Source organism: Pezoporus occidentalis, unplaced genomic scaffold (genome assembly GCF_034315485.1).
Source record: "Pezoporus occidentalis ecotype Australia unplaced genomic scaffold, CSIRO_AGI_Poc_V1 ctg318, whole genome shotgun sequence".
Taxonomy (NCBI): domain Eukaryota; kingdom Metazoa; phylum Chordata; class Aves; order Psittaciformes; family Psittacidae; genus Pezoporus; species Pezoporus occidentalis.
The window spans coordinates 13,369-154,833 of record NW_026915137.1 but is presented as its reverse complement, the minus strand read 5'-3'; the positions used below and the strand labels follow the sequence as shown (position 1 = coordinate 154,833).

Here is a 141,465-nt window from a genome sequence, read left to right as displayed (position 1 = left end):
ATCACCATGGCTCAAGCCTTGTTCCCTGTCTCCTGAGCTGGCAGGCTAGTTCAGAGGGTCTGATGAAGGCAGAAGATATTCTTCGTGCAAGGTTCCTATCAGCAAACACGAGACATGGCCAGCAGACACCCGCCTGCCAGCACTACAGCTGACAGACTATGGCACAATAGCTGCTCAGTGTTACAATGCTCTCTGGCTTTCTAATTACAAAAAAAAAAAAAGGGGGGGGGGAAAGTAAAAAGAAAAGAAGGGAAGCTTTCTGCTTCCCTTCTAAACACCCGTCATTTCCCAGTGTGAATGCCAACACATTCCTAGTGTCACCCATAGGCTTCACCTGGCAGAGCTGCAGCTACCCACAGCAAGAGGCTTCCCTAAGCAAGGGCATCAGGCTGCACCCTCGGAGGGGGCTGAGCCATGGTGTAAATCCAAAGGGAATGATCCCAGAATAAAACTGGAGAGTAAGCTAACATAAAGATCAAAGCTCTCATAAGTAGTGTGTCAGCTTGGTTCTTGTACGCTCTTCTACTCCGTTCATTCTGTTTATTTGCTTCTGATTTACAGTGGTGCAAATGAAAGGAGCACTGGGCACTCTTATGTTAATGGAAATGCCACTGGTAATGGTTAACAGGATTGGATATGAGTGACAGATATTCACACCACCTTCAGGGACTGAAAAAAGCTTGAATGCTCTAGCTCCACAGGATGGCGGGACAGAGCACACTTCTTTGAGCCTTAGGTTTATACACCCATTTTAATTCAGAGCTGCCTTTTCTTCCCATATTACCCCATGGAGTCTAACTTGCCAAGCAAGTTGTCTTATTGCAAGTCTGTGTAGATTATAAAAAAAAAAAAGAAAAACAAACCATAAAACAACCACAAAACCAGAGCAATTTATTTGAAATATACACACAAGTACAAGATTTACATATGACTCCAACTGTCAAGAAAAATTAAAACCCGACATTTAAAATTGGCCCTTTTCATTGATGAGAGCATGGTACTTAGTATTCAGGATGCCACATCTGTATACATTGAGTAAATTATATATGCCAAACTATTCACTCATCGCCTGACTACAAGATTTACTCACACAATCAGACACAGAAAAGACATAATAAGAAACCTTCATCATATTTTCAGAATACTGACGTACTAGCTGGTGAGCAAGCCTGACAAAGAGGGTTTGTGCTCCAGGAGAGGAGGGATGCACTTCTCTAGGTGCTCAATAAGACCCCAAAAAAATGGAGCCCAAGGCAGCTCTGGTGTCTCCTGCCTGTATGACTTAGACAACCCAGCTCTCTGCATTCAGAAATAGCACTTTTTACGTTCTTTTTTTCCTGCTCCAGATGTTAAACTTGGATCTGTTGGGGAGCTCTGAGTGTATCATTTCCCACAGGGCTAGTACAGGTAAGCTGGACCAGTTGGATGTCTGTACAAACACCCCATTGGTGCCCTCACAGCCACCATCATGCAGATAAAATACTCCATGCAGCAGCTACTAAAGGAAGGTAAGAAAGAGCAGCATTTTCAAGTAGCTTCCACGCACGCAAAAAAACCCAAACAAACAGCAAAACCCTCCCTGAAAGTTTCAGTTGCATTTATGGTTGAAGTTTGTACTCTGCTTTCAAGTGTTTTTAAAGCTTGCATGCTTGCAGTAGCACCTGCAGATTTGCTGTCTTGGGTAAGTATCTGACACAAGTGACCCCAAACAGAGACTGAGGCTTACTTTGAAGTGGCAAGTTTCTTTAAACTGAAATCAAACTGGATGGGGAACTGAATTACTTCCTGCTGTGGTTTGCGGTGATGATGACATAAGCCAGCCTCTACGTGCACATTGCCTACAGAGGTGTGATGTGGGAGATACGGGTTTACCAGAAACTTCACAGGGATGGGCAGCTCTCCTAACCCCTGTTCCACATACTCTGACAAACAACATTTTCCCTTCTGTACCATTGCACCTGCATGTGGCTTTGGAGAAGGCTGAAAACACAGACATGAATATAAACCAAGTGGGACTGGACGTGGGAACTTGGCCACGTCTCTCACCATTTGAGCTTATTGCCTTCTGCTACCCACCCAGCCAGCAGCAAGGAGCCTGAGAAGAGCCCACCATCAGCAGGCAGATGGGAGATGGATGCTAACAAGAGCAAAAGGGCAATCAGACAGGGTATCCAAGTGTGCTATGGTTCACAGGGAAGGTCCAAGACCAAGGGTGTGTGAAGTAATACATCTTTGCAGTAAAAAGTGGCACTGCTGGGAGGACTCAAAAGGAAAGTGCTGGGTTGTGAGTCCTTTGTGTGGTGTGGCCCACAGCATCCAGGAAGCACCTACTCACCCATATGAAAAACATATTAAGGATGGTGAGAAAGACATGATGAAGGTGGCATGGAAATGGGGATAAACACCCTTGGAGAGAGCAGAGCTGGGTTCCATCACAGGTGATGGCAAATCTGCATCTTGTTTTATCCTCAGGCAAGTGAAGCTACAGAGCATTCAGTCTGGTCTCAGATAATAGGGAAGAAGATTAAGAACCTTATTTCTACACCTACACTTGGCATAGGCTGTGTATCACACTTTCTGTATTTATTGAAGCATGATCTTAGTGAAATTTGCTGCCCTGCAGGGAAGCAAAGACTAAAGCTCAGATCATTAATCCTTAATACTGAGTAGATGCAGCTTGTTAGTTTGCATTTTACCATGTAATTATCGCTGCTGTAAGAAACATTGTCAGAAATGCTGAGCTGTGATTCTTCTGCATATCCAACCCAGAATGTCTATGAGAGGATGTCTAGAACAGACAGAAGCCACAAGTGTGACACTGGGAGTGATGCTCCCTGGTTTGCAGGGTGAAAGCTAACCCAGAGGCATTTCCTTCAGAAGCCTCCCTCTTGTCTGTGTCTAGGAGGGTGAAGACACACTGTCAGCAGCTCTGAAAACCAACAGCAGATTGGGGCAACTAATTTGAATTTAAATATAATGCACTAAAGGATTTCATAAGTAATTTACGATCCTAAATCTGACTCAAATGAAAGCGCTGTTGAACCCTTTGGGATCCTCAGCCACCACTTCCCTTTGCTGGGTTCATGACTGTAGGACCTAGGTTTGACTCTGTTGATCTTTTTCTACAGGCCCATTTAATCATGAATCTATCACACCCACCCTGGGAACTCTTGTGAAGCACATGACACTTAACGTAGTGTATGCCGGCTAGCCTTATCCCCCTTCATCTTCTTAATTGCTGCATTTAAAACAGTAATTCAGTTTAGAGTTTAAATGCTTTGTGCACATATTTGTTAAAATTTGTGTCTTGAAAGACAGTGACAGTTCCAATCCAGAGGATGGATACCCCCACTGAACAGACACATCCCAAGCAGCTGTCTGCTGATGGAAGTGTGAAGATGTGTTCATGCTTGTTGGAAATGGACAGTCACCTGGCTGGGTGGGTGAACAGTCCTTATCCCATTCATTGGTCACCAGTCAAGATTGTCTTTAGCCATAAAAGTCTTTTTTAAATTACCTCAGGACTCTGCAGGAGATCTGTGAGCATATTCCAAAAAAAATGGCCTCTGCTGAGGCCCCAGACAAAAACCTTGAAGAGAGCTATGCTGGTACAGGAGCACAGGACCAGTGCTGGAGTAGTCACTAGTGAGTGCAGGGGAGGGAAGGTGGCTGGCCAGAATTGCAGACAGTTTGGCAAAGAGATAGCACATGTGATAAGGGTCCAGAGGGTTTCAGGGATGGGGGCCAAGTCTGGTACAACCACCATTTCAGGCCAGTCAGACCATGAGTTGCATGACCTGACTTCAATGTGCGCTTGAGCCCAGAACCCCCTTGTGTACTGGACTGCATCCCCAGAGCATGAGTAGTAGGTCAGAGAGGAGATTCTGCCCCTCTGCTATGTTCTGGGGGCACTCCCCCCTGCAGTCCTGTGTCCAGCTCTGGGGCAACAACACAAGAGGTATGTGGAGCTGTTGGAGTGAGTCCAGAGGAAGCCATGGAGGTGCTGCGAGGGCTGGAGCAGCTCTGCTCTGGAGACAGGCTGAGAGAGCTGGGCTGGTTCAGCCTGGAGAAGAGAAGGCTCCTTAAGGGGAGGCCTTAGAGCAGCTCCCAGTGCATGAAGGGACTGTGAGAAACCCGGAGAGGGGCTTTAGACAAGGAGCTGTAGGAACAGGACAAAGGGGAATGGCTTTACCCTGACAGAGGGGAGATTGAGATGAGATCTTAGGCAGAAGTTCTTCCCTGTGAGGGTGGTGAGGCCCTGACACAGGTTTCCCAGAGAAGCCGTGGCTGCCCCATCCCCTAAAAACAAGTCTAAGATTCTATGATTCGATAACAAGTCAAGTCATTAGCAGCTTGAAAGTTGGTTGTGCTACCAACAAGTAAACTTGACAAAGCTGTGACATGAAAACACACACGGATTTGGTCAGCACTTGTGAACCACAGGGAGGTTGTGGGACACCATCATCCTGGAGGGGGAAATTACCCTCCTGCCATTTATTCAGAGCATCCTCAGTTTCTTTCAAAAGCTGTGTTAGCGGCATGCTGTGTATAAGTGCAGACTCACTGATGGCTGTGATGAACAGGCACCACCCTGCACGCATCCCTTGGTTCAGCACTTGTGCTGCTACAGAGCATGTATACCAAACTGCACTTAGTTAATAGGAAATGTAATAAAAGGAGGATGAAAATGATCTCTTTTGAAGAGATCTATCTGCTTGCCCCGCTTTGTGAAATGAAAACATCAAAGAAAGAAATCTTCTGCTGAATGACTCAGGGCAATCTGTCATCATGTCTGTCTATCTCTGCCAGCTGCGCTCATGCCAGCCCTCTCACAAAGGCTACCTGCTGCTGTGTAATGTTCTGGCAAGCTTACTGGCCACCATCATGATATAATCTCCTTTCACAGCAATTTAATTAGCACAGTGAAAGAACTGACCTTTCTCAAGATTTTCCTTTTTCACTATGCTAAAAATATCCTGTCAATCGTATCCTTGATGCACATAGCACTCTAATACCCTGTTGTAAGGAAACATATATTTACAAGGGCAATTTTATGGAGAATGAGAAAAAGGAGGTTTTAAATGTCCCTCAAAATAGGCCCCGCCATTTGGAATGAAAAATTACCAAACTCTTAGATAAATAAAGAAGCATAGATAACAATACACCATGCCTTTCACAGAGGATTTTGTAGTAATAGGTATTACTAGTAATGGAAATTGCAAGGCATTGTACAAAAGAACTATATCTTTTTGTCCAACATTCATGGATAAAGAGGCAGAGAAAATTGCACTGGTTTGCCAAAGCCCACACCCCAAGCTGTTCCTCTTGCAGATTCTGCTCACCAGGACACACCTGAAATCTGCTTCTTCATCATTTATGAATATCATCTTTGTCTGGACTGCAAAGGCATCAGCTGATGCTGTACAGCCTGCTCGGCATCTTTGCAGAGCTGCTATAATACACAGCAGAGCACTTGCCAGCTTCTTGCTAAACCAAACTGCACTCCCCATTCCTCCTGCTCACCCTTTCCCACAGAAAAATAAACTCTAGGGGTCTTTGGAGACCCCATGATGCTGCTGAATGATGGTGGGGGGCAAAGAGGACCCACACCAGCAGCAGAATAGGAGTGGTTCTCCTACCTTTGCATGTCTTCCCATTTGATGCCTGAGCATAGGGAGAAGTCTGGCTCACAAGAAGAAAGAAATGAAGCTTCATCAGTTGGTGCATATGATTCTCTGAGAGGTGATGACCCTTCCTAAAATAATCTAAAAAAAAAATGAGAGCCAAGCAATTGTTTCAAAGCAATATACAGTTCAGGCACGGGCTACCAACACATGACTTTTTGGCAATCATGCACTGCCTCATGACAGTGATGTTTTCTTGCTGGAAAGCTTCATGTTCAAGGCTTACAAGGTAAGCGAAATATTCTGTACTTCCACATGCAGTAAAAACCTACTATCCTCTTCAGTTCATAGAATCACAGACAGGTTTTGGTTAGAAGGGACCTTAAAACATATCCTTAAAACTAGCTCCAAACCCCTACCATTGACAGGAGCACCTTCCACTAGACCAGGTTGCTCCAAGTCCCGTCCAACCTGGCCTTGAACACTGCCAGGAATGGGGCAGCCACAGCTTCTTTGGGCAGTTGCCTCTTTCTGCTATTCCCTTGTGAAAGAAAGAAGCAGCTGGGTGCTCTGGATGGGCCAGGACTTTCTTCTGTCCCCAGAGCGGGTAGCGGGAAGGCAATTCTGAGCTCAGAGAGCTCAAATATTCATCCCTAAGTAAAAGCCTTTTTAGTAAAGTAAATACACTTACAGATGGGGGACATGCATTTTCTATAGGGTCCTCAAAGGACATGAGAACCCAGCTCAGAGCCCCAGCCCTATAAAACCCTCAACAGGTCAGTTGCTACAGTGGCACGGTGCTCTGCTGAAACACCTCCAGAGGTTTTTGTACTGCCAGGGCGCATCTGCCAAATGTTGGCCACCATACACCTGTAATGGATGATGCTATGTAACACTGTGAAAATATGCATGTTTGTGTGTGTGTGTGCATACACAGTTAGGCATGTACACTGACAGAAAGGGTGGCTTGGTTTTTTTGTTGTGGTCTTTTTTTTTTTTGTGGGGTTTTTGCTCTTGCTGTTGTTTATTTGTGTTTTGGGGCTTTTGGGGGATTTTTGTGGTTTATTTTTTGTTTTTGTTTGGTTGTTTGTTGTTTGTTTGTTGTTGGGTTTTTTTTTTTGGTAAGGATTTGTATATAAAAACAGATTAAGTTAAAAAAAAATAAAAGAAAAAGGAAGAATAATAAATGTTTTTCCTTGCTTGCACTATAGCTTGAACTGGCCATTATAATAAAATTAGGTAGTGCTACTTTTAAGACACAGCACACTGTTTAGAAAAGTTAGCAAGCCACAGCAACAGGGTTTGGTCTGCTTATGTTTGAAATAAGCCCAACTTTTCTCCTCCACCCTGCTTTTGAGTTCTCTTAAATACCACAGTTCATTACAAGCAATCTGGGTTAAAAAAGAAAATTGAGCTTAAGCACAGACTTGATCCCACAGCCAAAATACAATATAACACCTCCTCTGATCCTCCTGTGGGTTGTGCCATACAGTGCCTGTGTAACTGTGACCTGGTGTGTTGACTCCCTGGGTCTCTAGTTAACAAGGACAGTATGAGACACTCACTGAACACCATCGTGCGAGCACTCAGCTATGAGAGCAATAAGAGCCAGAAAAGTGCCCAGTTAGACTACATGCATTGGAAAAGTGGCAAAATCCCAAACATAAAGGGACTAAATGGTGGGGAAAAAAAGCAGATCCAAGCTTTCAAGGGGTAATTATAACTTTTGGTAAGCGAAAAAGAAAATATTGAATGTCAAAAGTCTGTGTCATGCTCATGTAAGTTATAGCAGTGACTCATACAAGCTTCACCTCAGCATCATAAAACTGGCATTGAGCACAACAGTCTTCTCCTCTGCCTGCAGCTATTTATATGCCTTTCCCCCCACCCCCACCTTTGGCGTGACTCGGGGAATAAAACAGCAATGTCTTTGTATAATACTTTCTTGCTTCAGATCTTGTACAGCTTTGGAAATCTGAGTGTGTGTGAGACAGAGACAGACAGTGCATTTTACCAAGAGACAGTAAAAGCAATTTCCATCCCTTGGACAGCACCAAAGCCACAGGTGCCTGAGCAGTGAGAGAGATGTCACTGGGCTGCTTTGAGAATACTTACCCTTGCCGGCTTCAAGCAACACAAGACACCGGTCAAACCCTACCTCCTTCTCAGGGTTTGCACTTTTCTGAGACAAACAGGAGATTTAAAATCAGATGCATATTTCCTGCCTACCTGGTCCTGGTGTCAGCAATTATCCCTTACAGCAGCACAGCCTCTTGGAAGGACTTACACTGATCAGTTTGCCGATGACACCAAGCTGTGTGGTTCGGTTGATATGCTGGAGGGAAGGAATGCCATCCAGAGGGACCTCGACACGCTTGTGAGGTGGGCTGATGCCAACCTCATGAAGTTTAAGCATGACAAGTGCAAGGTCCTACACCTGGGTGGGAGCAATCCCAGGCACAGCTACAGGTTGAGCAGAGAAGAGATTCAGAGTAGCCCTGTGGAGAAGGACTTGGGAGTGTTGGTTAATGAGAAAATGATCATGAGGCAGCTTCAGTGTGCGCTCACAGCCCAGAAAGCCAACTGTATCCTGGGCTGCATCAAAAGGATCGTGACCACCAGGTCGAAGGAGGTGATCCCGTCCCTCTCCTCTGCTCTCATGAGACCTTACTTTGGAGTATTGTGTACAGTTCTGGTGTCCTCAACATAAAAAGGACATGGAACTGCTGGAACAAGCCCAGAGAAGGGCCACGAGGATGATCAGGGGACTGGAGCACCTCCTGTATGAAGACAGGCTGAGGAAGTTGGGTCTGTTCAGCCTGGAGAAGAGAAGGCTGCATGGAGACCTCATAGCAGCCTTCCAGTATCGGAAGGGGGCCTACAGGAATGCTGGGGAGGGACTCTTCATTAGGGACTGTAGTGATAGGACAAGGGGTAACAGGTTAAAACTTAAACAGGGAAAGTTTAGATTGGATATAAGGACGAAGTTCTTTACTGAAAGGGTGGTGAGACACTGGAATGGGTTGCCCAAGGAAACTGTGAATGCTCTATCCCTGCTGGTGTTCAAGACCAGGTTGTCAGAGCCTTGGGTGAGATGGTTTAGTGTGAGGTGTCCCTGCCCATGGCAGGGGGGTTGGAACTTGATGATCTTAAGGTCCTTTTCAAACCTAACTATTCTATGATTCTATTCTATGATCTGCCCCCAGAATTGCTACCCTTTACCTGGTAAAACAGCCCAGGCACTTGTGCTTTTATTGGTGCTCTGCTTCCTGAAGTATTACAGGAAAAGGAAACGTTGACATTTTCAAAGCATCCAAAATGGATAGTGTTCTTTTGATTTTTGTGGCTAACCCATTAAGGTTACATTTAGGCTGCAAATGGCAAGGTTGTACAACAGTATACAGTGAATCTTGGTGAAATTTCGGCATCAATAGCAGCACTCAATCCTTAAATAATATTTTAGCAGATATAAAACAAATGAAAGATTAATTTGCACATGAAGGGTATGTGTTTCTCATTATGCACCCTCTCAGTTGTTATGGTAGCGAAAAGACATACTAGCTCCAAGTGTCAGTGGCAGGGTCATAACGTATTGCCAGTTACACACAGAAACCATAGCATCTCGCTTTTATGATGTGTTTTGGAGGTGATATGGAAGAGGCTTTTTCTGAAGGTACTTCCTTTTTTCCTGGTTGGCTGATGCCTTCTTAGTGGCCCAGTGGGGCGATGAAGAAAAGTGAAAGGGCCTGTGAGTGAGTCCAGCTTAACAGGAACACTTCACACTAAGAATAAGAGGCTTCCTCCATGAAGCACTGGAGCATTCACAGGTGGGAGGTGCCACGGAGGAGCCCTGGCAACAGGGCCACCAAAAGTGCCCAGCGAGGCACTCGGGGCTGCCAGGGTGCACCCAGGGTTTCATCAGTGGGGATGAGGGACCCAGCAGCAGAGTAACCTGATGCTGGATACCAGCAGGCAAGGAGACCCTTCGCTCAGGCAAGCAGATGCTTACTTTGTCCATGTAAAGCCAAGAGTATCCCTGTGTTCAATTCTTGCATTGCATCAAGCAGCACACTTCAGAATCCCAGGAGACAGATCAACTCTTTGACAATGACCACAGCCAGCTCCTAGTGCAGGACTAGTGATGGCAGGACCAACAAGAAATGGAAGCAACAGGGTATTTTACATGAAATTGTGGAGACTTATTTGGTATGCAGTTACATACAATGAAGGTACTTTCAATCTAAAATTAAAATGTGAACTGATTCTATATTTACCCTTCAGTGCTTTCCTTGAGATTGATAGTATCCTGAAGGCTTGAAAGACCTGCGAAAACAATTTATAACAATAACTGTCACCTAACAGCCATAACTTCCAGGGTAGTGCTGCAACTCAAAATGTAGCCTATCTGACAACAGAAATATGTAGTTACTCCAGTGAGGTACACCTGGCCGTAGCTTAATTTAGTTCTGGACTGCATCTCATGCTTCTACTTGAAGGCAGAATTTGATGCGAGAGTATGCAAAGTAAAGAAAATCTTCATATGTAGGAAAAGTAAGTGTCATATAATGAGAGTAAATCAAGGAAACTGATGTAACAATGATCAGTCATTTTTCATCTGTCATTTGCAGCACCGTTTTTTTCAATAAAATCTTATTTGTGTTGCAGAGAGGAAACTTTCATGAGCTGTGGAAGAAGATGGCTAAAATAATCTTAGAGTAATTTTGAGAATGTTGAATGAACAATTCACAAGACAAAGCACTGAGCAGGAATAGCTTGCTATCCCTGTAGTGGTGTCTCCTGGGTTCAGCAGTAGCAGTCATGTTTTTTTTTTTCCTTTGTGTTAACTGGTACAGTGCTGTGTTTTGACTTCCAGCCTGAGAACAGTGTTGGTGAAGCCGATGTTTTCAGTTGTTGCTAAGCGATGTTTACCCTGACCAAGGACTTTGTGAGGCTCATGCTCTGCCAGGGAGGAGGGGAGGCTGTGAGGAAGCAGGGACGGGGCGCCTGACCCGGGCTAGCCAGGGAGGTATTCCATACCACAGCACGTCATGCCCGGGGTGAGGGGAAACTGGGAGTTACCCGGAAGGACACGGGCTTCCGGGTGGAACTCGTTTTCTTGGCCGGTGGTATCGTGTTCTCTTCCCTTGTTATTTTCCCTTATCATTGTTTTAGCTGATAGTAGCGGTGGTGATTTGTTGCTGGACTGTTTTTGTCTCAACCCGTAGGAGTTGCACTCTCTCGATCCTCCTCCCCATTCCTCCGGGAGCGGAGAAGGGGAGAGCCCCGGTGCGGGGGGGGGGGGGGGGGGGAGACGGACACGGACCTCAATTGTTGTCAGCTCGGCACCACTCACTGGGAGTGAGTGAACAAGTTACCTGACTGGGTTTAAACCACGACAGTTCTTTTTGGCGCCCAACGTGGGGCATGAGGGGTTGAGATAAGAACAGATCTGACTGGATTGATAGTCACTCGTCACAATGCTGATTTGTTGGCTCTCAAGGTTGTTCCTCTTGATCTCACAGTTTCAGTATATAGTATCTTACGTCCATCCGGTATTTGCTGTATTAGTGTTTTTCAAGTGTGGGGCTTGGGCTAAGGTTTTTGTCCCATTGTAGATTATGGTAATGATTTGTAATACAATAGAATCATTGATCATGAAACTGATCTGGCTTATGTTCCCAGTGTGGTCACCACCTTTATACTTTGGGAGGTATATGATGGAGGTGCTTAGCAATTACACATCTTTTTTCTCCTTCTCAGGTGCTCAACCTGTGAAGGAGACATCCTTTTACCCTCCTAGTCGTCCCCCCAGACCATTTATATTTGAGAGTTTTGGAGTTTTTGAATGGTATTTTAATGCTGTTGAGACTTGTTTGCTGATGGTGATGGGAATCACCATGCTAACACGCATACAGAGTGTGTTTTGCCCACTACTGATTTCAAGAGTTAAGAAGGGTCAGGTTTGGGTCTTGTCTGGGGTCAAACGACGATGTAGGAGGACCGAGAGATTTTCCCTGAGGCTGGACAGCCATGAGTGGCAGGGTGTGTGGTATTGTATGGGCAAGTATCTAGGTCAGTGGGCCCCTCCAGTACTTTGGAATTTCACTACCGAACAACTACAAAATCCAGAAGAATTAGTAAAACACTTAAATGAGGTGTGTGGTCATTCTGGCCATACCAGAGATGGACAAATCATGGCAACGTGCTGGGGCTTGGCCTATGCTTACAGGGCCTTGTTCAACACTATCCAGCACCTTCAAAAGGAAAAGAATGTTGGCGGATCTGAGGGCAAAGCAGCAGTCGCTACTCAAACTTTGGCTGCAATGAACAGCACAGCTACCCCAGCGGCAAGTACAGCAGCTGCTCAAACTTCAACTGCAACAGACAGCGCGGTTACCCCAGCTCCAAGCACAGCAGCTACACCACCCCCAGCAACAAGTACAGTCGCTACTCAAACTTTGGCCTCAATGAACAGAGCAGCTACCCCAGTGGCAAGTACAGCAGCTGCTCAAACTTCAACTGCAACAGACAGCGCGGTTACCCCAGCTCCAAGTGCAGCAGCTACACCACCCCCAACAACAAGTACAGTTGCTACTCAAACCACAGTGATAATCACTGCAGCCAAACCAGAGGACCAATTCATACCAATATCAGTTGCCCCTGTATGCAAGAGAACAAGTAAAAAGGAGGCAAAAAGGGTGAAGCGAGATGAAGAAACAACGAATTCACCACCCGGTCCAGAATCTGATCAGGAGTCATCATCACATGACGAAGAAGAAGAAGAAGAGGTAACTTCTCGACCTCGGACCTCAACCGAGCTGCGGAATATGCGGAAAGATTTTACCCGTCAACCAGGGGAGCACATCATCACCTGGTTACTCCGATGCTGGGACAATGGGGCCGATGGTCACGAACTAGAAGGTACAGAAGCCAAGCAGCTGGGATCACTTGCTAGAGAAGGGGGAATTGACAAAGCAATTGCAAGAGAGAAAAAGTCCCTCAGCCTTTGGAGGAGGCTCTTGGCAGCTGTGAAAGAAAGGTTTCCATACAAGGACGATGTTACGAGTCGTTCGGCCAAGTGGACTACTATAGACAAAGGCATCCAGTCTCTGAGGGAATCGGCCATCGTAGAGATGATCTATCACATCAAGCCGAATAACGGGGATACACCCATAGATCCAGATGAAGTTGAATGTACACGACCCATGTGGCAAAAACTTACACGGAATGCACCATCATCATATGCCCATTCATTGGCAACAGTAACCTGGAATGACATAGTACCACTAACAGTGGATGAAATGGTTCATAAACTCTGAGTGTTCGGAGACAACCTCACCCCTTCCATCATCTCAGCTGTGAAAAAACTGTCCCAGGACCTCGAACAATTGAGGGACGATCTATCTGATTTATCCAGCTCCTCACGTGTACCAATACACATCTCAGCTATTAACAAAAGGCGTCCTATTGTTCAAGAGAGGAGATACAGGAGGTATACGCCACGGGGTACCCTATGGTTTTACCTGCTGGATCACGGAGAAGACATGACAAAGTGGGATGGAAAACCTACTTCAGCTTTGGAGGAACGGGTGAGTGAACTGAAGAGGGGAGCAAGGGCCAAGACTGATCGTCCCATGAGAGCTACGGCTTCAGTCTCTGGTGAGCAGTTTCCCAGATGGAATAGAAGAGCTGATTTTACTCCAGCTCCTGTGATAATGAAGAATAATCCCTTTCACCACGACTTAAGTGTCCAACGCTGTGACGACCATTAGAGGGGCCCTGCCTCCAGCCAGGTGGAGGTAGGGGACAATCGGATTTACTGGACTGTGTGGATCAGATGGCCTGGCACATCATTCCCACAGAAGTATAAGGCTCTAGTAGATACCAGTGCACAGTGTACCCTGATGCCATCAAGCTGTCAAGGGGTGGAATCCATCTATATTTCTGGAGTAACAGGAGGATCCCAAGAGTTGACTGTGCTGGAGGCTGAAATCAGCCTGACTGGGAGGGAGTGGCAAAAGCACCCTATTGTGGCTGGTCCAGAGGCTCCATGCATTCTCGGCATAGACTACCTCAAGAGAGGGTACTTCAAAGACCCAAAAGGGTACCGGTGGGCTTTTGGTATTGCTGCTTTGGAGACTGAGGAAATTGAGCAGCTGTCCACCTTGCCTGGTCTCTCAGAAGATCCCTCTGCTGTGGGGTTGCTGAAAGTTGAAGAACAACAAGTGCCAATTGTGACCACAACAGTGCACCGGCGGCAATATCGCACCAACCGAGACTCCCTGATTCCCATCCATCAGCTGATCCGTAGACTGGAGAGTCAGGGGGTGATCAGCAGGACCCGCTCACACTTCAATAGCCCCATATGGCCAGTGCGAAAGTCTGATGGAGAATGGAGACTAACAGTAGACTATCGTGGCCTGAATGAAGTCACACCACCATTGAGTGCTGCCTTACCGGACATGCTAGAACTTCAGTATGAACTAGAGTCAAAGGCAGCCAAGTGGTATGCCACGATTGATATTGCCAATGCATTTTTCTCAATTCCTTTGGCAGCAGAGTGCAGGCCACAGTTTGCTTTTACTTGGAGGGGTGTCCAGTTCACTTGGAACCGACTGCCCCAGGGGTGGAAACACAGCCCTACCATTTGCCATGGACTGATCCAGACTGCACTGGAACAGGGGCAAGCTCCAGAACACCTGCAATACATTGATGACATTATTGTGTGGGGCGATACAGCGGAAGAAGTCTTTGAGAAAGGGAGGAAAATAATCCAAATCCTGCTGAAAGCCGGTTTTGCCATAAAACGGAGTAAGGTCAAGGGACCTGCACAGGAGATTCAATTTTTGGGAATAAAATGGCAAGATGGACGTAGACAGATCCCCACAGATGTGATCAACAAGATAACAGCAATGTCTCCACCAACTAATAAGAAAGAAACGCAAGCTTTCTTGGGTGCAGTGGGGTTCTGGAGAATGCACATCCCAAATTACAGTTCGATTGTAAGCCCTCTCTATCATGTGACCCGGAAGAAGAATGATTTTAAATGGGGCCCTGAGCAGCAACAAGCCTTTGAGCAAATTAAACGCGAGATAGTTCATGCAGTAGCCCTTGGACCAGTCCGGACCTGGCCAGATGTGAAAAATGTACTGTACACTGCAGCTGGGGAGAACGGTCCTACCTGGAGCCTCTGGCAGAAAGCTCCAGGGGAGACTCGAGGTCGACCCCTCGGCTTTTGGAGTCGGGGATATAAAGGATCTGAGGCCAGCTATACCCCAACTGAGAAAGAGATACTGGCAGCCTATGAAGGGGTTCCAGCTGCTTCGGAAGTGATTGGCACTGAAGCACAGCTCCTCCTGGCACCCCGGTTGCCCGTGCTGGGATGGATGTTCAAAGGCAGGGTCTCCTCTACACATCATGCAACTGATGCTACATGGAGTAAATGGGCTGCACTAATTACACAACGAACTCGAATAGGAAATCTCAGTCGTCCAGGCATTCTAGAAGTCATCATGGACTGGCCAGAGGGCAAAGATTTTGGAATGTCACCAAAGGAGGAGGTGGTGTGCGCTGAAGAGGCCCCACCATATAATAAACTGTCAGAAAGTGAAAAGCAGTATGCCTTGTTTACTGATGGCTCTTGGCGTATTGTGGGAAAGCATCGGAGATGGAAGGCAGCTGTATGGAGTCCTGGACGACAAGTTGCAGAAAGTGCTGAAGGAGAGGGTGAATCGAGTCAGTTTGCCGAGGTGAAAGCCATCCAGCTGGCCCTGGACATTGCTGAACGAGAAAAGTGGCCAGTACTTTATCTCTATACTGACTCATGGATGGTGGCAAATGCCCTGTGGGGGTGGTTGAAGCAATGGAAGCAGAGCAACTGGCAGCGCAGAGGTAAACCCATCTGGGCTGCTGCACTGTGGAAAGATATTGCTGCCCGGGTGCAGAACCTGGTGGTGAAGGTACGTCATGTAGATGCCCATGTACCCAAGAGTCGGGCCACTGAGGAACACCAGAACAACCAACAAGTGGATAAAGCGGCTAAGATTGAAGTGGCTCAGATGGACTTAGATTGGCAACATAAAGGTGAATTATTTTTGGCCCGGTGGGCCCATGACACTTCAGGCCATCAGGGCAGAGATGCAACATATAGATGGGCCCGTGATCGAGGGGTGGACTTAACAATGGACACTATTGCCCAGGTTATTCATGAGTGTGAAACATGTGCTGCAATTAAACAAGCCAAGCGGTTAAAGCCTCTTTGGTATGGAGGACGATGGTTGAATTATAAATATGGGGAGGCCTGGCAGATTGACTATATCACACTGCCACCAACCCGCCAAGGCAAGCGCCACGTGCTTACCGTGGTGGAAGCAACCGCCGGGTGGCTGGAAACACATGCTGTGCCCCATGCCACTGCCCGGAACACTATCCTGGGCCTTGAGAAACAGATTTTGTGGCGACACGGCACCCCAGAGAGAATTGAGTCAGACAATGGGACTCATTTCCGGAATAACCTTATAGATATTTGGGCCAAAGAGCATGGCATTGAGTGGGTATATCACATCCCCTACCGTGCACCAGCCTCTGGGAAAATCGAACGGTACAATGGGCTGTTAAAAACTACCCTGAGAGCAATGGGTGGGGGAACTTTCAAGCATTGGGATACACACTTACCAAAGGCCACCTGGTTGGTCAACACCAGAGGATCTGCCAACAGGGCTGGCCCAGCCCAGTCAGAACTTTTACATATTGTAGAGGGGGACAAAGTTCCCGTGGTGCATATGAAGAATTTGCTGGGGAAGACAGTCTGGGTAATTCCTGCTTCAGGTAAAGGCAAACCCACTCGTGGGATTGCTTTTGCTCAGGGACCTGGATATACTTGGTGGGTAATGCGGGAAGATGGGGAAGTCCGATGTATACCTCAAGGGGATTTGATTTTAGGGGAAAACAGCCAGTGAACTCAATTGTATGCTGTTGCCTGCTGTGTAATGCTTTTATGGCCCATCAACTAGATGTCTCCAGGTCACCAGCGACTGGCCCTGACTTCCCTCCAGCCATCATCCCAACAGAGAATGAACTTTGAACATCATGGACCGAATGGACTTGGCAGCATTATAGGGATTGGTCCATGCACTAAGAAAATGATCTTTTCCTCTTGGTCTGTATGTATATGGATGTATATATATGGGAGAGCGATGGTGTATTGAAAATGTGGGATCTGAGCACGACGTGAATGGTATGGAATAAGGGGCGGATAATGTCCTGGGTTCAGCAGTAGCAGTCATGTTTTTCCTTTGGGTTAACTGGTGCAGTGCTGTGTTTTGACTTCCAGCCTGAGAACAGTGTTGGTGAAGTCGATGTTTTCGGTTGTTGCTAAGTGGATGTTTACCCTGACCAAGGACTTTGTGAGGCTCATGCTCTGCCAGGGAGGAGGGGAAGCCGGGAGGAAGCAGAGACGGGGCGCCTGACCCGGGCTAGCCAGGGAGGTATTCCATACCACAGCACGTCATGCCCGCGGTGAGGGGTAACTGGGAGTTACCCGGAAGGACACGGGCTTCCGGGTGGAACTCGTTTTCTCGGCCGGTGGTATCGTATTCTCGTCCCTTGTTATTTTCCCTTATCATTGTTGTAGTTGATAGTAGCGGTGGTGATTTGTGTTGTACATTGGTTGCTGGACTGTTCTTGTCTCAACCCGTGGGAGTTGCACTTTTTTTCGATCCTCCTCCCCGTTCCTCTGGGAGTGGGGGAGAACCCCGGTGGGGGGGGGACACGGACCTCGATTGTTGTCAGCTCGGCACCACTCACTGGGAGTGAGTGAACAAGTTACCTGACTGGGTTTAAACCACGACAGTTCACTACCTCTGGGCTGGGAAGCAGCTTGTGGATAACCAGATCTCGAAGGAGATGTAGCTGTATAGTGCCATTTCGGGTAAACGCCTTTTTACCAAGTTTTTCCTCCCTCCATAGCTGTTAGTGTACTCACTCTCATTTAATGGAAAAGTTCAAAAGGTAAAACTAATGCTTGGTATTATTTTAAAACCTTCCTCTAATTAATCAAATATGACAAATTTACTATAGGCCACCAAATCAATGAAAACAAACTCCAGAAAAATGTGGACATAAACAGAAATCAATGAAATTATATCAGAAGATAGGAACGAGCTGCACAAAATGTTTAATGAGCAATCAATTATTTTAATGTGTGATCACATTCTATGTCTTATTTCCATGCATGATATCATGGTTAAAGCTCTCGAAAGCTCAAATAAATTATTCCAACTCTCTTTTACCATTATTTTACTGCTGAAGTGATTTGTGCTAGTTTAGAGTATACAAGTTGTGCTTGATTTCTCACAAATACTCTAGATGATGGTACAAGAATTATTTTTTTCTATCCCACATGGTTTTTAAGATAAAATGTATTTCTGTTTCCTAAATGGACATGAGCACACTGTCTGCGGGTTGCACTTGTGAAGCCAAGTGCCTAGAACGTAGGCAGCCTAGCACTTGAGCATCAAAGTCAGTTGTTAACTGTAAAGATAGTTCAATGATGGTGCTCTGGCCTATATGCATTTATCTAATGAAAATAACACACCAGAAAGAAGTCACATGTCTTCTTGATCTTTTTCTATCTCATAGCAGAGGGGTTCAGTTGCTGCTGTGGAGAAAAAAAGTTTTAAAAATCACAAAGCATTGTGTGTAAAGCATTGCAATGAAGAAAATTGTGCATTTTGCTGCAAAGTTGTAGCAGGAAGGTGCCAGATGCTCAGTGCACAGTGAGGCAGCACTGCTAGCCACATGCTTGAGCCAGGATGCAACTCACAAGCTCTCATGGGATCCATCTTCAGATGATTTAATCAGCACCAATAACCTTCTCCCACTGCAACACCGGAGTTGCCTTGTCACTCATCTCTGAATAAGAGAGTCAGCTTCTGACTCTCCCCTGGTGCTTTTGCCTGCAGAGTAATTTGAATTAAATATTTATGAAGAGCTCTGCGTAGTCACAAAGTTATTATAAAGTTCAAATGTATCAGAAAAAGTGTACAGTATGGTGAGGGCACTCTGATGCTGTGGTTGTGTAGTGTCAGGTAATCCTATTGGAAGACAAACATTGTTTTAATTCCCCATACCCTAGAGAATAGTTGGTAATCCAGTTAGATGGTCAATGCAGTACCTAGCTGCCAAAAAAATACAAAGAAAAAGACATATGTTTTCTCACATGATGTGTAATAAAGAATCCTTTTCTCATAAGCCAAAGCTGTATTTGATTTGTTGCTTTCACAGCAAGGCTGCTGATGCAGATCTCATGCTCAGGAATGTATGCATGTGTAGTATGGTAACAGGGTTCCAAATGAGACAATGAACAACTGTTGGCAACCTTCAGACTTCAAAAATGGACTTCTACTTTATTTTCTTTGTAGCCTTCCTATGTTTCTGGATTATAGTCTTTATTTGCTAAAGATGTCTTGGAGTACAGAGAGGTTTTGCACCAATTGGAGACTACGCCCTTCTTTGACATTTTACATTATTGCTAGGACTATAATCTGCTGTATTGTGGGTTTCCAGAATCTTTGGAGAAATGCTTCATCTCTCTGATACAAAGCAGCAGTTCTCTCTGCCATCGTGGCTAACAGATGGAACCCGTACTTTCCTTTTTGTATTATTTGAAAGGAATGGTCTTTTTTTCTAGTAGCTTTTTTATTATTTTAATACAAACTACTAAGACTTGTACTTCTTATGAGGTCTGAGAGCATTAAAGACATTCTAAGAGTGCAATTAAGTTTTTTCCAACTACGTCAAAGCTATTGTCCTGCCACCAAAAAAAAAAAAAAAAATTAAAAAGAAAAAAAATCTCAGAGGTCATTCTATTTCTTCCACTGTGCACCCTGGAGAAAAATGAAGAGTAAAAGGCAATTTATGCTTTAACAAGGAGCATTTTCGCTATATGCACATTTCAAATTAATATCATGTTTTAGAGCAGTACTCATTTTTCTCTGCAGGTTAATTTCACCTTGCTACAAGATTTTATTAGAATAAATCTAAATCTCTTCATTTTCTTGATGGATACAAATCCAGTAACACTTAACAAGCATGAAGTTTTTTGATGAGCAGGAAATGAAAGGAGTGAATTGATCTCATTACGTACACCCAGTAACTGACACAGAGTCAACTCTCTTTCACTGATCACTTCTATCAAAGTAGATAACAGAATCAGACATTTTCCCAAAGCTGAATGCGATGAACACAGATCACACATCATATGACTTAGGAGGTGCACTTAAAGAATTACATTTCTTTTAACTGTGCTTGAACTGAGTCTGTATCTCCACAGACACACGAACAGAGGCAGCAGAGGTCACAATCAGTGTGGTAAGATGTTTTGTTACTGTGACTGTTCTTTGGGATCCTTGTGTGACCATCTAAAAATGTCTGCTATGTGGTCCACCACAAAGGCTGGCTACCCTCCCTGTCCAACCAGGAACCACTTTATACGAAACTGATTTTATGTTATTAAGGGCTCGGTTTGCCCTTGGTAAGAAGGTATTAGTTTCTCTTCTCCCATGATCTGAATGTAAGGATGTCAGAAGTATAACTGTGGCTCTTGTCCAGCCACCAACTTTTGTTGCTGTTGACATGTCTTATATCTTGTGCTTTTCAACTGACATGAGGGCAGATGCTCTATTTCAGCCTTTATTAACCAGATTATTCATGGTTGCCATGCCTCGAGTATGAGGGCTCAGCAGAAGAGCCTTGTATTGCAGTTGGCCATGCATGCCTACGAGGTATGTGTGTAGAGTGAAGATGGGGGGAATGGAAGCAGGAAAAGTTGACTGCCAGTCCTAATAAAAAGGTATAATGAAAGATTTCAGAATGCCTACACTGACATATGCGTTCATTGTCATTAATATTAATAGAAGGAAAGGAAGGTACATGGTTACCTTCATTAATATTAATGGCAGAGAGGGCTAGGTGGATACCCTTGCTTCCCTATAAATATTAAATAGAGCAGGTTTTTTAACTCCCATGAAGTTCCCATGTAAAATGCAGAGGACACCAATACCATACTCAAACAAACTTAAAGGATAGTAACATTTTATCTTGCTAAGCATGTCTATTGCTTCCCTAGTATTATATCAATAAAATTCCCATTTGCGTGATGTAGAACATTCATTTCCTCATGGATTGTTGCTAATTATGGGAAAGAACTGATCAATAAAGTAAAATGATGGGATTCATGAATGTTAAAAAGTCATGCATAATTTACAGACCGTGTTTAATGCCAGCATGCTGGAAATGAGGCTGTTATAAAACAGCATAACCACCATGCACTGTAGATGTTAGGAAAAACAAGTCAAATTACTGTGTTTAGTTAAGGTATAGAAAGTATTGTCCTGATATTTTTAAAGCAATCAGAAGATACCAACATGGGCAAAGATTTATGACTGTGATTATCTTTTTGCTTGCTGACGTAAATTAGCCTTCTGGGAAACCTAAGTTCTTTCTCAATATGCTCTTAATGGTCTGAGTCAGAACTGCGTATGATCTCTCTCCTACAAGGGATTTATAATGAAAAGGGAGGTGAAAGCTTCCGTTGCAAAGGACTACAGAAGTGAGGAGAGAAATATCTCATGGGTGTGAGCTCATCCTCCAGTGTGTCACAGGTGCTACTGCTCAGCAAACACGGCTGTAGCCATGAAAATGAAGTGTTTACTTTTCCAGCTGAATCAGGACGATGATTATTCCAGTCATTGACATTATCTCTGCAAAGAAGGAATTATGCCTCAGATGGGCAGTTCAGAGTTTTCAAGAAAATGAAAGCTGGTTTTATCTGAGATCACCTCTGTATCACCAACCCCATGTCAAGGGGGTTGAATCACGGATGTATTCCTGCTATGTACTTCTGCATCTCTTGTTCTGATTAATACCCTTATTATCCCACCTCCACAGCTACTATCTGCCCCTCGTCTCACCTTGCATAGCCCGGCATTGTAGATGATGGCTAGTGCAGGGTACCAAATTCAGCAGCCATGACAAAGCCAGGAAAAGAGCGAGCCATAAAGCCTAGGTAGTCCCATACTCTGTACAAGACCAAGAGGTTTCCCAAGAGCTTCTTCATGCTGTAACTAATCCATGTATAATTACAATAAGTACAGCTGCAGCTGTGACTGCACAAATGGGTTTGTAAGGCCATATGTAAATGCACTGAATAAAGAGGAAAGCCCCAGAAAAGTATTTAGATATGCTCATCTTTTTACCAGTGGGACATCTGCTCTCATGACAAACTTCCTGGATAGCTTGCATAGTATATAGCCTCAGTGTAAAAAGGAATAGCAAAAGTGATAATCAGATGCTGAAGCAGGATGATACCTGGGAACATGGGTAATTTCTATATGACCTCAGATGTTGCTGTAATTATTCTTTATATAAATGGTGCCAGGGTACTTTTGCAAAGTTCTTCTTTTCTGTTTCAAGGTCATAGATGGGCTAGAAAAGACAAATTAACTTCAGATTTTTGTGTTTCAGCTTAAAACCAGACAATCTGGCAGACCAAGCCCTCACTCATTAGTGCAAGGGGACTGAGTTGGGCTTTGGTGCAAGAGATCCCCAAAGGTAACAAGTGCCAAGCACCTTCTTTTGTCTTCACTGGTGGCTCTCACAAACCCTGGTGGAGCTGTGCTGCCTGCACACCAAGCACCCTGTGCACCACTGCTGGCATTTAGAGTGAACAGCCAGCGTGCATGCCATGAATGTTCACACTGATAGAGGTGCTCCTGAATAACAAGTAATTGTCTGTATTTGTAAGTATTGGGCTCTCAGACGAGCTCCCTGCTACTCATATCTTTTCTCCAAGTTCCTTCTGCTTGTTCAGTGTCTTGCAGAGCCTGATCTGCCAGCAGAGGCATGAAGGATCTTCGGTTGCCCACAGACACTCTACTTGCAGCAGTGCCCAACAGAAGAGGCATGCATGTGCTCAGATTGAATTAACCAGTTCTCATTTATGCAATAACTTCATGAGATCTCTTCTGTAGCTTAACATGTTATTGAATCTACTTGCAGTTATTTTCTTGTGAAGAAGCCCTGTTTGGACCAGAAATACATTTGCTTGGACTCTAAATATGCTTTTATGCATATTTAGCAAGTTTTCATTAGGTCCAAGCAGAAAGTCCTATGTGTTTTAAAAGCCTGCTCTGCAAGGAATCGTAATAAATTCAGATCTCTATAATTTTTCATTTGATGAACTATTTATTTCCACTTATTTCTTAGGGGGAAGAATAATGGAGATTTGCTCTCCTCACCACCTACAGAGTGTCTTCAATCAGAGCTCCTCTTCCTCGCTTCTTCTGCCAAACCTGCTGCAGAACAAAGCCACAGATCCATCCACCACCTGCCAGATGTTTTCCACAAGTCCACCTACCCTTGAAGAGGCTAATAGTGATTATACCTCTTCCAGGTTACCCCAGCCTTTGTGCAATAAGCACAGTGCATCCTGTTATGGAGCTGGGTCCTGCTATGGTGTTGCCTGGGGCTAGGGCAGAAAATCAGCTCCAAAAATACAGATACAAATTCTTAAAATAAAATTTAAAAAATAAAACCCAACATCTTATTGGTCATACTAATTGCTTCTATTCTGGAATAATTTCTTCCTTTTCCTGTCTTGTTTATCCTTATCTGATATAAATTATGCCTCCTCCTAATCCGCATAAAGCATGTGACAAAAATTTCCAGACTTTGATGGACTCGAAATGGAGCAATTTTAAACACAGGAGTGGTAATTAACCCATTATTTCAATGAGGCAGGAATCCTTTCCCTGCGGTTGGGAGCACAACAATGCTCCTGAGTGCAGAATGCAGCCGTATTTGCAGGATGGATGGAGGGGCCGATGCAGTGGTGGGCAGCTGCTGTACAGCTCCTGAGAAGGTCTGGGGAAGAAAGGTGACCCTGACAGCTTGTCCGTGCTGCTGAGACACAAACTAGGGAAATGAGTGACTCTAAACCAGTTTGATCCCTTACGGCTAGGTTCTCCAAAATGCTGCAGCACTATCTTCATAGACTAGACAGAGTGTACAAAAAATAAACTTCCTCATGTGGAAGAGGAACTTTACAAACCTAATTTTCTATAGACATTTTTATGAAATACCAAAAGCTGTCTTTCAGCACCATTCCCCAGAGACAATGTTGAGAAAACATCAGCAAAAATGCAGCAGTGATTCCTGTTGGGTCCTCCTAGTCCCCCTAAAGGCAATGGGATGTGCATTATGGCTTTTACAGAACAAGTTTTCTTTGAGGCTTACAACCCTTCTCACAGCACAAGCGCAATTTGGCTGTGCTCTGTAAGATCGTGTAGCTCTGTATGAAGTGTGTCTGGAAAGTATGGAAAAGGACACTGATGTTTTTGAGATGTTTGCAGCTTGACAAGAACAGAGAATAGGGCTGGAGAACATGGCTGCTGCTTTGAAAAGATTAGGGGAGATTTGGGGCTACATAACTCTTAACAGGCACAGAAGGAATTATGAGGTAGAATTACTGGGCAGAAACATTTTCTGCACAAATTGGAATGAACAAACCTTAAATGAAACTGGGGTAAAAGGTGTATTAGCAGAAGAGCAGCAAAAACAATAGTCAGTGCTCAAAAGTATCTCAGTGGCCAGAAGGATGATGTTAAAATCCTGCCTCATTAACTTCAGTCAGACCAAGACTCCCTTTTTGAATCAGGCTTACCTAGAAGAAAAATAGGGCTTGGTAAGGCATCCTCAGCATGGAGAAAGTGAGTTTCATGATATCTTTATTATTAGGGTTGGATGAAGCCATAGCCAATGGGACTGCTTGGTGCTCATACTCACACCTACATGGAAGGTGGAAGGACCAAAACCCACATAACGGCGCACTGGGCTTCTCCAGGTCATTCCATGGTGCAGGTGATCCCCACTGAAGCTTTGTAGCTCTGTCTGCTGATACCAGGACAACCCTTGTCCTTAGAGGCTGACCTCAAGTAGAGCTACCGAAAAATTATTGACCATCCCTGACTGCTGCTGAAATTCTCCTGATCCATCTAATCTATTTTCATAAGTTTAACACCCAGTAAAAGAGGAGTGAAGCAGATGAAACAGCCTGTTTTAACAGAAAAGCTGTTTGCACATCATCGTGGCTGTATTCAAAGCTGCTGCAGTCTCTGTGAAAAGCCACATCCTTTGACATGCACATAGCAAAGAAGTTCATCCTAAAACCTCCAGGACAGCCAGCCACTCTAATTAACAGCTCTCCCACGGTGGTGTGGGGAAAGGGCTGGGTTAGAAACTACTGTGGCAGTCTGGCAGCCTGCAGATAGGCAGCCAGTGCTCTGCTAACAAGCCACAAATGTACCCACTGATTAAAAAAGAATGGTGAGTAGAACAGATTTTTCTTGCTCCTGCTTAATGAAGTGATTGTCTTTCCAGAGATATGTCATCAGGGAGGTAATAGATTCAATCTTCCAAGATTACATCGTCTATAAAAAACACGATTAGTTTAAGGTGTATTTTCAGCAACAGTCCAGAGCATTTCCAAAGATCCAGGGGAGGATAAAGAGAAAATTTTACAGATTATCATCATCCACTCAAATTTGTAGTACTTATTAAGAGTGGGGAAGTTGGAAAGGAAATATAACACAACATCAGCTGGGACTGTTCAATAAAATGTTTGATGCTGAAAGAGACAAATGTACCATTAACAGTGGGGAGCCCTGATGAAAGGAATTGAGGATAAAATTTATTCTGCACTACTGCCACAGTAGGCACAAAATGCAAATCACTTGAAGACCCAGGGTGAAATTCCTTTACTCTCCAATTGTGTTGCTTCTGTAAGATGCAGATGATCAATGAAGCTACACAATAAAACCAGCAATGGCTAATAATGCAAACCTGACAAAGAATGAAGGCACAGCAGTTATTTATACACTCAGTATGAATGTCACAAGATTCAGGAAAGCCTCTGTTTCTCAAGGGAAGGCATAATGAGAACTGATATCAGATTTCTCATCCTGATCTGAACAAAACCTCTCAAAAATTAAGTTTATGCAAGGGAAGGAGTTCCCATATACTGCTGCCCTTTTTCTGTCAGAAAGACCTCACATTTCTGCAAATGATAGAAATCAGGCAATGTCATTCAGCTGTAGCTCCAGGACAGAGATCAGTCTTGTGGTGCTCTGACAGATGAAGCTCTACTTCATCTACTTCATCCTCATCCAGCAGCAGTAGCTCAAGGCTTTTTCTCAGCAAGGATGCTGGAAAGTAGCATGGCTTCTTTTGTGGGGAGGCATACAGCATACTTTCAGGGTTAGGGGGTCTCTGCATTTGCAGATGTAACCCCAACACCTTTGGTCACAGAAGCCATACTCTATGACCTGCTATTTTTAAAGACATGGGTAGCTCATGGAAGGTGAAAATGCCAGTTTAAGCCTCCTCTAAAAGACAGCCAATATCCAAAGCAACAGTGGAAACCAGCTGAATCTGACTGAAAGTCCAAGATGTTTTTTTCCTGGGCTATTATTATCCTAAAGCAAATTCTATCTGGCGTTTTTAGCCTAATTTCCTAACAAGCTTTGAATTCTGTGAAACCCTGTTTTGAGTTTTTTTCCCTAGTTGTACAAGAAGTACAACACACCCAGTGGCAGAAGACCATGTATAGACTGCCCATGATAGGAATAATGCCTAGCTGATTTTAGCTGCTTTTAGAACTGGTATTAGTTGAAAGTGACACTTCCTTCAGAGTTCACAATTTGCTGAGCACTAGAGAAGGCTCTGCTCAGTTTCTCTCCTAACTTCTTTTTGATGTTCAGAAAGGCATTTTGATATCTAAAAGGCTGAAGCCTCTCCAGATGTGTCTTACCTTCAGTGCACACATCCTTTAATATCTAGCATGGCATGTCCTTCTACTGCAACCTCATTACAAGTCAATAGGAAAGAATCAAGTCGAAGGCACAAATTTATAGAGAATAAGGCACCTTCCATACCCAGCATCATGGAGCAACTTGTTTTATTGGATTTCGCTTGGGAACATTTGCCTTACATTTTAAAATTGCTTTTTCTGTTCCTTAAGAGAGGACACAGTCTTGCTAATATGAACAGAGCCTGTGCTTTATCTAACATGTTGCCTTCTCACTTGTGATACTTAGCTTGTGCCTGCTGACATGTTGACCCTGGGTAGTCACAGACACCAGGGGGAGGACATTCACCTGGACCTGAACCACACTGAAGGAAGCCCATCTGATGTGGATTTGTAACTATCCTGACCAACAGCCAAACAACAAAAAAAGCCCCTGTACTTCTCCTAGATTATCACAGAGTGTCACCCTTGCTCAGTGTGTTACTCTTCTGGATTGCATTTGTAAGGAGCTAGAAAGAGGTATGAACCAGTAGTTATCATGCTGGAACCTTACCTTCCTTATAGCTGTCTGGTTTGCTCTCGTTCAGCTGGTATCTTCTCCAGTAGAAAATGCAAATAGTGGCAAAGAGCTCAGAAGTCCTTATATATGTATAATCAACACTTCATTGTCCTCAAGGTATCTGAAGAGCTGCAATAAAAGCCTGTAGCAGGTATTGAAGATTAAATATTACAGATTGCAAGAATGGGACAAACATTGAAAATGTTGGCATATAACTATGACCCAGTACAGCTGCTGTGTTCCTATGGAGTCCAGGTGTCTTAATAGGCAATAACATTGGTGTGTCCGATACAAACACAACACAACCAGGATGAAAGAATCAGTGTCAACATTGAACGCTAATTTTTCATGCGAATTAGATGCAGATTTAGTTTCAATGCACTGACAAGCAGAATGAGGAGAGCTGTCATGGCAGAGTTAAAACTACTCTGGGGAAACAGTGGTACAACCGTGTATTGGTACCACCTAGGTTGACCATATATGTGGCTGTACATCACTGCAGCTGCTTCCTCTTTTGCTCACCAAGGAAAAATGCCTAAAAATTATCTCCTTTGAATTATTCTGAACTATTCATAAAACAAATCTTTTCTGAGATTTTGGTTTAGGTGGTAATTCTATTTTTATTTTAAGCACCAATGTTGATGGCATCGTTTTCATACTTACCTAGCTCAAATGCATCTGAGGGAAATGCCAGCTTTCATCTGATTTTTGAACACTGATCTGGGAAATGGACTCAATATATTCTCACTGGAAATGTGCTTATGCTTTCCTCCCCATTGCCATTGTACAGCAGTGAGCAGATGCATCTCTTAACGATCATTAGGCTGAAGTAATGCTACAGAAAGTCTAGAAGCAAAAAGGAAATTGCTGATAAAATATAACAAGGATCAAGCTCATTGATGATTTAAAAAGAAAAAAAAAAAGTTATTTTACACTAAGCAGAAACTAATTTCCTGTCATGATATGGTTACAAATCTTTCTATATTACTGCCCAGCTCTGATGACTACAATCACAGATACATTTGGGCATTGAAGAAGCAGATGAAATATTCTTTAGTCAGCTGAGAGAAGTCTTACCATTAGTAGCTCTTGTTATCATGGCAGATATCAACGTACCAGATGACTGCTGGAAATACAGTACAGCAAAAAGGAAACAGTCTAGGAGGTTCTTGGGGTGTGTGGAATATAACTTCCCAACTAGGGCAGTGATGGCCCCTCTGTACTGGGCATCGGTAAGGCTGCACCTTGCAACCTGTGTTCAGTTCTCATTTAAATCTAACTAAATCTGGAAATTTGCCCTTTCCCAGAGGTACCATTATATTAGAAACAGACCTTGGAGTGAAACTGAGGGGTGAGTACTTGAGCATGCACAGAAACGACAGCACTGCAGATGATAACCAATGCAGATTTGAAGCGCCTGCACAGGCTTTTTGCTGGCTTTTGGAAACCATTGCTCTGCAGGCACAGCATTGCCTCTCCCAGCAAAGCCAGAACAGCTCCCAAGGCAGCAATGTGGAGACCTCTGGAGCTGCAGCTCCTGATTGTATCAATGTTTTTGGGTAGTAGATGAACTGTGGGAGGTGTGTGGCAGGGTCAGGGGCTGTGCCTTACCCCAGGCTGCTGCTGTGCTGGCTTGAGTTAGGATGTGCCTGTTATTTCAACACATCACCGCAGGCCTCCACGAGGAAGCTGCCCCCAGTTCCACTCTCAGCCCTAACAAGATGTTGGGATCAAGAGAGCACGTGAGTTTGCTTTTCTCTTATGCTCTGTTTCCTCTCCTCTCAGGAGGAGAACAGCTTAAGGCAGGGAAAGGAAAGGGTTTGCACTGCCCATATAAATAAAGAAGAGAAACCTACTGGAAATGTTAATTAAAGGTTTTCATTAAGAAATCTTCCTTAAGAAATTTTCACTAAGGAAGATTGTTGCCATAATAAGAAGGTATCTTAGAGGACAACCTGACTAGTTGTCCTGGGTTCAGCAGTAGCAGTCATTTTTCTCCTTCTTGGTAGCTGGTGCAGTGCAGTGTTTTGACTTTCAGCCTGGGAACAGAGCTGATAACAAGGATATTTTGGTTTGGCCAAGGACCTTGTGAGCCTCATGCTCTGCCAGGGAGGAGGGGAAGCCGGGAGGAAGCAGAGACAGGACACCTGACCCAAACTGACCAAAGAGGTATTCCATACCACAGCACGTCATGCCCAGGATGTAACTGGGAGTTAGCCGGAAGGGCTGGGAGACGGCAGGGTTGGAGGAGGTATCGGTCGGTGCTTGGTTGGGCTGGGGGGTGGGCGAGTTATCGGTTGGCTGGTGGTGAGATGATGTATTCTCTTCCCTTGTTATTTCCTTTATCATTATTGGTGGTAGCAGTAGTGATTTGTGTTATACCTTAGTTACTAAACTGTTCTTATCTGAACCCGTGGGAGTTGCATTCTTTTCGATTCTCCTCTCCGTCCCTCTGGGAGTAGGGGGAGGGAAAGAAGGGGGGAAGTGAGTGAATGAGTTACCTGACTGGGTTTAAACCATGACACTAGTGCAGAGCATAACAAATGTCTGTAATAACAAATAGTAGCAAAAAGCCTAGGAGCAAAATCCCAGGCTGTGTGACACACTCCTGTGTCCCTTTTGCACCTTTAAGCTTGCTGCCGGAGCAGGATCAAATCTCTTTTTCACTCCAGAATATACGTCTTAAGAGGAAATATTTTGAGAAAGAGAGAATGCAGTGTGGCACAGGGCTGTTTGTGACAGCAGCAGACCTAAATGCTGCTAACACCTCTTCTGAAGAGAACAGACCTGGTCCCCTGATCAGATTTAATAGGGAGTCTTGTCCCATATCTTTGGCCCCATAACCCAGGTACAGGTGTGGGAGCAGCCCATGAGGGGATGCTCTGTCCCACGAATTATAGGATCAACTAATCTGGAAAAGACTTTTAAGATCATGAAGTCCAACTGTTGCCCCAGCACTGCCAAGGCCACCACTAAACCATGTCACTAAGGGCCTCGTCTACACTGTTTGTGAACACTTCTAGCGATGGTTATTCCACCACTGCGCTGGGCAGCCTGTTCCAATGCCTGAACACCTTTTCAGTGAGTAATTATTCTTAATCTCCAGTCTAAATGTCCCCTGATGCAGCTTGAGGCTGTTTCCTCTTGTCCTATCATGTGTTCCTTGTGAGAAGAGAACAGCCACCTCCTGGCTCCATCCTCCATTCAGTTGTAGAGAGCAGTAAGTTCCCCCCTGACCCTTCTCTTCTCCAGATAAAACCCCCACCCCAGGTCCATCAGCTGTTCCTATTCACACTTGTGGTCCAGGCCCTTCACCAGCTCCGTTGCCCTTCTCTGGACCAGCTCCAGAACCTCAATGTCTCTCTTGCAGTGAAGGCCCAGAACTGAACACAGATTTCAAGGTGCAGCCTCACCAGTGCCCAGTACAGGGGGATCATCACTGCCCTGGCCCTGCTGCCACACTGGTACTGATATAGGCCAAGATGCCAGTGGCCTTCTTGGCTATCTGGGCACAAGCTGGCTCATGTTCAGTGTCCTTCAATAAGCACCCCCATGTCCTTTTCCACCAAGCATCTGATTCTGTGGCATCAATGCATCCCACGAATGGATGCTGTGGCCCACAGAGGGATGCTGTAACTCACTGTGAGTGGGAAGCCACATCCAGGAGCACCAGCTCCAGGGCCTGCCTGCGCCTGCCAGAGAGTTGTCATGGCTACAAGGTGAGCTGCTCCAGAAGGGGGGAAAAGGAAAAGATGAGCTCTGTCAGGGCTGCCAATCTGCAGCCTGCCCTGCCTGCAAGCTGGGGCTGCGGTGATACCTTGTGCGGGGCAGACAAGGCAGGAGAAGCTCTGACTCCAGCTCCAAAGCTTTGCTGTTGAAGGTGGATTTCTGCATGTAGAGGGAGCCCTAAAAAAAATTATAAATTAAAATCTGACTAATTAATTTCCTCATTTGTCACATGCACTCTTTAGCTTTTCAAAGTTCGTTAAAAATGGAGGTAGAAAGGCAATGTTGGCAAGGGGAGCCCATAGCATCCTCCTCAGAGCAAACACCAGAATTTGTGCTACAAATAGGGGAAAACAGCCCCGTGTCACAAAGCAGCGAAGTGCCTGCTCTCTCCTTATGCTGGGTATCCAAGCCTTGTATGTTGCTAACTCCTCAGTGATGCATATGTTCGAGATTGTCATGCTGTATTTTTATTCCTTCCACTCCCCAACTTGGCTCCTTCACAAGCCCCCCCCCATCTCACGTTGAGCTCTTTTATCTATGCGGTTGATGCAGGAGACCCCATTTCCCACCCCCCTGCACAAATTGTCCCAGGGATCCTGGCAGAAATTTCAACACATTCCCCCCCCCCACCAGCTGCAGGCAAGGGGCAGAAAGTAGAGGAATATGAAGAGGCCTAGATCACATTAGCGAGGATTCAAAACTGTTTGAGGAAAGGGTTTCAAGACTACTATCCATTAATCAGCAATAAAAAAGAGGTAAAACTTCAGGAAATCTTTTCACCTGATAAAGGAAAATGCCATGAAACATTAAAAAGGTTATAATACCATAGCAGCTTTTCAATTATTTTCTTTTCCTCAATTTTCCTAATCCGTTCCTAACCAGGACCCTGCCTCTCCTAGAACATCCACCTCCATTCACACTGGAAACAAAGATCTCTTTTATGTGCACAAACACTTATTTTCATGCCCTGTTACTGGTCCTTCATGAGTGAGTGAAGAGGATGCTCTGACCTGTCCAGCAGATCTGCTGTCTTTAAATATTCTCTTTGTAAACCTCTCTCAGTCTTTCTTCAGCAAAGCCAGTGCCTCCCTGAACAGAAGTACTGAGATGGATTACTTCACATCACACAGGAATAAACCTCAGGTCTGTCACTGTCGTACTCATACTTGATAGCATGAATTGCTAACAGGCTTATATTTGCATATTAGATTAATCAGATGTTGTCTTCCTGGTCTTGCCTGAAAAACTTTATGACGTGTCAAATTAAAGTCTACACAGATTTGTTTCACACTTGAGATTTTTTGTAATGTGTGTTTAATTTTCATTTTACTGGACATTAATTGCCACTGAGTACAGAGCAGGCAGGTGACAGACACATTACAGCATGTGGAGGGAGGATGCTAAGCGACTCAAAACCCTCATTTCTCACCCAGACCCGCTGTTTCTGCAGGTTGTAAGGCTCACACCAGCTGGGTGGATGGATGCCAATATATACATATTTGTCGCTGAAATCACATGGGTGCTCAGCAGTACTCATGGGGCACTGCCTGAGTCTGAGGAGAGAGGGTTGCTGCAGCTGAGCATCTCCAGCCACACTCTTATCTGTTTTCAGCTATCTCCATGTGTTCTCCGTATCTTTGCATGGAGATACTCTTTTCAGTATCTCCATGGCCATACTCCATGGTATTGTAACACAGTAACTGACCCAAGGTAGACATTTTCCGCATACCAACAAGCAGTAATAATGCCCAAAAAAACAAAAGGAAAGACAACCATGGAGGTCTGACATTAGGCTAAGTCAAGGGGATTTTTTTTCCCTTTTGTTCACAGTTTCTCTACTGTGAATTTCACATCACATAGACAGTCTCTGTCACTGCTCCTCTGATGATGAGGTGGGAAAAGTTTCGGGAAAAGCAGCCTGCTGCTTTTGACAAAACATTGCAACAAAACACTAATGCTCTGTATCATTCCCTGCTTTGGGCTCGCACTAGCTGACAGTTCAGCTAGCCATCTCCTGACTTGTTTGCATCTGAAGATCTTTTGGCCGTACCTTCACTGCAAGACAGCTTGTAGCTACTACTCTGCCCAGAATTCCTTCCTTGGGCACAGGTCCTGGGCATGGCCAGTCTTCCACCAATCTATTGATCAAGAATGACAGAGAAACTCTGATTATTGCATGGCAAAGAGCCCTGAGGACTGTAACCCTGGAAGTCCTCCAGTCACACAGAGGGAGGAAGAGCAATGTAGTCAAAAGGTTCCAGTGCTGTTGGTCATGTTGGGAAAACGCTCAAAACAGGCTGCAAGTAACACCAAAAGGCAATGAAAAAATATTTCCTGTTGCCATACTGACCAGGGATTCACACATCTAAAGCAGTCTATGATCTGTATATAGTTTTAAATGGCTTAAAAATAAGAATATTTTTTCCAAGTTTTAGGCTTTTAATAATATTTTTACCTTTAAGTATATAGTGTAAGCGCAAACTCTTGAATAAAAAAACACGCTCTGCCATAATGCTCAACCTGACACAAAATGTCAGCTGGTAATAAGCATCAGATATAACCTGTATTTCACAAATTTTATGTTCCTTGATTACATGGGGCAGGTATTAGCAGATCCCATTACTCAAACACAGTTTGAAGCAGTGATTAGTTTAAAAACAGGATCAAGAGAGCTCCAAGAGTATAGAATCATAGAAACATAGAATAGTTAGGGTTGGAAAGGATCTTAAGATCATCTAGTTCCAACCCCCCTGCCATGGGCTAAATCATAATTTTGGCTAAATCATATCACCCAAGGCCTCGTCCAACCTGGTCTTGAACACTGCCAGGGACAGAGCATTCACAACTTCACTGGGCAACCCATTCCAGTGCCTCACCACCCTAACAGGAAAGAATTTCCTCCTTATATCCAATCTACACTTCCCCTGTTTAAGTTTTAACCCATTACCCCTTGTCCTGTCACTACAGTCTCTAATGAAGAGTCCCTCTCCAGCATCCCTATAGGTCCCCTTCAGATACTGGAAGGCTGCTATGAGGTCTCCACGCAGCCTTCTCTTCTCCAGGCTGAACAGACCCAACTTCCTCAGCCTGTCTTCATACGGGAGGTGCTCCAGTCCCCTGATCATCCTCATGGCCCTTCTCTGGACCTGCTCCAACAGTTCCATGTCCTTTTTATGTTGAGGACACCAGAACTGCACACAATACTCCAGGTGAGGCCTCACAAGAGCAGAGTAGAGGGGCAGGATCACCTCCTTTGACCTGCTGGTCACACTTCTTTTGATGCAGCCCAGGATACGGTTGGCTTTCTGGGCTGCAAGCACACACTGAAGCTGGCTCATGTTCATTTTCTCATTGACAAACACCCCCAAGTCCTTCTCCACAGGGCTGCTCTCAATCTCTTCTCTGCCCAGCCTGTAGCTGTGCCTGGGATTGCTCCCACCCAGGTGTAGGACCTTGCACTTGGCATGGTTAAACTTCATGAGGTTGGCATCAGCCCACCTCACAAGCGTGTCAAGGTCCCTCTGGATGGCATTCCTTCCCTCCAGCGTATCAACCGAACCACACAGCTTGGTGTCATCAGCAAACTTGCTGAGGGCGCACTCAATCCCACTGTCCATGTCAGTGATGAAGATGTTGAACAAGACCTGTCCCAACACCAATCCCTGAAGGACGCCACTCGTTATTGGTCTCCAGCCAGACATTGAGCCATTGACCACAACTCTTTGCGTGCGGCCATCCTGCCAGTTCTTTATCCACCGAGTGGTCCATCCATCAAATTGATGTCTCTCCAATTCAGAGACAAGGATGTCATGTGGGACAGTGTCGAACGCTTTACACAAGTCCAGGTAGATGACATCAACTGCTCTACCCCTGTCCATCAGTTCCACAGCCCCATCATAGAAGGCCACCAAGTTGGTCAGGCAGGATTTCCCCTTAGTGAAGCCATGTTGGCTGTCACCAAGCACCTTGTTGATTTTCATGTGCCTTAGCAAGCCTTCCAGGAGAATCTGCTCCCAAGATTTTGCCAGGCACAGAGGTGAGACTGACTGGTCTGTAATTCCCCTGGTCATCCATTTTCCCCTTCTTGAAAATGGGGGTTATATTTCCCTTTTTCCAGTCGTCGAGAACTTCACCTGACTGCCATGATTTCTCAAATCTGATGGCCATCGGCTTCGCAACTTCATTTGCCAGCTCCTTCAGGACCTGCGGATGGATCTCAACAGGACCCATAATGACACATTTCTAACATAGTAACTGAGAACTATCAGGTCAGTATGAAAAGGTGTGTCCTGCAACTCAGTGATCCAAATTCGTCCTTTTTCCAAAAGCCAGGACTAGCTTTTGATACATCTTAGCTGCCATTCTGAAGGAAATACAGATTATAACGGAAGGCCTCCTGAGCTATTACACAAGAGAGAAAGAACAGAGCACTTCTGTAAACTGCATTGTCTTTGGAGGGCTCTTGTCCTACAGCCATGGAGACAGGCTGCTCCCTGGCCAGCACCTGGCACTGAAGGAGCAGTGCCTGTCCCCTGGAGTAAGCTAAACGTTCTGGGTACCACCTGAGCAGAAGCACAGCAAGGGTCCTCTTGGGCCCAAGCCAGAGCTCTGTCTCACTCCCCAGAACTGTTCCCTCACTCCAAATTACACCTGTGCATAAGTACTTTTTCTTGGCTTGCTTCAGCAAGGGGCTGAAAGCATCAGGTTAGAGTTGAGAGGTGTGTGCACACAGCTGCATGTAGGAATCTCTTGGTCATGGATTAGATTTTAGCCTTTTGCTCTGCCTCCAAAGGGAGAGGAAAAGAAGAAAAAAAAGGAGAAAGGAAAAGGGAAAAGGAAAAGGAAAAGGAAAAAAAAAAAGAAAAAAAGGAAAAGAAAAATGAAAAAGGAAAAAAGTAAGAGATAAAAAAGCAAAGAAAAAAAAAGTAAAAAGAAAGGGAAAAGCATACAAAACCCATGACCTCACAAGATGGCACACATTTCACTGTTTCAAGAGAAAATGAGGAATGAACTAACAGACCTTGCCAACATGACCTCATCTCTCTTCTGCCAGTTTGTCTCATGCTTGTAATTAGTAGTAAACGCATAAAAAAAATAAATGGGCCCTGCATTACTGGCATTACAGCCGTGTCCTTTCATGTATACTGGGAGAACTGCTTCTCCTTGTGCATCAGATTTTAACTGCAGTTAGTTGTGAAGTTGGAACCCTGCAGATAAATATGCTAGCACAAATATCCCGTCCAAGGAGCTTTCAACGTGGAGAACTACCCCTCTGTTTTTGGTTCTTCAGATGTTATTCAGGTTGGTTTACCTCCAAGGCACCCTGCAATTCTGATTGATTTATTTTGACAATTCCTAAAGAAGTGAGGTGCCCATGTTGCAATTGGAAAGTGTTAATTCTCCCAGGCAGCACAAAAGGACACAAATGCACACACGCTGAAGCACAGTATGACAGTTTGCACTGCTTCAGCCTGTATCTCTGGTGGTTTTACCTATAGCAAAAACCCATCACTGCTACAGCACCATGTTCTATTTGTTAAAACTGAACCGAAGAATGTGAAAAAATAGGATGTGTCTGATGGTGGTTGTTTCTTAGTTATAAAGACTGCCAATCTAGAGGACAGGTAGTTTCCAGATGTGTCTCTCCTCCCACACAACTCAAGATCAGCCTGGACACTGACTTAGCAGACTGATTTCCATTTCTGTACCCCTTCACAGTCCTGCTGTGTCATGAATTAGGCCAAACATGACAGCAGTACTTCACATCCCACTGCAGAATGCATAAGCGCATCTCTTTGAACATGGCAAGGTCTATTAACTTCTCACAGCAGCACAAAAACTCACTAGCACATCACCAGTGGGCTATTCAAATAGATGAAAAAAATCCTTATTTTCCCCTGCAGCGGTAGGAAGACAAATCCCAGATTTTGTTTACGGAGATTATATGATTTTAGGATTCCTGCCACTCAGTTTTCTTGGTCTTCTGTCCTGAAAGTGGTACAAATAATGGCACAATCTGTTTCTGAGTGACAGATGAAAATTAATCTAAGAAAGGCAAGAGACCCACTTGGAACACTGTGTGAAATTGTGGTGTCCTCAACTTAAGAAGGACGTGGAGCTGCTGGAGCAAGTCCAGAGAAGGCCAAGAGGATGATACGGGGCTGAAGCACCTCCTGTATGAAGGCAGAGAAAGTTGGGGCTGTTCACCCTGGAGAAGAGGAGGCTCCGTGGAGACCTCAAAGCAGCCCTCTGACATCTGAAAGGGGGCCTAAAAGGATACTGGAGAGGGACTTTTCATCCCTTTGTAGTTATTGAATAAAGGGTGATGGTTTTAAACTTAAAAAGGGGAAGTTCATGTTAGATATAAGGAAGAAGCTCTTTACTGTGAGGGTGATGAGGCACTGGAACTGGTTGCCCAAGGAAGTGGAAAATGCTCCATCCCTGGCAGTGTTCAAGGCCAGGTTGAACAGAGCCTTGGGCAACATGGTCTAGAGTAAGGCATCTCTGTCCATGGCAGGGGGGTTGGAACTTGGTGATCTTAAGGTCCTTTCCAACCCAAACCATTGTGTGATTCTATGATTCTATGAATTTTCATGCTTTCAATCCCTGATGGGATCTGTTTCTTTGGCAAAGATAGGATCACATATCTTGAGACAAAATAAAGACTGACTTTCTGGTGTACTCAGCACGTATGCGGGAAAGGTCTGGCACACAGAGCAGGGAATGTTCACCCTGATTTCCCTGACAGCTCACTTTCGTGAAGGTGCCTGCCACTGCAAGTACCCCGGCAGGTGGCACTGACAGCCCGGTGATCTCTGCTTTCACTTTCAGCTTCCCATTTACACTGAAATTCTGAGACTAAAAGTTTGTAGCTACTTTACTTCCCCAGTAGTTGCTGGGGAAGTAAAGTAAGTTGCTGGCACCTCTCTGCATGTTTGCACAACAAGTAATAAAATGAGTTTAAAATGGCTCTATATGGAGAAAACCACATTTCGCCCCACCTTTCCTTATATATCAGCCAGTATATGAAGCCCCTAAAAGGTGTTACGGACGAGGCTCTCTGCATGCCACAGGAAAAAAAGAGCAAGATTTCTGGCAATGTGATAGTTTCACTGGGTTTTGTAACAAGTTTTGCTCCTGCAGAGGAGATGAGCAAGTTGTAGGCACACCGGATGAGATGAGCCATGCGAGGAAATGAGTCACAGCCCAAGGTGGGCACAGGGAGTTCCCCAGAGAATAGGCAGCAAAAATCTAGAGCATCCTGAAGAGAAAGAGATATAGGCTAGGTTAAATGTACCATGGGGCAGCAAGAAACCAGCGCCATCATACAACTGATGTTAGGAGCCATTTTGAGCCGTAGAAAGGGTTGTGTAGGTTTTAGAGCTTAAATTCCTCAGATTCTGCCTTTCTGACACATCTTTCAATATTTTTTGGTACAGGGATGGTCTTGAGACTCCTGGATGTCACCAGAGTATCAAAAAAAAAAAAAAAAAAGCTGAATAATCTTGTGTAACCAAACTTGTTAATGATGCTTAGTGGATGCTGTTTTGATGCCTAATGGGAGGGGTTGAAACCAGGGCAACTTCACACACCACTTCAGAAGGACACAATGATGGAGGAGAAGCAAGACTGTGTACAGCGAACACTAACCCAGGTATGTGTCACCTTGGAAGAACCTGCACTGCTGAGAGGATATCTCTAAGCATGCGACAGTCCAAAAAGAGGTGAAAACACTGCAATGAAATTCATCTTTCAAAATCTAGACAGGTCTTCACGGACAACACCAACTGTGAAAGTTGAGGGTATAAAATCTAGTACCTTACATGGGGATTTCCTGATCATGTGGTGTATCTGATGGCTTTTTGGGTGGTTATCAGAGCCTTGGTACTCATGGTGGGGAAAAGGAGAGGACAGAAGTAGCGCAGCCCACCAATGGGCAGGAAATGCCCCCAACAATGTGAGTGCTGTTGTGCCTGACTCACCCCAAGTACATTGTTGCCCTATGCACAGAAATTCAGAGCCAACACAGAATACCTATTGCAAAGCTTTCTGTAAAATATTTCTGGGAAGATAACAACAAAAACAAGGGAGTACAAGCACAGTCATGCTGACATGTCTGCACAGGAGGACACAGCTCATCTGCAGTCAGGGTACTATGAAAAGGAAGTTTCTGGTTTAACAACCCATCACTGCCACAACTTGGCTCCAAAGCGGGTGAGTCATGCATTGTGCATCTCTTAAAGATCTGGTCTGCAGCCCTGCAGTAAACACTCCAGGGTGCAGAGAGGGAGGAGCAGCCGAGAGCAGCATGATTGTGGTCAGAGGGAAGAAAATCTACTGGGAGCTACACACCAACTCGGGCAAACCCTGGAAACGGTGCAAACAAACTTCTCACCAGAGGCATGCCATTGTCCTGAAAGGGAGAGCTGGGTTGAGCAGAGGGCAATGCTGCTCTCCATTGCAGCCCACTGTCATCATCTCTCCAAGCCCTCCTGTCCTTTGGGACTCCCTTTCCCACTTCCAGCTTTACGGGCTGTGTTTAGTTTTACCTCATGTGTGCCCTGGTTCCCCAGGCATGGGAATTATCTCTACTGGGCAATGCAAAGCATGTCACCTGACTTTAGCTGTAAACCGTGTGCTTTGGCAGCAGAGGCAGAGGTTGTGAAGGAAATGTCTGTGCTGGCACCACCGCACAGAAACAGGCACACTGCCACTTAACTGTTTGCTTACCACAAATATCAGCACACCTGCCACCTAATGACAGCCAGTTTGGGTGTAATCATCTATTAAAAATCATCCAGTGTCTTCTGAAAATAGTATGCAATGCTGGCAGAGCTTTCTAGAGTCTTTTTTAAAAGGATACTGGACTTCAGTGTCCTGATTTGTACACTTTTTTTCCCATTTTTTCCCTACATGGGTGATTTTCACACGTGCAGGTATATGGACCTGGCTCATATAAAGTACTGTCACCACACTCTACTGTTGTGGTACTCCTGCAGAAATAATGTTTTCTTCGGACTTGTTCTAAAACTCACTCAGGGCAGTGGGAAGCCATTACTTGCAGTGAAGTTTGAAGCAGGTTCCTGGCAAGCACAAGTGACCACATTTCCTCCAGTTATGCCAAATTCTGAGTGGCAAAGAAGGATTTTCATTTCCCCAGTGCCTGGTGCAGGAGGTAGGCACTCAAACTCATGTGCTGTTCGCAAAAAACCTTGCCTCAGTTTTCAGGGTCTAGGGGCAGGAAGCATTTAGTTTCTTGCTCAAGGCCAGGTTTTTTGCCACATTTAATAATTTCACATTAATTCTTCAGCTTATTGCTCCACCCCAAAGCTGCTCTGCTCCTGGCCAGGGGCCTCATGAGAGCAGAACAGGCCAGATTTGTCACTGAGCTCACTGGGGTGAGTCACAGCAGAGGTATGAGGGGAGCAGCAGCCATAGGGCGAGTGTGCAATCCACATCCCAGCACAGACACCTGCTGTCCAGCCCCACTGCCCTGCCCCTTGTCCTGGGAATCAGGAAGTAGCCTGTGAGCCTTGGGTTTTGGAAATGAGGCAGTGGTGTGCCTCTTGTGCTGGGGAGGGGGCAGAGCACAGCACCACCGTGAGTTGGGGTGTCAGGTTGGTTTTGGCAGGACAAGTCTGGGCATGGTGTGGCTATCCTGGGCAGTCATCACAAGTTGCTCCACACTAAACAAATGCTTTTTCTCGAGCAAAGAACTTCCCCTCAGCTATTACCACTCTGCTGACCCCTGGTGACATGAAATTCTTCAGGTTTTGCAAAGTTTGGGGCTGATGTGTACGAAATATAAGCTCCTGCAGAGCTGCCGTGCATTTGCCATCCACCCAAACGTGGATGGCATTTGAAAGTCACTGTGTATTTGCAAACAGAGTTTCCATCACTCAAGCCTGGGAGGCCCAGGGCAGCCTGCGCTGCGTGGCAAAGGGCACCCAGCTATCCACACATGGCATTCAAATGGCCACTGCCCAGAGAGAGCAGAGCATCGTCTTGGCTGATGGCAGACTGACTCCATCAGCAAACCTTGGAAGAGCAGCAGATTCCTCTGGATAGAAATGACAGATCTGGGGTTTTGTGATGTACAAAACAAAACTCTGTTACCTCTCTCACTGATTTGCACATCAGCTGCATTTAAATTGTGCTGGGTTTCTACCAAGCAATTTGACCACAAACCAAATCCCCCCACACACTTCTGTGCTGATGCCTGGTCCTGAACATGCACAGAAACAGGTCTCGCTGCAATGCAGGGCTGCTCCATCGCACTTGTCAGGACAAATGCACAGCTTAAAATAGAAAGAACAATTCCCAACGGAGAGCAGTGCGTGCTGAGAAGGAGTTGTCCGCACTTCGGCTCCATTAATGCTGCACATGTTTTCAGAGGAGCAGAAGCTACCGCAAGCAGGGATGTCCCCAAGCAATGCACCCTCACCCTGCCATTGCTGCTTGGCCACTCAGGTGAATCAGTGCTTTTTATTATTGTGCTATTTTGCAGCTACAAAATAGCTGAAATCTGTTGCTAAGGTGGGAGCAATCTGTTCAGCACACAATGAAACAAGAAAAAGGTGAGGTTTTTTTCTTTGCTTTGAGCTAAATGTCAAGCCAAGCTGCACTGCGTGCTCGGGTCTTACTTCTAAGTGCCCACTCACCTCTGCTTCTGCCCAATGTTATTTCAGTTTGCTTTCTCTTTTTTAATTATGAAAAATTTATACTGCCTTCAAAATGGCATAGAGCTGTAAAATATTTTCCACATTACCCATGTTTCCCTTCTGACCAATTTCAGTTTCTTATTTTCTCACATTTCTAAAACAGGAAAGAGTTTCCTGTGAAGCAGTGTTGCAATTTTCCATTAAACATTTCTGAACCAGCTTGTACTTAAGACTTCCTCTCCGTTGTTTTGACTGGAAGCTGTGCTTCTTAAAAGGCAGAAAGTATAGTGCTAATCTAAGAAGAGACCTTATTCCTGCAAAAGGCATACAGTCAACAGTGATTAAAAAGAGCCTGAGCTATGCAACTGACAAAAATTCTGAGCAGGGACGTAAGGGCAAAGAAGCAGACTGCTATAATGGATTCAAGGACGCCACGTTGTAAGCAGACCTATGTTTTGAAGATGTGGTTATTAATATTAATGCAGCTTTTAACATGTAAGTCTCACCTTCAGACGTGGCACTGGTCAACCAAGTACAGGATGAACCAGATGCTAACAAAGCTGCTAAATGCACAACATTCACCAACTGTGAGGAAGCCGATCTGCAGGTTTTGAGCAATGAAGTGCTCTCCTAAGGAAAACTACTGCCTGCTTTTATCCCCATTTCCAGGTATATTATGCAGTTGTGATTGGCAAAGTATCTGACAGAGTATTTCTTCTAACTGTAGAGTATAATAAATAATTTGTTTGTGTATATATTTAAAATGTGTATCTGATTTCACAAATGTGTGCACCTGCATAAAAATACACCTTGCAGACATAACAAGGCCATTATGCATGAATGCATGCTTTGATGGAAACCAGTTAGGTTTCTCATGGTTGGCAAACTGGGGAGGACAAGCTATATAATAACTTCTTTTCATTGTTGATACAGCCCTGTTTTTAAGTTTGATGATCAGATCAGAAATGCAGTGTGTCTGAAAAGATTGCACATAAACCAAACTCTGGGTCAATGTCTTTATCTGCTACAAGTGCCCTGTGTGACCCTTTACAGCCCTCAGTCCTCCTGAGCCTCAGTTTACCAGCAGCAAAGACAACAGCCTCTCCCAGAAGTGTGAATGAAAGCCTGGGTTCTTTGAATCTGCTATCACAGGACTGCAAGCTGTAGGAATGACGAATGTATTACAACTCACAAAAGCTGCCAGAGCCCAGAACTGTCATTTCCTTCTCTCTTAACAGGAATTTCTTGTTTGCCAGGTTTTTTTTCGTAACCTGTCACAGGTACAGAGGGAAATACTATGGAAGTAAAGCTGTAATTAATGACATCTTGTTTCACAGGCAGCTGCTGAAAGTGTATGAGAAGCAGCATCACCACCCAGACAATACAGCATTGGGGAACAGTTTTCAAACCCTGGCAGGAAGCAAAAAAGACATTCAGCATCACTGGCAAAAGACAATTTTGTGTTTTCTAATCACCAGTACTGTCCAGTAGCATCCCAGCAGGATGCTCCTGTAAGACCCCAAAGAACAGCTGTTGTTTATGGTATTAAGAGTCATGGGCACCACATTCTGCTTGTGCCACTAGTAGCTACAGATGATACCAACTGGCTTACGCTGTGGCTGCCCCTTAGTAAGGCTGAATGGAGATGGGAGGAGGAGGAGGTACTTTTCTCCCTTTCCTAGCCCTAGAGAATCCCCAAAGTTTCTTATCAAAATTCAGTCTTAAGTTAACATTTTGTTGTGTAAATTCAGTATTTAATTATAATATAAAGATATAATTAAATATAAAAAGATACAATTAAATATATTAAATTATATCTTTAAGTGCTCTTTTAAGTTATTAATCCTTAGTCTTCAGTCACTAGTCTCTTATTTTGTCTGGGAATCATGGGAATGCTGATTAATCATATGATGAGTTACATCCTCTATAAAACAGCTACAAGACAGACATAGATACATCTATGTATGCATGAATGTATATACATATACATATACATATACATATACATATACATATACATATACATATACATATACAGCAGTTGAGTGTCAGTTTTATTTTTGCTTTTGGATTAGTTATAAACTATACTTTGATCTGTCTTGGGCCTCTTCAGCCCTAATTGTGGGTACATCTGTGTGTGGGTAAGGTAGTGAGAATGAAAAAAACGCAAAATATAAAGAGATGTGTTGTCATGTAAAACCTTTTATTTGTTACCCTAGGAACAAAAGTTACCCTCATAAATGACTTACTGATCTTTTCAAACCAATGCAATTTTTAGTTTGTTTTACAGGATGTATTTCAGGAAACCATAGTTGTTCTTTTAACCCTTCCTCTGTGAAGCCTCTATTATTTCCAAGATTTTCAGGATTAATTTCTGAAGGAAAGTTGCCCTGAGGGGACCATTATGCACCCTGATGATAAGGGGTAAGTGCAGCAATGCACTGGAGGGAATGCTACCACTCTCAGGGAAATCATTGTCTTTGTGGCAAATGCAGATAAACTGAGAAAATGTCCAAGAAGTATGCAAAAGTTTCAATCTCTTGCATGGGTTTTATGACTTCCAAGGTACAGCACTGACACAGCCAAAACATTTTGAAAAATTCTGCATGTTAAACATAGAAACTGTGCTTAAAAGGTATGTGTTTAAGTTTATTAGCATGATTTTCTAGAGATATTAAAAAATTATAGTGTTTAAAGACTTTAAAGTCTTAAACCCAGGACATTTACTCATAAACACATTTTTGTCCCACCTCACACAGAGCTCACCGAAGTTTTCTTTATCTGCAGTTTCTACTCAGAGACTAATATAAGCCTTCAATCTGAGAATCTGAGAGAAATGGCACTGTAATTTTCATATGTATAAATCTTTATAAATCAGGTTTATAAAAAATCAGAAATTTTTAGGACGCACATTCTTGCTGTAATTTCACAATTTAGTTTACACTTGAGAGAATATACCTCATTTCAGGAAAGTTTTTGGCTTTTTTGTAATAACAGCAGACAGAAATGAGCTGCAGGTTGCCCACTCCTACATAACTGCAATGCTTGACATTCATTGAGGTAATGCCTATCTTGTCACGCTGGACTTCCTTTTGGACCCAAATTTGAAGTCATAACCTTGTGCTGTCTGTATGCATAGCCACTCCAAGAATGAAATAGAACTTCTGGATAAATAAAAACTTTTGTACATATAACCTAAATTCAGCTCCAGTAATTATTAAAAATTCATTTCAAAGGGTTTTTTTGCTTTTGTTTGTTTGTTTTTTTCTTAATCAAGACTCAGCTCAGTATCTACAGATTTACAAAATAAAAAGCCCCAAGGAAGACTATGGAATCAGCTCTAATCTTACCTTGGTTGGTATCAAAACTTTGGACTTTCTGTCTGTGGAAAGGAAATTTCCATTCAGCAGTGAGATGGAGTCCAGCAGGAACCCTTCAAACCACACCAAACAAACAAGAGGACACACTATTTATATGACGAAAAAGAACACGTTTACAACATGTACCAAAATACGGGTTCTTATATAAAGAAATAAACCTTTCTTTTCAATAGCAAGGATTTTAATTATTGCTTATTGAGTTATAAAGCAAAGATTTATCAAACTATTCACTCTTTTCAACATAGAGGGCTTCCATAACTGAAAATTCCAATTTCCAGTTACTGAACACTTTTTTAACAAAAGCAGTCGATGAAGAAATTAAATGTAGTTGTTTGTCTTTGTTACTGTTGGTGTGTTGAAACAGGATGGGACTGCATGCATCAAATAAAAAAAAAAAAAAAAAGTAAATCCTATTACTTTAGTGTTGTGAGGAAGAGAACACAATGAAAACTTGTGATAAGTTTCTCAGTAAACCAGAGATTAAAGAAACAACTTGTTTGACTCATTTTTATACTTCATTTTAGACTTCTTTTTTAACTACTCTGGATAAAAATCCAGTTACACGAGAAATTTTGTACTTTACTTTGTAAATTTGGTGAATGACTCATAAGCTTGCAGTAGTGCTGTTATGCAAGCTATACTAATAAAATATGTATGCTTGGCAAAAATTTCATCTGATCCTGCCAGAATTTAGAGCACCTTTTTATTCAGAGGCATTTGACGTCAACTGGTGCCCTTTGGAGAGAGGAATATGGTGGGGAAAAATGACCGTTCTATTCTAGATTCCAATTTTAGACTCCAAATAACTTCAATTACATGTAAACATAGCCATTGACCATAACTCTAAATAACTATTAAAAGCATACAAAATGTTTTAAAATACTTGTTTGTATTACATATTATCACAGTAAAGAACCAATGTGGCTACCTGCTGTTGCTCAAACCAATATGCATTGAACAGGCCTAAGTCTGGAGTATTCATCCTCTCCTGCATTTGGACAACCCTCTGCAGAACTTACCTATCAGTCATGTCAAATCTCTGTGGGCTTTAGCAGGTTTGTTTGCCAACAGATGATCTGAAATAGTTAAGCAGAAAATGCAACAGAAAACAGAATGTGTCTTTGAAATTATACACCTGTATGCTACTGAAAGCTGCAAGAAAAACTTGATTTTCCTATTTAAAGATAAGGAGAGTCAGACTGATTGGGATAATTACTACCAACTCTTCCAAGCAAATACAAAAATCTTTATCCAACTGAGCAAACTGCTGGGATGGTGTTTAGGCCTGCAGTAGTTGAAGACCTGACTCAGGCACCTGTCAGTCGAGATCACTTGTAAAAGGAATGAGTACCTACTTTTCCATTCCCTGGAAACGTGTGCTGTCTACCTCAATTACATATAAAAGTAATCTAAACTAGTTAAGAATAAATGTATGCAGAAATTGCCAATACACAATGGTTTCTTAAAGCAGTGGCAAGCTACATGAGTCTTCTCATAGAAACAACAGTGCCAAAGCCCTTCACCCAGAGCCCAATTTCCTTGCAAGGCTGGAGCCCAGCCATTTTCCAAATAGCTGCAGACACACACAGTGGCTGCAGAACTGGAGGCAATGTCCGGGCAGCTCTCCTCCTTCGTGCAGCTACCAAGTGTTCAAATCTTATCAATACTCATCTATCATCTAACTTCCTACTAGGAGAGCTTAGAATTGACAATGTACATCTGGATCAGCAGAACCCTCAACGTTGGCCCAGCATGATACAGACTGACATCACCAAGGATTTCATGTACTACTGCCTCATTACTGTGAACTCCACAGTTTCAGCTACTGTCAGCTCCAGTTGCTGGTCATCAGGCATGTAGTAATGAGCAGAGTAAAGCTTGCTGGAGGCTTCCTGGAGCACTGTCTTAGCAGGGAGGGCCTGCTGCCTGCAGCTGAGGAATGCAGTAAAATCTGTTAGACCTGTCAGAGTGACTGCAGATAAAAAAGCACACAAGAGCCCTGCGTGAAAGCTGTGCATTAAATATGGCCCTTGCCTTGGTCTCTTCCAGAGCACCTTGCCTAGATGCACATCCTTGTAAGATGGTCACATGTAGCTGCTTTACACTTCCACAGACAGATACAACGCAGAGCTCAGGGAAAGTCTGAGTACTGAATGTTTTAAGCAGGTGACCCATCAAGTGGAATGCAAACCCTAGACATGTCACAGGCTGGAATACTTCAGAGACTAGCTGTAGATTTGCACATAGCTAATCACAAGGAAGAGCAGCGACTGCTTTAGGCATATGACACATCTGAACCATCCTTCATCTCTGGAGATTAAAGCCAATCCCCAAGGCTTCAAGGGGTCCACTCACCTCCTTTCTGTCTGATGGGAGAATGCACGAGCACTAATTGACTTTACAGACTTTCCACTAAGTGGCTTGCCCTGTCGCCTCTTCCCCACAGCTGCTTAGGTGGTGAGCACTTGCTGAAGACTCAGACACTTCTGCTTCCTTCTGCTGATAGAGACAGCCTCCTCGCCCAAGCTCATGTGCAGGATCCACTGCTGCTGTTACCCCTTCAGAGTAATACAGCTCATCCAATTGCTTTTTGCACCCAACCAGCCTAAACTTGGGATTCCCTAGCACAGAACAACCAAAACACCTTTTTATTTTACTTAAACTGTGCATAAACAAGACCTGGGCAGGACAAAACTGATGAACTGTGCCAATTCCTGCATGCAACCTGTGTTTAAGTACCTACAGGCAGCAAGTCATCTATTGCATTTTGAACCTCTTTTACTGGAGGTTGACTTATGTTATAACTCATCATTCTTGCCATAATGCTTCAAGAATATTTGCCACACCACCTCAGTCACATTTTGTTTCCATACTGAGGGAGCCTCAGAGTAGTGCTGTTGGTAAACAACGAATTTTTCATTCCAGCTACATATCCACATGAACAGGAGACTTGGCCAAACAGGGCTCAGGACTGCACCATTCCTGCTCAGAGAGCATTTTCCAGGTTTTGGTCATGGTGGCTTGGATGTGCTTCATCTTTCTTCCTGAGAAGGACTTGGGGGTGTTGGTTGATAAGAAGCTTCCTATGATCCAGCTTCAGTGCACGCTTGAGCCCAGATCTCCCGTGTGCTGGACTGCATCCCCAGAGCATGAGCAGCACGTCAGGGAGGGGATTCTGTCATTCTGCTGCACTCTGGGGAGACCACCCCTGCAGTCCTGTGTCCAGCTCTGGGGCAACAACACAAGAGGGATGTGGAGCTGTTGGAGTGAGTCCAGAGGAGGCCACAGAGATGCTGCGAGGGCTGGAGCAGCTCCGCTCTGGAGACAGGCTCAGAGAGCTGGGCTGGTTCAGCCTGGAGAAAATACGGCTCCTTAAGGGGAGACCTTAGAGCAGCTCCCAGTGCCTAAAGGGGCTGCAAGAAACCTGGAGCAGGCTTTGGACAAGGGCCTGTAGGGACAGGACAAGGGGGAATGGCTTTAACCTGACAGAGGGGAGACTGAGATCAGATCTTAGGAAGAAGTTCTTCCCCGTGAGAGTGCTGAGGCCCTGGCACAGGTTGCCCAGAGAAGCTGTGGCTGCCCCATCCCTGGCAGTGTTCAAGGCCAGGTTGGACGGGGCTTGGAGCAACCTGGTCTAGTGGGAGGTGCCCCTGCCCATGGCAGAGTGTTGAACTGGATGGGCTTTAAAGTCCTTTCTAACACAAACCATTCTATGATTCTATGATTCTTTCAACTGACTGACCACGACCTGTTCCTGCAGTAGTTTGGAAGAGCCATCACTACACCCCACACAGCTCATTTGTGTAGACTTACATGGCCAGAGACATTTGCGTCCCACTCTCAAAGAAACAACAGAGCCGGAAACCCTTTACATTTAACAACCCTAGCTATGCTAAATCCCTTAAACATGAACGCTACCACCACAGCAACCTACAGGATGTATGACCTGTTCAAAACCAAGGGCATGGTTTTGCAGGAAGGTGTGAAGATGTACCTTCCTTTAGCGTGGGTTCAAGCCGAAGCTCTGGCAAAGGCTGGAGGCTGGCAGAGGAGCCGGGACGACAGAGCACGCACACACACCCACCGCCCGGCTCCATCTAGGGAGAAGCCGTGGGGGCAGGATCTCTGACACGAGCTGCTTCAAGCCAACCTCCAGCTGAGGGTCGGGTGTCCATACCCAAAGCTCTTCCAATGGTAAAGTCTTTCGCAGCAAAAGAAAAGAATCTGCCCCTTTACCTCCTCTATTCAAGAAAAGGCACTCTAGTTTCGGGTGAACGTTGCCCTGCCCCGGCGCTTGCGAGTCGGGGGCATGCCCGCTGCTTTCTCCGAACTGCAGCCATCGCCGCGAAACTCAGCCCTCCTCCTCCCGCGTCCCCCCCCTGGTCCCGGCAGGAAGGGGAGGATCCGCCACCGCCCCAGAAAGCTGTGCCACTGGTACCGCCGCGCCCCTAGATCGGTCGGTTCCCCTTGCTTCGCCGGCCGACCCTAGCTTCTCCGTGGCCCGGAGCCGCACCGGGGCAGGCGGAAGGGAGTCCCGCCGCTATGTCTCAGCCCGGGACGGGGAGGCAGCCGCCCCCCGCCGCGGTAAGGTGGGGCTCGGGCGGCGGGGCGGGTGGCTGTAGCCCCCAGGGCGCTGTGGGGATGGCAGTGGCGAGCCCCGGCGGCGCTGCCCGAGCTGCCTCCCGGGCTCGGCGTGGCCGCGGTCGCTGCCCTGGTGCCGTAGGGCCGGCAGTGGGAGGCTGCTGCCGCGGCGGTGCCGCCCTGGGGTGGAGGCGGCTGGTGGGGCGGGGTGCGGCCCAGGCCTCGACGAGCCGAGCCGGGCAGCAGGGAGCAGCGAGCCGAGGGCAGCACCATGGCTTTCGCGCGGTGGTGGTACGCCACGGTAAATGCAGGGGTGCGGCGGGACGGCCGGGGAGCCTGGGCCACCCCCGGGGGAAGGAACGGGGCGGCGGCGTGCCGCTCCGGCGGGCGGCCTCCCCTCTCTGTCTTTAAGACTTAGGAAAGGATTTTACGGTGACAGAAGGTACATCAGCGCTTTCCCCCCCCCCCCCCCCAAAGCGTTCGTGCAGTAGAATTTCAGGTCAGATGAGAATGTGGTGTACTCTGGATGTACTTCTATCATCCTGCCGCGGATAAGTGACGCTGAAAAATCAGGGATTTGGCAGTTTCTGTCATCTTCTGAAGTAAGGCAGAGCTTGCTAGCTGACGAAAACTGCACCACTCGGTCAAAACATAGCGATGTGTGACATAAGGCAGAATTTTTATGGGATTGTTTTGATACAGAGGGTTGACCATTGTACAGGGGGCTAGTACAGGGGGGTTGTACAGTTTCTGCTTTGGAAAAATCCTCGTAGTGTGTCTGTTCTCAGGAACATACTGTAACTGCAGGTAGATAGTGGAGTTGCCAGGAATTGTTGTCTCTTGCTAGATTCTCCCTGAGTAAACCATAGCTGTCTCATAGCTCCACGTGGTTTGGCTGGATTTAGGTCGTTAGTCATTATAAACCTGCAATTGCTGTTGAAAGTCTTCTTTACAGTTTATTAGTCATATGCGGAAACGGTCTCTTTACAGAGCAGTGAAAAAAAGTTTGTGTTCTGTTAAAGTTTTATGGAAAGTATGCACTGTGTAAGGTGGGTTTCAGAAGGGAACATAATGTATTTCCTGAATATATAATCAGGTAAATAGTATCTGTTAAATTTTAAATTGCTGTAAGTAGCTTAGATAGGCATTTTGAAACGTTTTTGAGTATTGTTCGTTGTGTCAAGTCAAATCAGTGATACAGTATGGTGGAGGACACCAAGTTACAGGGAGGAATGTTTGGGAATTGCTGCGTTAAGTGATGACATGAATGTTAAAGGCCTCTGTTGTCCTGGGTCACTGAATCCAATGTACAAAAAGATGCTAAGACAGTGTGCTGCTATTTGTGATCAGGTAAGGAAACCACTGACCCACGTGCTCTGTTGTAAACCTGTGGTTACAGTTTTGGCACCAGAATAGCGCCTGCAGGCCTGTGTGTGGGACTGCAGCGTGCTCTGGCCCAGTGCACAGGACAGTTTCTGCCTGGGAGACCTTCCTGAAGGATGAGTAAGGAAAGCAGAAAAGGTGAGAGAGAGAACAGGCGCAAAAAAGATTCACTGGTCTCTCTACCAAGGTTTTTACTGGCTTGTGTATTTAAACCAGAACAGGATGGCTGTAATAAGAATCTAGGTTTCACCTTTCCATTCCTTACATTGCTTGATTGTAGTTCCCCTGCCACCTCTTTCCATTTGGCAGTCTCCTGAGCAGCATCAACGATCTCTGCTGCATTCTCAGTTTCAACTGAAAACAGTAGGTCAGATTCCTCTCTGTATGGAATGATGCATTTCCTTTAATATCTGCAGTGTAAAGTTGGTTGACTTAATCTGAGAGGCTTGCAAGGAGGCTTCCCTTCTTACCCAGTGACTGAGCGTGTTGTCACTGCAGTCCTCTGAGATGCTGCTCAATGGCTTTGAACCAAAAGTTCATTTATGCTTATGGGGCTCCTGAGGTTTAGTAGGAATTTCTTGATGCAAGACTTTTAGTTGAGGTCTGATTTGTGTAAGCATGGGCTGAGAATGTAGTCATGTGTTCAGTTTTTAGAATTTTGCCCTGTGCTTTTCACTGAGGCCAGTTTCTTTCTAGTTGCTCTTTGTATAAGAAGTTAAAGTTGTGTCTATAAAACAACAGTGTCATGAGATTTTTGTGCACTGTTGAATAAGATGAATATCTCAGGATAAATGTTCTGGTTCATGATACTTCTTTGTATTTTCTGAACATGTGATTATGAGTGGGTTTATGTGTTTCAGTTTTAGTTAGTAAAGATGGAAAATATTTTGGGCCAACTTAACAACTGTAAGGAATTGTTGTTAATTCCTTAGTTGAACTAGAAATGTAACTTCAACTTCATGCCCACTGTCTGTGTGACAGACCTGGAGCTGCTCCTGTCCTCTGCCTGGTTATGGATATATTTCTTTGGCAATGTAAGGAAAGATGAGTGGAAAAAAGAAAGAGTCAAAGGAAAAGTCAACTCTGTCATCCACTTGATAATGTAAAAGAGTGATGGATGCATACTGTTCTGGAAAACCTGAGCTTGCTTAGTCTCTTGCTAAGCAGATTGATTGATTTGCTTTTATTATTATTTTTTTTTCAGTAGAAGGTTCAAAGCTTGGAAATACAGAGCAGAAAAGAGCTGCTGAAAGGCATTTTTGAAACAGGGTCTCATTTTGTCTCAAGCATCAGCAGTTCAGGGAACCAGCATGGTCTTCTCAGAAGGTGTGTTAGGAAGTTGCATTCCCAGGTTACCTCCTCAGGATGGCAGACTTTAAAGTGAGGTAATACTTTCATAGACTCTTTTATTATCCAAGTCCAGAGAGTATCAGTGATGAATGTGCACACAGTGCGTGATTCCAACTTACTGGATAGAAAATTACTTTGGTCAGGCCATACGCGATGAACAGTATTTGGCCTTTAAGTCACAGCCTTGTTCTTGTAGGTGTTACTTGGCACAGCCTTTTAGAGGGAAGACAGCATGCATTTAATCTCTCTCTCACTCGAATTCAGGGGTAGCAAAGTTGTGGCCATTGTCCTGGTCCATTCCTTTTTCTCTCTGGCCAGTGAAGCTGCTCTGGGGTCCTTCTGGGACATGGCTTTGATACCCTGCTTGAGGGAATGCTGCTAGGCCCCTTGTCCTGCCCTCTGCAAGCAGCATAGACGGCTGTGCCTAGCTGTCAAGTTGAGGATGGGAAAAGAGGAAAAGTGGATGCTGAGGCAGGCAAACACAGAAGTCTTGGCACCCAAGAGGGCACACTCCGAGCTCTGTCTGTGACTTGCTGTTACAGTGTTATCTTCTTCTTTGTAGTCTTGAGACCGGAGGCCCTGTTGATGCTGTGGTCCTGTCTGGTATGGGTTTCCTTGGTGTGAAGACAAGGAGATGGATTAGGGAGAAAGAGTAACACCAGATTTGGCCCTGGTAAAAGCCTGGCACACTCTGTAGGAGGTATGTAAGACTCCTGCATTCTGGAGTTGTTTTAGCAAAAGAAAAAAAAAATCTAAGCTTTAAATGGTGTTGCTGCTTTTAAAGCTATGCCCAATGTTGAAGAAGCAAATGGATAAAAGCAGTAAAATATGTGCAGGGTACAGAAAGGCGTGCTTGTTTTAGTAGCTGAATCTAGGTAGCACTTTGTGCCAAGGGTATCTGTTTAGGAAGAGGGCTGGTCCACACAACAAAGTTTTGCTGGGCAGGAGCTGTGGCTCCTGAGTGTGTAGCAGTGCTGGCTCTGGACTTACCACTTTGTAAGCAAAAACGCACTTACTGACGTTGCTTTCAGAGGTATGTGGTGTGCGCTTTTATTGTATCACTAAAAAGTGCAGATAATGAGGCTAATTGTGTCTATACTGAAAGTGCTATTACAGGACACTGAGTCAATTCATCTCTTACATTAAACAACAACCTACAAGGACTGTTTTTCCTCTGAAGAGGCACAATTGGAATATGAGAATAGTATTTTCAATTTTAAAACTTGTCAAGTATCTTACTCATGCCCAAACTAATTTTAAAAACTTGAATTGTTAGAGGTTGTCTAAAACAATTTTTGAAAATGTTGTCATAGACCAAAATAGTGGAAACAGATTAGACACATGCTAGTTCTTTTTTAGTCTTGCTTGTTCGTTCAGCTTTAATATTTTCCCAGCATGTCTGCTGATGTGCTTGAACGTGTTCCTATTGAAGATAGTGCAATCATACACGGATCATTACTTTCTCCCTGTAGCCATGTAAAGAAAAACCTGTACAAACTCATTACATTAGTGGGTTAGCAAACTTTACCTCCTGCTGCTCAGTCCTCAAAACAGAAGGAATAAATGGGTCTCAAATAATCTCCTCTATTTACTTAACAAAACAAACTGGACATGAATCTTCATTCCCAGGTGTCTCAGTTGCTTTTGGAAGTTAACGCTAGCTATCAGATAACAGCGACTTCTGTATTCATGGTAAAATGTTTCGTTTTTTACTATTCTAAAGATTAAACAATTTGCTTTTGAAAAAGCTTTTCTGAGGGGCCATATTCACCGCTCACCAGAGATGCAGAGAGTAAAGCATGCGCTGGATGCCAGTGTGCATGCTGAACAAACTCTGTCCTTCTGTACACTGCCACACTTGGGCAGCAGATGGGATTGCACATAAGGTTGGATGAAAGCAGAGGTTTGAGGTCCTGGAGGGGATGTAAGATGAAGGAGGTTTGGAAGATGTAGAAGAACTGTATTTCCTAACGTGTACCTGTGTCTGCACTGCTACAGCATTTAGTTCTTGCATATCAGCAGCAGAATTCTGGAGAAAATAGTAACAGCTTTCCTCCAGGTAAAGAAGGCTGGGCATAATGAGCATTCTAATGTGCCTAAGCAGGTGTTGGAGTGCTCATGATAGCGTATATCGTGTTGGTCTCTCTGAGAGATGTTCAGTTTCTGCTGAGGCTGGTGGGACTGACAGTGTTTCTAAAGCCAGTATTGAAGAGTGCTGGGCTGGTGAGGAATGACTGATAAGCTTAATATCTTCCAGAACTTGTCACAGGAGTAATCATGTTACATGTACTGCCCTGGCATGACTTCATGACTGTGATTTTGCTTGAAGATATCCAGCAGATCATTTAGAAACCCTGTCCATTAGTGAGAACGAAAACTTAGGATGTTCTCTTCTGTCGTATTGTGGTAGATGAAAGGCATCATACATGCACTAAGATGTTTGGGAATTTCTCTACATAGAAGGTATACTGTAAGATCTTAACTACGCATTTATTTTCTCTGTTTAACAGCATGGTGACAACAAGGCAAGTGGAACTTCTTCCAAATCAGGAGAGAAAGAAGCAGGTGTAGCAGAGGTAAATTCAAGTATTTGAACATGCTAAGAATCATTGGTAGTGAATTCCACCCCATACAGGTTTTTGTGTTTTGACAGCAAAGTGGTAGTTTTCAGGTAATTAACTGGTGACTGTAGTTACTCATTCATTCCAGGAATGTATAGCTCTGTCTTGTACTGCTGAGCAGCCTGCTGGAAATATTTCTTTGTTCTGTTGATCCTTTCACAAATACTTCACATTTGTATTGATGGAAATGATCTTGGTAGATATGTCTGTTCTGCAGTGCAGGTACACTGTGGGACGCATCTGATGATCCCAGTTTTTCAATTGTCCAGAAGTAGGGATGAAGCAAGTGCACTGTGACGCTTTCCACCCTGTCAGTATCCTGGCTTTTATTCCAAAGATACAAATCCAAATTCATACATAGATGTTGCACAGATGTCTGTGCCATTTCCTGGCATGCTTGTAAATATGTGGGCCATGTTGTATTTTAGAAAATATATTTATTTGCCTTGCTTCCTCAGGAACTGGTTCGAGTCCCTGCTGGGTTATAACACTGGATTTATAGAAGCAATTTTATAGTCAGAAGCAATATGGGTTGCAGGCAGTGTTAGGAACAGTACTTGGAAAGGTCAGCTGTCTCATTGTTAGCCACTGGGAGGTAGGTCCTTGTGTGCTAGTGAGTCAGGCTGGTATTACAAAGAGGAGGTGTCCAAGTCAGAATGTGAATCCTGGTACTGATAATTAGTTCCCCAAGAATCTCTTCTATTGCAAGCAGGAGCAGACCTTCCCTGAGGAAGGCTAACATTAGATACAGAAAGAGAAGAATTTGTATGTATGCCTGTTACTAACTGTCTACATGTTGGCTTCAAATGTCCGTCACTGACACAGTGAAGCTAGAAATAGGTGTGCCTGGTACTATATTCACAGCAGAAGCTATGTGGAAAATAACTTTGTCTAAGCTGCGGTGCCTTTAACTGCAGTGCAAATCAAGGCCAGTGCATGTTTTTACTGCCATCCTCTGAAGTGGATGATTAAAGCAATTACCTTTCTTTCCTGTCCAAATACCAAGGAAGGCTTGTCTAGCCTGAGAACGTGTTCCTCCTTTCCTCTCTGGACAGTTTTAATTACTGCTTAAATAGCATTGTTCTTTTATACATGCTAAGTTTAATGCCAAATTCTTTGCATGTTGTTCTGAATATAGAAGTGCTGACTTCTTGGGAAGGCTGGGAGTTGAAGCCCATAGTTTGGGTTGTGGAGTTACTGCTTCTGACCTTTCACTGGGAACATTATTTCTAGCTAGTAAAAGAAGGTTTTGCTTTTTGAGTCCTTAGAATCCTGCATTTATGCTTCCTCTTGTGAATTTATTTTTGTATTTGACTTGTTCCTCATTTACTTTACAATACTTAAAAGGGAAAGTAGATCAAATCGCAAAGGGAAAGTAGATCAAATCTCTTTTCCTTAGGCCCACTGAACAGGTTCAGGCCCACCTTGGTTCACATCCACCTCCAAAGCACTCTGATATTTTTAAGCAGTTGAGATAGCAATTAAAATCTTTGTACAGCTTTCTTAAGAGTCTTCAATGTCATATATTGTCTAAAAGTCAGAGGTTACGCCTGCTTTTTGAAGCATAAATTTATGATCTATCTGTAGATACCTGTAGACAACCTTGTCTAGCATATTGAGTTTGTTCACCTCCCTACAAGAAAAGGTTTGGTAATGCATTATAAAAATGACAAGAAGACATGAAGGTCTTTGAAGAATTCATATTCATATTGAAGGGAAAATTGTAAAAGCCTGTATACTCATTGTGTAGCTAAAAATAACAATGACTTTGTTCCTCTGATTCTTTGGGTATATAGTGAGTGGGAGATGCTAATTAGCTGCTTCATCAAGGAGAGCTCAAAATGTGTAAGGCATAGAACGGACTTCTCAAGCCTTTCATTCTTAGAGACTTAAAAGTAGATTGAAAAAAACCCAGCAGGTTTTCCGTAAATGAAAACCTGCTTGGCAAGACATGTACTTGGACAGAGGTGTGGAGGAGATTTAATGGCTCCATTACATTTTTCCATTTCTAGCATCATAATGTGATAAAATAATGCTTTAAAAGAGTTAGGAGTTACCAGTGTGAAGATGATCTATTTAATAACACTATAGTTTTGGAATTACATACAATCACAGTGGGGAGTATGTGCATTTTATCTGTGATGTACTAACAGATGTTAGTTCATAAGATTGTTCCTTCCAGAAGTATTTACTTTTTGTTTCTAGTAGCTTATTGCTTGACTATCACACAGTCCTTTCATCCTTAGATCTTCCAATGTTGTACAGAGGAGACTAGACATATTACCTGAGTGACTTAGATAAAATGTGGGGAATGGGAGGTGCTGAAACAGAGAGCTGGATTTGACTCATTTAAGGTCATCCAACTGCTCAGTAGGACAGAAGAGAAATCAGGTCACCAAGTACCAGGCTGGTCCACTCAGTGTGTAATAAACAGCATCCTCTAAGCTCAAAGGCGAAGCCATGAACTCCCTGAAGGCCATGAGCCTTTCCATCTGAATCATGGAACAGGCCTCCCTTTCTGCATGGTACTGGTAGCACGGCTGGCAGCTGCAGTTTGTGTTTCCTCCTCACTTGAAAATGCAGCTTCTAAAATCCACTCTGTTGTACTACACTGGAGGGTGCTGACACTTAAATTGCACAGCTAGAGCCAACTGACTGGCTGGAAGAGGCAGACAGCAGGTGAGTTCAGGAGTTTCCAGCAACCTCTGTTCTGCTGAATGGCTGCGCAGGCTGGAAAGTAAAGGGAGGACACAGTCCTTCCCTGCCACTCTTCCCAAGGGTCCAGCTCTCACCTCCTCTGCTCAGTGGCTGGAAACATGAAGTTTAATGTAGTACTAGGGTTCCAACTCTTCCTTCTAGGATACTAAATTTAGTCTGTTTAATTTCTGAGAACAGAATTAAGATGTGGCCTTAGATTTAATATACCCTTTTTACTTTAACCCTGATCCTTCACAGCAGCCTGTGGCAGTTACTTGGAAGTCCTTTGGTTGCGTTAATACTCAGTGCATTGCATCTAGCACAAGAGAGAAGGTATTGTGGAAGGGTTTCAGAGGGGCTAGGACTGTGATAATCCTGCTTCATAGGGCCATGTTGCTCTTGGATCCGATTGATCTTTGCTTCATTACCTGTTAGCAAAGACACTCATACTGCCTTGCCTTATTTCACTGGTGTTACTCAAGCACGTCTAGATAGACTGGGGGATCTACTTGCCACAGGAATGGTCAGCTTTAGGTTGAAATACACATAATCTGTTAGTCCAATGATGAGCAACTATCTATATGTGTATCTATACCTGGTGTCTTGTAGACAGAGGTGAAAGATTTGCTGGAGGGACAGAGCTGGAAGCTGCAGGTGTGCTAGAATATGTAATCAAAAGAAGATACACACTTCTTTATTAGCATAGTTGACCATGAAAGTGTGTGTGTGTTATGGTTGTATTAGTCATTGCTCAAAGACAAAGGTTCCAGTCACAAGGATATAATGTCTTGGTTGTCAGAACCTTACATTTGTTGAATTCACATTCTAAGAAGGAGACTTCTTGAGCTAAATCAGCTTTAATGAAACGTTTTAATTCCTTGTGGATGTGTGTCTGGTAGATGCTAGCAGAAAAGACTGTTGTTGGAATTGGTGGGTTGCTCAGGCACTTGCAGTTGCTGCATGTTTGCAGCTTGGATGCACCTGAATCCAGTAAGAGTAAGTGATGTGCTGCTCTTTTTGCATATCTGCCTGTGTTCTCACTGTGTTGACATTGTGGTTCTGAGTCAACATGTTTGCAGCATGCTATTGCAAAGTATATGGAATAGGAAATTTCATTTTCCTTCCTTGGAAAGACCTATCCTCCTTTTACTGTCATAGAGGGAAAAACTGAGGAGAGCTTCTGTATCAGTCTAAAAAACTAGCCTGTGAATTGTTGGCATCTGAACATAAAAATGCGGTATTAAAAGGAAGACAGAATCATATATTCTAGGAATTTGAAGCCCCAGCTTAGAATGGGGCCAAGTTTTACCGACTATGGTATGAAACAAGACCCTCCTAATGCATCCTGCCATTTTGATTCATGCTTTACAGCAGTGTAGACAAAATACATACTGCTAGCTCAGCTCATTATTCTTAACAGGAAATATATTCTTTAGTTTGAAAAGATGACAATGTTAATTGGCACTGAAGCATCACTGCCCTTTTGGAGCTGATTCTTTGCTCTGACCTCAGGATTTCAGGGGTAGCTTTTAATCCTGATGCTTGTCATGCAGGATTCAGTTACTCGGAGTCCAGGGGTATAACGTTGAGTAATGACTTCATGAGTGATAAAAATCTGTTGGGGTGCCCAGTACTAGTCTGGGTTATGGAAGTGCATAAATAACTTTGACTGAAGCATTTGTGAGGCTTCTTTGCATTTTGGTACCAAATTATTTATTTTAAACTGCATTGGTTGGGTTTTTATCCACCGCAAGAGCACCTGGTGGCTGCAGGGGAGTGTGATCCTCAGTGGAGGAGTGGAGGGTTTCTGAGCAGTACAGGACCAGCTTCTTTGCCCGTCTCACTTTCCTGTTTTTGTTCTTCTTTGGCTAAGATTCAAAAGGTAATTGTCAAAAGCATTTCTAGGACAAGAGACTGCACGTTCTTTCCTCATGTGATTTTCTTTTCTTGTTTGTTTTTTTTTTTTAATTTAAAACAACTATATGCATTCTCTTTGCAGTATTGTAACACTTGAATGTTATAGTCCAAAATGAATATTTAATCCTTATTTCTAGACATCAGTCTTAATCATATCTTCCCTCAGAAAATCTACATATCAAAGAGATACATGTTTTATCTCCCCTTTATTAAATGTGGGGAATTAATATTTCACTCTGAAACAATGTTTTGGCTTTTTGTTTTGAAGCCATTGCTAACAAGGAAGAGTAAGTTGTAAGTACCTGTATGTCAGAGCTTTCATTCCTTCATGCACAATTCTATGCAGGCTCTTGATTCTCCTAAAGAAGCTAAGCTTTGGTAATTCATTAGCCTATTATTATCAGGTTGGGAAGGAGATGTGAGTACAGCTGCAAGGTGCTTCTTCAGCTGATTGTGTCTGAGACTGTCACAGGAAAAAAAAACTTTTCCACTTCTAGGAAGGGGAAAAGATGGGAACAGCTCTAATGGATTTGTTGATAAAGGATGTCAGAGCTGGTTTGCCTGGAAGGGGCATTGTGGGGAGGATGCTGGGAAGCACATAAACCCATTATTTCAATAAGTGTTAAAGAAGGATGAACCTAGCAGCATGATGTGGTGAATTTTTCTGTTTTTACAAATGCATTAAGGGGTAAATACCAAAGAAGTTACTGTTGAAAGATAGCCCTGGGAACTGAAATGTATCCCTCAGCCTGCTGTGATGAGTATTCAGCAAAGCGTAATGATTTGCTGTGGTGGCGTAACTTTCCATGTACCTTATCTCTAGGTAGGCTTTCTCTACTCCAGAGAATTTATTTGCTTCTTTTTCTCCTGTCTCTCCTACCTGTGTATCTTTATTGCTGTTCCACTTACCATGAAACAGAAAAATGTACACATTAACAATTTTTCCTTCATACTGTTTAATTGATTAACAGAAGTTCATGCTCAGGGCAAGGATTTATTTCACTCTATTAGGTTTTTTCCTAGCTCATGCTTGGAGGGGGATGTGAGGAAACCGGCTAGACTTGTATGTTGGTTTTATGTGGCAAGGTTTTGGTAGCAGGGGGGCTACAGGGGTGGCTTCTGTGAGAAGATGCCGAAAGCTTCCCCATGTCTCATGGACCCAGTGCAGCCACCCCTAAGACAGACCCACTGCTGGCCAAGGCTGAGTAACAGTGGTAGCACCTCTGAGATAACATATTTGCAAAGATGGAAAAGCTGTGTGTGCAACTGCAGCCAGAGAGAGGAGCGAGAATACATGAGAGTAGCAGCTCTGCAGACCCCAAGGTCAGTGAGGAAGGAGGGAGGATGTTCTCCAGGTGCCAGAGCAGATTGATTCCCCTGCAGCCTGTGGTGCAGACCATGGTGAGGCAGGCTGTGCCTTGCAGCCCATGGTGGAGCAGATATCCATCTGCAACCTAGGGAGGACCCGATGCCAGAGCAGGTGGAGGCCTGAAGGAGGCTGTAGGAAACCCGTGCTGGAGCAGGCTTCTGGCAGGACCTGTGGCCCTATGGAGACAGGAGCCCACAGGAGCAGGTTTGCTGGCAGGACCTGTGACCTGGTGGAGGACCCACACTGGAGCTGTCAGTTCCTGAAGGGCTGTGCCCTGTAGGGGACTCTCCCTGGAACAGTTTGTGATCCCCTGAGGAGACATAGCAGCAGAGGCTGCTAGTGACAAACTGACCACAATCCCCTTTCCTCATCTCCCTGTGCCACTGTGGGGGCAGGAGGTAGTTAATTCAGGAGTGAAATTGAGCCCTGGAAGAAGGGAGGGGTGGAGAGAAGGTTTTGTATGATTTGGTTTTATTCTTCATTGACCTACTCTGGTTTGATTAGTAATAAAAGAAGCCAACTAATTAAATTAAACTAATTTCCCCAAGTCAAGTCTGTTTTGCCCATGACAGTAATTAGTGAATCATCTCCCTACCCTCACCTTTACCCACAACCCTTTTGTTGTATTTTCTCTCCCCTGTCCAGCTGGGTGGGCACAAGGCATCCAGCCAGGGTCAGGCTGCCACACCTTGTGCCTGAAATTTTTGAGTATGTTGGTAGGTGTTATAAAAACTCCCTCTTCAAAACAGTAATTTATTTGTGGATTTTCAGAGCATCATAATTATGTTAGAAATACTTCTGTACCAAAAGTAAGCTCTGAGTACCATGACCATGAGGTCCTGAACCAAAGGTTGAGCCTGAGGTGCAAGCTGGGAGCTACAATAATGAAGGTATACCTGGTGTACTGATTGCTCTTCTGAGGTCTGCTCTTTTTTGAGTTTTTTTTTTTCCTTTTGTTTTTGAAAATGGAAGGGGGTAGCACTTAAAATTTTCTGTTCCTTCAACAACTTAATAACTTATTTAAAAGCTGAAGCGTTTATGTCTAATACTTTCTACTGAGTCTTTAATGCACTACATCAGTAAAACCCAAAGTGTTCTGCATCTCCGTACTGTCTCTAGAAAATTGCAGTGCATCACACCTCTGTCACCTGCCTTCAGGAGCATTGCCACCTAGGGCCGGAGGACTGCTGGTTTCTGAAGGGCATTAATAATGTTCATTGTAATGAGGGTTGAAGGGTGTGTGGAAGGAGAGTGTCTGCTATTTAGGGGCATCTGGTCAAAGGAGCCATGAGGAGAAAATAGCGACAAACCTGCCTACTTGGTCATATAAATAAGATGAGGGAGGCTGCAATAAGAACAATCCTGACTACTTGGGCATAAAGATATTTATCTCCTCAGCTGGAAGCGTAAGGAAGGGAAGGGACAGAAGTGCAGAGATACCAAACCTGAGCAATTAGTGTCAGTGGGGGCAACAATCAGAAATGACCGTGGGCAGTGGCAGCAGTGGGTGGGCTCTGGGGAGGCTGCAGCAGAGCTGGACTTTGCAGCTGATGAGGCTGGCAGCCCGGTGGGGGTCTGGCATGCTGGTGGGGTCAGTGGGATGGTACCAGCTGATAGGTGGACATAGAGGGATCACAGCCTGGTGCTGGTGCCAGCTGCAGGGTGGAAGCCGAGTGTCTGTGTCCTCCCCAGGGCAGGGGTGTGTTGTGTGGGGTGTGCATGTGTTCACCAGCAAACCTGCAGCTGGGCCAGTGGTGAGCAGGAGACCCCAGTCTGGGCAGGGGTGTCATGTGGGCAGAGGGTCCGTGCTGAGTTTGGGGTGCTGATGGGATGAGGTTGTGTTTACTGCATATTTGCAGTAAGCACCGAGGGGGACCCGTGGTAGCATCAAATTGCTGGGGTATGGGCAGGGGTGCCAAGGTGGCAGAATGGCCGTGACGGTGCTGGGGGGACCTGCAACAGTGCCCATGCTCATAAGCCTGGAGGGTGCTGAGTGTGTGATTGCACTAGTGCCCTCCTGCCTCTGGAGCCCCAGAGGAGGAGACACAGCTGTGGGTGCTGGTTGTTATGGTGAGTTGGGTGTGTGGGTGCTGCTGGACAACAGTGCATCTGGCTGTGCCAGTGTCCTGCCTGCTCATCTGTCTCCGGGATATGTGCTTAGTTTTGTTCCTGGATGAACTTGGAACCCCACCAATCAGCCTGGTGCTGGGCTGGGCCCCAGAAGCTATGCAGGTCTGTACTGGGTAGTACTGGTCTGTACTGGGCAGCACTGTGGGTCAGGCAGGAGTGCCTGGACTGGAGTGTCTGGTGGAGGTAGTCACACTCCTAACATCCCTCTAACTGGAAAAATCACTATTATACTTGTTTTTTGAAACAAGCTGTGAAGTCTTACTTGGATGTCACTGTTCCCAGTGTCACCAGTGTGAAGTGTGAAATCCTTGATGTAAATACCCCACTTTTTGTCAATCTGGTCCACATTTTTGTGATGTCAGTCTTGCATAAGGGTGGCCCAGTGCCCCAGGCTCTGGATGGAGGGTGACTTAAATGTACAGTTTGTTTATCTGAGATGCTGTCCTGGTTTTGGAGAGCAAGAGGTGGAATTAATGAAAGAGGTCTTTAATGACAGAGTCTCTCAGTCTGTTACAGTACCTAGCATCCCATCAGTTGCAAACTGGTGTTTCTGAGTTTGCATATGAGGTTGGTTATTGAACCTCTGGTCATTCTGCAGACTTCCCTGTCTGTAGAGGGTAATGTAAGTCTGTACTCTTTAGCTGTGTTGTGGATTTTCAGCTTAGCAGAGAAATGAATAGGTCTTACCCATCTGCTGCCTCCAAGAATCTGAAAAAGCTTTTTGCTGCATTCATTACTAATCTCTTATTTATCCAGACTTTGTGAGGTGTGATTTCAGCGGTTGCTGAGTTTTTGCAGCGGTACCTGATGGTACTTGATGATAATGGCATTGCATTGGTCAAAAATGGGAGGTTGTCATGGCTTTGTTGTTTCAGTTGAAAGAATATTTATTGACTAGAAAACCCATTATTCTGCCTTTGTCTTTACATCTTTACTTCCTGAGGTATAATGTTAACTTCTGCGTGGTGGTTCAAGTTAAGTCTGTACAGCATAGCTTACCAACCTTATTTTCATTGATACTTTTCATTAAAGTATATATGGTTACTGTTGCTTTAACAATTAAAATGGAGTCACTCTGCTGCAGGAAATGGCCCAGATTTAAGTGCAACATAACAGCCTTTTCTGGGCTAAGCAAAACTGAAATTAATTTTGTCAATTAAAGTTACATAGAAATTATTTCTGGATGACTTGCCTTGTATAAAATGTTCTAATGGACAGTTTTTTTAGTGTACCTTTTTATATACTGCTTTGTTTGCAGTTCTGCTTGGCTTTTCTCCTTCTTCATCAACACTTCTGACCTTTATTATGTCTTTTTTTTTTTTTTTTTAGAAGAAATCAGCAAGTGCTAGTGTTAGCCAACCCCTCAAAACACAGACAATTGAAGCACCTTCTGCTGTTAAGGTAATGCATACTTACAGGAATTGTCTCTTTTAGAAGTCAAAAGGATATGATATGACTTCATTCCCTGCAACGAGACAGAAAATGGTTCGTTTGCCAGCATTCAGCAACACTACAATGCTCTTTATATAGTGAATTGAAATTAAAGAGGAGCGCAGGTCAGCAAAATGCCAGCACTGACTTTTTGAAGAAATAGACATGGTTACATTCTCTCCTTTCACATGTTCTTTGTTAGTCTCCTTGTTATTTTTTAAAATCCTGGTCCCATTGGTATCAGTGGCAAAGTTCATTTGATTTACAGGGCTATGGTTCTTTTCTCACTGTTCAGTATTGTTTGGATGTTTGGATTCTCTTTACTCAATGGGCCTGATGACATTGAAGCAGTGAGAACTGTCTCTGCTTTCATAGCTCCTGGAACAATTCAGTCAGTCAGGAAGTTACCATCCAACGTATTAAAAGATGACTTGCATAGGAGCGCAGTTCATGCTTCCTGAAGAGAAGCAGGGATCACATTAAGTGTGCTGATGTCTTACAGATTATTAAAGTTTGAAATAGGGTGCTGAAAGTATGCTTTCTCATGGTGGTTACATGTGAACTAATGGCTGTAGTTGATGGTCACTGTTTTGTGCAAGTGGAATGCACCTCACTCAAGAGTAGAGAGAAGTAGCCGTATGTTTTATTGAGGTAAAATAATAATTTGACAGTTTAACAAGTTTGATGGAATTTAACAAAGTTTAACAGTGATTTGACACAATTCAGTAAGTTTGATGGCAAGGTTCACTTTATTAATTACTGCATGGAAGAAATGTAGAAAAGAAGGTTGAGTTAGAATCGAGTTAGAAGATTCACACAGAGACCAGAGACGGATAGAGTAAAGACAGCCCCTCCAGTGAACCATGAGTGGACTCCCTTGCTTTCTGAACTCCTTTTGGAGCCTCTCTAAAGCTGGGTCCAAACTAAGTCTCAGACTTGAACAACGGTTAGTGTCTAATGGAATTATCCATTCAATGTTTATAATAATATTGATTAATTATATGGATTAGTAATGCTTTAAAGCATTAATTCAGCATGCTATCAGTCACTTATCAAGGATCTGTCATGGGTAAGGAATCTCTCTGTCTTGGGTAAGGAAGGATCTCAGCCTCAGGTAAGGAATCTCTAACCTAGAGAGTTGCTCGACTCTCAACTCCTGCTCAAGGAGAGAGTTGCTCAAGGGGAAAGTGATTTGGCATGCAGTCCAGTGCAATTCACACTACACCAATACTGATGATAGTACTTACAGACTGATGTAGTTGGCTGCTAGTTGGTAGTATAGACAAGACAGATGTCTTCATCTGTCTTGCTCCAATATCTTGTTCTTTGGTTATCTTGCACTTTCGGGTTTCAAAACCACTCTTCAAAATATTTTTAAAACACTTTCAACTCCCTTGTATGTGTGCAAAGTGCTTTCCGTTGTGCTGGTTCCCCACAGGACATGAGGCCATCTGTTCCTTAGCCTGACAGCAAAGAGTCACTTGAATGTGTGACAGTATTCCATATCTGGAGATACCCCATCATTTAAAAGATCCTATCAGCAGGAAGTGTTTCTGCTTTTGAATGTGATTTTTATTATTTTCTTAATTTATAAATTTAAGTTTATAATTTATAATTTAAATTATAAAATTTAAATTTATAATTTTCTTAATTTTTATTATTTTCTTAAGAAGTAGGACATAGGGATATATAAATCCTGTTGTCCCCTTCTTTCAATGCATTTGTCTATCGCTGAAGACAGCCCAACATTTTTGTTGCTTTTCTGTCTGTTCCTTACAGTTTGGCAGGGCCTGTCTCCTGCTAGTTAAGCTGATTATAGTTGTACATTTGTAGTTCCCTTGGGAGCTGCAAGGGGTGGAACAGGCTCAAGTACAATCTTCTCACATACCAGTTGCCACCTGCATGGTCCCATGGAAGCTCACATTCAATTTTCTAACCAACACATCTTTATGTCTTTTTTTTCTGTATGTGTTCTTTCTATTATAAGCATATAATTTACATTAAGTGTGGAGGCACAATTTCTTGTGATGCTGTTAAGCATCATGAAAAAAATGTGACGTATTGTAATTGCCAGGAATTGTTTTATATTAGGTTATAGCAACTTAGGCTGTGTGTTTTATTCAGTACTTGTTGTTTGTCCAGTACTATGAAAATACTGACCTCATGGTCTTAAAATTGACTCTTAATAGGTATTTGAAGCTTAACCTTTTTAGTTTCTAATTGACCATGAATAGTTTCCTTCATTTTAGGCTAAACCTTCTCTTAATTATATCTTCTAAATTTAACAATCTCCCACAATCCTCGTTGCTTGTGAGCAGCATCTTTCAGCACTGCCAAGGTGCACACACTAAGAGATCACTGCTACCATTATTAGCAGGCAGCAGTGAGGAATTAAAGCTGAACTAACCTCCTTCCTCTGCAGAAGGTACCCTACCAGTGGCTGTGTTTTCTTTACAACGTTTTAAACTGGTTTTGCCAGTTACATAGCCAACAGGAAAGCAAATTTCTAGCTCAGTGTTCAATTATAGCTATAAATAGGCACTAATATTTGCACTCAGCCAGATCCAGTGATCTTTCTTGGATCTTTGTGTTCCTATATGGTAATTCTGTTGATACCAAATGATGTTTTGCTGCTTTTTATGTAGTAGATTTTTAGCATTGCTCTTAATGAGTAATTATTTTCTTTTTGTTGCTGGCTGCTATAGCTTAGTGAAGTGAGAATTTTTGTTCATACTACTTTCATGGACAATTCATTGAAGCAGTGCTGGAAGAATTCAACAACAGTGGAAATTTAGTGAGAATTATTTTTATTTCTGACTTGACTGATCAAGAGAAAGCTTCTTGATCTTAATAATTTAAGAAATTTAAGGTTAGTTACTTTCAGCTGGCATCCAAATTAACACTGTTTTAAAGGGGGATTCAGTCTGCTTTCTTCTGCAACAAACAGGAAAATGACAAGAAAAAAAAGAACAATTATTGAATGTCTTTGAGTGAATACCTACTGTTTATGCAGCAGACTGGGAATTTTGTCACAGACTTGTCTAGATTATCATCAGAAGTGATGCCTACTGTCAGTCTATTTGCTGGGATTTATTTTTTTTTCCTGCTACATACCTTATTTAACTGTCACTAATTTTTTATCCTAAAGTCCTTTCCAACCCTAACTATTTTATAATTCTATGATTCTATGATTTTGTGAGCTTTGCAGTCACTTTATTGTGAAGGAAAGAATTTTTGAGCAGAAATCATGTGAAGTCACGTTACTGATTGGGAACATCCACAGAAATGCTTAAATTTGTTTATGTGTTACTAGTTATAGCGTGAAGGTTGAAAAGGCTATCTCTAAATCTTGAGGTTATTCAGGAAAATATTTAAATGGTCTGAGAACTTCCACTTCATGTTCTCCTTAGAGTAGATTTGTGTTGTGGTGCACAGATCCTCAATTTATAGGTGTTTTGCAGCAAGACCATGGCAATCCCTGAGGCTGTTCCTGCAAGCTGCCTTCAGGGCTGTTGCCAGCACGTAGTCCTGCACATGAAAATCACAGGAACCATGTCTGTGTGGAGATGAGTGCTGGTCATCTTGGTAGCAGTGTCACATTAAGGGGTCTTTACCTCAATAAGAGGTTTACCTCCAAGAAGGGAGAAGATCTTACCCCTTCACTTGTCAGTTTGATGGGTTTGTTACCATCCCAGGAAAGGGGAGATCCTTGCATCCAATCTGCCTGTCAGAGCCCTCAGCAGGTGCTCAACCAGACAGCACAATGTATCAGAGAGTGATTTGGCCATCCTATTCAGAATTCATGGGAACAGATTCACCCATCGAGTTAAAAATTTAAGTAAATTTTTAAAGCCAATTTTAAGTCAATTTCGTGTCAATTTTAAGTCTCTGGAAATGCGCACAAAATAGATCTCAGCTGAGAATTTCTATGATATAACTCAGTGATAGCTTAAAGTTCAAAGATTGCTGTTGATAATATAATACAGTAACTGCAAGAGCAAGTGTGAAAATAACATACATAAAGCCAGCTAAAAACTGATTGTTAAATACACATAAAGTACAGCTCATAACCATCTGGTGTTCCTGTGGGGGGAGAAGACAGGTTCAGCCCATCAGTTGATCCCAGCAGTCATGATGGAGTCTTCCCTAATTTTCTCTCCTCAGTTTTTCATATTTATATGATTTACTTCAAATTAGTAAGTCTCCATAACTCCACCATTTACCAGTTGGTCAACTGACTTGCATAATGTTACATAATGGATTGTCTTGCTACACATGCTTAGGGAAGGGCCTCCTAGCCTGTGCAGGGGTCTTCTGAGCTGTGGATGTGATTTTTATTGTTAAAATGAGATTATAAAGAGGATAGTGCACCAAAAGGACACCCTAATCATGTTTTGCTGACTCTTGAAGACAGGTTGGGTGGGGCTTTGAGCACCTTGGTCTAGTGGAAGAGAGGCAGGGAGATTGGAACTAGATAAGCTTTTAAGGTCCCTTCCAACACAAACCATCCTGTGGTTCTGTAATTCAGATAGATGTCCAGGTCCAGACCTCAAGGAAATGTCTTTCCTGATTAGAGGTTTGTTAGTTTTGTTTTTCTTGGTCTGCCTACACAAGGCCAAAGCCTCTTCAGCTGTCAGTTCTCATCATAAATCAGGGTTGGTTTCTCAGGCTTCCTGATCTTTTAGGAGGCCCTTCTATATTTGCAGGTTTTACATAGTAATACAAGTTTCATTTTTTTAACTCTGTGTTTATGGAGCTTTAACTAAATGCCTATTGAGCTTGAGTGGCTCTAGTAATACGTATTTTGTTAATGGTTGGTTTGAAATTCTCGCTACAATAAAAATATAGCTTCCTTCATCATTTGTGAGGTGATTTATGTACACTACATGGTGCCTTCACGTTCCCCTTCCTGCTGGGATTGTAAGAGAGCCTGGCCATGATGTGTTGGCTCCACTCCACCCTCTGCTCAGTTTGTATATGCTGAGACCATATGCCAACGTCTCAGGGTTGCTTGGGGTGCTGTCTTAGGGTGGATTCTGTGCATATCAGCCGCATTCCATCCTGGAAGTAGCTGGTGCATTTTACCCTAAAATTACCTTGATATTATAACATAACTTTGAGGATTGGGGTGGAGGGTGTCTCTAATTTCCCCCATTAGTCCACACAGAGGCATGGCAAAAATAGACTAAAATGTTAAAAGTTGGAAGCTGCAGGAGTACAGTTCTGCATGGAAGAGCTGGTTTTGTGTAACATCATAGCATGTGGCATCCATCACCCAAGGTCATCTTGTTTAAAAAGCAGGGCTATGAAAGAAGCCAATGATCTGGAGACCATTGCAAAAGTTGCAACTTGTAAAGCTGTGTGGCAGTCAAAATAATACATCATTTCACAAAAAAAATACTTGGTACTTGACTCAAAAATGGGATATTTTTCTCATCAGCCTGTGTCATATCTTGTTTTCCCCTTTCTACTTCCATTTCTAGGGCTGACTTTTGTTCTTACTCCCTTGAGATAAAGGGAGGCATAGAGGCTACTAAGAAAATAATGGTTGAAAGGTTTGTTGGAGGGGTCTTTAAAAAAAGAAAAACAACCTCACAACCTATATAAAAGCCTCTCCAATACAACAGGTGTTGAGAATTTGATTCTTTAGAAAAAAATACAACTAAAAATAAAGAGCAGGCACTATTGGTATCTCAAGAAGTGCCTTTAAAATTCATATGAACTATTTTGATTTGTTAGTCTTAATAATAGTCTTAATTAGTAAAGTTTCAGCAGGCTTAATGGGCTCAACCATGTCAATTTATTTAGCTAATAACATTTATGTACTCTGGGAGTCTGGATAATCAGATTTAGAGAGGGGGTGACCCATAAACTTCTGAAAGAAACATCAGTCTGTTGAGAGAGGGGAAATTAGTAGGTTCCTTCCCTTGGCACCAATGCTCCTGACTCCAGGGATGGAAGACAAATACTGTTTATTGAAAGCTGAAAGTAACGCCATCCCTGAGTTGTGCCACCCTGGCAGGCATTTTGTGCCAGCTTTTCCGCATGGCTCCCCGTGCCTTCTGTCCGCTTGATGACAGCCATGTGCACTTGGGGAAACCTCATCAAACCACGTGCAGACGCGCCCTCACAAGGCGATGGGTTTGCTCACTGCGGCTTCATGCCGGATGCAGCAAGGCACTGCGGGGCAGAGGGCAGAGCTCCTCTGCGTTGGCACTTCCGTGGCGCTATCGGGGCCTGGAGCTGCTCGCTCAGGTTCCCTCCGCTGGCGCGGGCGGTGTGTTACGGAGGTGGGACGGCCGTGCTGCTGAGAGGGGAGAGCTGTTGGCACACCGGCTCGCGGAGGGCTTGGCAAGCACCTACCAAAACCAGGGCCCGCTGCGGCTGTCGGGAGAAGCAGCCGTGTGCTGACGTTCCTGCTGGAAGCAGGAAGCACGCAAGTACTAAGTTAGCTGTTCGTACTGGCTTTGCTTTCCTGCTGCCTCTGCTTTAGGCTGATTTACGTTTATTTTGCTTTTTTTTTGTGGTTTTTTTTTTTTTTTTTTCCCGGGAATTTTGTGGGCTGAAGTAACACAAAAGTCAGCCCCTGCTGACTTCCAGGGCTTCCAGCATGATCGTGCCATCAGCAGCACTCCGGAACTGGGTGTGTGTAGTGAATAGACTTTTAAGGTATTTTAACGTCCTGGAAAGAGTAATTTTAGACGCTGTGTGAGACTCCATGTTTTACACGTTACACAATAAGTGGTTTAGATAGTTTTGAAGAAGGGAGGGATAAAGAGCAGTTTTAAAGCAGTATCTAAGTTATTCTGTGTATTTTTTGTTTGGGGTTTAGTTTTGTTTGTAATTTCTTTTGGGTTTGGTTTTATTTTTATTTGCTTCAAACAGGAACAACCCACGCTCTTGCTTCAAAAACCCTTGTAATTTTTTTGCCATACAAATGCAAGAGCTTGGTAAGCCTATGGCACATAGAAAATACTGCGTAGTCAGGGTGTGGGGATCTGTATGAGCAACTTGGTGGCTGAGTTGTGCTTAGGTATCAATAACTTACTGGCAAAAAGAGATTATTATACTTGATACCTAAAAAATGCTAAAAGATACAACCAACATCTGGGAAAATACTACTTTTCAATCAATTGTATGTTATTGCTCTTTCTTTAATAGTAGAAATTAGATTATTATTATAATAATAGTTATGCCACTGTTTTATTATTGCTACTAGTATACTAACTCCTGTTTGGAGAAAGTGAAGATAGTGTGTTGAGTACCACAGAGTTCTTGACCATTGCAGACAATCCTGCTGAGTTCTTGATCTGTTCTCTTTTTTTGACAGCTAGTTTTTTCCATGCTGTATTTCTGTATAAACCATGATGGGTAGTAATTTCTTCTATGTGAGGCATTTTCTTTTCTAGACTAATGTATTTCTTATGGTCAGACTCTTCTGTAAGATGGTGCTTTTGTTTGCCTTTGTTTTGTTTTGTTTTTTTCCTTTGTTTTAATTGGAGTAGTTAGATAAGTGGGGAGCTTGCAGAAAATTCTCTTCCTGATCTTGGAGTTTCAGGGATGAGTTCCTTAGCCAGTATTTCTCACAGCTCTAGTGTTGGAGCTTTGCTCCTTAAGCAGACGCTCCCGATTTGAAACCCAGGTGAAGCTGTGTTGCCCTGAAGGTGGTAGCTTTTGGAGTACTGGGAATGGGGACAGAGGAGAGAAACTTAAGTCTCTGGAAAGTAAAGGAGCTGCTTTTTCAGTAAATTGGTCTCCAGCGTGCTCATTCTTACCAGTTTTGCTTTCTGCTTTCCTGAGGGAGGAGAACCTGCTCTAACAAAAGCTTGGGACCTTGTCCAAAGTCTCTTCTGCCAAAGAAAGAATCTTGTAGGGAGGCCAGTGGCCTTGTGAGCTCCTCAGGAACTCCTTTAAGCCTCAGAAACCTAAGTTCTGAGCCTTAAGGAACTGACACTTCCTGGTTCTGGAAGAAGTCAGCTCTATGCCTGCCTTTATGCCTTGCTTAGTGCTTGAACCAACTGACTAGAAAACTAATATTTCTGATCCCCAGGAAGGGAGCTTTTGTGCGGGAGGACAAGGCCTCGCGAAGGTGGAGATTCTGATTTTTTTTAACTGAACAATAACATGTCTCTTCCTCCAGAGTATGCAAGGGGCCCTTCTGAAGCAATTTCAAGAGAACCTGAATTAAGAGGCAATGCTGAAGCAGGAAGTGCCCCAATCTGGTTCTTTTAAAGTAGTAATAGAAGAACAGTGTTGTGTTTTTCTAAGATGATCTAAGGAAAAATAGCAACACCCCTCCCAGGTTGTGCAGTATTACCCTTAGATTATATTTCAGCAGCAAAGTTCTATGAAGATTCCTTGTCTTGACAATTTTTGTTTATCCCCCTGTATTATTTTCTGTCCACTTTGGTGGCCAGTGCCTTCGTGACAATGTGTGTATTAGTTTACATGGCTTTGTGAGTAACATTTTACTTCTGCAACCTGGGGCAGAGAAGTACCATTTCTAATGCAGAGAATCGCTCTGTGACTGCCAGCCACCCACTTTGAGTATTGCCTAGTTTAATTACTGTAATGAAAATAACCAAGGTTATAACTTTGGAGATCTCCAGTATTAAGTCCTCTTTTACACAACACTTCAATCTTAGTAACTTCCTGTTTAAAGAATACCAGTTTTGTTTGTAATTCCTCATTTCTATTCCAGGTCTGTTGAGAAGGGCTTTGCATGCTATCCCTCTTCACATGCTGTCCCTGGGTGTTCTGCAGACCAAGCAACACAAATCCTAGCTGAGCTCAGCAGCAGTGTGTGGCATGTGGCTGGCATCTAATTGTGTGTGTTCCTGGAATTTTCTTACCAGCTCACAGTTTGCTGCTGATGATAGCTTTGGAACATTCTGCTATTTAAAACAACGTGCAGAAATTGAAGCAGTTAACAGTAGTAATTACAGCTAAATGCTAACCTTCTGCAGGACGTAGAATTGAAAAGAAGATTTTTGAGCTGCCTACAAAAGAGGAGAGCTCTGCTACAGCTACAAGCAGCTTGTACATTTCTGTAATGCTGTGTGGCACAGAGTGGGAACCTGAGAAGAGTGGTGACAGTACTGGTGCGCTGCTTCTAATATTTGAATGTGACTGAATGAAAGTGAAATTTAAGTATGTGCCAGCTTGTAGAATTTATTGTGATGGAAACAGGAAGTTTCCAAAAGTAGGTCATCGAAGAGCAGATTCTAAGAAGAAATAAGAGTGGGGAGTTCTAAACAAGTTATTGCTGTCAGAACTCTTTCATGATACTTATGTATGTGCAGGGAGGAGTTCTACCTGCTCAAAAGTATAGCTTTTCTGAGTATTTCTCCATGCATAGCTGAGGGAAATTTCAGATTAGACAACCCATTCTGTGATCAAGTGGAAATACTGAGATCACTCTTCATCAAAATAACAGTAAAATGAACATCTTTGATAATGAAAAGTCTGAAAATAACACACTTTTTTCTTGGCTGATGCTTCAGTTAAAAAGCTTTTCCAGTGAAACAAAGCCTCCATTTGATGCTGGAGAGGTATAATCTGCATATAAAACCAGAGCGAGTTTGTGGTTTCGCTTTTCACTCCATTTAAAAGAACAAAGGAGTGGTTTTCCTGTGATACTGAAGTGGTGGTTTGTTTGCATATGGGAAGAATCTGAAGGCCGCAGATGAATTCCATTACCCTGCTCAGTATTTACTGTCTTTCTTTCTAGATCACTTGTAGTAGTCATGGAAGAACATGAGTAATCATGGAAGGACATGAAGTTGCCATTAAGTAAGGGTTATAGAGCAGTAGCTATGCTACATACTGAAGTCTAAATTTCTTCTGGCTACAAGTTGAGCTGCCAAGTACGTAAAGGTTCTTGATGTTTAGGTACTGTGCATACCCTCTGATCAAATAGCAAATTCTTTTCTTCTGCTTCTGAATGAAGTAAACAGTCAAACAAAAAAACCTGTGAAAGTCTTAGACACAGTAAGAGATGGCAAAAAGATGCTGTGGGATAGTTCTAGATTTTTCTGTGTATCCCTAACTTCCAGCATATAAATAAGCATAAAGTGAGGTGTTGGAAGTTCAAGAAAAAAAAATCAAATGGTACAAAAATGATTTAAAGTCAGTTGTTATTCACAGCCCTCAGGTTTTTTTTGTTTTTGTTTTTTTATTATTCAAGCATAAAGCTGTTTGAGAGTCCTAATTGTGACTTAATAGTTACTAAAATAAAGACAAACGTACCAGTATTATGCTTTGGACTTTGACATAGGTTGCTGAAGTCCAGAAACCTAAAACCAGACATCTGATCTAGGGGTGGTTGGGCAGATCAGTTTTTTTCTAGGTGGTACGAAGTTTCTTAGCTCTAAGGGGTGTCACTTTATCTCTAAAATTTTGTTACTTGTGATCTTTGTCAAGTTGTAGAAATTTAATCTGTAATAATAGTAACAGTTTTTATATGTTTTCAGGTTGTAGTCACACCAGGTGAGAATATGAATATTTTTAACACAGGAAGCATCCCTAGAGTTAGGGGGTTTGGTGGTGGTGGTTTTAGTTTGTTTTTTGATTGTGTTTTGTGGGATTTTTTGGTTTGGTTTTGTTCGGGTTTTTTTTGTTTTGGTTTGGGTTTGGTTTTGGCTTTTTTAAGACGGAGATTTAAAACCATGTATACTGAAGAACTGAAACACAAAAGCATGAATTCAACAAACTGCTTATTCAAGTTGATCTGCAGGCTTACATACTAAATCCTCTTTGACTTGCTTTGCTTTATGGCAGCCAGTGCAAAGCTGGGGGACTTTGCTGGGTCAGGGGAGTAATGAGCTCAGTGACATCAAAGTAACAACATTAGCTAAGAATTTTAGGCTGAATTAGAATTGAGCTACAAAAAAAGTAACTGACCTCCAAGATTCCTCCCCTCCCTGGTAGATAAGACAGGCTTGCAGATAATCACATGTGGAAAAGTAAGTAAGCAAAAATTACAATGTAAATTGCCCAGAAAATAAATGATGGTGATTACTTCCACAATGAAACTCGTCAAAACAGGACAACATAGTGGCATATATAGTAGGAATGTTTAAAGTAAATATACCAGTGTGTGCATAATATACTGGAAGCCTATATCCTGCTCTTCCATGTCATCAAGTTATTAATATTAAAACTCTGCAAAATTAACTGAATGCTGAAATCTTGGAAAAAGTACTGCTCTCTTGGTTGTGTGTGGGTATTTTATCTTTCACTTAAAAAGGTGTTGTTTCTGTTATACATAGTTCTGCAACTAATTTGTTAAGAACAATAATTACAAAATAATGTTTCCAGCATTGCTTGGGATGGAAAATGACACTCAGGAGCTCTCAAATTTTTGATTTTTAACTTGGCTATTAAATCACTGCATATCTTAGTTGCTGTGTAGCTTTAAATATATATATGCTTATGTATTTTTTATATACGTGTGTACATTTATATATATACTTATGACATGTATTTGATATGTGTATATATATTTGTATATACACACGGATGTTGGTTCAGGTTGTTTCTTGCAACTCCAGCTTAATGGAAAATTAATGGAGTTTCGTTTATACCACGGATCAACATACTGATTCTCCAGTTCAAATATATTTTGAAGACTGCATGTCGCTTTGCTTGCTGTGTTATGAAGGGCATTGTGAGGGGCTTGAATGTCTTCTTAATGCCATCCCTGCAAGTGTTGAAGGAACTGGATTGTCTCCAAGATTCTTTCCAACCCAAACCATTCTATGATTCTATGATTCCCGGCCTGCCTTCTGCCTGCTGACTGTCTTTGTGTGTCTGGGTAAGTGAGGGTTGCACAGCCATTGCCACATGCTGTCAGTGAGAGGTTTAACCCATACAGCTCAAGTGGTATTTTACACTTCAGTGAAATAATCCATTATTTTTCACAGAAGTTCTCCAGAGAGCATTTGTGGTCCATGTATTACAAACACTCGTAATTAAAACTTGGTACCAGAACCAGTAATGTAAAGAAGCAACCATTTGTAGTCAGCTAGATTAGGTTTTGCCTTGCATTGCACAGCTGTATTGAAGTAACTCTGTAAGTTAGTAATACTAAAATAGTAAAGTTGACATTAGTCTGGGAAACAGCCCCAATTTCCTCAGATGTGTGTAAGCCCAGAAGGGTACCTGGGTGGCTCTTGGGTACTCTGTCCATAGAGAAAATATGTATATAAGCTTCCCTGAAGGCTGCTAGGGCTGCAAGCCCCTGCTTCGTCTATATGGCTTCTGCTATGGAGCAACTTATCTCCCAGAAAGGAAGATCTTGAAGCTCTCACTTGAGAGATTCTTGTTGTAGAATAAGCCATTTTCCTGTTTTTCCATTTTCTTGGGTCCTTAACTGGAGGAAGACACATCAGGTGCTAACTTGCTTTTCCTGTCACTAAGTTCCTCATGCATACTTATTTATTATTTTTTTTTTTTCCCTAAACGGATCCTCAGGTCTTTCTTTATTCATCTATATTGCAGTGTGACAGCCAAAACTGTCCTAGCACTTGACCTAGAGATCCTCAAGCCAAAAAGGATGGAAAGTTATTCTCATATTTTACATTTATGTTGTCATGTTAACAGGTTTCTATCTCAGATTCCTCTTTTCTTGGTTTTATTTTGCAAGAGTATGCTAGCCTGTAGCATTGTAACCATAGGTAAACACCTTCCCCATTTCTTTCAAGAAAATGTCACCTCAAGTACTATGAGAAGTTGCAGTGACAACATGTCCTAGGTCTGTTTGCTGAGCTTATTTCCATGTTTGTGTGTATTAAGTGTTGCACTGTCTTTATGTGCCTTATTCTTTATCAGTCTTTTGATTCATGTTTATTCTCACATTGTCAGCTAAGTGTTTCGGTGTTAGTTGCTTGGTACATTTTTCCAGCGTCTGTTCTGTTTTTAAAGGTAGCCAATTGGTGCACCGGCCTCCTTTCTAAAGGTGGGCACTGGCCTTCCTCAGTCTTATGAACGGTTTTCATGAATTCACCAAGTTGGTAGTTTTAGTTGCTGATAGCTCTCAACACCATATGGGGTGGTCTCCATGACCAGTGCTCTCACGGATTTCTTCACTTGCGTTTTTTCCAAAGGGTGTTTGCATCCAATTCTCTGCACAGTTAAAATTACTTTTGTGTGATGTTTCTCACTTTATTTTTTTTCTCAGTACATGCAGTGAGGCTAGATAACCAGGTTTTGGTCAGCTTCTTTTGTTGTTTTACTAACCCACTTCTTGGCTTTTGTGACTGTTCTCTTTCAACAGTACCATGTCAACTGCCCTGCTAATTTGACAGATATGTTTCTAAGGGTATTCCTTCTCTTACGAAATTAGATCCAAGTCTTTTCATCAGCCCTTTCTGGTAAGCCATCCTCTGACTCATTGCCAAGAGCATCAGAGGTCTGCTGGTCAGTTCCTGTGCTTGTCTGTCCATGCCTCTCCTGTCTGCCAAGCAGGTTGGTGAGAGCACAGGCTGTGACCCTGCAGTGGGTAATTCAGTTACCAGCCTCTGCTTAATCAGTGTTAGCCTGTAACCTCTTCTTCGTCTTTTGAGCCCCTGTTGTGGTGGTCTCATGCTGTTGGTGGGCTCCTCTGCAGGTGGTCATGCTTCTTGCCCATGAATCGCTGTGGTCCTGGGTGCTTTGCTGTCCAGTTTGCCTCCTCGCTCAACTTGCAAAGGTGCTTTATGAAAAGCCATGCAGCAACTGTCCCACAGGCCGGGACCTCCAGCAGCTCCCTCCCTTGGTTCAGGGCTGGGGCTGGAATGGGATCCTCAGCATCCGTACCTGTGTCTGGGGAGGACCCACAGGGGTGCTGACACAGGAGGAGCAGGTGTCAGCACCAGTGATGCTCATGTTTCTGTCTCAGGGGATCCCTAACAACACAACAAACACCCTGCTCTCCCAGCGGGAGAGCTGCCTGGCTTTCTCTGCCAATCCCTGACTGCCAGGGTGAGTTGAACTCTCTTTGTTCTTGCTGTTCTGTTTGGCAGCTTCACCGTTTGTGAGGGGGTGTCTGGCCCAGGCTCAGCAGGGGTTTGCACCTCCATGGTGAGAACTATGCATCAGGCAGTTATTATGCCTGTTGCTAGGCAACAGTTTAATATTTACATCCACGCCTGACAGGCATCTGTGTGTTGCTTCGCCCCTTCTGCAGTCTGACTGTGCAGCTGGTTGACAGCTGGCATAGCTGGCCATAGTACACAGCCCTCAGAAGGGGAAAGCCACAACAACCACAGTGACAAGCTGTCCACAGAGTCAGGCTGGTGTTTACTGGCTGTGCAGTGACTGCCAAATGAGGGGGGTTGGACCTCGCAGCTTTTTGCATTGTCAGTCTGCCAGGTGCAGTGTGCTTGGAGACACATGCTCTAAGAGCCCGCGAATGTTGTGGAATTCAGGGAGAAGGTGACAAGTGGGGCATGTAATACCGCTGAGGAAGCCCACAGACCAGTGTGACACAGCACTGCCTGTCTGTAGGAGGGTGCCCTCTGCTACTCGCCACCCTTCCCGTTTCCCCTCCCCCTCCCCCAGCTTCCCAGAGCAGGATTTTGTTTCCCCAAATCAGCCCTGAGTCTTTACAGGGAGGATGGTGTGGCATTCTCCATAGTTCTGAGTAGGAGCTGTGCTGAGCAGCAGCTATGCATTACATGCTCATCTGTTCCCAAACTGTTAATCTTCCTCCATGAGCATTTAAACTCATCTAGTTGCTGCTAGTTGCTCTAGTCCAGCTGGATAGAGTAAAAAGAAGCAGCTGGATTATTTTGAGGTTTTCACTGCTCTCTGCAGGTCATAGTGGTGCTGCTGTGCTGGAGCTTGGGAGTGAACTTTTTAGTGTATTGCAGGAAAATGCCTTGGTGGGGAGGGCTAAAGGCAGAAGGGCTCAGGTAAATATGTTTTTGTTAAATGGACAGGGACTGGGGTGACTAATAAGGCGTAGAAGACATACCTACTTGTTAGTCACGTAGAAGAAATGTGGATTAATTCCATGGAGAAGAAAGAAAAGGAAAAACTAATAAAGAGCCAATTAAGAAAATACGGTGTTGCCTACAAATTACCCAATGGTAATATGCAGAATCATAGACTCATAAAATAGTTAGGGTTGGAAAAGACTTTAAGATTACGAAGTTCCAACGCCCCTGCCATGGGCAGGGACACCTCACACTAAACCATGTAACCCAAGGGTCTGTCCAGCCCAGCCTCAAACACCGTCAGGGATGGAGCATTCACAATTTTCTTGGGCAACCCAATCCAGTGCCTCACCACTCTTACAGTAAAGAACTTCCTCTTTATATCCAATCTAAACTTCCCCTGTTTAAGTTTTAACCTGTTACCCCTTGTGCTACCACTACAGTCCCTAATGAAGAGTCCCTCCCCAGCATTCCTGTAGCCCCGCTTCAGATACTGGAAGGCTGCTATGAGGTCTCCACGCAGCCTTCTCTTTTCCAGGCTGAACAGCTCCAACTTTCTCAGCCTGTCTTCGCACAGGAGGTGCTCCAGCCCCTGATCATCCTCATGGCCCTCTGCATTTGCTCCAACAGTTCCATGTCCTTTTTGTGTTGAGGACACCAGAACTGTACACAGTACTCCAAGTGCAGTCTCACGAGAGCAGAGTAGAGGGGTAGAGTCACCTCCTTCAACCTGTTGGTCATGTTCCTTTTGACTTAGCCCAGGATAAGATTGGCTTCCTGTGCTGTGAGAGCCCACTGAAGCAGGCTCTCGTGAAGTTTCTCATCAACCAACACCACCCAATATATAAAAATGTTCTTAAAAAACTTGTTCTTATCCTGATGTAGGAGGCATTATACATTCCTGTGTACTTCTCCACCCATACATCTATTGCATAGTCAATCTAGACATACATACGTACATGGAGGCAGGTATTACTTGCTTACATTTCTGTGGTATGACAGTTGCAAATCCTGCCTAGCGTATTTTTAGTCAAACCTCTTACTAAGATGTGCAAGATACTACATATGCCTGTGGGGAGAGCACACTGCCATCATCACCATCTTAATGTGCCTTTTAAATCCTGTACAACTTTTGTGTTACCATTGAGAAATGCTTGTACTATGAAAAGTTACGGAAATGAAAAGATTTTCTTTGTGGGAGTATGACGTCACCCTAGGTATGGACTCGTGGAATGGCTTCTGACTTTATTCAGATTGTGTGTTTTCATATAGCAAGTGGTATAATAAGCATGAAGAAGAAATCTAGAAAAGTCAGTAACTTGTGCTGTTCATTTAAATGTAAACTATGTGTTGCTGTGATCGAGATAGCAAATAGAGCTTTGAGCAGAGGAACATGAGGCAGGAACAGAGGAGTAGTATTACATCTGTATAATGTATTGGAATATTAATGTCTGGGCTTTAAAGTTTGATACAGTCACAGCAGAATTAAAACAGGCTGTTCTCAGATTAATATCACCAAAGCTAGAAAAACAGACCATTTCATTTGCAGCTTTTCCAACAGGGTTGCGTGATAGGTAGAAACACCGCTGTTTATGTTACGTAGAGGTAAATTATTCCTTTTTAACTCAACATACTTGAGTTTGCTAATATAGTGTTAAGTATTTTATGTAACAGACTAGTAAATCCAGAAGTACCATTTTGCACAAAAGAAAAGAAAAACGAAATGTGGACAGCTCTTGCACAGCCAGTATGTGTGCTGCAGTGTGAGACCAGGAATTGAGTTTGTTTTGGTATTTCATGCGAAATTTGTTTTCAGCACAAGTTAAGAGAAAAAAAAGTTGTGAGATCTACAAGCATCATGCTGTCAAAATCCTACATACGTTTATTGTAGAAATACAGGCAAGGCAGAAGACATAAAATGATAGGTCTGATTTTCAGTAATATTTTTTTTTAACTTCTAGCTGTGTCTAATGATTTCAGGTTGCCTATGCTTGCTTAATAGCAGTATGTATAACAAAGGTGAAATTAATTAGTTTGTATTTTTCCCTTTTAGAAGCAGTCCCCTACTGTGGATGTATCAAAACCCCAAACCATGAAGCCATCTGAAACAAAGGTATGAATTCCTGAGAAATTTGTGCTTGCAGTTAAGCACAGCTATATGAAGAAATGGAATTCATTTTGTAACACTTTGTTACTGAGTAACTTTACTTTGTCTGTCTGATCTGAATCTTATTTTTCTCTTTAAAAAATATCTAAAAATGCCGTAGAAAGCACTCAGAGGATTTTGTAACAGCAATAAAACAAACAAACAAAAAAAAAAATCAAAATTTCTAATGTTGGTCAGTCACATCTTGTGACATGTATAGAGCTCCCCCCAGTGTAATTACAGGGTTATTTACCTAATGGAATCTCTCATATTCAAAGAATTCAGGACAAGCTTCAGCTTTTAATGTACGTACAGCTGCATCTTCTTGTTAATTTCTTATCTTTGCCTGTCTGACAGCTTCTCTGCCTTTGTTATTTACGCTTGTTCTGTCTTGCCTTATGACTGGAATTTTTTTAGTGCCAAACCTGTGTCATCAGTCATGTATTTTACTTGTTAGACAAGAACTGTAATCCTCCCTTATGCCTCTGTTGCCTAACAGAATGTATGAATATTGTTTAAACAAACAATTAATGAATATCTCCCTCTGTCATTTTCCATAATCTTAACAGTGAAAGCAACAAAAGTCTTGAATACCAAACTAGGCTAGCCAGGACTTGCGCAGCACCTTGGGTACATGCAAGTGAAGGAACACGTAGAATAGTGAGGTTGGAGGTCCTCTAGTCCTGGCGGAGCCACTCTGTAGGTAAAACAGACACCTCACAGCATTGCCAGGTGAGCTTGGAATACATGCGAGTATGCAGATTAAACAACATCTCTGGGTAGCCAGGACTAATGTTTTGCTGCCTTCATGATGGTGATTTTTTTTCTTTTTATGAAATGGGAAGTTCCCTTGCCCCATCCCTGACAGTGTTCAAGGCCAGGTTGGATGGAGTTTGGAGTGCTCTGGTCCAGTGAAAGGTGTCCCTGCCTGTGGAACTAGGTGATCTATAAGGGCCCTTCCAGCCCAAACCAGTGTGTGATTCTCTGATTTGCTGCAACTTTTATCTGTTTCCTCTTGCCCTTTTAGTGTTCATCTGTGAAGACAGCCTAGCTCCATCTTTTCTGTGCTTGAAGTTAGCCATTTCGTTCCCCTCAGCCTTTTAAAACCCTTTTCCTCCATGAATACATGTAAGACACATACTGGTAGCAGTAAGCTGTATGACAATTAAACCTTTTCCATTATGCACGATCATCATTACTTACAAATGAAAGTACTGCGGATCTCTGGTTTCATGTCCTGTCACATTTGTGAGCAAACTCACTCGTATCATGTTTGTTACTGATGCTGTTTTCCCAATTAGCCGTCTAAAAATGTTTATGTTCTTACTTGAAATTTGAAGTAACACTCAGAAGAATGTGGTAGATTTCTAATCAGATCTTTAAAACTTATGTTTGCAAGACAAGACAGAAATAGAGCGGCAGAGTTGTACTCCAGTGCTGTGAGACTGGTAAACACAAATCCCTTTGAAACCATGTCGTGCATTTGCATGTGTAAGACAATTAATGTTTTCTTTTAATGCCTGTTGCATTATTAATATCTTCCTCCTGCTGGATGAAGCAAGTCATCTGCATTCTGACAGTACACTTCTTTGAAAAGAAATGTGGTTGCTGAGTCATTTTCACTTCTAGTCCAAAATTTCCTGCAATTTACCAAATCTTTCTTGATTGTTTGATATAACCACCTCATTTGTCTTTCCTAGAGTCTCACTAGTGTGTTAGTACTCTTAGACATGCTCAGGATCTGTCTTTAGCTTCCAGTTCTCTGTATGTGAATCCTTTGCCTCAGATTAATCCTCAGTATCATGCACCTCTGAGAAAACTGAGTTACTGCAGCAAAGAAAGGAATGTGGAACTCCTTGTTCTGTAGGTGAAGCCTCAGGGGTTAGGTGGGAAGGTTGGAGGACTAGGGTGGAGAGCAGGCATCCTGTGGCTTTCACTGGAGGAGTGGAAGGAGCAGGGTACTGCCAACAACAAAACCAGATCCCATCCAGCTTTCTTTTCTTTGCATGTGGTTGTGCAACTGCACCGTAACCTAGGTAACTAGTTAAAAAATCCTAATTTCCTTTCCCAGGCAGTTTTTTCAGTTTCCTGAGTCAGTTTAAGATGTGGCCTTTCAGGTACTGGTGCAGTGCAGGTGGAAGCAGGCAGTAAGAGGGGAAGGGAACATCTCTTTCTCCACAGGAGATCAGTGTATACTCAGTGTAAACTGAGCTGTGGCTTCAGGGTGTGATTGCTCAGAGCTGACTCTATTTAAAGGATGACTGAATTGTTGCCTTTGAATATACATAGTCTCATACCAAAATTGTGGGTTTGACTTGCCTGGTAATAATTTTTTCTTTCTTTAGTCAATTTTAATTCTGTTGTTGCTAAAAGTGTACCTGAATAAATGTGTGTGTGTATGTATGTGTTCATGATCATGTGTGTGAGCCCATATATTCTTCAGCATTGTCACAGATAAATTTATAGCATGAGCAGTTCTGCACAGTTTGAAAGAGATGAAAGTCTCATGAATAGTGCATACCCTGAAAAAAAAAACCAAAACACATTAAGTCTTTAGTATAATAATATTTACAATATTGAAAGAAAAAGCAGGCAGTTGCTAATAACTGGTTTGGCAGGCTGAGAATTTGAATTTATGTTCTATACAGCTGTTGTTATGTGTTGACAGAAATGCAAGAAAATAGACTTTACTGTCCTGCAGAAAAAGGGTGTTTACTCCTCTTCTGAAAAGCACAACAGGAAAACCTGAATTTGTGCTCTAGCAACAGGGTACTTAAAATCCTGAGCAGGCAACAGTCATGTTGTCCCAAAACCAGGACCTGTGGTTGCCAAGCGTGCAATAGCCAGTTCTCACACACAGAGCCAAAGTATTTGTTTATTCCAAGTTTGCTCAAAAAGGGGTGCTAGGTAGTATCCGTCTGAGCTAGCTCACTGCCCCATAAAATTCACATTTTTATACAATGTAACTCAGGTTAGTAAACCCCTGTAACCCTCCCACCATTTAATGACTGGTCAGTTAATGTACATAAGATGACATTGTTTGTTTTTGTAGTGCTGCTCAGGGAGGGGTCTTCTCACCTGTCCAGGAGTCTTTCGAGTTGTGGGAGTGATTTTTAGTTTAAGAGATGAGATTATAATGAGGATAGTTCACCGAAAGAACCCGCTAATCATGTTATACTGATACATTAGAGACGTACCTTGATAGTGTCCATGTGTTTTCAGGATGTACCAGTCTTCACTAATAGTTTTTACTGATCAGAGGTTTGTTAGTCCTGTTTTTCTCAGTTCTGTTTTTCTCATTCCACCTGCAGAAGGCCAGTGCCTCTTCCCTGGCTGTCAATTATCTTCATTAGGGTTTTTCCCAGGTCATCCTGACCTTTTAGGAGGCCCCTGTATCTGTTCAGGCTTTTCCATAGTGACACAGGTTCCAGTTTTTAACTATATCTACATAAAAAGTCCTTTTTAAAAAAAAAACCCAAACTATATGCCTACAACAGTCCCACAGCAGGAAAAGTCAGACTCTGTTTCTTGGACCTCAAGCTTGCACATCTGTTAGGTTTCTCTGCAGCGTTGCAGCTGAAGGACGTCTTATGTCTCGTTGACTCTTTGCTTTAGATGCTACATAAACATGACCAACCTTTTTTAGCTTAAAATCTGAAAATCTAGGATTACCTTTTCAATACAGGATTATTTACAGGTACACAAATAGTGGATGTATGTCTTTGAGTTAACCATATGGTAGTCATGTAATGAGGATGTACAAGTGGGAGCATATACAGCATGGTTGAATCATACTATATGTGTTTTTTAATCAAGTTAGACATCAAGAGAAAATCCAAAGCAAGGAATCTTGAGAAGTTAAGTGATATTTTTTTTAATATTAGGTTTTTTCTCCATTTTGGATTTTGGAAAATGTTTGTCCTCCTCAATATTTTCCATGTTGGGACTTACTTGTGGTGGTGGTGTGTTCTTCACTGTGATGTACAGCCTTGAGATCTTTGCAAAGATTATGCCCAGGCATCTGTGTTTTTATGCGCATTCAGCATTTCCCAACCAAGTGTCTGTGGTTCATTGTGGGGGTGTGAATACTTGCATAACACACGGTAAACAAATGTGGCAAATGTGGTCAGCTAGAAAAGAGAAGCTGGAAGTATAGCAATGTTAATTAATATTTGGGAGCTGAAATGAGAAAAATCTATAAGAAGAATAGAAATCTATCAAGAATAAAGAAATCTATAATTACCGCCTAATAGTTGGTTTGCTTTTTTTTTTCTTTTGGTTGTTCACTGATTTTTAATAGTCTACTGGGAAAAAAAAAACAACAATTATTTGTCTCTTAGTATCTTTTAAATGTGCTCAGTGTATTAGTAGAATAGAGGGGATAGGGAAGAATTCTGGCTGGCTGGCTCTTTTTGTGTTAATTGTAGCACTGCTGAAGAAATAAGAGGAGGAAAAAAAGAAAAATACAGTGAGGAGGCTAGCATTTCAATATTTCTTCTTATCACATACAACTTCTTGAATTTTTCAGTGTTCATGTTTCTACTAGTAGAAATCTGTTGGTTACTGTACTTTGACATGAGGTGAATCACAGGAATCAATTTGGTGTCATGGCTGCAGAAAATTTGCAAGTGTAAATCAAACTGTTCATTCTATTTGTTTGACACCTTCTTTCCCTCTCTTTTCTATCCTCTATATGAGGAGTGTGTGTATATGTGTGTTTGCACGCATGTGACCTGTGGGCACTGGAGTGGAGGTCTGTGTCGGAATGTTGTAAACTATTAGATCAGGACACTGTATATTAATTACATAGCATAAGTGCTCACAAACATGAACCTGATATTCTTCTGTTTATAAGCTCACTCCTTAGAAATAACTAAGTATATTAATCTCCATCTGAATATATGTTACTTATATTTCAGCCTGCACCAACAACCATAACAGAGTCTGGAAAAAGCACGCAGTCAACCAAGGTAAATACCTACCTTTCACCTTTGGCAAGTGCTGTACTTTGGACTATGACTAACTTTGTAGAAAGAGGCTAAACTCTTTGCCACTGCTGTGCCACATGAAACTGCCATGTGATTAGTAACATTCTAATGTTCCTGTGTTGACAAGAGCAAGGAGCAAACAGGCGTGGAAATGCAGCAGCTCAGGAGGTGTTCTGTTAACCACCTTTAATCTGTCTTGTGCTTATTTGAGCTAGTGTAGATCATGATTCAAAACATTGAATGATGGTAAGGATAAATTATCTAAGTTTTTTTATTTTATGACAGCCAACAGACTCTCAAAATAAACAGCTGTCTGAAGAGAGGCAAAAGGAACCCAATGGCGTAAGTTGTACAGGTTTTCTCTCTTTTTTTTTTTTTTTTCCAAACTCTTCCCCCCCCCCAAAAAAAAAAAAAGGCTGCAGTGGTATTTCCCTCCCTCCCTTCCTCTTTGTCCCCTTCCTTGCCTTCCTCCCTTTCTCCCTTCCTTCCCTCCTCCTTTCTTTCCTTCCACCTTTTCCTCCCTTCCTTCCCCTGTTCCTCCCTTCCTCCTTTCTTCCCTCCCACTCTCCCTCCCTAAAAAAAAAAACACAAAAACCATGAACAAACAAAACTACACCAAAACCCAAATCCATCCCATAAACATTTTTGTATCTAATAATAGTTTGTCTCTACACAGGCAAAAAGCCAAACTTCCCCTTCTCTGACAACAAATAATGCAGAAAAAGTAACTACAGCTCAAGCTGGCCAGCCTCCAGAAGCAATCTCCATAGAGACAGCAAAGGTATGGCAGAAGTAGCAAATAAAATTTTTACTGTTTATGTTATTATAGGGGTTAAAAATTCATTTCAAGATGGATTCTTATGCTGAATATTGCAAGTGAGACTACACTCCCAAAATTCACAATGTAGAAAAGCTTAAGAGCTGTCTTGTGATTAAAGGTGGCTGTGACAGACCTCCTTGTGCTGCTTTAAAGTCTGGAACGTAGGAACTTCACATTTTACCCATTAAGTAACATAAACACCATCCGGAATATACCACTTCCAGCTAACCCATAACAGCATTAGAGAATAAGCATCGGCTGCAGATTGAGCCACCCAGCCACATGGTATGGGTAGTTTGCACTGGTTCTTTGGTAATCCTGATGTGTGTCCACCTTTTGCTGTCCTCTTCATACATCAGTTTTTCCAGGACTTGCCTGTTAGCCAAGCAAGTGATGTTAATATCCTCACAAGTATAGGTTGGCTACCATGTGTTATGGGTTTGGGGCTCCTCTGCCGTTCAGGCAAGCTTTTTTGCAAGTTCCTTGCAGCTACGTTGTTAGAATCGGTACTTTGCCAGTCTTTTCCCTTGCCCCTTCATGGCAGAAGTGAATAGAAGGGACTGTCTGGTCAGTCAAGCTTTGTTTATGTGAGCATTGCCATCATAGAGCTCGTTCATCTAGGGGCTTCCAGGCATCTATGTAGTAGCAGTGTTGGCTCTATATGTAGTAGGTCAGCAGGTTGCAGGTTTGCAGTGAGGTAGCCCATAAACCATGACTACAAGGAAGAGAAAGGTTGGGGAAAAACTCGGGGTGCAGTCATTTTCAGAGGGGCAAGTGGAGAAAAATCTGAAGTAAAAGTGTGTGGTTGAGTCAGGATCTAGATCTTTTGGTTTTCTGGTCTGCACATGTCTGGGTGATAAAGCAAATGTAATATGAAGGACTCCTGCAGTTCTGTTGTAACCCACTTTTTTGCAGTAAATGAGAAAGTCTTAATTTTGTGTTGGTGTTGTGCCTGCACCTAACTCACTGAAGCAGTTCTCACCCTTCCTGTTTGAACAGTATTTGCTGCTAGTGTTTATGGTATATTGAGAACTACGAGGTATAAGTGAAAGCTTTCAGAAGAGACTTGAAAGGAGCCTCGTAGTCTTTCTGCAGTGGAGATTTCTTTTACTGGTGAAGTAGAACAGGGGAGTAAAGTACTTAAAATGGCATGCTTCCTTTATCACAGCAGAACCACTCTGGAAATGGAGAATGACTCTGTAGCATTGCAGGTAGATGGTAGCTTGCTTTGCCCCGGTATCTGGACCCTGGGCAGGTTCATTAGCCTGTTGCTGAGTCCAAAAAAATACATGCAGCCTCAGAGTTGTATGTTTTAGACTGGGCTCAGTATCACACAGTGTGCAGCTACTCAACTTCCAGACCACTCAGTTAGTAGGTAGAACCAGCTTCGTATTCGAAATGTAGATGAAGAGGGCAAATAGATACGTATGCCTGTGTAGAAGATCTCTGGTTTACTTTGTTTTGTCTCTTGAATTTTTAACATAGGGCCGTATAATGTAGCTCTTTTTTTTTTTTTTTCTTAATTCTCTAGCCCAAGTCTGAGAAAATGTCCACAGAGGCTTCTGCAGCTGGTGCAAGCGTAGTTCCTGTGGCTGATAAGTCAAGCAGCGAGGTTGGTAAAGAAGTCCCCGATAAATGCGTTCAAGTAAAAATGACTTGGAGGGTGTTTCTCTCTCTGAAACACTTCTATTTCAGGAAAAAAATATCGGTAACTGCTGAAGTACTGCTATGTAATAGTTACGTATGGTGGTGAAGGACTATCTGAAAGAATAGGTAATAAACTAGTGGCATGTCATTTATGCTTTGTCAAATAGGGCTTGTTTAGAATCAATTTTACCACAACTAGCATAAACTTAATTACTCTTTAGTTTCAGTTATGTTTGTATATCCCTGCATCTGAGCTGGTTCGTGAATACAAATGAGTCTGTTACTGACACTAGGGAAGAAGTGGAAGAACATTTCCCACTGAAAAATTTGGCAAGTGCAGGAAGCTTTTAGTCTTGTTTCCAGGAGTTTTCTGCAGATTCACCAAATGATTCAGATTTTTTTTTTGTACAGCATGGTAACTTCTAGAATGGTTTGATTTTTTATTTTTTTTTTCTCCTTAGGCTGGAATGGATGAGTCAGCGCTAGATAGCCTAATAGATACCCTGGGTGGACCTGAAGAAGTTGTGCCTACTAGTCCTGTTTACACTGGTCCAGAAGTTACGGTATTTTGCATTTTTAATTTTTATTTTTTAGAGGATTAATCTCTGAAATATGTCTATAGTTGCTCACTACTACATTGATACAGTATTTGTTGCTTAGATCTCCTAAGGGGTGAAACAGAGTTTGCACAGTTGCATTTTAGTGCTTTTTTCAGTAAAACAGAAATGATACAGTTATGAATGTATCTCAGTAGAAAACAGGGTCAGTAAAGACAGTTGTTGCTTTTTTAACTGACTTCCAGGCATGGTCTCCAGTGAATCTACAAAAGGCAATGATGGAGACATAAGAGAGCATTAAGCAATCTAGGAGATTTCATTTCTACTTGAGAAAGAGTAATACCTCAAGAATTCGGGGAAGGAAGCATACTTTTCTGAGTTAGTTTGGGAAAGTAACATAAGAAGAATGAATACAGCCCTATAGGGCAGAGGGGCCCAAGACTGTTGGTTGATCTTCAAGGATCACCTGCTGCAAGCTCAGGAGTGTTGCATCCCAACCAGAAGGAAGTGCAGCAGGAGGGCCAGGATACCTCCTTGGGTGGATGAGGAGCCTCTGAGGAAAATTCAATTGAAAAAAGAGGCTTATAGTAAGTGGAAGCAAGGACAGGTGGCATGGGAAGAGTACAGGGATGTTGTCCGAGAAGCTAGGGACCAGGTTAGGAAAGCTAAGGCCCAGTTAGAATTAAACTTAGCTAGAGGTATTAAAGATAACAGGAAGGGATTCTACAGGTACATAGCAAATAAAAAACAGACTAGGGAGAATGTAGGCCCCCTCAGGAAGCTCTCGGGAGAACTGGCTACACGGGATTTGGAGAAGGCTGAGGTTCTGAATGACTTCTTTGCCTCAGTCTACACTGGCAAAGGCTCTGACCAAACCACCCAAGTCTTGGAAGGCAGATGGATGCAGGGACTGTGAGACTGAAGACCTTGCGCCCACTGTAGGAGAGGAACTGGTTCGAGACCATCTTAAAAATCTGAACGTGCGCAAGTCCGTGGGTCCTGATGAGATCCATCTGCGGGTCCTGAAGGAGCTGGTGAATGAACTTGCGAAGCCGATGGCCATCAGATTTGAGAAATCATGGCAGTCAGGTGAAGTTCCCGATGACTGGAAAAAGGGAAATATAACCCCCATTGTCAAGAAGGGGAAAATGGATGACCGGGAGAATTACAGACCAGTCAGTCTCACCTCTGTGCCTGGCAAAATCTTGGAACAGATTCTCCTGGAAGGCATGCTAAGGCACATGAAAATCAACAAGGTGCTTGTTGGCAGCCTGCATGGCTTCACTAAAGGCAAATCCTGCCTGACCAATTTGGTGGCCTTCTATGATGGGGCTGTGGAACTGATGGACAGGGGTAGAGCAGTTGATGTCATCTACCTGGACTTGTGTAAAGCATTCGACACTGTCCCACACGACATCCTTGTCTCTAAACTGGAGAGACATCAATTTGATGGATGGACCGCTCGGTGGATAAAGAAATGGCTGGATGGCCGCATGCAAAGAGTTGTGGTCAATGGCTCAATGTCCGGCTGGAGACCAATAACGAGTGGCATCCCTCAGGGATCGGTGTTGGGACCGGTCTTGTTCAACATCTTTGTCGCTGACATGGACAGTGGGATTGAGTGCGCCCTCAGCAAGTTTGCTGATGACACCAAGCTGTGTGGTTCGGTTGATACGCTGGAGGGAAGGAATGCCATCCAGAGGAACCTCGACACGCTTGTGAGGTGGGCTGATGCCAACCTCATGAGGTTTAACCATGCCAAGTACAAGGTCCTACACCTGGGTGGGAGCAATCCCAGGCACAGCTACAGGTTGGGCAGAGAAGAGATTGAGAGCAGCCCTGAGCTGAAGGACTTGGGGGTGTTGGTTGATGAGAAAATGAACATGAGCCAGCTTCAGTGTGCGCTCACAGCCCAGAAAGCCAACCGTATCCTGGGCTGCATCAAAAGAAGCGTGACCAGCAGGTTGAAGGAGGTGATCCTGCCCCTCTACTCTGCTCTTGTGGGACCTCACCTGGAGTATTGTGTGCAGTTCTGGTGTCCTCAACATAAAAAGGACATGGAACTGTTGGAACAAGTCCAGAGGAGGCCACGAGGATGATCAGGGGACTGGAGCACCTCCCGCATGAAGACAGGCTGAGGAAGTTGGGTCTGTTCAGCCTGGAGAAGAGAAGTCTGCGTGGAGACCTCATAGCAGCCTTCCAGTATCTGAAGGGGGCCTATAGGGATGCTGGAGAGGGACTCTTCATTAGAGACTGTAGTGACAGGACAAGGGGTAACGGGTTAAAACTTAAACAGGGGAAGTTTAGATTGGATATAAGAAGGAAATTCTTTCCTGTTGGGGTGGTGAGGCACTGGAATGGGTTGCCCAGGGAGGTTGTGAATGCTCCATCTCTGGCAGTGTTCAAGCCCAGGTTGGACGAGGCCTTGGGTGATATGATTTAGCGTAAGGTGTCCCTGCCCACGGCAGGAGGGTTGGAACTAGATGATCTTAAGGTCCTTTTCAACCCTAACGATTCTATGATTTTATGATTAAGATTAAAAGCAGTACTCAGCTGTGATGAAAATTTTAGAATTTATCAATATTTAGAATTCACTTTAGGTACAGCAATACATTCTATGGCGGGAGACACTGAAATGTCCTATATTAATACAGAAGAAATCTGGAGAGGGAAAGTTTTGCTAGGTGGTGTGCACTGTTGCAGCTAGTTGAGATGCCACATGCATGACACTAGGTCTGAAAGACACTGTAGTGACAGTCCAGGATTGTCCCTGTGATCTAGCCAACTCTTTTGTTTTCTTTACAGAATTATCACTGTAGATAGCTCTACATTAAAATTTATTTCAATAAACAAGAGTACAAAGACACTAAGATGTGCATTCTTTTCATAGGAAGATATATCTTCAAGATACCTGGAAGAACTGGGTAAACGAGAAGGTAGTCTCCCTCCAGAGTATGTTAAATTGTTGAAGGTTAGTGAGTTTAAAAAAAAAAAAGCATATTCTTCATGTGTGTTTTCTCTTATATTGTAAGTTTTTGCTTACCATTTACTACAAAATTAATTCTCATTCTAGAGCAAAGGGGGTGGCAAAGATGGATTCCCACCAAAAGCAGATGAACGAGAGGAAGTAAGTTACCTTTAAAAAAAAAAAAATTTGGAAGGTGAAAATAACCCAACTATCATTTGCTCCTAAGAAAATTTAAGTGTTGCCTGTCTTCCAAAAATCCCAGCAAGTGGGAGACGTCTGTGGGGTGCCAGATAATGTAGATGCTGCTAAAACTTGTCACAGAAATTAGACTTTGACACAGATGATTTTAATAAAGAAGTAAGAATTTTCAGAACACTGACTGAAGCTGAAACAAATCAGATAAGTGGGCGTAGAGATACTAGCGATAATAATAACAAAAGGAAGAAATAGTAGCCGTGCATATGTCTTTAGCAAAGACAATTTGTATTTCTGTACTTCACAAGAGAATTCTGTAAGCCAGCTTCATTTTACTGTTTTATAAGTTTAACATAAAAAAATAAAGCTTATCTGAAAAATGAATCTATCATTGAGGGGAAATACAATTTTTCTGCAATGCCATTGTGTTGTTATGAGGTCATTGTGTGAGTAAGCATGGAGTGCACTCAGATTTTAAACCAAGTTTGACACTATTGATATTTGAAATTTAATAATCATAACCTAGTTTGCAATTTCTCGCTCAGAAACCAATGACAGATGATGAGCTTGCAGAGGCCTTGTCATCAGACTTCACCTGTAGTACTGCTTCTGCTGAAGAAAAGACAAGTCTGACAGAGGTATTGATATTTTTGTTGCAATTGGTTGCCTTTACTGCAATGGAACATTGCCATTGGTATCTTAGTAGTTCACTTTAAAATTATCTTGCCAGTTTTCTCCTTTTTTTTTTTGATTTTTTTTTTAAATTTGCTTGTAATGTTGTATCTCTCATAGAAACCAAGTAAGGAAGGAGAAATTGTACAAGCACAAGCAGTAAGTTCAGTAAACACCTCAGTTCCTCCTAAGGAGAAGAAAACAAAATCAAAAGAGGTATATATAATAATACATTGAGTAGTTGACTTCTAACTAAAAATTACAAGCACGTGTTGTGTTTTATGTTTGCCTGATCTTGTAAAGATGTAAAGGGGCCTAAAAAAAAATTTGAAGAGGGGCTTTTGACAAGGCCCTGCAGCGACAGGACAAGGGGAACAGCTTTAGCCTGACAGTGGGGAGCTTGAGATGAGATCTTGGGAAGAAGTTTTTCCCTGTGAGGGTGGTGAGGCCCTGGCACAGGTTGCCCAGAGAAGCTGTGGCTGCCCCATCCCTGGCAGTGTTCAAGGCCAGGTTGGATGGGGCTTGGAGCAATCTGGTCTAGTGGAAGGTGTCCCTGCCCATGGTAGGGTGTTGGAACTGGATGAGCTTTAAGGTCCCTTCCAACCCAAACCATTCTGTGATCCTATGATCATCCTGATTTTCAGCTGTAAATCCTGTTTATCATAGGAGTTATAGGAATAATAGGAATTGTCATTGCTCAGATTCTGCTGTACCTCAGTGGGTCAGATTACTTTCTTTCTGCATTATTCTGCAGAATAACAGTGGTTTTTCTGGCTATGAGCAAGAGTAGAAAAATGTATGTGTTTTCTTAGCTGTGTGAGGTGTATTTAAAACTTGTATCTGATGTACTTTTCTCATGTTTCAAAAACCTTTCTTGTTTCCTCTGTAGAGAGCAATATGATCTTATACATTCTGGGTTTACCACGTCAAAGCATTTCACAATTGTATTATATGATATTGTGCTCCCTCCCCTCTCCCACCCCCCCTATTTTTTTCCTTTTCCCCTCTCCTTAAGAGGAGATACATATTGATTAGACTGTGTTAATCTTCCCACATGATTTGCAATGTCCTCCAATGTGGTGTTAAGGAAATCAGGTAAAGCCAAACAGAAATGACCAGTCTGGTGCTGGCTGTTTGTTTCATATGCAGCATAAAAGACCTATGAGGTAAAACCTTTGTCAATTTAAATTAGTAATTGAATGATTTATGAATTTTCTTAAATGCAGAAAATTAAAGGTGTTGTAATGGAAGTTCTTGGTACTCTTGGTGGACCTGAACCTGAAGATCATACCCCTGTTGTAGAGGTGGCAGTGGTATAGTCTTACTCACTTTTACAGCAGTTTTCAGACTCTCCCATGGAATCACATGACCTCTTTGTTAGATATTGTACAAATGTGTAAAATAGACTTTCATATCAGAGGCCTAAGGAATATCTGACTCTTACATGATTAAGAAAATTAAGAAGTGAAGAAATCCTGAGTGGATACAAGTAAAAAAAAAAATTACAGTAAGATGGTTTGGAAAATTATAAGTATTTCATTTGACTCTACAAGCTTACATACATACACCTCGCACTGTGTTAGTTATAGCTCTGTTGTTTTTTTTTTCTCAAGCACTGGGTACAATTTATAGCAAGCTTTTGTTTTGCATATGTTTATAATTTCATTTTTAATTGACTTTTCAGGTGTTTAGTGCCTGTGCTCCTTTATCCATCAGACCCCATTATTTTCTGATTTGGGTTTTGCCTTTCACTATGACTTCTAAGAATTTTGTTTTTAACAGTTAGATTTTAACAGTAGCCCTGTGTGTGCATGTTAAACTTTGACTTTTTAGTCAAAGTTTAGTCATAGTTTAGTTTTGCAAACTCTGCCTATAACTCTGCCACTAACAGTTATTTTCCCTTGTATTCACTTACAGCTCAGAACAAGCAAATGACAGGGAAATAGCAGAGAATAATTTGTTGCTGAGAAAAAATGTCGGAGCTAAACTTTTACCAAAAGGAGCATGTAGTAGTGCAGGTAGTGCAGTAGCCTGGGCCTTCAGATTACATAGTGGATGCATTAATTCTGGAAGGATATCCAGAAAATTAAAGGCTGAATTTCAGTAGCAGTGATGGAAAAAGATACAGAATTATGGCTTCTGTAATCAAAGTGATGAAATCCAAGGAAACCTGAGGGTTTTGTACACACAGAAATTCTCGATGTGCCACAAAGCTATAGCTCTGAGTATTTTTTTAAATTTAAAATAGTACAGCTGTGTTCACATATGGCGCTGATTCTTAAACCAAGATGATTTTACCGTATAAATTTGATAGGAATAAATTTAGGAATTTTAATATCTTACTGTATGGAATAATTTTATCTGATACCAATTCTTCAAACAATAGGCTGATGAATCTTGAAATTGAGTCTGTTTTGGAGTTTTTATTGTAATTTCTGTGATTTTTTTTTTTTTTTTTTTTAAGGCTAAAGCTAAGGAGAAAAAGGAAGAAAAGGCTGGAGAACTTGATGATACGGTACCTCCAGAGTACAGGTTAACACTTAAGTTGGTAAGTTTTTTGTATCTTCATTGCTGTGTAAATAGGGCACATGTCTGACATTTTTGTCTCGGAGAGGGAAAGAGTATAGGAAAATGAAGCAAAACTAGTGTTTAATCAGCAGCTTTTTCCTGCTGGTGATTTCTGTATCTCTAGTTTCCTTCCCTTTGTGGGCATGAGTGGGTTTTTCAGGTGTATGAACAAAGATCTTATCTTCCCGAATCACATACTTTTTCTCCAAGAGTGGTGTTACTTGTTTCTGATACTAAAACTCAATATGGTAAAATCCATCCCTTTACGGAAGTGCTGGTAGGTATCACTTTGTAATGTAACCTTGAAACAGTGTTGTAAAATGGTATGAAAATTAAACTAATTTTTTTAGAATGTCACTTCCAGGTGATGGAGTTTTTTTCTCAAGGTGAAAAAAACCAACCATAGAACTGAGATGTGTTTTCCATAAAGTTCAGATTTGGAAGGTTTTGCAACAGTTTAACTGATGTTACCAAGGTTGCTATATAAAATGGTCTTGCTAGAGCTGGATGTTAACATCCTGTTGTGAAAGGAGCAGTTTTACCCCTCTTTTTAGAGATTTCAAGACTACGTGACTACAGATGTGGGATTTAACTCTCTATTTGTTAAGTGCAAAAGTTTATCTTTTGCACTCAAAGCCTTTTTTACTACTAGATGAATTCTTGATAGTTTACTAGGGAATTAATTTCTGCTGCATGTTGATCCAGACAGGAATGAACTCTTTCTGGTCTCTTGGCCTGTTTGTGTTGTGCTGACATCATATTTGCTTGTTTTATCCATTTACCTGGCTATGTAAGAATTTGCCCTGTTTAGAGGATTTCCTGTAACTATGTTACTGATTTCATCTTGTGTTTATCATAGTAACATAGAATCATACAATGGTTTGGGTTGGAAAGATCATCTAGTTCCAACCTCCCTGCCATGGGCAGGGTCAGCTCACACTAGTCCGGGTCACCCAAGGCTCTGTCCAGCCTGACCTTGAACACTGACAGGGGTGGGGCATTTATCATTTCTCTGGGCAACCCATTCCAGTGCCTCACCACCCTCACAGTAAAGAATTTCTTCCTTTTACCTAATATGAACTTCCCTGTTCAAGTTTAAAACCATCACCCCTTGTGCTATTGCTGCAGTCCTTGATGAAGAGTCCCTCTCCAGCATCCTTGTAGGCCCCCTTCAAATACTGGAAGGCTGCTCTGAAGTCTCCAAGTCTTCTTCAGGCTGAACATCCCCAACTTTATCAGCCTGTCTTCATACAGGAGGTGCTGCAGCCACCTTACCACCCTCGTGGCCCTCTTCTGGACTTGCTTCGGCAGCTCCGTGTCCCTCTTATGTTGAGAACAGCAGAACTCCATGCAGTACTTCAAGTGGGGTCTCACAAGAGCAGAGCAGAGTGTCAGGATCACCGCCTTCATCCTGCTGGTCACATTCCTTTTGATACATTTTGATGCGTTCTTTTGATCATTTACTTTATGTTACTTTGCTGGAGCATGGAATTTCTTAAAACAATGGAAAAATGTCAATTATACTTACTTTACTTCTAGGATAAAGATGGAAAACCAGTACTGCCAAAGCCTGAGGAAAAACCTAAGGTTAGAAAACTGACAATGTTGAGAGAGTGTGAATAGATACCCTGTTTTCTCCTTCTCTGTTGTTATTTCTCTCTGCCATCATGTAAGTCTCTTGGTCTGCTTGTGTGTTTACTGCCTTCCACAAAACCTGCTGATCTGAAGTGTCAAGTGAAGGTTGGATTTCTTGCAATTTGCTGGCTGCGAATGAAGAGCTAACAGTAAGAAAAAAGTTTAGAGATAACTGACACAGGAGAGAATTACAGAAATGACTGCTGACGCAAACAAAAGCTGTGTGGGGTGTTAGTTTAAGGTATTCTGTAGAAGTCTGTTGGAATTGTTGAAGGACAGAGAGAGGCAAGGCAGGAAAATCTTTTGTTTTCTTGACAGTTCCCTTTCATTAGTCATCACATATAAAGGAACATGACTGGAAAGAGGGAAAAAGCCACTGTGAATATTTTCCTAATCATGAAGAACAACTTGTACTTTGCAAAAAGTATCCATTGTGGCCTAGGATGTGTAAGATAGAATGAAAAGATTGGAACTTACAGAGGTTTTTTTTAAATTTAAAATGCACAGGAAGAAAGCAAAGATTGGGAAAAGCAAAGGAACTGTGCACTGAAGAAACGGGGCTTCACTTTGCAAATACTGTGAGTTGATGAGAGCTGCCAAATTGGATAAGTACAGTAAACCCCTGTTCTTCTGAAATGAGTCAGGATCAATCTGAGCAAGAGTGACACCATGCCTTTTAGCAGGAATGTGAACTCGTTTATCTTATTCAAGCTTGAAATACCGAGGAGTGCAAAGGCAGTGGTGTAAAGACTTTTCATTTCTAGAAATTCGTGTGTTGGGTCTTAGACATGGAATCGTCTGTAGTGGGTGTTGCGATAGAGCTGCGCAGAAGGAACACCTGCCAATCATGTCATAGGAAAAAAAGGGAGAACAGTTCTGAGGGAGCCAGGCACTGATGTTTAGGAGACAAGCATTCCTGTTTCATAGGGAGCACAAAAGAGAAGGACACAAAAAGCAGAAAAGCTCCAGAAGAGGAACTTGCCATGAGTTAAAGGAGGTTGGTTCATGGCTTAACTGAAGTCCAGTACAAAACCAAAGCAGAAGATGAACTCAGAATCATGAAGTCTTATGCCAGAAGAATTAAGTGGTTGGTAGGAGAATAAATACTTCTGTGCTCTTTCATCTTTATCAGTCAGAGACACAAATATAATTCAGTAGTGGTTCTGTAAGTTGTTCTGTTAAATATCTGTTTTTCTAGCTAAGAGGTTCCTTTTTCCTTTCAGTAGCCCTGTAAACAGTATTGAACATCATGTTCTTTACATTGTACTGACTTTTGATAACAAAGCAACTGACTCATTCTGAAAAGCTGTTTTCTTTCTTTATGCACCACAAAACTCACGTTGTTTTGTTGCACATAAATGTGAAAGATTATTTTGGTGTTGACTACAAAAGTTTTCCTGCTTTCTAAGTACTTGAAGTAAAATTCTTGGAAAGTTAAATTAAAACCAGGCAGTGAGTCACCTCTACCACATGGGATTGTTTTTTTTTGCAGCCTTTGAGTGAATCTGATCTTGTTGATGAATTTTCAAAAGGCTTTGTGTGCTCTGCCCAGCCTGCAGTACAGTCCAAACCATCAAATCCCAGCAGCATGTCCAGAGTATGTCTCTCTAGTTCAGTGAAGATGCTGACAGTGATAGTTTTGCTAAGAGTGGATGATGTTACTATTCTTTCATTAAAAATACTTTCTTCTGTTTTTGGTCCCGTCCCCCAACCCCCAGTTGCATGGAGGATTGGCAGTTAGGCCTTAACTGAGGGGTTTTTGCCTTTAAATTTAGACTTTTCTTTCTTGATCTGTACTGTATTAAAAAGAAAGGGGGGGGGGGAGGGCACTTAACAGCCACCTTTTGGGTTTCTGAGCATAATCAGTAAAATGTAGTGTAATTGTTCTGTTTCAGACGCCTTCAGATTCTGTGGCTGCAAAAATTACTGAGGATGAAGCAGTCCCTTGTGCCACAGCTTGCACTCTGCAGTCTTCAGCTGCAACAGCTGTGTCTTCAGTGAGTAGTCTTAGTTGGAAATTCAGCGCTTCATTTATGCAATGGTATACCATGTTTTCGAGGTGCTTGTTTCAGTATTTTATATTAATCCTCCTTAGAGGTAAGCCACAAAGGCAGCGTGCTTTCAAACAGACAAACAAAAAATAAAGTCAAACGCAAACTGAATGGGGAAGATCAGAGACCTTCTTAACAGAAGAAGTCGAACTGACAGTTCTTGTGGTCTACTCTAGCACTTACTGCTGTAAAAGGGATGTTGCTTGTGAACATAATGGATACTTGCAGGAAAAGACAGTTTCTACAAAAAAATAACAATTGTCCTCCTGAATAATTTGAAGGAAAATGACATTAAAGGCTGACATTCTTGCACTTGTTTGCAGAATATATATGATTTTATTAAAACCCAAAACAAACAACCTCCCTGTGGAACATTTTAGCTGTGATTAAGTCTTTCGAAGGCAGATGCCTGTTTACAGAGGAACCTCTGACAAAGTTTCCTTATGCCTTGAACCCAGGAGATTCCAAGTATGTGAAAGCAATTAAGGAAAAAAGCATTACTGTTTTTTGGTTTACTTAGCAGTTTTTACCTTAAGGAATGTGTGGCTTGTATGTGAACAGGTTTATTCAGCTGCAGCTGAACTGCAAAGTAAGAATTGTTTTTTACTGTATCAATACCCCAGCAGGTTGGCCAAGTGGCAGATGAAGCACTGGAAGCCTTATCCAGTACCCTAGGAAAGATGGAGCCTGATCCAGATCAAAAGAAGCCTGCTGTGGACAAAATTAAGGTGGAGAAAGAATCAGAGCTCAAAAAATAGACTGTTGATGTAATTACCTTCAGTGTTACTGTATTTCCTCAGGCTAGAAATAATTTAGAGGTAATACTTTTAACTTTTTTCTTTTTTTAAAAAAAAACAAAATGTACCTATGAAACCAGTTGTGTTCTGCTTAGGAAGTACTAGTAGGCTTTCAGCAGAGGGAGTATATTTTCTTATAATTTTGCCTATTACAATACAACAGTTCCCTCAGTTTCTGAAAACTGCATTTGTTTAGTGTCTTACTGCTGAACCAAAGCAGAATTAACAGGTACATCAGAGGTAGCAATCTTCTTTCAAAAGGCACCAAATTCATGATGAGTTGTTTAAATTACAAGTGATACATAAACCTGTTTTTTGCCACTTATCTTGTTATTTTAACAGGGAGCCTTAAGCAACACACTCAAGTATGTGTGTTCTTCGTGAATGCTGTTCATAGTCCCAGTCTGAATACCCCCATTTGCCACCCCAGACCATGGCCCAGGTGGTATTGACTGGAGCCAAAACTAGGAAGGACAGCATTTTGAGTGGGCTGGAACTCCATCAAATAGAAGTTCCCAAAGTTGGCTTTACTACCTTTTTCTAGTTGCCATCTTCTAACATAACATAAGAGGATAGTGCTTTTTGAAGTTGGCTACAGATTTCTCTGTCCAGCCTTCCTTTGCACACAGCCCAGACAGCTGTTGAGAGGATTTCAGAAGAAGTCAAGAGTTAAGACTCGGGTATAAATCTATTTTAGATTGGTCTGTGATTGTCTGTTTACTTAACTCTGTTGATCTTAATTGAAATAGGTAGAGGTACTTCTGATATATATAGGAGGAAACAGGCAGAGAATTAAAGGCTTTCTCAAGAGAATAGGCTTTCTTCTCATTTTCAAGAGGTTTTTATCTGATAGTTGGATTAGAAAGACTAATTTGACTCAGGAGACCAAAGACCTCAAAAGCTTGCTCATCTGCATTTCTGTTGGAATGTAGTTGTTTGGTTTTATTTATATTATTTTGATTTTGCCTTCACAGGAGAAAACCAACCAGGAGCAACACAAAAAACTGGGTGAAGATGAAGAAACAATTCCTCCAGAGTACAGATTAACAGAAGCAAAAGTAGTTTATTTAATGTGCTATCTTACTCTTACTTTCCTTCCGTTCCTAAGAATACATAGATGAAACTGAAACTCCATTTCATTTTTATATGTTGGTGTTTAGTTCAGCCATTTTTTTAGCATATAAAAATTTCTGTTTGTAGTTTCTGAATATCTGGCATCTATCATTAGATGCCTGAATAGGCACAGAAGTAGTTTGGATATAAGTACCTACACAGGAATAATTAAGGCTGAGATTATTTCCCTGAAATCTTTCATTAGCTTTCTGTATTCTAGTACTTAGTAAATTGCGTTTGCTCAAAGCTGTTAAAAAATGCTTCAAGGTGGTATGCTTGCAGACATCACCACATGACTCATTTGACATAAATGGGTAGTTTAGGTGTAGCCAAGATTTGCACAACATCTGCCACAGCTGCCATTGTGAAAAGATAATGGCCTTTCTGAAATCTGTGTGCAGGATTATTGTTACCAATGTTGATAGAGGCTGGTATTTTATTTTACTTGTGCTATTTCTGTGGAAATTGAAACATTAAGTAGGGAAGCTCAGAATCCCACACTGAATCACTTTCCAGCACTCAGATATTTTGAAGTTACAGAGCCTGGATTTATTAAATGACACTTTGAGTAACAGCAACAGATGGAAGAGGTTGCTTAGTTAGGTCGTTTTCTTGTGTAATACTCTTCTGTTTGCTGAGTGCTCTCAGAGTACTTGTATTGAAAGTCATTTAAAGATTGCTTGGTATAATACAAGGGGATTTTTATTTTGTAGGATAAAGAAGGAAAACCACTCTTACCAAAACCAGAAGAAAAGTCCCAGGTAAAAAAGTGAATATTCAGTGTTTCATTCATTAATTACTTACCCAAATGTCAGTAAGGTTTCCCAGTTCTCAGTTAAAAAATGGAGATAGACTATGTTACCTGCTCACTTTTTAGTAGATGAAAATGCTTACAAGCCTCTTCTTTTTGTTCTTAATGTTAGCCTATGAGTGAAAATGATCTTTTAGAGGGTTTGTCAGAAGGATTTTCCTATTCTCCATCTCCATCTGCACCACTACCTACACAAACTGTAATAAAGGTGAGTATATTTGATTTCTGAAAATTTGTTTATTTTCAGATTATTTCAACTGATATTTTCAGTTGATATCAATTGATATTTTCAGTTGATATCAATTGATATGTTATGTTTTCCTCAAAGTTCATGTAAACTTTCTCTAATCAAATTCGGTAACTAAAATTTAAAATATTTTTGCAACAAATTAATAGGAGAGCAGTATTTTAATAATGAGGGAAAAAAATAGGTAAGTTAGTTGTCATCTTTTAACAGCTGCTTGCATAAGTAATGCTTTGCAGTTGAGAATTTTAAAAGTCTTGCTTGGGAATATAGATGGGCTTGGTGAAGTCTTAGCTCCTCTGAAGGTATATTAAACCTGTCTCTGACTTAAGCTATGACAAGGTTTAACCCAGTAGTTGGGATGGAAGATTGAACATGAGCAAACTGAGATGCAAAACAGTTGTGCAGTGCTTCACAGAAAGACGTTTCAATCTGAAATAAGTAGAGCTTTGAAAAAAAAAATAAAGTCCTAGAAATAAAGAGGGCAGGTATTGCATTTTGGAGGCATGGAATTTGATGTATGTTTTTATTTTAAACCTCTCTGTTAGTAATGATGCTGTGTCTTGTTTCAGAAAACCAAGAAGGTCAAAAATTCTGCAGGTTCTTCCGACATTGTCTCTGCTGCTACAGTTTCTTTAGTGCGCTCAGCAGCTCCCCTAGCTTCTACCTCTGTAAGCAACCTTTTCTGTAAATCCTATTCTGAAATTCAGAATTGACTAATTAAGAGAGATGGAAGCATGATCTGACTAGTTTTATTGATACAGACTATTGCACAGTTAAACAATTTGTTGCTAGTAATGGCAAGCGGGAGGAAAGGAAATGTTCCCCCTGGGAGGGGAGGGGGAGGGAAAGTATGAATTTCTGGACAAAGTTACAGAGCACATCGTAGGATGTCTGCATTTCCTTTCTATGTGTCAGTGCAGGTAGTTACCTATGCGCAAGTGGTTTCATTTTGAGGCTTGGGCCCTTAGCAGAACACCATTTTTTTCCTGGTTAGGTAAGGAACATTATGAGAACATTTAAAATAATAATAGTGTAGCCGTCACCAATCACCATAGCAGCAAAGTCATTTGTTAAGCTTCTAAAAGGAGGAGTTCAAGATTAAAGAAGGGACAGGCAGCACCAGCACCTTCTTTTAATACCAGAACTTCCCTTCCTTGCTTTTAGTTGTCATGTTGCCTGGATCATTTTTTAACCCATTTTGATCTGTGCAGTTGTGCACTAACTAGTGTTTCCAGCCTAATTTGAGAGGGGACTATAAAGCTCCTCCTGCTTGGGTTATTATTGGTTTTAAGGGCTTTTTTTTTCCAAACCATTTTTTGAATAGAGCTGGTGTGAATTAGCAAAAGAGGGTATATATTGTGAAGATAAAAATGTTAATGGGTTTTAATTCAGATTGACATTTCTTTAACAGCTAATCTGCAGTGATAATGATGTTTGCAAAATCAGTGGCATTTGCCAAAACCCAGTCTTTTCATAGAACTGTTCTCATTAAATCGTTTAGGCCTATGTGTAATGAAAGTCATTAAAATAAATTCTATAACCCCTTCTTGAAATTATGTTTTCTGTATGTCTAAATATTCTGTAATTGTTTTCCCCAGTATTGCTCTACACTGTAATTACAAAAGGAGAGCTGATTGGTCATTGTTCACTGAAGTTGACAGTTCATTAGTCAGTACTTGTATTAGCTTGGTGAATTGAATTATTTTTACAGCAGATTTGCATTCATGAATATGTTTATACTTTGTTAGGGAGGGAAAGAGATGGATGAAGCCTTGGATCTCCTGTCTGATTCCCTGGGGCAGAGGGAACCTGTCCCTGATGAGAACAAACTGGTTGTGGACAAAGTAAAGGTAACAGAAGACATTCTGAAACTTGTGCAATCTGGTGGGTAAACTAAACAACTGAAAAAAAACCCTAACAAAAGAAAAAAAAACAAACAAACAAAATCTGAGATACCTTACTTGTTGGATGTTTTGGGTTTTTTTAATATATATTTTTTAATACTGCAGTATGTTTTACACACTTATAGGAGCATATGGTATGTCATTTTAGATACAGAAGTAAGATTCCTAGTAAAAAAACAACATACTTTTATATTGTCCTAAATGGAGGCATGTCAGCCACTCTTGAGCCAACTGGATTACTTGTGTGTTTTGTGACAAATGTTGAATTAGATAAATATACGTTAGCCACTTAGGGGTGAGTGTTGAAATATTACAGGAAATTTGCAATAATTTGGTTTCAGTGCCTTTTATTGTTATTCTAATTATTTTCCAGGTGTCTTCTATGGTGTCTGTTCAAAAAAATTAATTTTGTAGCCTTCTTTTTGTCAAACTTGGACTTGTATAACCCCATAAAAAACAAGTTCATCAACAGACGTCTTCATTTAATCAGTCCCATTTTTTAACTTGCTTGTTTCTGCTTGCTTTGTCTTCATTCAGTCTTTCTTCATATACTTGTATAAAGATCTTGCCTGTAGTAAGAAAATCAGGCACATTTCTGCATAATAGTAAATTGTAAACTGAAATAATTAAGAAAAAGGATGCTATTGGGGAAAAAAAAAACAAACCCACCGTAAGATGCTCATTGATAAATTCAGTCTGGAATCTAGAAGGAGATTAATCTCAGACAGGTTCCTGTGCAGAGGTTATTGGCTGCCTTGGGAATAGGCAGTAGGCAGCCTGGGCAGCATTGTCCCTTGCTATAGCAGAGGAGTGAATGCTTGATGTGGTGTATCTCAGCAGCTGCTGTGTTTCAGTGGAGCTGTAGGAGCCTAGCTTTATTCATGTGTTGTTCCTTATAAAAGGCATGGAAAATGCCTATGTTCAAAAAATAAAAAAAAATAATTAAAATGTCTTCATTAACAAATACAAAAGTACTCTTCAACAGTGTGCTTAAAAACCTACTTGTATGCAAACCAGGTGTTTTGTTTGGTACATTTCTGGTATGTTTGTCAGAAAGCTGTGCAGCTTAAATTGAAAAATAAATGTAGTGAAAGGAATGCTTCCCTCCTTGATGGAGTCTCCAGAGCTTGTGCTGCTCTGGCTTTGAGTTGTGTTGGATTTGAAACTGAGCCTGGCTTTGAAGTCTGATGAGAAGCGTAGGCCACTCTTGATCAGTTTGGGTGTGAGGCTGATACATAGCCTGGGTTCTGCTGAAGGTACTGGGATGCATTCACAGGTAAGACATTGCAGGAACATTGGCTTTGTTTTAAAGATACAGTGCATGGATGAGATTTGACAGAGAAGTGTGGAATGACTTCTTTTAGCCATATTGTTGAAAAGCAAAACTGAAAACTGACATGACTTCTTTGTTTATTTTGGCATGCTGCTGTTTACATATGTCTAACTTACTAAATGGGTACACTTACTGAGAGCTAGTAATTTTAAAACTTTCAGGCATGAAACACACTTCATAGTGAAATAAATATATATGTTTTTTTCTGATAGTTTAAAAATTTTAAATTTAAAAAAGGTTCTGTCCCAAGTTTATTTGCGTACTCTTGACTACTGTTTGCTAATATTTCTAACATAAGTATTCAGTTGTTAAAAACTTAAATGTTTTCAGGAAAAGGCTAAATCTGAACACAGAGACAAACTTGGAGAAAGAGATGATACCATCCCACCTGATTATCAGGAACTTCTGGAGTCAGGTGAGCAGGTAAGGAAAAGTTAGTTTTGTTAACTTTGTTAGTTTGGACTTGCAACACCATAAATCTGTGTGTATGAGCCAGTCTGTCCTTGTTGGTTTTATAAGAACAGGAAAGCTGAGGAAGTGGGTACTATATTTTCGTATTTGTGTTAAACATGTAAATATCCTACAGATAGAGTAGCTCTGTATATCCTTGCATGCATTTAATTCAAAAAACAAGAAAAAGTAGGTTTTGATCAGTAGGTTTTGGATCAGAAAATTGCTTTTCCAGTAGACTACATAGAAAGATGATATTGTAAATGTAACAGACTATGAAAAGATACCATGAACTGTCTTTGAGTACATAGCACAAGAAACAAAGAAATTAACTTTCTTCATGATCTGTAAACCCCCAATGTCATATATATAAGTATACGTGTATCTTAAACCTGATCTGAGCAGTTCAAAGTGAGGATATAATCTTTTTCTTCCCAAGGGTAAACCAGTAAATCCAACAGCAAAGGGCAGTGTGAAACACAGAGAACCAGAGGTAACACTTATGGTATCTTTGCTTTGTTGCATGCTGTGTACTCTGACCTGTTTTCCAAAGTAGTGTCATTGTAGGCTCAAGGCATGATTCACTGCAGGTTCTCATAAATGCTATTGAATGGAGTAAGTAATAGTAACTTTGTGAATAGTAAAATTTCTGTGAAGATTAACAATAATTATAGTTTTTATATGCAACTAATGATGTGAATGTTCAGGTACAGTATTGAAAGAAACTGTGTCTTGTAAACCTCAAATAGACATCTCTGTCCTAGCGTATGTGTAGAGCCCAGGTATAATTTGGTTTTGGGGGGGTTTTTTTGTTTTGTTTTGTTTTGTTTTGTTTTAAGAGAAGTATAATTAAAGCAGACGTAAATCCCTGAAACATTAAGTTGACTGTGGGAAGTATTGCATATTGTGTGACTTCAGAATTTAAATTATTGCAGAAGCGAGTGGATGACTCTGCAGCTATCGATGCCCTATCAGGTGACTTTGACACTAGTGCAAGGGCTCCTGACACACCACAGCACTCAAAGGTAGGACATTTTCTCTAGTAACTTGGAAAATAAACAGTTTTTCACTACTCTATGGAAGTTTCACTTTCTGCAGTAGCTCAGTTTAGGTTTTGAGCTAGCCTCTTTGGAAGATGCTGCCCAAAGTGGTTGTCTTACTACTGTGATAGAAGTTTCATGCATCTTGCTGTGAACTAAATGTTTGGAAAAAGGAAGATTTTCTGATACGTAGAGTCTCCCCCTGACCAGGCCATGTGTGCCTGAGCCCAGAACCACCCCTGTGTGCGGGGCTGCATCCCCAGAGCATGAGAAGCAGGTCGAGGGAGTGGACTCTCCCCTTCTGCTGTGCTCTGGGGAGAACCCCCTGCAGTCCTGTGTCCAGCTCTGGGGCAACAATGCAAGAGGGATGTGGAGCTGTTGGAGCGAGTCTGGAGTTGGCCAGAGAGATGCTGCGAGGGGTGGAGCAGCTCTGCGCTGGAGACAGGCTGAGAGAGCTGGGCTGGTTCAGCCTGGAGAAGAGAAGGCTCCTTAAGGGGAGACCTTAGAGCAGCTCCTGTGGCTAAAGGGGCTACAGGAAACCTGGAGGGGGGGGTCTGTAGGGACAGGACAAGGGGGAATAGCTTTAACCTGACAGAGGGGAGATTGAGATGAAATCTTGGGCAGAAGTTCTTCCCTGTGGGGAGGCCCTGGCACAGGTTGCCCAGAGAAGCTGTGGCTGCCCCATCCCTGCCAGTGTTCAAGGCCAGGTTGGATGGGGCTTGGAGCAACCATGTCTAGTGGAAGGTGTCCCTGACTGTGGCACAGGTTTGGAACTGGATGAGCTTTAAGATCGCTTCCAACCCAACCCAGTCTGTGGTTCTGTGATGTGATGTGTTTTGTCCTATGCCCTAATCTCTCACCTGCAGACAGAGGGAATGATCCACATGGTTTTAAATGATGAATACTTTTTGAACTTAGCTAAGTAAAGCACCTGCTGTTGTCTCTCATGCTACTGACTTCTGCCAGCCTATCCCTGCCTGCTTCCTGCAAGGAGAAATGAAAAAAAAAGCTTGAGGTTACAAGATCTTTGATCTTTCGCCAAACCAGTATATTAGCAGTTAAAAATTAAATCCCTTGTATAGACACAGGTATGGAAGCATAACCAGTTTCCAGGTGAACTTTTACATTACTTTGTTTAAGCATATACTATAAGGCACCCAGTTACCAAGAGTGAATTACAAGTTTGTCCATACTTAAAATGTTGATTATTATTATCTGTGCTTTTATGATGTGTTTGTTCCTCTCCCGGGGGTCAAAAAGCAGCAGTTTGCAAACTGAAGTTAACATCAGATGTAATTCCTGGGAGGAAATATCTGTGTTTCCAAATAGCTATTCTGGCCTCTGCAGTACTTCCCCAGGTGCTTACCTTGACAACAAATCCTCAGATGGCTTAAGGCAAACTGTTGGTGTTTAAAGAGCTGTTTTGTTTGGTTATAAACTTCTGAATCTGCTAAATCTGCTGTTGCAACATTATTGCTTTGTAGTAAATACAAAATATGCCCATATACCAGGTTTTTTATCTCAGTATGCTTTCTGGTGCCCTCATCTCCCCAGTATTAAATGAAGCTCCAGATTCCACCTTGCCATGGACTAGTGGCAGTAATTACTTGCATGCATCCTGTGTTGGGCTCTCTCCTACGCTAACAGCTGCATTTAAAAAAATGTGTTATGGCAGGTGTTGAAGTAGGAGCCATCAATTCTCTATTCTATTTGTAACTGTAATTATTTTTTTTCTTTGGAGTGTAGGACAGAAGTGGAAAGGAAACCACTAAGCCAACCCCGAAGGCTAAGGGAAAACCCAAAGACCCTAAAACGGTAGAAAGATATGTATTATAATATGGAAAATCATGGTTAGCATACACTATAAATGTGAAACCCGGGCAACTGGATTTTGGATTCGTATTACATGGCTGTTACTCTGGGGAGAATTTTACATGGATAGGTTGAACTTAATCTATTTTTGTAAGCGTATACATAGGGGAAAAGCACCTTTCTGTTACATGGAAAATGTTCAATAAAAGGGGGCTAAAATATATTTCTTTCAGAGAAAGTATGGTATTCTCCAGGGGTCTCAGTGCATGCTCCACAAGCTCTTCATTCCCATATTTGCTGATACTAAAGTCACACTTCATGTGCCTGCAGTTGCCTTAGATCCACATCTCTTCTCTTTTAAATAGCAGCAGTCTAAAATCGATTAGGGTATACACCTTCAACTACATGTCTGTTCTTACATTATTATTATTTGTTGTGAAAAAAAAAATAAAGCCCTACCTTTATTTATAAAGAAATGTGCATAATGAATCTGGTGGGAAAAGGAAGGCAGTTGATTCTATATATACTTAAGAAAAAAAAAAAAGGTTAGCTTGGCCTTTGTCATCCAGAAATACAGAAAATGGATTTTTCTCATCACATTCTCTCACAGGATACATGCAGGTAGGTGCCTGAATCAGATGGTAATATGTGCTTGGGAAATCTTGCGTTTCACATTTCAAGTAATGTCATTTTTCAGTATTATGAAATTGGTATACATGCCTTTGTGTAACAACAGAAATGCTTTTCAATTTTTTATGTTGAATGGGGGGGGGGAGTGTCTTTAACTCCCTTTCAGAAGGATGTATTTTTTAATATTCTGAGTTGTGACTGGATCACTAGCATGGGTAAAAGGATGTTCAGAAGTAGAATACGAAGAGGACATATCTGAAAGATAAAAGTGTTCATGGAAAAAATAAAATATATAGACACAACAGAAGTTACAAATGCAGTTACTAAACTTTTTGCATTTTAAGTGCAGATCATACTCATGTCTGAACTGTGTCTTCTGAAAAGTATCTGTCACTTTTATTTCAGAAACGTAGTTTGCAGTTTCTTACTGTTATGCTTCTCTTGCTCTTCAGGCAAAGGGACAGCCCTCCAGCAGCAAATCTGAGAAGCAGAAAACAAGCTAAACATTAACATTAAAGCTAACGTTAACGTTATTGGGTAAGATTTCTTCCTCTCTCTTCTCTTTATCACAAAGACAACTTCATGCGAGTGTTACTGAAGCCAAGTTTTGCTCGCAGCCTTTTACTAAACCTAGACATGGTTAGAGGCACTGTTAGACACACACTTGCAATGACTTTGAAGCTCAGTGTTCCTGGGCAGAAAAAGCCTTACTTTTTATTCACACCCTATGTCTGTACTTGTACATAGGTGCATTCCTTTAGGTTTCTGCAGTTGAGGATTCCAAGGCATGACATTGTGCTTCCACTGTAAGGCCTTTTTAGACTACTGAAGAACAAGCACATCTCAGCTGCTTGTTTTTATCTTTAGGACAGTGACTCTTGACAGTACTTCTGCACCCGGTTAATTTCAGAACAGCAGGCAGAGCAGGTGTAAAAATCCCCACAGATAAACTGGCAGGTAGAGCAGGTTTCAGTGCTCTGCTCTCAGCTTTCCTGGCACAAGTACAACCTCCTTCTATGCACATGTTCCACCTGATGCCACATACTTATTTGTACTTGTCTTGATCACACCTGTAACGTAAGAGAGAGTAATTGGAGTCTTTCATCATCACTGTTAGTTCATGGGGGCATTCACTTAACTACACCTCAATGTTTGATACATGTGCTTCAGGCTGGGGGGTTTCCTGGGGCATGGAGGGGAGAGGCTGAAGCACATCCTGGGCCGGATCCATGTACCACATGCCAGCCAAGAGTGTCCCAGCTCTAGCATCCTGAGGAACCTGAGGGGAGCTGCTTTTCTTGGGCTGCAGAGGTGGTCCTGGCTCCCCTGGGAGGAGAATTGACTATATGTGTGTCCTGGGTTCCGCAGTAGCAGTCATGTTTCTGCTACTGCGGAACCCAGGACAATGTGGCAAAATCCTATGTGGAGATTTGGCAACCAACCTCAAATGAGCAAGACAAAGATGCATCATTACTGCTGTCTGCAGCAGGCAGCTGTCCTCACTGCAGTATCACTTTCAAACAATACCAAATGCCTTGTGATATTAAGTCTTCCTAGATTTCTTTCTGTCTGGAGACTTGTTTCTGATAATTCATCCCAGATTTATTTTGTGACATTTTTCTCAAAGAAGATGAGCACTCTTAACTTTTTTTCCTCTTTCTTTCCCCCAGGCTCTTGGTGCATCACATAAAACACCTTCTTTCTCTTGGTGGATAATAATTCCTGAAGAACAAAAGCTCATGCAAAAAAAAGCATGGTTATGCTGGGTGGTCTTTGTATGGTGAAACTTGCTGGTCTTTTTCCATATTTTCTTTTTTCCCAGTAGTGGACTAAGTTGTATTAGGTTTGGGGTTTTTTGGGTTTTTTTTTCCCCACTTTAGCCATTAATTTTATTACACTCATATACTTGGACATTTTTGTAATTTTCTTCAGTTTTCAGAGGGAAAGGATGCTTTATATTTGCAAGAAATACTATATTTTATAATAGCAATGCCAAAGGAAAAAAAACTGCAGACTTTTGCACATAATCTCCACATAGTGCCTGTAAATCTCAGAAGAATTTGTATGTGTTAGCATTTTTAACATTGCAGTGAATGCATTAAGTATTCTGGAATATATTGAGCTTTAGTTATCCTCAGCCTGGCTGTGCATTCTTTCTGCAAGCCAGTTCCTGGTAGACTGTAAGTAAGGTGTGGTAGCTAAAGACTGAAAAACTGGGGATTAACTGCTTCATCAAGCACATGTAGTAATAAGTATTTTGGATGATGCCTTAATTGTAGTTAAAACAAGAAAAACACACCAGATACAAATTCTAAGTTTCTACTTCCAGTGGTATCTGTACTGTTATTTTGTAATTTCAGGAGTCTCCTGGACTGAACAAATACAAATCCTAGTGTAACAATGCCACAATTACCATCACAGCAAAGGAAATAAAGGTACACAAGCATTAGCAGAGAAGTTCAGGTCAACAGGCGTACTCCCTTTTTATTTTAATATTTTATTTTAATTTGCACTGTTTCTAGTCCTCGCCTCTGTTCCTCAGGCTCCAGCAGGGAATGTAGGGCAGTTGTTTGTGCTTCAGGGAACATCATGTTCACCTGCTCTGCAATGAACAGGCGCAAGTGCCTTTTGCAAGCCTGTTGCAGACCAGGCTCTCGCACAGAGGTGGCCAGGTGCCTCCATGTGGTTTATTCTCTCCTCATGTGTGTACTGCTTCTCAATGTGCTTGAAGAGGAAGGCCATGCCAATGTTCCATACCAAAATCTGACTCTGGTATGTAGCACTGCAGACAGAGACAGCCCGGAGAGTTAAATAGGGGATATTTAGACTTTTGCTGTACTTCACAGTCTGTACTAAGAACCTGTGTCACACTAATAAAGTTTTTAAGAATGCATTACAATATTTGTTTATTTTTCATTTATTACTTTCCATTTATTACTGCTGATACCTGAATGGCTATTGCAAGACAGAAGAAACCCTAGAATTAATTAAAACCCACAAACAAAAGTAAATTAAACCTCAGTATAATGTGTTTAGAAAAACCCTTGCAAAATACTTGTCTGTCATGGTTCATGAAGGCACTCGCCATGTGGTCAAGACCCAGATACCGCTTTTCCCTCTTTCCTTTGGTTTTCACATAAGTATTACAGTTAACAGGCCAGACTTAACTTCTGGATTCCCACATCATTTTTTTTTCACTGGGGAGAAAATGGAACCCTATCCTCAGAAATGTAAATCTCTTTATTCAGGAAAGACTTCGTCTGCCTGGGAAGGCTGCAGAGCAGATGATACATGGGTAGACTCCACAACTCGTTAAAGTTGTAAAGTAGGCATGCTTTTATTCAGCGCTGAGGCTCATGGGGGATACCTCCTCCAAAGGCATGCGCACCTCAGCATTGTTCTCCTTCATATTTATCCTCTAAACTATTACATAGTTACGAGGTTACACAACATGCCTATACATATTCATGACCTATCCCTGCTTCATGTTATAATAAGGTAAAGGTCCTTGCTTACATAGTGTCTCCTGGTGGTCATAGGCGGAGATCTCAAGATGGAGAAAACGAGTCTTCCCTGAACTTTTCATTTCTAGTTGTTGCATATGTTCCCTGGTGATCTGGTCACTGTCCAAACCGCAGAGCTGATTTAGGGGTCCAGAGAACAGGAGTTACTGTTCCTTCCCCCTATCAATAGCCTTGGTCCTCCCACCCTGTTCCCGGCAAGCATGGTAAGTGTTGAGCAGGTATTTGTTGAGTAAGCACGAGTAAGCAGTAACACCGTTAAGCGGCTTAATCCTACCCCCCCCGTACATCGGTTAACCCTTCGCATCACAGAGACAATTTACAGAAATAATACGTTCCACCAGCCTCTATATGCTGAACAGTCCCACTGGAGCGGCAGGCGCTGCCGCCGCGGCAGCCTTCTTGTAGGCGGCGACACTCCCTACGGCGCAGCCCCCCGGCCCGTCGCCATCGGCCGTAGGAGGCAGCATGGGTTCACAGCGGTAGCGGGCTCTATTTCCCATCTCTCTAGGAACCGGCGCGGCCAAAGTGGAAGCCATCCCGCCGGCTACCAGGTGGCAGGACAGACGCTTCCACCCGGGCGGCATTCGCTCTCCCGGCCCCACCTGTTCCGGTGAGGCGCTGCGCGGTGATTGGCCCCTCGGCAGCCGTGACCGGAAGTGGGCTCTGCGGAAGGAGATTTGAACGGTAACAGCCGCCCCGGGAGGTGGCTGCTTAGGAGGTGAGTGCTGTTCCCTTCGCTAGCGGCATGCAGCCCCCGTCATCACTGGATGGCTCTTGCCGTTCCCTGGCGGTAGGGCGGAGCCCGGGGGTGCTAGGCCCTGGCCGCGGGCACGGGGCAGCAGCAGGAATGTTCCTGCTACCGCTGCTAGGCGTTGTTGCGAAGTCCCTAGAAGATGACGGTCTTTTGTGCCCTTAGCCTGCGATGTTCGGACTTCGTTGCCTAGAGGAGTTGTTGCTAGGCGTGTAGGCTGCAGCGAATGTGCTTTCTGTGTGTGAGTACGCTCCGAGTGGAAAATCAGGACCGCTGTCCACGCTTCCTCCCTGCAGGTGCTGAGGAGTGCAAGATCCCCGTACCTCTCAAAATGTCTGTCGGTGACCGTGAGGAGATTCTCAAGTACTATGAGTTACATGAAACAATTGGAACAGGTAGGCTCAGTCTGTTAATGCAGACAAATGCGTGTGGTCTAACTGCTTCAGTATTTACCTGAGTGCAGATCAGCTGTTACTGCAGAATCTATAGGTCATGTTTCAAGGGTGGGCTTTGGGGAACAGAACTCTGAAAATAAACTCAGAAGGTGTAGTAGTGATTCCCTTATTCAAGTGAACACACTGCACGCTGTGCCTGCTACATACTCCAATGTAGTTCCAAGATTGCAGACAAGAACGCATGTCATCATGCTAAGCTTTGAATTTGTCTCTTTTTGGAATTTTAGGTGGATTTGCAAAGGTAAAACTTGGACGCCATCTTCTCACTGGTGAAAAAGTTGCAATAAAAATCATGGACAAACTTGCTCTAGGGGTAAGCCAAAAGATACTTAAAAGTTCATAGCATCTTGGAAATGGCCTCAAGATGCACCAGGGGAGGTTTAGATTGGATATTAGGGAAAAATTCTTCCCCAGAAGGATTGTCAAGCATTGGAACAGGCTGCCCAGGGTGGAATCACTGTCCCTGCATGTATTAAAGACGTGTTAAAAAGATGTTGAGGTGTGGCACTTTAGGACATGGTTTAATGGTGGCCTTGGCAGTGCTGGGTTAGTGGGTGGACTTGATGAGCTTAAAGGTCTTTTCCAACCTAAATGATTCTGTGATCTTCTGCTGTTCTGCTGCAGTTTTCAAGAACACAGTGATGTGTTCAATTGACACCTGCTTGTTCTGCTGGGTTATTCTGTTGGTGGGATGCTACAGCCTTAAAAGAATTGTAACAAAAGACCACAAATCTTGTGCTGGCCTATGAAGAGGGCAAGGTTCTCTAGCTGTTAAACTGAGGAAGTTAAACATTACAGTAACTGAAAGAGAATGCTGATGAGAGTACTAGGTATTTTATATCTACTCCTCTGGGTTATGCTGATCCATGTGCCAGAACTGTGGGAGGGTAACAGCAGGGCTGGTACTGGCCTGAATTTGATTTGTATGCAGTCCTATCTATGCTGTGAAACTCTGTGTCACGCAGTGCTTACTCTGATGTACCCACCATCTGTCAAAATAGTTGGCAAGTTCACAGTTTGCTGTTGTGGTTTCATAGGATGACTTGCCTCGTGTTAAAACAGAAATTGATGCCATGAAGAACTTAAGTCACCAGCATATATGCCAGCTGTATCACGTGATAGAGACATCCAAGAAGATATTCATGGTCTTGGAGGTAAGAAATGGTGTTTCTGCCACAGCAAAGGTTCCTGGGTTTTGCTGTCATGGTAGATGATAACAGAGCTCAAATGAAACAACTCTTAAGAAATGACGTCAGTGATGAGCATGTTGAAGGTGCTTCAGTTTGGAAATAAAGCTGGTAATATCTACTATGTTGTATCTTGTAAAAGCTGCCCTTCACTGTTTACAGGAATGACTTTAATTATTATTAATCAATAATTAAATATAACTAATAACTACCTTGTGCTTCTGTTCTTTTAAAATAGCATCAATGGGACTCAATAGCATCAATAACTCCTGCGTGGTTATTGGCTCCTGGGCAATTTGTACTGCTGTATCCATTCCAAGGAGTCAGCTTGTTTGGTCTGCCCTAGCACTGACTTAGGGTATTTGGCAGCTGCTGCTGTGATGAAGCAGAGGGAATGGAAGAGTGTCCTATAATGCTGCCCAGGGCTCTCGGGCTCATTTAGGTTCATTACTGTGTTCTAAAGGTGCTCTCTTTTTCCTGTCTTCATGCAGTACTGTCCCGGAGGCGAGCTGTTTGACTACATAATTTCTAAAGACCACCTTTCAGAAGAGGAAGCTCGTGTGTTTTTTCGGCAGATTGTTTCAGCAATTGCTTATGTTCATAGTCAGGGATATGCCCACCGGGATCTCAAACCAGTAAGCCTGAACAGTCGTCAGATTTGTATAAGGCATAGTGAACACCAACATTAATTTCTTCTTTAGGAGCTGGAGTCAGTTAGGCCTTCTCCATTCTCCTGCTTTCTTCTGAAAGAGCATTATTTCTACTCACTACTACGTGCCTCAGCTAGGCTGGGTGTGGTTATGTCTGAGGAAGGAGCTTCCTTTTGAAGAGAGGCTGAACAACACATCCCAGCTGGGAGTGAAGCAAAAAATCTGACTTGGAATATTGCTTTGGCTGTTTTGTTTTCTCCTTTATTCCAGCTTATAGCTGGAGAGAGTCTTTGTGGTGCCACTCTGTTGTGCAGAGTGTTCTGTTCTCATGCCCAAAGGCAAAAGGGACACCAGTAGTTGAAACAAGTGGTGTGTAGATACAAGGTGTAGGGGGTGATGCATGCTACTGGGCCCGTCCTGTGGCACTGCTGTAGTTGCAGAGTTGAAGCATTGTTTTAGGGTGTGGAAGGCCTGAGTCCGTTTCCCCTTCAAGGGTTTCCCCAGTTGCAGTTTTAGAGACCCTGGCATCTGAGAAAAAACAATTCTTAGTGCACAAGCATTTTCCTTGACAGCTTGTGAAAACTGCCTCCAACGCCTTGTATGTACCTTTTTGTAGGAGCTGGCCTATTCACAGGATCATGTGGTATACTGGGTGGGAACTGGCTTCTAGAGGATTCTACTTGAACCTCATGCTCAAAGCAGCATCAGACCAAGCTTCTTGGGGCTTTGTCCAGTCACATCTTCCTGGCATGAGACAGCGCCGTCTCTCTGGGCAACCTGTTCATCTCTTTGCTGTCCTTATGAGGAGAAAGGCTTTTCCTTATTTCCAGTCTGAATGTCTCTCGATGCCTTTTGTCTGTCATTATCCCACCATGCACTGCTGTGAAGAAACTAGCTCTGTCTTCATGTGCTCCTGTAGGTAGTAGAAGGCTTCTGTGAGGTCTACACTGAAGCTTTCTCCTCTACAGCCTGAACGAATGTCTTTCCTTCAGCCTTCTCTCATTGAGCAAGTGCTACAGCCCCCTGAGCAGGCTGATGGCCGTCCATCATTCTTACTTCAGTTTGATGTCTTTCCTGTGCTGGGGCAGAAACTAGATGCAGTATTCTAGCTATGCAGAGCAGAGGACTAGAGTAACCTGCCCGAATTAACTAGCTGTGGTCCTCTTAATACAGTTTGTGATATTGCTGGCTGCTCTTCTGCCAGAGCAGACTGCTGCCCAGTGTTCAGCTTGCTGGCTGTCAATGCTGTCCCCAGGCCCTTCTCAGCAAACTATTGTTGCCCATTTGGAACATGGGATATATTTGTTAGCAACCAATCACAGTCTCCAGAGGAGAGCTTTAGGTAAATTCAAAACATGGGAGAGCAGCCTGGTCTAGTGGGAGGTGCCTCTGCCCATGGCAGCGGGGTTGGAGCTGGATGATCTTAAGGTTCTTTCCAACCTGAACATTCCATGAAATTCTAGGTGCTACTGACAGGAAGAAATAAGGTGAAAGAAAATGTGGTTTCTTGGTTACTTGGATTATAGAAGCATTCATTATTACTTTCTCATTTACCAGGAAAATCTGCTGATTGATGAGGAACATAATTTGAAGCTGATAGACTTTGGACTTTGTGCCAAGCCAAAGGTAAGAGTATCATTTGTTTTCACAGAGTAGGGCCAAATCAACTACTGCACGCATGTAAAAACGCGAAATACAATGTGAATGTAGATGCACGACATCAGGCCTCTAATAGGTTGTTGCTAGAAGACTTAAGCTTTGTTAAAGCCAGTTCTTCTGCGTGATTGATTTCCTATGTTATTCTAGGGTGGCCTTGATTACCATCTGAACACATGTTGTGGAAGCCCTGCTTATGCAGCGCCAGAGCTGATTCAGGGCAAAGCATATATTGGATCAGAGGTATGTAGCACAGTTCTGGGTAAGTTGTTCCCCACTTCTCCCACCACGTATTTAAAGGTGGTGAAGTTCAGATATGCTCACTTGGTTCTTCTGTTGAATACCACTGGAAAACCTCAGTAGTTCTCAGAAGCTGTGTTACTAACCGCAATGGTCACAGCTTGGAATAGCACATAGTGCTCTTCGGCTCAGATTATGTAGCTGGCACTGACTAATCCTTCACTATCTCTATTTGTTGCTCAGTATTTTAGTGACCTACAAAACAGTAACTTAAACTCCTTCCTTATACTCACATCCTTTCAAGTAGCAATTAGTTTGTTAATTACCCAACTCCTGTTGCAAATTTCTGCGTTCTGAGTATCTTGTATGCTTTATCCGGCCTGTCTTTAGCTGGAAATTTGTGCATGAAACCTTGCTTTCTTTGTACTGCACAGTGTAGTAAAATTTGAGAGAAGAAAAAAGGTGGAGTTTATCCAGCTTTGATTCCATGTCTGGAACATCAGGACCTGCTACTTGCCTTTGTCAATGCATACAAAATACTATAATTGCAGTCCCCCTCAAACTTCCTAAATGGCTCTGCTGTTGGATGGAGTAAGTTTGCACTGCTGTACTTGTGCTCCTGTTTTCTTTTTTTTGTTTTGTTTTGTTCTCCATGAAGTCCAGTGCTTTTCAAACCACCTTTTTGTTTATGGGCTAAATGAGCGTTGCTTATACAAAGAAGCAGTGCGGCCTTAAAGTTGATTGTAACATTGCTGACAGCTGTAGTCAGTAATGTTACTGTATGAAATTTCTTGTGATGAGTTTGATTTCATTTTTGGAACAAAATCCTTGAAGGTTGAAGGTAATGCAGCAATTTGGTGACCTGGGAAGAGGATGTTGGTTTTACTATTGCTCTAGATTGAGTGAGTTGAAAATGGAATTTGAGTTGCATGCTTTCACTTGCAATGTAAGAATTCTGTCCAGAATTAAGGCGCCTACTTTTCATGACTTGTATGTGGACTTTACCAAAGAGATTATTACCTGTCTCTAAGTCATTTTAGATAGATCAGGTTCATGAACTTCCACTAATTTTGTTTTTTTAGGCAGATATTTGGAGTATGGGAGTACTGCTGTATGCTCTGCTGTGTGGCTATCTCCCTTTTGATGATGACAATGTCATGGCTGTCTACAGGAAGATAATGGTACGTACTGATGGTGCTAGAATACACTAAAACCAGACATTTCCAAGCGTTATGAGAGTCCTTTGCTTTTCTGATGGCAGGACCTGTTGAGCTGTGTCTAGAGCAAAAAGGCATATCTACTGAATTATGTTACACTTTGCTACTTTTCCTATCAGTATTTTGTGGGATTGTTTCCATCTTTTACTGATGAGCGTTTGCAGTATTCTTGGTGCTATAAAATGATAGGAAATGGAGTTTCAGGAGCAACATTTTCTTGCTGGTGGGTGGCATTTTTTTTACGTGAGCCTTTATGTGGCTTCTCCTGTATTGCATTGGATAGAATTGCAAATACATCATTTGATTCACCCAAAATAATATTTTTAAATGTCAACTATTCTCATGTCTTGGAAAAGTGGGATTCTGCATATGCTGTTATGCTTTCCTCCTCCAAAGTGAGGAGGAAATGTAACACACCATAATCAGCATAAAAAAAAAGGAGAATAAATAGTAAGTAATATAATTTAGTAGTTGGTTCTGTTTCCCTGTAAGCTCCTCTTGATGCAGCTAAGCAGCTGCTATTCCACATCATACGTGCACATACCAAGCACTTTTAAGCTGCCATAAAATTTACGTTGATAAAGCTTCCAGTAAAGTAAGTGGGGTGAGGAGCAGCAGTGTTGGTTAAGGGTTTTGGCTTCCTGTACTTCTTTCTCCTTCTCTTGCCCAGAGTGTCCTCTGTCTAAAAAACAAATAAATAAACAAAACCCCCCCAAAACAACAAACAAAAAAAAAAAACCAACACACACAAAAAGCCAAACAAACAAAAAAAAAAACCAACAAAAAGAAAACCCAAAAACAGACCCCCCAAAAAAACTCAAGAGTGTTCAAGTACTACTCTGGTAGGAGGCAGCTGATAGTTGGTCTACACAGGGAGTTTTTCTGGGTGTGTAGCTGTCAGAGCTCTATAAAAAGTAGGATTAGTTCAGCACACAGTATGACTTGTTAGTCTGGAACTGAAGAGTGGACATGGGCACCTTGACAGGAGATCTGTAGGAAGCTCAGTTTAAGCTGTTTTAAAGACCTTTTTTTTAAAAGAAAAAAAAAAAGGCAATGTCTAACTGATGCAAAGAGATCGTGTAAAGGTTATGATATTTAGGTAAGTCACCACTAAAATGATACAAATTTCCTACTTGCATGATCAAAGAATATCTTGAGTTGGAAGGGACCCGTGAGGATCACTGATTCCAACTCCCTTCTCACAGTACAACCTGAAAATAAACCATAATGTCTTAGTGTTGTCCAGATAATGTTAGCAACACTTGCAGTTTCTCAGTAAAATCACTGTTTAGGGTGAATCACCTAGACTGTCAGACTTTAGCTACCTTATCTGCTTGTGGTGTGAACTGGGTTGTATGCTGATAAGGTTAGTATACAATGAGGAGTTGTCCATCTATAATCATACTTCTGTAGAATGACAAATCCTTTATGCTGGACATTACACCAAGGTGCCCAGTATAACTGGCAAACTTGTCAATAGTCAAAGCATGAACAGAGACCTTAGATGTAGAATGGAGATCTTAAGATCATCACAGATGGTTTCTGCATACCTGCAGTTGTCTAACATGCACAGGATCTGGGTGCTGAATTGTTTGGACTAACAGGAAGTTGGCCAGTGAAAATTTTTTAATTGAACTGAGATGACCAAGTTCTAAAAGTTAGTCTTGGTGCAGTCAAAAACCAATAATGTCACACGTGTGTTAAGATGTAGGCTTGCTATTTCTGCTTTGAATTTGTTTTAATTTTATGTGACTGCAAACTGAAAATTGCTTGAAATGAGGACCACAGAATCTGACTGGTTTGTGTTGGAAGGGACCTTAAAGACCATCTAGGTCCACCCCCTTGCCATGTGCAGTGACACATTCCACTAGACCAGGTTGCTCCATGCCCTGTGCAGCCTGGCCTTGAACACTGCTGGGGATGGGGCAGCCGCAGCTTCTCTGGGCATCCTGTACTAGGGCCTCAGCACCCTCAAAGGGAAGAACTTTTCCTAATAACTAATGTAAATCTTCCCCCTTGTCAGTTTAAAGCTATTTCTCCGTATTCTATCCCTACCTGCCTTTTTCAAAAGCCCTTGTCCAGCTTTCTTGCTGGCCCTTTAGGCGCTGGAAGCTGATTTAAGGTCTCCCTGGAGCCTTCTCTTTTTCAGACTGAACAAGCCCAGCTCCCTCAACCTGTTTCCAGAGCAGAGCTGCGCCAGCCCTCTGATCATACTAAACGCTATGGTGGAGTATAATGTCACACACTATAGATAATAAAATCTATCACAATGTAAAGTCAGAACTGTTGTTCCAAGTCAATGTAATAATCTGCTGCTTGAAGCTAATTAGGATTGTATGATTTACTTACAATGTTTCTTTCCCTTGAATGTTCCACATCTCTTCATTGGGGAACACTTGAATAAATGCTTTTACTTTTTGAATGAAAAATCAAATATGTGACAGATTAAAAAAAAAAAAAAAAACACTTATTTCTGGTGTGATCTTATGCATCTGGTAGCTTTAGCAAGCCATTTATCTTCTAGCATTACCATCAGTCCAGCAGATGCTACTTTTGTTTTTCCATGTCTCATGTTTTGTAGCAATGTATTAAAAACACAGATTGCATGTGTTACTTGACATGACTTGGTTTCAGGGTAAAACTGCATTGTGAAACAGCCTACAAACTATTTAAAATAGCTCATTAGTACTGTCTGTAAATAAGTTACTCAGATTTTTTAACCTGTGATGTTAAAGCAAGACATACTCTACCTAGAAATATATGTTGTGTATAATACCAGCTGATTTGTTATTGAGGCATTTATTTGTAGAAAGAAAACTGCCATGACAAATTGATGATTATGACTATTATAAAGAATAGCTTATTTACTGATTTCTATTCTTTTCTCCATTTTCATTGAGAAGCAAATTGTCCTTGGTGTATTTGGTTTGCTTTTTATCTACTGTTGTTGTGTCTTGAATCTGAAAGCCATTGTCAATTTTCTTCTAATCAAGCATTACTCACACACACACACTAAATAATTTGATTGAAAGAAACTTACCTGCTAGATCTGTAACCTTTTTCTTCTCTGCAGTTTGAGTAGTTATCAAAACCCTAGCATGAGATATAACCTGTTTAAAAAGAAAAGAATAGCTAAATGATGAGTATAGTTTGGTTTTTAGTGTCTGAAAAGTAATGATTTCAATGAATATTCACATTTCAAAGTGCTTGTATTAGTCATTCAGGCTCCAACATGCTTGCACTGCTAACACTTCAATATCACGTTGATTTGATGAAACAATTCAATATATAAATAGTAGATTAGCTGCAAAAGTGGACTGAAATTGAAATGTCACACAAGCTGAGTGGATGGAAACTGCAGCCAATAATTCAAACATAGGATTTTCTGTACTAATGCCATGGGGTTTTAAGACCACCATTACATTTAGTCAAGTCATTTGTAAAGCTAAATTTGCATGTGCCTTCTATTTTTCCTTTTTGACCAAATACAGATGTTGCTGTCATCCAAATAAGTTAGCAGTTTCTTTTGAGCTAGCTGTTCAAGGTTCATTCTAAACTCTCTTCTTTTCTGCAGAGAGGAAAATACAGTATTCCAAAATGGCTCTCTCCTAGCAGTACGCTACTACTTAACCAAATGCTGCAGGTAAAGGTATCGCTTCTGTTCAGTAAGTCTATAAAGTATGACTGCATAGGTCAAAACTTTACATTGATGAAATACTTAAAAAATACTCAGTTTTAAACAAGATGCTTAATCTCACAAATTTTTGAGGGAAATATTAATACTGTCTTCTGCTGAAAATTCTGAGAATGGTTTGATACAGAAACAATTAAGCAATGCTGAACCAAGTCTTCAAGCAGCCTGGATTTGGTTGTTCTTAACTGTGCTATGTATAGCATTTGAATAGCATTTTTTTTTTCAGTAATGAAACCAGACATACTGGATATGCATTTGGGCTGCATGTAAGAATCTAGCCAATGCTAAACATTCCTGGAACATATTGTAACCTACTCTTTCTTACAATAACAGCTTTTCACAGCTCATATATTTGTTCTTCCTTTTGGTGGAGCTATGAAGCTCAAATTGAGCTTCTAACCACCCTGAGATTATATGTAGAAAACATCGTTTCTTAAATTGTTCTCCATGTATCAGCTTGATTTTTATCGGCCACTAGGTGGACCCAAAGAAGCGGATTACAGTTAAACATCTGTTAAATCACCCTTGGCTCATGCAAGGTTATTCTGATGCTGTTCAGTGGCAAAGTAAATACCCAGTAAGTACACTTGTCAAATGAATACTGAAGTATTTAATGTAATCTTCACTGGCTTACTACTCTCCTTACATTATGGAGGTGTGAAGACATTTCTCTGAAGATGAACTTTTGAGATGGTCATGGTTCTTTTCTGATTCTTCTTGCTGTCAAAATGTTATTACTTTCTCTTAAGCTGATGCTTAATTTGCAAAATAATTGACTTCTCAGCAAAATGTGAAGTATTTCCATGTACTACTGACCACCTGATTCTCCAGGCTGCTTGGTCAATAACTTAAGGTGAAAAATGCAAAAGCATTCTGAAAAGCATGTTAGATATGGTTATGGTTTATCTTTTATCTAGTCCTCACTGAAAATTGCTAGTTTGAGTAACATGTTAATCCTTTATTGCTTGTTTTACTGTATGAGAGAGTAAGGCAGTGTGGGGGAAAACTCCAAACAAATAAAAAAACAAGCAATCTAGCTGTCATTAATATTGAGAAGTTCCTACACGTTTTCAGCCAGTGCTTTACCTTGGCCACTGGATGCCACTGTTTCTGTAGGTAAAGAGCAGCTTTACTGTGTGAGCATCTCAGTTCTAACTGGCTGTAGAAAAGATGTGCATGTCTGATAGCTTTGAATACTGATGGAGAGATGAAAGTGTAGCTTCTATTCTAGTAAAAATTTCATCTGCTGTCAGGCTTTCTTATTTGAATTCACAACCTCTCACAAAGGAGGGGCCAGACTGTGATGTTGTTGAATTTGTATGACATTTTCAGTCTGTTCCCTACAATATTTCACTCTGATGCTAATTATTTAAAATACAAGGTCTAAAATCATGGTTGATTATTGACTCAACCCACTGGGTTTCATGACAGTGTCACAGTAAGATATGGATTATGAAATAACTTGAATGTCTCATGCTTTGGTATCTGTTATTTTCTTGCAGCTGGGACATCTTGATGAAGATTGCGTTACAGAGCTTTCTGTGTTTCATAAACAGAGCAGGGAGAGCATTTTGGAATTAATATCAGAGGTAAGAAGTATACATCAATATTTTGCAGTAGTGAAACACAATTATATAGTAAATAAGCTTACTGTATTATCAAACTAATGCTCGTTTATTCTCAACTATGATATTTTTAATACTAGATTTAATGACCCACTCCAGAATTCCAGAATCCATATGTAACTTGTAAATATCTTGCTAAATTTCAAATTTGGTTGTTTGTGGGTTTTTTCCCCTTTTCCTCCTTGAGTTGTGCTCATGATTTTTCCTGAACCTTACTGTTATTTTCCATCATGGTAAAATTATTCTAAATCTCTTAAAACCAAAATAGTATTACAGTATGATAGAATGATTTTGGTTGGAAGGGACCTTGAAGCTCATCCAGTTCCAGCCCCCTGCCAGGGGCAGGGACGCCTTCATCTAGAGCAGCTTGATCCAAGCCTTGTCCATCCTGGCCTTGAACGCTGCCAGGGATGGGGCAGTCACAACTAGACAGAAATTTAAACAACAGATGCCATCTTCTGGGTTAACATTTGCTTTGACATGGTTCAATAAGTAAGAGGTAAGATAAAAATGAGAGCATCACCCAGACAGACTATATACATTTTTTGGAGTTACTCTTCACAGTTTTTAAAACTATATGTTTAGTCATTTTTGAATACAAATGACTAAAGTTGAACCGAATTTCTAGAAGAATTGCACAAATATTAGCAATGACATTGCAGCCTGTAGAAGAGACTTAAACATGATGTATACTCCAGCTTTAACTTGAATCTGAAAATTCTTCCTTGAAATTGATTTCCCCCCCCCCCCCCTTCATGGTAGCAGTGACAGTTCTCTTTCTAGAAACTGTTACTTTATCATGTTAACTGTTGTAGAAACGGTTTAAAATGTAGAGCAAACTTTTAAATCATGTGATACTTAAGAAGGGTTTGTAGAGTTAATGCTACTTGTTTTTTTAGTTATGGGAAATAATCTGAGCAATCTGTCTACACAGGGAAAAGTCCTTTCAAGTAGTTTTGTGGTGTTTGCATGGTCCTTTACTGGAGGACTTCTAATCTCTTATAACAAATTGAAACTAATTGTACTATGCTGCCAGCCAGTCTGGCATTTTACCCATGTTGCAAGTAGACTGTTGCTGAAAAACATGCAATTTTTTGTTGCTTCTGCTTGTGGGTCAAGAGTGGAGGGAGGAACAACAGCTTCCAAAAAAATGGAAACTCTCATTAAAGTATTGGACAAACTGTATTAATAGCTTTGCCATTCACTTCTATAGACAGATTGTGGTCCCAGCATTAATTTTCACCCCAGTGCCTGTGCTACAGACTTAAGTTGCAAAGGACAATGGCCATAGACTGCTTCTTGATCTTGAACACATAATGTGAATCAACTGAAGTCTGAAATTACACATAGGTGATCAAACATTAGGGATGCACATCAGGTAGAAAAACTTGCAACACACAGAAATTTTTGAAGGCTAGCCTTTGTTTGTACTTACAGTGTTTCCTAAGAGGAAATTGAAATAGTCTTTATTCCTTTTTTTTTTTTCCTCTCCCAGTGGAAATATGACCAAATGTCAGCAACATATCTCTTGCTTCAATCAAAGAAGGCTCGTGGCAAGCATATTTCCTTAAGAGTTCCACATCTGAAGGGGCATGCGAGTAGAACACAATCAGCAGGCCTTGAGGTAAGTTCTTTAATTCAGCGGGACAAAATACTGATTAAAATGCTCTGCATTAACAAAATCCTGCCTGAGAAAACAGACTGGTGACCTAAACATCAGTAAGCAAGCATGTGTGAAGACAGCCAAAGTCTTGGTCATTAAACAGTTCAGTCTCCTCATTAAAATGTTTATAACTCTGGGCTGCTTCTGTGAATTGACATTACTGGAATTCTGCCTGGGAGGACATGGTGTACTATGAGTACCCCAGAGAATCTCCTTTTGGTTACTCATGAAAATGGACTAAAATTGCCCATTGTCTGGCCAGTGTGATCATTCCAGATTTTCCTCTATGATGCCTCACTTCTTACTGCACTATTTCATATTTGTCTAAATAATTTTGTACCTTGCTAGCTGCATTTAGCATGGTTTAGTAAGGAAAGTCTTCTGAAACATCATAGAATCATAGAATAGTTTGGGTTGGAAGGGACCTTCAAAGGTCATCAAGTCCAGTGTCCTAGTGTGTCAGGACATGGACATGGTCAGTCTACGCTGAGATGACATGGACACTACATAAAGTGGTGGTTAAAGGGAGGGACCTTTTCCTTCCTCATCTGCTCAGAACACAATCCCAGAAAGGACTCTGTTTATCTCTTTGTAATCTCTGTTCCTGTGGTTTTGAAGCAAAGTGCAAATAGGGCACTTCAGAACTTGTCTAAAGTTGCTAAATTGCTTGCAATATCATATACAATATGCAGCTGTATGTGATGTTATTGATACTGGTCTGTGTTTGACAAACTCAAAGCATTCAGTAAATTGGCAGACTTTCTATTAGCCATTTTCCCTTGAACTGTAGGTGCCTGTGTAAAATTGTTAGCTAGCTATCTGGATGTGCTGTTCTCTGCATAGAGATAAGCACTCAGAATGAATACTTATGTAGCCGATTCAATGGCATGTAAATAATTTCAGTTCACTTGTACAACTGCTTTGAAACACAGATGACAATTTTAGGATTACCAGCACTGTGTAACAGATCACAAATCATAACTGTTGCTGAATCTGTGTAACAGATCACAAATCATAACTGTTGCATGAACTGTTGCTGTAATGTGATTTTCATGATCGCAGTGGGTTAGTCTTCTACACTCAGATGATTTTAAGGTAGAGTTTCTCTAGGTTTAGCAGTGCTGATGCTGTGAAGTAACTTCATCTCTAGTGGGGCCTAGGCAAACTGATCTAGCTAATGCCAGATTTCCAGTTAAGCATATGCATTATGCCTTCCCAGCTGATTGTGAAGATAATGTCTTGTAGAAGACAGCAGTCCATTGTCTTTCTAAAGCACTGGGGACATATTTAGTTTACCTGCACGTAGGTACTGTGAGTGAATGTCAACTGAATTTGAAGTACCCAACTAACAAAGTTCTCTAGTGAGAGCTAGTCTAATGAAAACAACCAAGCAAAAGGGAACCTTTAACTTATAACTTAGTCAGTTTCTGAATTGGGTGGCACAAGCTTGTACGTAATACTGCCTTATTTCAAGCAATTTGATGGAGAAAGGTATTCCAGAAAATTCACCATGGCATGAATTTCATCTGAAACATGGTAGGCAAGGAATTCTATTCAGGCATTCATGTGGTAATGAAACATGATTTCAGGTACAATATTGGGCTGTTAGCTTCTTGGCTGTGATACACATCTTGACTATGTGTGATGTGGGCCATGAGGGTTAGCAGTCTTGGCTGAAGTAACGAATCCTGTGATTTAATAAACTACTTTTTTTTCAGGTCTAGCAATTAGATGAAGGTTTGTGGGTGCTAATTCAAATACTGTTGCAGATTCTAGAATTGTATGTTTTGGATGTAATGTATTTACCTTTATCCAGCCCCCTTTCAGACTTTACTGCATTCTTTTATTGGGTACTTTCCAGCTTATTATTTGGCTTCCAGTGAAAAGAGCTTATGATTCAAGTCTTGAAATCGAAGGCAGGATTTTTTTGCTAGTTACTTCTCTTGACTCAGGTCATGACAGATGACTTGGTAATAATGGTGCTTTGACAATAATTTCACATCTGCTTTTGATACAAATGACAAATCCACAATGACAATATGAAAGTCATATTATAAAACTTGGCTTTCATTAACTCAACTTCCATTAGCTGTTTACCATTTTTAAGTTTCTAATTATAAGATTTATATTTTAATAACACTTTTCTGATGAAATCTTACTTACAATCATGCAGTGGAATCTTAACTGAATCTTTCTTTTCAGTCTGAAAACACTACGATATATGAAGATACTCCAAACTGCAGTGAAGTGCCATATGCATTTGGATCCATGGAATTTTCTGATGCAGCTTCGCTGTTTGAAGAGCCTCCATTAGAAGAATTTGTTCTAAATAATCACAGAATAAAGCAGGTGTTTGAAGAATAAGTACTAGTTCCTTAAAAAAAAAATTCTTAATCAAAAAATCTTACTGTCAATGTACATAAAGCTTGCTATGTACTTAAGTGTTTAGTGGACCTTGGCCAAAGGGAGTTACAAACAGAGTGAAGAAATGTTTTAAGTACATAATTGAACACAAATTGTGGTTCTCTAGCTGTAGGTCATGATTCATTTGATGAGAACTTGAGCTTTGACATTCGATTTGCATAAAAATTGCACTTAAGGAATGAATAAATGAGGCAATGAAGATTTTAAAATGGATGGGAAAACAATAAGGTACAGCAGACGAGATCTCAGAGCTAGGCTAGAGTTGTACAAGTCTTTGAAAAAGCTCAACCTGTCTGTATTGGACAAGAAAATCCGATGAAACAATTGGAATTATACAATTAAACTAAATGAAAATTCTTAGCTGTGTTCATATGAGTTGGTAAGGAATAGTCTTAGATGAGCAAGCTAAAAAATTTAGAACAGCAGATAAACAAATGGCAAATTACTAATAAACATCTCAAGTTACTGAACTAATCAGAAGTATTGAAGAGCTTGTATCTATTTTGCTCAGTAGGCAAACGCTGTATGGTATTTTTAACCTGCTCCAATTTTAGAATTGCCTTGTCTCTTACCTTTCTGAATGTGATTGGAATACAACAAAATAAACCAAAGACATTCTTTGCTGTTTCTCTTGTAGCATTCAAGGCATGATGCTCAGCTGGATGGTACAGAATTCACACTGTCAACTCCAGTGACAAGGAAAATGGCATCAAAGAAGCATGAAATCAAAGAGAATGTTGATACAACGTCACCTTTAAGGATTGAGAGCGCATTTGCACTTCCTGCTCCAAACACTCCTTTTGCGAAGCATCAGATTGAAACACAGTTACAAACTATACCCTTTCAGGCACCTGTGTTCAAAGGTACATTGCATTTAACTAATTAAAACTTAGAACATACGTGTTGCTTAGGAATTACTGTAAATTCAAATACGAGCACAATGCTTGTTTCTGGAAGATTTAACTTTTTTTCCTGTATTCACCAGCCTGGTTGTTCTAGTAACTCTGGTAAGGTGCTGCAAGAGGTTTAACCACATATCAGGGCATGTTACTTGTATGTTAATTACAGAAGTCATAGTTGCTTAGAGTCACACATGCGTGCCTTTTGGCATGCTCTTGACGTGGAGCCAAGTTCTGTGTTCTTGAAATTACATCTGGTTCCACTTTTCTGTGAAGGCTGAGAACACAAGTTCCTTAACACTCTTTTTCTTTGTTATTACCTTGAGTGAAAATAAAGGTATACTTTTAGTCAAGTATGCTTTTATTGGTACTTCTAAGAGAAATCTAACTTGCATTTCTGATGGTATCATATCAGCATTTTCACAGTAACGAGCCCTATGTGCCAGTGAAAATACTTATATATGTAACAATGTTAACAACGGTGTAGATCTTACAGTAATGGATACACAACAAATTTGTCTAAATTGTCAGCTTTTCTGAGTTACCAGAACTTTGTCCTCAGCCTGACTGGTCCATTCTTATGAAAAATTATGGCTTCTGTATGTACAGTGCTATTCTGTTCAACATAAAAGTTTTGGTGTTGATACTGTAAATGCAAACTGTCCTTCAAATGCCAAGGACTCCCTATAATAAGAGACTCTTCTGTTCTAGATGCTAAGGAATGTTGTTAAGAAACAGTCTTTGCAGGCTGACTCAAGTTATAAGGGATCTTGGATGTACTGCTGTTCAATGACATCCTTTGTAAAGGCTTTAAGGAGTTCACTAAAATGCCAAGTTACTTATGAGCTTGATTTTTTTGTTGTTTTTTTTTTTTTTCTTTCTCCCCATTAAGGTTGTATGAGGTAACTTATGAAATTTGACTTCATGGTGAGTTTAGAAAGCAAAAGTAGGTATTCTTTCTGAAGTGGGAAATGCAGAAACACTGTTTCAGCTCATTTTAGTGAGGTATTTCTGAGGATTAAACAATTAAAAGCTCATTCTTTGTTTCACTGGGAGATCTTTGATTCAAGACAGATAGTATTAATACTAATAGCAAGTATCCATTGGAACTTGGATCAGCATTGTTTGGGGCCAGGTGCAATTCTGTAGAGATCTGAAATTTTGAACGCTGAAGTTGGGTTTAATTGTAAAAACTCACTTGCTCCCTGTTGCACTTGGTGTTTGCTTCTGCACATTCAAAACCATGCTCTGGAGATCTGTCAATGTGTGGGTAGAAGAACTTTTTAGGCCATTATGTAGTGTGAATTACTAAACATGGCTACATGAACTTAGACTCTTCATATAAGGAAAATGGCTTGGTAAAGAATGTAACAATTGGACACAGTAATTTGCTGTGTATTTATTCTGGTTCCAGTGGCATTTCCAGATTCATAATACTGTACTGAATTATTCACTCTAAGCCTTGACTTGTAGAGCCCTGGGGAAAACAGTTGCAGTTTTACTTGTAAAACTTGTAAAGTAGGAGTAGTGTTATTATGATATTAAAAACTTATTTTATCACTCCGAAGATACAGACCTGAGTTAGAAGAAAAGGCTGTTTTTAGAAATAAAGTATTAATCACAAAAACACCTTTCTGAAGAAAACAAAATCCTTTATGCAAAAACATACCTCCTTTGGCTTGGATGCTTTCTTCCAGAGAATCAGTTCACTGGAGTCACCCCAGCTGAGAAAACCAGAAACCTGAGGAACACAAATGAATTGACAGCAGCTGAGGTGCTTCCCAAAAAAAGGTGAATGTCTGGTTATTTGTGTGCACTTCTGATTTAGAAGAGGACTACCTTAATCCATGTACTGCCTAGGAAGCATTGTTACATTGTCTTGGTATAATGCTTCCTAAAACGTTTTTCTACATTTGATAGAAAACACTGATGGCAGAGAAAAGTTTTAAGACTTTGGTAGTCAATTATCTGCAGAATATATTCCTGTCTTCATAGTGTAAGTTCCTTCTTACTCTAGTTCCCCAGCAAGCTACAGTTTCTATATACATCTCTGGGTTTAGATCTCAAATGCCTTTCAAACAAAAATTCTCATAATACACTGCACTTGCTTTAGTTTTCTTCATTCTGTCAGTTCTGGAATAATTTAGTGATGTATCTGAAGTAACTGATGTCTAAAATACGGACAAAGAATAACTGATTAATTCATTCATGTAACAGGTGTCATTCTGTGGAATTAGATACGGACCTAACTCCTGTGGGTAGCAGCCAAAAGAAGAGAAAAACCAAAATATTTGGAAGTCTTGAAAGAAGCCTAGATAAAGTGATCACAATGCTTACACCAAGCAAAAAGAAACGCTCCACTAGAGATCACCCAAGGAAACTTAAGGTATGCTGCTGGAAGTGTGATTGAAAACATCAAATACCTTTAGAAAAGGTCTGTAAGCAAATTGAAAACTTCCGTGATGTCACTTGCCTGCATTCTGCAGTAAAGTGCAGTTGCTCTTATGCATTGATGTGATATTAATGTGCTGAACAGAATTGTACACATCACGAACAGCAACTAACACACTTCAGAACTTAAGGAGGAATTTATACTTGAATCTGTAGGCGACATGTTTGAAAAACATGATTAACATGAAAGAGGCAGGACTGTTACTGAGGTATAAACAGTTACATAAAAATGTGATGTATACTTTCAGCTGACTGGCTCCTCAAGCTGCAGCTCTTAAGACACCTGATGTACAGTAAGAGCTGTCTGTCAGTAGAAGGACCATATTGTGTTTTGCAGTCTGTGTAAATGGAATTCAGCTACTGTATTGCAGTTGGCAGCTTTTCCAAGAGGCACTTGTCAGAGCAAGTGTCACTCTTACAAGTTCAGGATGTATGTTGGGCTGCAAACCTGACCACCTTGTCGGACAGGAGTCCAGACTTTGCAAATAATTCAGGGACCAGGGCAATGGAAACAAAAGCTAAACCTTCTGTCTCTAAAAGTTTTTATCCTTCCACACCAGTTTGCTTTGTCCATAGTATGTGCAAAATTACTGATGCATGCCTAGGGCCACTGGAGTACAACAGGGAAAGTTAGAACTTTATTTCACAGTGTTACAGCAGTTAATGGCAGGCAGTTACTCATGTTTTAGGCTGAATGAGAACTGTAAGAACCACTCTTTTAAACTGACCTTGCATCTTCAACCTGTGTTCATTTCTCAAGCTGTTTTATGGTTGTTTTCTTTCAATTGCTTCTGAGACTTCAGAAGCTGGATAGAGCATTTGTCATATTATAGTTGACATGCACTTTTGTTACATATGGGTGCATGAAAGTTGTTCAAGAAGTCACTTACCAGCCAAGTGCATTATATGACGTGTTAGGTGCAATATGTTTGAGTTGTGAGTTACCATTTTTCTTTAAACATTGTGGTGCTTTGGTCCTAGAAGAGCTGCATACTGCCATGCCTGTTCCTTGGTACCAGGAGCACTCAGCTTCAGTGAGGCAGGACACTGCAAGTGATCTCAGGGCTGTGGCATGTGCTGCAGGGTGCTTTAAGTACAGCCATCTGGCTGTCTTCATTAGCCCACTCCAGGAACCACCTCTGGTTATGTACAAGACTTCTGACAGCCACCCTGGCCTATCGCTGCTGCTTTGGATTTTATGATGCTTTCTGGTTTGGATGTACTTTGATATTAATTGTGTAGCAGTTGTTTAGTGCTCCTGTTGCTACCCCAATGGGTTCATTATAATAATATTGGGAAGTTGGAGCATTTTTCACTATGGTTAGTTGTTCTGAAGCTTTCTTTATGAAAACTTTTCTAAGATTTTTTTTTCTTTTTTTAACTTTTAGGCACACTACAATGTTACCTCCACTCAGCTACTGAATCCAGACCAGCTCTTGAATGAAATAATCACTGTTCTTTCAAAGAATCGTGTGGAATATGTTCAGAAGGGGTAAGTTTAAAGTACGATGACTTCAACTTGTATTTGTCTAAATATTTAGACAAATCTTTGATAAAGCGAAGTATTTAAACTTACTTTCTGAGCCCTGTGTACAGTAATTTTATCAAAAGTGTACAGAGCACTAAATGAATGTGTGCAATAAAACTGTCTACCCACTGCAAAGCAAGGTTAAGTGAGTTATAATAGAGTTCTTTGATAGATATGAACTGAGAATAGTGACGAAGTTCTTGGAGGCTGATGTGAATTTGATCTCTTGTGAAACTGTGTAGGGTACGGTCACATGACCAAATCAGGCAATTTTGAGAGATAATGTTGGGCACCTTTTAACCCTCATTCTTGGCAGTTAAGACATCATTTTTTATCCAGGAGATCGGTATATTTTAAAAGCTGCACAGAATTAACGCACCTTTGTGTGGTTTGTTTTAATTTGTAGGATTTGTATTTTAATTTGTAGGATTGACTAACTGGACTAAGGTATTGAGAGTAGGATTGATTCCTAGTTTGGACCAAAGCTTAATGCCTGGCTTCTGATTTCCCAGTGCATGAAAAGAATGTGCTTAATAACACGCATTTTCTAAAGGTTTCCAATATTTAAATTATAGTCATTGTAGAACATCAGATAACACTTCAACCTCTGATGCCTTTCCAAGCTCTGCATCTGGAAGGATACTGAATTGCACTGAAACACCTTCTCCCATTGTCATGATTTAAACTTCCCATTCAATTTTCCCACTTTTCACACTAGCTGAGCTGTAACCAGCCTCTCTGCAGCAATGTTTCTGCACAGGAGAGTGGTCTTGTCCTGGAAAAACAATGGGGAGTGTCACCATCCTTCCAGCTCTGCACTCTGAGAATGGGGGTCTGTGGCTAGCAGTGGTCCTATGGCTGGGTAGGACATTAGTGCCACATGCTGCTACTTGGGCATAACGATAATGTTCTTGGACTACAGTATTCAAAGCTCTCAGTTCACTGAATTCTGGGCTGTTTCCCTGTAGTCTCAATAGCAATAGCACAATTTCTTTAAAGTACTTTTATTAATTCAAAATTGTGTTAGAAAACAAACATTAAATATTTCAATGATTATTTTGTTTCCTTTGTTTTGTACAGTTATACCCTCAAATGTCAAATACGGTCGCATGTTGGCAAAGTAGCGATGGAGTTTGTGTTAGAAGTGTGTCAGCTCAGCAGACCTGAAGTAGTGGGTATCCGGCGACAGCGGCTTAAAGGGGATGTGTGGGTCTACAAGAGACTGATGGAAGACATCTTGTCTAGCTGCCAAGTATGACTGCCTGATGCATGTGCTGGGAAAGCAGCAGTTTTGGACTGAGGCTTGAATCATAATGTTTTAGACAGGTGTGTTCAGAAAAGTAATTCTTTGTCACATTCACAGCTGTATTTGAAAAATCTGCTGCCTTTCTTGGGTTTTTAACCACCCCTATTTGTACATTATGCCTTCTGTATGTTCAAGTTTGTAACAAATGTTCTGCAGCTGCAATTCTTTGAAATAAAATTCTGTAAACTGTTCTCCTTCTTGTGTATTTCTCATGTATGTGGGTTAAAAAGTATTGGTATTTGTATGCAGAACCTTATTTTGGTATGTATTTAGCTATCAAGTACATGTGCTACAGAAATAGTCATTTGCATAATTCTTTTCTTGTCTCTGCTTAAGTAGGATTTATTGAGATCATTAACTAAGTCACAGCTGTGGTTCCCAGAGCTACACTATATGCTCAGTGTTGTACAAAATAGGACTGTCTTCAATAAATGTGAAGTCAAGAGTGCTAGGATTTAAACTGTGATCCCATATAAAACATTACTGTATTCCATTACTGTGCCTTGGTGATACTTAACAAGCATATGTACTGTCTGATGCTCTTCTGCTAAGTGATCATCAGATTATCGTGTTCAGAACAATAGCACCTTTAACCCACTTGTGAATGGACAAGGCATTTGTAACCCTCACTATCCACAAGGAATTCAGAGTGACACCTTTAACTGTACCAGATGCAGAATGTAAGTGTCACAAATTTGAAATGAGCAGAACTAGTAAGTACAGACAGGGGTTGTTTGGGGTTTGAGAGTGTCAATTTAGAAAGACCCTAATCTAAGCGGTTGTGTTGTCTGTCACATAGCAGTGTTCATGCCTTTATCCTTGCTGGGGTAAATCCAAGCAGCAGCAGTGGGAAGATGTATGTTGAAGCCTTCCTCTGTGCAAAGATGCCCAGTACTATCCAGACAAGGTGGCAATGTGTATTTCTTATTAAGGCAATGGTAGCATATGCTGTATGTGAATGCCATGTTATTGTCCCTTAAATAGAGCTTGAGGCTTATCCATTGAGGGGTGGGTAGGTAAATAGTTGGGTGTTGTTGGAGCCTTACAGGGACAGACAAGAGAGATGGCTGCTAATAAAAGCTCCACTTGCTATCCACAACCCTCCATTCAGGATCTGTTTATTAAAGGACTTACTAACCAAGGTAGAAGTGTCCCATCATTTTCTTCCAATGCCAAGTTGTTCCTTTGCTGCTCTTTATCCAAGGAAGGGAATAGGGACATTTTTATCAAAGTTCAAGAAGAGGTAGAAATGTTTGCATGGGCACATAGAAGGAGAGAGCTGCTGCTCCTTGAAGCACTTCAAGAACCTTTTAGATGAAAAAGGGTGAAATAAGAAGAGGGGTAACATGAACAAGAGCATACAATAAAGCAAACTCAACCGCCAGGTCCTGAGAGGGACGGTAATGAGAATCAGACCTGGTCAGTTATATTAATAAGGGTGTGTGGGATGTGGTAATGTTCACTTTGGGAATGTTATTTGATTAGGGACCTTGTCAAATGGGATGATAAGGAAAAGGGGGAAGTCAGAACTAAAAGAGAGAGGGATACACATCTGACGGACAGGAAGACAGCAAACAAACCTGGTCAGTAGCAGCAGCAGGCGGGAAGGCTGCAGTGGAGCTGGACTTTGCAGCTGATGAGGCTGGCAGCCCGGTGGGGGTCTGGCATGCTGGTGGGGTCAGTGGGATGGTACCAGCTGATAGGTGGACATAGAGGGATCACAGCCTGGTGCTGGTGCCAGCTGCAGGGTGGGAGCCGAGTGTCTGTGTCCTCCCCAGGGCAGGGGTGTGTTGTGTGGGGTGTGCATGTGTTCACCAGCAAACCTGCAGCTGGGCCAGTGGTGAGCAGGAGGCCCCAGTCTGGGCAGGGGTGTCATGTGGGCAGAGGGTCCGTGCTGAGTTTGGGGTGCTGATGGGATGAGGTTGTGTTTACTGCATATTTGCAGCAAGCACCGAGGGGGACCCGTGGTAGCATCAAATTGCTGGGGTGCAGGCAGGGGTGCCAAGCTGGCAGAATGGCCGTGACGGTGCTGGGGGGACCCATGTGGGAGGAGGCAGCCGCATTCTTGGCATCCCTTAACTGCCAATAAAGAAATGTAAATGGTGATGCTCACACAGTGCACATCTTACAAGTGGTATATGACTGGCACAGGAATTAAGGGTTTGTGTTGATAAAAGCATACCTAACTTACTGTTCTAACAAATTAGTGCTCAAAGCTTCATATCAGTGCTTAAATACTTTCTGTACCTGACTCTTCCTGCTGTAATATTACTCTTGTTTAGATTTTGGATGTTGAAATTTGAGTCTGCTAAATATCAGTTGGAAAGCAGTTAGGATTGTTAGCAGTGCTGCCGAGGGCCATAACTGATACGTATCTGGGCACTGCAGTGTTGTGTGAGCTCTGGTTTTTGCTTGATCCCTTGCTGTTTGAATACAAACTTTTCCCAATGACTTTGGCTTTTGCCTGCAACTTGACCTGAATTGAAACAAGGGTAGAAGATGGCAGGGCTGATTGAATGAGACATACTGATAACAGTCTATCTAATGAACAACACAATATGTGGTTTAGGTCACCAACCACAACTGCAAAGCCCAAGAACCAAAAAATTCAAACGTTCACTTGCTTTCACATTCCTTGACTCAAGGAATTTTAATTTCAGGAATGAGTACAGAAGTACCCTGAAGTACCTGAACTGCCACTGTTTAGAAGCCCATTCTGTGTAACTATTTGCTCCCTGTGGTGACAAGATTAATGTTATGAAAGGACAAACAGTAATTAAGATGTCTCATTCCTTCCTTCTTTTTAAGCTAAGAACAACTAGGAGATAATTGATTCAAGTTGTCTTACAAGCTCTGATGTGTGAAATAAGGTTCCTCCTCATAGGATACCATCCTGACTTTTTTTGCTAATATTCCTTGCTGTGAGTGAATGTTGTTTGGTGATCAGAATCAGAGAATGGGCAAGAAGCAAGACTTATTCGTGCTTTTTTTGAACCAAACTGCTGCTACAGTATTAATAGGTATTTTTACTGAGCTTGTTGGAAATTCATTCCAGCTGATCTCAGGTGGAACTCAAAGGAGGCAAAATCAAGGACTGACAAATAAAGGACCTGTGTGGATATCAAGGAGCATGGGTTGTGAGCCCAGCTTGGGGAAACCTCTGCAGAGAGGAACACAGGACTGGAAGGCTTGTCTTGCTTCCCTGAGTTCAGATTACACCTCTTGCAGGCAGCCAGGTTGTATAAAGTTATGCATATGTGTCACTCTTGAAGTCAACTGGTATGCTACACCTAGAAGGTTGTCCTAACTTTACTCCCTTGTCTAGGAACCTCTTTTAGAGTCTAAACTTAATTTATCTTCTTTGTCGTCCTGGTTTCAGCTGGGACAGAGTTAATTCTCTTCCTAGTAGCTGCTGCAGTGCTGTGTTTGGCCTTTGGTCTGAGAACAATGTTGATAACACACCAATGTTTTAGCTGTTGCTGACCAGTGCTTTCAGAGTCAAGGACTCTTCAGGTTCTCACACCCCCCCCACCAGCGAGCAGGCTGGGGATGCACAAGGAGCTGAAAAACCACACAACCAGGACTGCTGACCCCACCTGACCCAAGGGATATTCCAGATCATATAGTGTTACGCTCAGCATGTAAAGCTGGGGAAGGAGGAGGAAGGAAGGGACATTTGGAGTGATGGCACTGTTACAAATGATGGAGCCCTGCTGTCTTAGAGGTGGCTGAAAGCTGCCTGACCATGGGAAGTGGTGAATGGATTCCTTGTTTTTTTTTTTTTGTTTGCATGCACAGCTTTTGCTTTATGTATTGAACTGCCTTTATCTCAGAAAACAAGTTTTCTCACTTTTGCTCTTCTGATGCTTTTCCCCATAACACTGAGAAGAGTCAGTGGGCAGCTGTGTGTGTCTTAGTGGCCATGAACATGCTCTTGGCATTACCACTAAGTTTAAGCCTTACCTCTCCACAATGCTACCACTTGTGCAAGTATATGAGTAACCATTATTTACCTAAGTGTGTTCTGTGACATTGAAGCTCTTGGGGCATCCTCTTAGCTACCATTTCATCATCCTCATGTTGAGTACTTCCCTGGCTGACCTTGATTTATCTTTCTTTGAAAACAGGTGATCAAATTGTCCCTGGTCTTGTAAGACCGTATCTGGATTCCATGTAATAGCAACACTCTTTGTCCTCTTTCTACCAGACCTAATGCTTCTACTACTTTGTCCTGTGATAGCCATGTTTCTTCCGCTTCACATGTTCTCAGTTCCTCCCTTCTGTTCCTCTGTTCATCTCTAACTTAGTGCTATCAGAAAATTTTTATAAAACCTACAATTTGTGTCCAGGCCATGAATAAGGATACTCAACAAGAGTAGTCCCAGACCAGTGCTTGGAAACCAACTAGAAGCTCTCCCCTCTTCAGCAGATTAACTTTCACCTCTTTGACTCCTTTATCTTTGTAATTCATGGAGTATTCCCTGTCCTTCCGAGTGTAATTGTATTTCCTATCTGCTGCAGTATGAAATACCCTTCTGAAATGCAAATCAGTTATGCCCTGTATTGTTTAGAAAACCAGTCCCCAAAGAATGACTGGACTAAATTTTGACATTTTAACAAAACTATGGTGCATGTTGGTTTTGTTTTGAGGAGCAGAAGCCGTGAGCACTTCCTGCTTTACCCCTGCAGCCCATCTGTTCATGTTTAAATTATTTTTCCATTCAAAGCGTGATGTAAAGGTACTTTTTAAAGCCCCTGATTTAGATTTATAACATGGAAGATATTTTTCACACTGAATATCACCTTCTCATAGCTTTTCTTCTCTCTCCCTCTTTTATTTAGAACCTGTTCAGTTGATGGTTTTGTGGAGGAGCAGGCACTAGATGTATCATGTGCAAGGGTAATAAGAAATTGACAGAAACTCTAACTGGCTTGTGTTAAGGTTAAAACACATGTATGTTATATGAGCAGACAAAAATGAAATTACATTTTGAGGAGAAGGAAAAATCAAAATATGTTTACATATTGAAGCCAAGCTAGTTATTGAGACTACAGAGTGAGAGTTGGTATAGACATGACACAAGGAAAAACAACATAGACTTGCTTTCGAAACTCCAGGTTGAGGCTATTAGTGTAATTGCCTGCCTGGTATTTTAGTTAATTAAAGTCAGTATATTAACTAAGGGAATCACTGTTCTGACATCTGTAATTTATTAAAATAGTGAAGAGTTCAAAAAACAAGCAGGAATGTCATTTGGAAAGCTTAGAAAATATCTAAATGCCATCAGCCTTTGTTGGGAGAAACAAAACAAAATTTTAGTTGCTTCATTATAGCATATTTGGTAGTAGCTGCCAGTCTCTAAACCTTTAAGTTCTGAGTGCTTGAGAGCTCTAATAGTAAACTGCCTTCTAAAACACTGTGCATTATGCTGTCCTGTCCCCAGAGCCCACTTAACACCTGGGAGATGTTTTCCACATCCTCAAAATACCTCCACACATGCTCAGATGGGATTTATCATCCATCCCACATAGCACACCACAGCCTCATGTAGGTGCAGGTATTCCATGGGACTGCATGGTGCTTGCTTGTGATCCACAACAAACTGGTACAAGGAGATACACCTCACCAACCCACCTTGAGCACTGGGGGTTGGACCAGCCCAGCTGCAGAGTCCTTGTGTTGCTCTGAAATACAGGTGTGGTGCTGCTGAGCATAGCAGGCAAAACACATTGTTCTGTTCTTTATTAAACCTGTCTTTCTCTTCCAGCTCAGCAGCTTGCGCTCCAGGTCTCAGGCACTCTCTGAATTGCAAAGGCCATCCATGTGAACATGAAAGCTGATTTGACTTGGGGTAACTGCTTTAGATTGGGGGTTGGCAGGGGCTATGGAAGAAGCAGGATCTCCTGGCCTGGGGACCAGGGCACCTCAGGCCTTGAGGAGTACAGGGACATGACATTGCTCAGTTCCACTCCATTCAGTGGTCACCAATATTCGGGTCACCAGCAAACCCCCCTTAGCTCCTCCCACCACGCTCCACAGGTGTGGGGGAACTCTATTTCCATAACATTTGGAGACACTTGGCTGTCTCCAACCACTTTCTGACATCAGGAGGTTGTAGTGAAGTAGGGGTCAGTCTCTTTTCCCAAGTTACAAGTGGTAGGACAAGAGAAAATGGCCTCAAGCTATGCCAGGGGAGGTTTAGACTGAATGTTAGGAACAATTTCTTCCCTGAGAGGGTAGTCAGGCATTGGAACAGGCTGCATAGGGCAGTGGTGGAATCATCATCTCTGGAAGCGTTCACAAACCGTATAGACAAGGGCCTTAGTGACATGGCTGGCCTTGCCAGTGCTGAGGTAAAGGTTGGGCTTGATGATCCTAAAGGTGTTTTCCAACCCAGCTGATTTTATGATTCTATGATTCTATGGTTGTGTTTTGTTTGGTTGGATGTTCGTGTTTAAGAAGACTTGAATAAAGCTTGTACTGTTCAATAACACTGTCACAGTTTGTGAACAATGTACAAGTAATGTACATATGTACAGCATAATTTACACAGTTTTGTCAAGGCAAAAAAAAGTTTATCAGGCAGACATTTATTTA

The 141,465-nt window shown here is 42.1% G+C and overlaps 2 protein-coding genes and 1 long non-coding RNA gene across 21 annotated transcripts; 2 read left to right on the top strand and 1 right to left on the bottom strand.

Moving 5' to 3' along the window:
- The first annotated feature begins 49,206 nt into the window (after window positions 1-49,206).
- CAST (calpastatin) lies at window positions 49,207-110,115 on the top strand. 13 transcript variants are annotated; one of them, XM_062628484.1, is made up of 29 exons: window positions 49,208-49,400; window positions 54,641-54,706; window positions 64,194-64,265; window positions 81,267-81,326; window positions 86,279-86,329; window positions 86,633-86,689; window positions 87,024-87,128; window positions 88,699-88,779; window positions 89,276-89,377; window positions 92,262-92,342; window positions 92,445-92,498; window positions 93,080-93,172; window positions 93,327-93,422; window positions 94,433-94,519; window positions 95,671-95,754; window positions 97,314-97,361; window positions 98,902-99,006; window positions 99,305-99,406; window positions 100,087-100,188; window positions 101,232-101,315; window positions 102,084-102,131; window positions 102,294-102,389; window positions 102,998-103,096; window positions 104,177-104,278; window positions 105,996-106,088; window positions 106,555-106,608; window positions 107,051-107,140; window positions 108,897-108,970; window positions 110,050-110,115. In XM_062628484.1, exons 1-29 carry the CDS (start codon window positions 49,359-49,361, stop codon window positions 110,105-110,107), a joined length of 2,286 nt encoding a protein of 761 aa, XP_062484468.1. In that variant the 5' UTR covers window positions 49,208-49,358; the 3' UTR covers window positions 110,108-110,115. The 13 variants fall into 13 exon arrangements, with proteins under 13 accessions (XP_062484473.1, XP_062484468.1, XP_062484466.1 ...); XM_062628482.1 differs by having other exon boundaries at window positions 100,084-100,188; XM_062628486.1 differs by having other exon boundaries at window positions 49,209-49,400; window positions 108,902-108,970.
- On the bottom strand, window positions 104,663-108,141 carry LOC134168616 (uncharacterized). The gene is made up of 2 exons (XR_009966611.1): window positions 108,061-108,141; window positions 104,663-104,901 (listed from the first exon to the last, which is right to left on the bottom strand). It is a non-coding gene; the product is annotated as an uncharacterized LOC134168616 (long non-coding RNA).
- Window positions 110,116-113,989: 3,874 nt separating the features above from the next.
- Window positions 113,990-135,059, top strand: MELK (maternal embryonic leucine zipper kinase). Of its 7 annotated transcripts, none has more exons than XM_062628477.1 (17): window positions 113,990-114,267; window positions 114,555-114,640; window positions 115,365-115,481; window positions 116,006-116,149; window positions 117,722-117,790; window positions 117,971-118,063; window positions 119,143-119,241; window positions 122,852-122,920; window positions 123,450-123,548; window positions 124,474-124,560; window positions 126,092-126,220; window positions 128,462-128,608; window positions 129,321-129,546; window positions 131,280-131,373; window positions 131,800-131,968; window positions 133,422-133,525; window positions 134,280-134,781. In XM_062628477.1, exons 1-17 carry the CDS (start codon window positions 114,099-114,101, stop codon window positions 134,281-134,283), a joined length of 1,905 nt encoding a protein of 634 aa, XP_062484461.1. In that variant the 5' UTR covers window positions 113,990-114,098; the 3' UTR covers window positions 134,284-134,781. The 7 variants fall into 7 exon arrangements, with proteins under 7 accessions (XP_062484461.1, XP_062484459.1, XP_062484460.1 ...); XM_062628474.1 differs by having other exon boundaries at window positions 113,991-114,267; window positions 134,642-135,059; XM_062628475.1 differs by lacking the exon at window positions 116,006-116,149 and having other exon boundaries at window positions 134,642-135,059.
- Window positions 135,060-141,465: the final 6,406 nt, after the last annotated feature.

What these genes read in the sequence shown, in the direction of transcription:
- MELK (XM_062628474.1), top strand. Translation starts at nt 114,099, where the DNA reads ATGTGCTTTCTGTGTGTGAGTACGCTCCGAGTGGAAAATCAGGACCGC. An exon ending in ACATGAAACAATTGGAACAG is followed by an intron (nt 114,268 to 114,554) that starts GTAGGCTCAGTC and finishes TTGGAATTTTAG; the next exon opens with GTGGATTTGCAAAGGTAAAA. An exon ending in AGATATTCATGGTCTTGGAG is followed by an intron (nt 115,482 to 116,005) that starts GTAAGAAATGGT and finishes GTCTTCATGCAG; the next exon opens with TACTGTCCCGGAGGCGAGCT.
- CAST (XM_062628482.1), top strand. Translation starts at nt 49,359, where the DNA reads ATGTCTCAGCCCGGGACGGGGAGGCAGCCGCCCCCCGCCGCG. An exon ending in GGCAGCCGCCCCCCGCCGCG is followed by an intron (nt 49,401 to 54,640) that starts GTAAGGTGGGGC and finishes TCTGTTTAACAG; the next exon opens with CATGGTGACAACAAGGCAAG. An exon ending in ACAGGTTAACACTTAAGTTG is followed by an intron (nt 95,755 to 97,313) that starts GTAAGTTTTTTG and finishes CTTTACTTCTAG; the next exon opens with GATAAAGATGGAAAACCAGT.